The following is a 144,179-nucleotide window of genomic DNA, read 5'->3' as shown; positions in this document are numbered from 1 at the left end:
CAATTTAAATTATGCCCAAAGACACTAAAACACAATCAAATTTGAACTTTACTGTTTTGACAACATCAAACCAATCAGAAAATCCAATGTTTGGGATATAAAAACGTATTTTGGACAGTTAGGCAGAAAGGGAACCACCTGCCATTGTAAGACAGACTGCCCCAGAACATGGTCTATCAAAAATACCTTTCTCATATGAAAAAATCTGTGCAGCACAAGACTGAAGGAAACCCAGGGAGATCTACAAACAGAAGAAGATTGACAGTGAAGATGACAGCCGCTGTCTGGTTTTGAAACCTGAGTTGCCGTAATTTAATAGGGGCTTTATTGGATCAGTATATTGATATAGAACAGGATGTAGATAACGAACCTTTAAGAGAAAGGGGGCTTAGAGTTGTAAATAATTGTTTAATGTTCACTTTAGAGTTAAAGAATAAAATTGATATTTTTGTTAAATAGTGGAGTTTGGGTAGTTCTCTGTCACTTATACTTTAACAGAGTAAGGTGAGCTATCTTGTCTGTTTGGTTTAATTGGCACAAGGGTTTTCTGTTGTAACAGTTTGGGGGCTCAGGTCTGTGATTTGGACAGGTTTAGACAAATTCACTCTGAGATTTGGACAGATTTGAACAGATTTGTGGTACAAAAGATCCCAGCAGATTTAAACTTGCCAATTAGTGTCCTAGATCTTTAAATAAAACATAGATGAGACAATTTATTTAATTTCAGTTACTTGTGCTTGGTTAAGTTAAAAGTCAGAGAAGTAGTTATTAAAATTGTGAAAGAGATTCTAGAGTTTGAAGATGATTCCCAAATTTGCCAAGAAAGTTCAGAAGGACAGAAAACGATCATACTTTTAGAGTTAGCAAAGAGGTTTAATTGGGTTTAATCAAGGACAAAAGTAAAGCTGAAACTATAAGGGAGTTACTCAAACACTTAGATGTATCAGAGAAACAGACAAGTGCAGTAGAGTTAGAAATATTTGAATTACAGTTGAGGAAACTGGACTTAGAAGATAGAGAGATACCAAGAGAGAGAGGGAAAAAGAGTGAGAGAGGAAGAGGAAAGAGAGAGAAGGTTCTTAGCTGAGCAAAGAGAGTCAGAGAAGAAAGGGAGAAAGAGAGAGAAAAGAAAGAGAAAAGGAGAGAGAATTTGAACTTCAGAAGTTGGAACTTAGTCAGGAAAATCAAGAAAACAGAATGGAGATAAAGAGAGAAGGTAGTGATATATACAAATATGTTTAACCACTAGCAGATTTTGATGAGAAAATGTTGAAGCCTTCTTCATTTCATTTGAAAAATTGGCTAGGCACATATGGAGTGGTCAGAGGACTTGTGGGTAATGCTAATTCAGACTAAACTGGTAGGCAGAACTCGTGAGGCATTTGCAGCTCTGTAAGATGAGGGGCCAAGAGATTATGAAGAGGTCAAACAGGCTATTTTGAATATTTATAAATTGGTTTCAGAAGTATATAGACAGTGCTTTAGAAACATGAAGAAGGAATCAGGTCAAACTTATGTTGAGCTCTAAAGAATTAAACATAGTCATTTTGATAAACAGTGCATGCTTTAAAAAGAGATAGGACCTATGAGGCTCCAAGAGAGATTATTCAGCTAGAATAACTCACTTCCAGAGATGATAAGAATTCAAGTGATGAACAGAAAGTTGAAGAAGTGAGAACAGCAGCAGAGATGTCAGATTGGTACATAAGGCAAAGTTGAGTTTCTGGCAAGAACTTCATCCCGTGAGGGATAGAAATTGGGAGAAGGGAACATCCTATGCCACAAAATAAAGAGTAGAGAACACTGGTAATCATTTACAATAGATTAAAAGTCCAAGAGGGTGAAAAGGAGGTGAAAGGCCTCAGTAGTTTCACTGTAATGGAGTGGAACATAGAAAATTACAGTGCCGATGGTTTAAAAAAGGTATTTAGAAAAGATGTTTTCACTGTCAGAAAGTGAGATACATAAAGCCACGGTGCTGGTCATTAAAGTAAGGCACTGTGTGAAAAGATGTGGTAAAAGAGGCTAAGCCAGTTGCATTGGTGAAAGTAGTAAAGAAAACCCCAAGAAAAGTCGAAGAGGTGCAGGAAAGTACACAGCCTAGGCAGGGGCTGGGTATGGAGTTACTGCCTGATCTCTATACAAAAATTTACCCTGGGGGTAAATTTTACCCAGGAAGAACAGGGGAAAAGGGAACGAAATTATAATTTTGAGTAAGTCAACTTCTAACCAGTCTCTAATAAGAACAAAGAAAATTACAGCACAGGAACAAACCCTTTGGCCCTCCAAGCCTGCACTGATCCAGATCCTCTATCTAAACTTGTCACCATTTTCTAAGGGTCTATATCCCTTTAGTCCCTGCCCATTCATATATCTGTCTAGATACATACAAATTACGCTACTATGCCCGCCTCTACTATCTCCACTGGCAACATGTTGCAGATTCCCATCCTCTGTGTAAAGAACTTTCGATGCACATCTCCCTCTCACCTTGAACATGTGACCCCTTACTAAGTGAGTCCCCACTCTGGGAAAAGTCTTCTTGCTATACACCCTGTCTGGTCCTCTTATGATTTTGTAGACCTCAGTCAGGTCCCCTTCAACTTTTATCTTTCTAATGAAAATAATCTACTCAACTTCTCCTCATAGCTAGCATCCACCACACCAGACAACATCCTGGTGAACATCTACATCCGCTCGAAAGCATCCACATCTTTTTGGTAATGTGGCGACTCTAAATGTGGTCAAATCAAAGTCTTATACAACTGTAACACGACCTGCCAACTCTTGTACTCAGTACCCTGTTCAATGAAGGAAAGCATGCCGCATGCTAGTCTACTAATCTGCGTTGCCAAATTCAGGGACTATTGGACCCGAACACCCAGATCTCTCTGTACATCAATGTACCTAAATTACATCAACTCTCTGTACACCAGGACTTTTTCCATTTACTGTATAGTTTGCTCTTGAATTGGAACTTCCAAAATACATTACCTCGCATTTGCCCAGATTGAACTCCATCTACTATTTCTCCACCCAACTCTTCAATCTATCTATATTCTGCTGTATTCTCGGACAGTCCTCTGCATGATCTGCTATTCCACCAATCTTAGTGTCATCTGCAAACTTGCTAATCAGACCATCTATGCCTTCCTCCAGCTGATTTGCATATATCACAAACAACAGTGGTCCCAGCACGGATTCTTGTGGAACACTACTGGTCACAACGCTCCATTTTGAGAAACTCACTTCCACTAGCACTTTATTTCCAGTTGCCCAGCCAGTTCTTTATCCATCTAGCTAGTACACACTGGACCCCATGCAACTTCACCTTCTACCATGAGAACCTTATCAAATGCCTTACTGAAGTTCATATGTATGACATTTTACTGCCCTTCCCTCATCAATCAACTTTGTCACTTCCTCAAAAAATTCTATTAAATTAGTAAGACTGATCTTTCCTGCACAAAACTATGTTGCCCATCACTGATAAGCCCATTTTCTTCCAAATGGGAAGAGATCCTATCCTTAAGTATCTTCTCCAGCAGCTTTCTTATCACTGATCCTTACCTCACCAGTCTATAATTACCTGGATTATCCCTGCTACCCTTTGTAAACAAGGGGACAACATTAGTAATTCTCCAGTCCTCTGGGATCTCAACCATGTTCAAGGATGCTGCAAAGATACCTGTTAAGGCCCCAGCTAGTTCCCCTCTGGCTTCTCTCATTAATGAATAGATCCCATTCAGACCTGGGGAAATGTCCACCTTAATGCCTTTTAGAATACCCAACACTTCTTCCCTCCTTATCCTAACCACAACATCCATCATGTCCCTCTCCTTAGTAAATACTGATGCAAAGTACTAATTAAAGATCTCACCCATTTTCTCTGACTTCACACATAACTTTCCTCCTTTGTCTTTGAGTGGGCCAACACTTTCTCCAGGCAGCGTCATGCTCCTTATATATGAACAAAAGGCTTTGAGATTTTGCTTAACCCTGCTTGCTAAAGATATTTCATGACCCATTTTAGCCTTCTTAATTTCTTGTTTAAGATTGGTCCTATATTCCTGATACACTTTCAAAGCTTCTTATGTCTTCAGTTCCCTATGTATGCTTCCTTTTTCCTCTGAGCTAGTCATCCATGGTTCCCTAACCTTGCCATCTCTATTCCTAATTTTCACAGGAACCTGCCTCTCCTGCACTTTCATTAAACTCTCTTTAAAATGTTTCCAACTTCAATTTACCATCAAACAGTTGCTCCCAATCCATATTTGCCAATTCCTGTCAAATTTTGCTATAATTGGCCTTCCCCCAATTTAGTACTCCTCCTTAAGGATCATTCTCATATTTATCCATAAGTACTCTAAAACTTTCAGAAATGTGATCACTAATCCCAAAGTAATCCCCTACTGAAACTTCAACCCCACTTGGTCGGGCTCATTTCCAAACACCAGGTCCAGTATGACCCCTTCCTGAGTTGGACTATTTCCATTCTGCTCTCAAAAACCCTCCAGGATGCTCCTTACAATTCTGCTCCCCCTAGACCTCTAACATGAAGTGAATCCCAGTCAATGTTGGGAAAATTAAATCTCTTATCACCACCACCTTGTTGTTCCTACACCTTTCCATATTCTGCATACATATTTATACCTCAATCTCACACTCGTTGTTGGGAGGCCTTTAGTACAGCCCCAACATTTTTACCATACCCTTCCTATTTCTGCGCTCTGCCCATATTGCTTCACTGGTCGAGTCCTCCATAGTGCCAGCCTTCAGCACAGCTGTGATATCCACTTTGACCAGTAAATCAACTCCTCCACTCCCTTTACCGCGCTCTCTATCCTGCCCAAAGCATCAATATCCTGGGATATTTAGTTGTCAATCATGCCCTTCCCTCAGCCTAGTCTCATAAAAGCAATAACATCATACTCCCAGGTACTAATCCAAGCCCTAAATTCATCTGCCTTACAGGCTACACTTCTTGCATTAAAACAACTACAGCTCAGACCACCATTATCTGCGTTTATCTTCTACTCCTTGCACTCTTACATTTAGCCACGCTGACTTCTAGTTCCATACAGGCTTTAATTACTACTTTATTACTGTTCACTCACCTCTTTATTTGGTTCTCATCCCTCTGCCACATTAGTTTAAACTCTACCCAACTTGCCAACTCAAGACTGGGAAAGTAACAGTGGGAGTGATTGACAGAGTGTCAGTTCCAGGAATACGATTAGTTCTTGGGAACGAATTAGCAGGATCCAAGGTGGGAGTGACACCCATTGTTGTGGAGAAGCCCAGGGAAGACCAGGGAACAGATGAGTTAAAAGAAAAATACCCTGGAATTTTCCTAGACTATGTAGTAACAAGATCCTACTCAGATAAGTCACAGCATGAAGCAAAAACTAAAGATAAAGATGAAGGAGTTGAGGTTCAGTTAGCGGAAACTGAATGGTGCAGTAAAAAACTGAACAGGCAGAGGGTCAGGGAGAGGTGTTTAGCCCTGAAAGTCTAATGGGCTTACAATAAAAAGATGAGACAAAAGAAGATATACATGTTGATGCATACTCAGAAAAGGAGGCAGAGGATATTCCTGAGGGTTATTATCTTAAAGGTAGAATCCTAAAACAAAAGTGGAGAACACGGCAGGTTAGTGCAGAGGAGAAATGGGCAGAAGTGCACAAGAGTGTGTTGCTGGTGGCATGCAGACAGAAAGTGTTACAGTAGCACATGAACTACCAGTATGAGGTCACTTCGCTGCACAGAAGACTCAGAATCAGATACAAAAGCATTTCCACTGGCCTGGAATGCACAACAATGTGCTTAACATTTGCTGTACATGTCATACATGCCAAATGGTAGATAAATCACAGGCAGTAACAAAACCAGCATCTTTGTTGTAAATTCCCACATTAAAAGTACTTCCACAGGGTTATAACTAATTGTGCAGGTCTCCTCCCAAGAACTAAAAGTGGGAACCAATATGTGCTAACCATAATGGATGCATCTAACAGCTTTCTAAAGACCATTATGGAATATTAAGGCAAAAAGGGCCGTAGAGGAGTTAATGGTTTTCTTCATGTGGTATGGGCTATCCAAAGAGATTCAATGAGCTAGGCTGTTTAAGGAAGTCATGGACAGCTTAGGTATATAGCACTTTAAATCAAATATATCATTCTGAATCCCAGGAAGCTTTAGAAAGGTGGCATCAGACTCTGAAGACCACATTTCGAGCGTACTGTCAGGATTACCTGAATGAGACCATAAGACCATAAGAAATAGGAGTGGAAATAAGGCCATTCAGCCCACCAAGTCCACTCTGCCATTCAACCATGGCTGATGGGCATTTAAACATCACTTAACCGCAGTGTCTCTGTATATCCCTTAATTCCTTGCGAGTTTAAGAATTTATCAATATCTGCCTTGAAGACATTTAACGTCCCGGACTCCACTACACTCCATGGCAGTGAATTCCATAGGCCCAACACTTTCAGGCTGAAGAAATGTCTCCTCATTTCCATTCTAAATTAACTCCTTCCAATTCTAAGGCTATGCCCACAAGTCCTAGTATCCCTACCTGACGGAAACAATTTCCCAGTGTCCACTCTTTCTAAGCCATGCATTGTCTTGTAAGTTTCTATTAGATCTCCCCCCAACCTTCTGAACTCTTAATGAATACAATCCCAGGATCCTCAGTCATTCATCGTATGTTAGGCCTACCATTCCAGGGATCATTCGTATGAATCTCTGCTGGACACACTCCAGTGTCGGTATGTCTTTCCTGATGTGTGGGGCCCAAAACTGGACATAGTATTCTAAATGGAGTCTAACCAGAGCTTTATAAAGTAGAACCTCACTGCTTTTACATTTCAACCCTCTTGAAATAAATGACAACGTTACATTTGCTTTCTTTTTCTCTTAAATATATTTTTATTGGAAAAGTAGATCTTTTAATATTACAAGTTACAAAACAATAAATTCAAAGCAATACAAAATAAAAACCAACCCACTCTCATGTACAAATATATAAACATATATAGAAAAGTAGAATTTTTAAAAAAACCCAAACTGACTATTTAACTAAATAAATAAATAACCAACAACAAATTATTAAATAGTAATAACTCAGCTGAGCCAAACAAAACACTCATACATTCACAGTTCCTCCTCCCTGGATATTGGACTCCTAAAACACTATTGTTAGGGTTATATAAAAGCCCTTGTTAGTGTAGCAGATAAATCCGTGTCAAGGTATTCCAAAAAGGGCTGCCATGTCTTATAAAAATTCTCAGTTTTGTGGTGTACCATACGTGTGAGAAAATCCAAGAGAATATGCTCTATTACAATCTTCTGCCAACTTGAAAGGCCCGGGGGGTTTTCAGATATCAAACCTAGCAAGATATTCTTTCTTGCACAGAACGTGAGAATATTGAAAAGTTTATTCTTTTGTGTGTCTGCAGGAAATACAGTGGGCAGACCCAAATGGAGAGAGCTAGGGTCCTTCTGCAACCTTACACCCAAAATCTTCTCCATTGCACCCGCCACAGCACTCCAATATGTTTGAAGCCTGTCACAAGACAATGGGTAAGAGTGCCTGTACAGAACTTGCACTTGAGACATACTGAAGATAACCCTAGTTTAAATTTTGACAAACGGTCTGGAGCCAAGTGGATCCTGTGGAGAATTTTCAACTGTAAAGCATGGGTCCTATTGCAAATTGACATCTTCCTTGCATTGCCCCAAATATCTTCCCATGCCTCTGAGGAGACTTCAACACTCAACTCTCTCTCCCACATCGTGCAGAGTTGATCAAACTCAGATGAGGGGGCACCCCCCAAATGACGATATAAAGTACTGACAGAAAGTGTACTCTTAGCACTTAGCACACCCCTCTCTATATCGATTTGTAGGGATCAGTCAAAAGTGTGGTCTTCTTTTGAATAAAATCCCTAACTTAAAAAAAACAAAAGAGGTCTCTATTCGATAGCTAGTACTTCCATACTAATTGATCGAAGGACATCGTTACATCTCCCTAAAATAAATCGCCAATGCCAAGACACACCCCTAGCTGCCCAATGTTTAAATCCTGAATCTAACAACCCCAATTGAAAACCCAGCATACCCACTAAAGGTATAAACAAAGATGTTTTTCCAATATTGCCTTCCCTCTGTAAAATTGCCCTCCATGCTTTAACAGTATTGATAACTATTGCGACCTAGTGAGCCCTCTCTACCTTCAATTCTCTCATGCCAGCCTCCAAGTCAAGGAATTTCATCAGCCAGTCCTCAACAAATTCCGCAGACTCACCCTCCTTACCATCAGGCAGATTGAATGTTTTGTCTCCTGCCCCTGTTCTCAAGATCATTCACTTGGTCACGCAAATTACAAACCTGCATCTCCAGGGCTTGGATCCGATCCTTGGATGAACTGGCATCAGCTTCCACCACTGTGACCCTGTGCTCCACCTCATCCATCCTCTTCTCCAGATCTCGCAGCTGCTGCTCATGCTTCTACGGCATGAGAGAGATTTGAGCCAACTTCTCTTCAATCTGTTTCCCCAGCATCTTGCGAGATTTCGCGAGCTCGTTCACCAGGACCTGGAAAGTAATCAACTCCTAGGATCCTGCAGGCTGAGCTGCAGACCCGGCCTCAGATGCTCCTCCATCCTTTTTTGGCATCTATGGACGGTTGGAAACACAGGTAAGTCAACTTTTAGAGGTTTCTTGGAACTCCATGATCCTTCTGGAGTCCCAAGATATCACAATGGTCTGGACTGGGAGGATTGAAGGTTCGTCCCGCTTGTGCTGCGATGTGGAGCTCTGCAGTATGATTAGATTAGATTAGACTTACAGTGTGGAAACAGGCCCTTCGGCCCAACAAGTCCACACCGACCCACCGAAGCGCAACCCACCCATACCCCTACATTTACCCCTTACCTAACACTACGGACAATTTAGCATGGCCAATTCACCTGACCCGCACATCTTTGGACTGTGGGAGGAAACCGGAGCACCCGGAGGAAACCCACGCAGACACGGGGAGAACGTGCAAACTCCACACAGTCAGTCGCCTGAGTCGGGAATTGAACCCAGGTCTCAGGCGCTGTGAGGCAGCAGTGCGAACCACTGTGCCACCGTGATCTTCTTAGATTGCCGCCATCTTGGATCCCCCACATTTGGTTTCTTAACCATGGACTCAACCTGCAAGGCAACCTTTAGAGAATCCTGTATTAGCACTCCCAGATCCCTTTGTACTTTGGCTTTAGGAATTTTCTCACCGTTTATAAAATAGTCTATACCTGTGTTCTTTCTTCCAAAGTGCAAGACGTCACATTTGCTCACATTGAATTTCATCAGCCATTTCTTGGACCATTCTCCTAAACTGTCTAAATCTTTCTGTAGCCTCCTCGCCTCCTCAGAATTACCTTTCTGCCCACCTAACTTTGTATCATCAGCAAACTTCGCCAGAATGCCCGCAGTCTCTTCATCCAGATCATTTTTCATGTAAAGTGAACAACTGCAGCCCCCAACATTAAACCCTGCGAGACACCACTTGTCACCAGCTGCCATTCCGAAAAAGAAACTTTTATCCCAACTCTCTGCCTTCTGTCAGACAGCCAATCCTCAAACCATGCCAGTAAGTCACCTCAAACACCATGGGCCCTCACCTTACTCAGTAGCCTCCCGTGAGGCACCTTATAAAAGTCCTTTTGGAAGTCTAGGTAGATAACATTAACCGGATTTCCCTGGTCTAACCTACTTGTTATCTCTTCAAAGAATTCTAACAGGTTTGTCAGACAATGGCCTGCCCTTACTAAAACCATGCTGACTTCTTCTAATTTGACCCCGCACTTTCAAGAATTCAGAAATCTCATCCTTTTACATACAACTAAGGTTAGGCTAATCGGCCTATAATTTTCTATCTTTTGTCTTGATCCTTTCTTGAACAAGGGAGTTGCAACAGCAATTTTCCAACCAGCTGGAACTTTCCATGACTCCAGTGATTTTTGAAAGATTACAACCAACCACTCCACTATTTCTTCAGCCACCTTCCTCAGAACTCTGTGATGTAGCCCATCTGGGCCAGAAGACTTAACAATTTTTAGACCTTTTAGCCTATCAAGTACTTTCTCTTTTGTAATGGCCACCATACTCAACTCTGCCCCTTGACTCTCCTAATAGTTGGGATATTACTCAAGTCTTCCACTGAGAAGATTGACACAAAGTATTTATTACGTTCCTCAGCTATTTCCTTCTCTCCCATCACAAGCCTTCCTGCATCAATTTAGAGTGACCCAATCTCTACTTTTGCCTCTCGTTTGTTTCTTATGCATTGAAATAAACTTTTACTATCATTTCTAATATTACTGGCTAGTTTACCTTCTTTGTTGATCCTTTCCTTCCTTATTTCTCTCTTTGTTACCCTCAGTTTGTTTTTATAGTTTCCCAATCTTCTGATTTCCCAGTACCCTTGGCCACTTCGTAGGTTCTCTATTTTTCTGTGATACATTTTGTGACTTCCTTCATCAGCCATGGTTGTCAAATACTGCTTCCCTCCCCCCACCCAGTAATCTTTCTTTTGTTTGAGATGTACCTCTGTACTGTGTCCTCAATTACATCCAGAAACTTGCTCTGCTGTCTTCCCCACTAGGCTCTGCTTCCAGTCAATTTTCATCAGTTCCTCTCTCATGACCCTGTAATTATCTTTATTTAATGGTAACATCCAATTACATCCGATAATGCCTTCTCTCTTTCGAACTGCAGACTGAACTCTACCATATTATGATTGCTGCCTCCTAAGTGTTCCCTGACTTTAAGATTTTTTATAAAGTCTGGCTTGTTGCATAGCACTAAGTCTAGAATATCCTGCTCCCTTGTGAGTTCCATCATAAGTTGTTCCAAAAAGCTATCTTGTCAGGGTTCCATGAATTCCCTTTCTTTGGATCCATTGGTGACATAATTCACCCAGACCATTTGCATATTGAAGTCCTCCATGATTACCATTACCTTATCTTGCTGAGATGCTCTATCAATTTCCTGGTACATCTTGTGCCCCTGGTCATGACCACTGCTGGGAGGTCTGTTTAAACTCCCATTGTGGTTTTTTTTTGCATTTATGGTTCCCCAACTCCACATAGACACAGACTCCACATCATCTGACCTTGTATTGTTTAATTTCATTCTTAACTAACAAGACAACCCTGCACAGCCCCCCACACCCCGCCAACCTCCCTGTCTTTTCTATTAGATGGATGTTTAACCACCAGTCCTGAACTCCCGCAACCATGTCTCTGTGATGTCTACCACATCGTAAGCATTTACGATAGTTTATGTTGTTAATTTGTCTACTTTATTTTGAATGCTTCGAGTACTCAGGTAAAGTGCCTTAATGCTAATTTTCTTATCCTCATGATTACCATTACCTTTTCGTCAGTTAGCCTTCCTTTTTAATTGTTCCTAGTCTGCCTTGAACTTAAACCCTGCACACATGCTAACCTGCTGCTTACTTTTCTACTTGACTCCATACTTCCTGTTGCTTTCCCTTCCCCCTCTCCCCCTCCCCAACTCACATGTTCAAAGTCCCAGTGACCACCCTATTTATCCCTTTCACCAGAACAAGATAAATCTGTTCAGGTGGAGACCTTTCCATTGGTATAGATCGTCCCAGTTCCAAAACTGATGCCAATGTCCCATGAAATGGAATCTCTCTTTCCCACACCAAACTCCTAGCCACGTGTTTATTTCCTTAATTTTCTTATCCCCTATGCCCATTAGCATGTGGCTCGGGCAGTAATCCAGAGATTATGACGAGAGATTATGAGAAAGATATTCCATTCATATTGTTTGCCATTAGAGAATGCCCCAAACAATTCTACTCAGTCTACTCCCTTTGAGTTGATATTGAAATGAATGGCCCTTTCAAATTAATTAAAGAGAAATTGAAAGGAACATAATTGGAGATCTCACTTGGATTATGTCTCAGACGTGAGGGAGAAATTAAATCGGATAGGTGAGTGAGCTAAACAGAATCTAAAAAGGGCACAGCATTGAATGAAGCAGGTGGAGGTAAAGTCTCTAAAGTTCAAATGCTTTCTCATTGGAATGTTACCAGTGGCAGGAGATCCCTTCAAAGCCAAGTTTAGTGGTCCCTATCAAATTAAGAAAAAGTTGAGTCAGGCAAACTTTCTGGAAAAGATGCTGGATAGAACAAAACTGTATCACGTATGTTATGTGAATATTGAAACCTTATTATAATATAGAGAAGGAAATGAAGACACCGATGTTAGTTACTGCCCTGCAGAGTGAGGAATCAAATCCAGATGTTGTAGAGTTTGATGTGTCTCAATGAGGAAATACTTGAGGAGTGGGATAGGTAGTAAACTATCTGCCTCAGGAGCATAGAATGCAGCTGAAAGATTTGTTGCAGCATGATGAGAATGTATGCAGGAACAGACGGGGAGGACTAATGCTATTGTGCATGAGGTACAAGTAGGGAATGCTGTTCTGATAAAACAACACCCCTACAGGTTTAATCCTTTCAAAGCCATACAGGTCCATAAGGAAGTGGACGCGATGCTCAAGGAAGATATCAACAAACCGAGTCAGACAAAGTGGAATTCGCCGATCATGTTAGTTCCCAAACTTGGCAGGAATCAACATTTTTCTGTGGACCATCGGAAAGTCAATGCCGTAACAAAATTGGACTCATAACCAATACCCAGATTGGAGGACAGCATAGAGAAGATTGGACAAGCCAGCTACATCACAAAGTTGGACTTACTAAGTGGTTATTGGCAGGTACCTTTATCAGAGAAAACAAAAGAAACATCTGCGTTTGTAACCCCAAATGGTCTGTATCAATTCAAAATGATGTCTATTGGAATGATAAACGTACCCGCCACATTCGATAAACTCATGAACAGAGTTGTGGCTGGGTTAACAAACTGTGCAGTCTACCTGGATGATGTTGTGATCTTTAGGGAGTCCTAGAAAGATCATATGATACAGTTGGCAGACCTCTTTGAGCTCTCTGAATGATTTGAGAGAAACAAAACCAGTAATAAACTTAAAGAAAACAAAATTTGTGAAAGCAGAGGTGAGGTTCTTAGGATATAATATCAGTCATGGAAGGTTGACCTCAAGGAACACAAAGACGAAGGCCATTGAGGAATTTCCATGACCAACCTCGAAGAAAGAGTTGCTTTGAGTTTTGGAGACTAAGCTGATTCTACTGGAAGTTTGTTCTGAACTTCAGCAGCATAGTATACTGTTAAAAGATTTGCTAAAGAAGAACAAAAAATTTCAGTGGACCAAACAATGCCAGAAGGCATTTCACAATTTAAAAGCAGTATTAACCACTGCACTACCTTTAGCTACCCCAAACATTTTGAAACTCTTCAAAGTTGCAATCGCTGTTTAGTGACGTTGGAGTTGGAGCTGTACTGCTACAAGATGATGATGGTAGGATTGACCTACCAATTAATTACTTTTCAAAGAAACTCAACACCCACCAGAGAAAATACTCTATGATCAAAAAGGAATTTTTGAGATTGGTGCTGCCTTTACAATGTTTTAATATTTATGTTATGAACAATGTGTCAAAGACAGTTGTGTACACAGATCACAATCCTCTTACAATCACAGAATGATGTAAAACAAGAATATTAGACTATTTTATTGGAGTCTTATGTTATAGACCTCTAATTTACAAAGCATACATATTATGGGTTGTAAGAATTTGATAGCAGATGTGTTGTTGCTGATTTAACAGATTAAGTATAGATAAGATTGAAACAATATACATACAAACACAGACATGAACGGAGACTAATATCCTATGTATTTCATGGTAATGGGGTTAAGAAATAGAAGAAAAAAAATGAAGCCATTATGATGGTTCATTTTTTACTTAAGTGAGGAGGTGTACAAAACTCTCCAGCTGTCCAAACACTGGTGCAGCCGTACTTGGAGTATTGCATACAGATCTGGTCATCACAATATAGGAAGGATGTGAAAGCTTTGGAAAGGGTTCAGAAGCAATCTACTGGGATGTTACCTGGTACGGAGGGAAGGTCTTATGAAGAAAGACTGCGGGTGAGGCTGTTTTTAATCACAGAGAAAATGGTTGAGAGGTGATTTAATTGAGTCATATAAGATATTCAGAGAGTTAGATAGGGTGAACAGTCAGAGACTTTTTCCTCCAAAGGTGATGGCAAGCATTAGGTACATAGGAGTGATAAATATTGGACAGATGTCAGAAGTGTTTTCTTTACTGAGAGAGTAGTAGTAGTAGTAGTAGTAGTAGTAGTAGTAGTAGTAGTAGTTGCCCTGCCTGAAACTTTAGTAGACTTGCCAACTTTAAGGGCATTTAAATGGTCATTGGATAAACATATGAATGTAAATGGAATACTGTAGGATAGATAGGCTTCAGATTGATTTCACAGGTCAGTGCAACATCATGGGCCAATGGGTCTGCACTGCGCTGTAATATTCTATGTTTCTATGAAGGTGTTATGAAGTTGAAGGCATGTATTGTACCTTTAAGAGAGAGTGAAAGCTAGTAAGCACCTGTCATGTGACTGACTCGAAGCCACAGGATGTGCTGAAAAATTTAAAGATGTAACATTTTTGCTGTAGCCTAGGTATCTGAGGTTGTTTGCACAGCAATTTAAATTAATCAGTTTAAATTATGCCTCAAGATTTTAAAACACAATCAAATTTGAATTTTACTGTTTTGACAACATTAAACCAATCAGACAATCCAATGTTTGGGGTATAAAAAGTATTTGGACATTTAGGCAGAAAGTGCACCACCTGCCATTGTCAGATAGACTCTCTTTGAAAGGTACCTTTTTCATATGAAAAATCTGTGCAGCAGAAGACCAAAGATGACCCAGGGAGATCTACAAACAGAGGAAGATTGACATTGGAGATGACAGCCGCTGTCTGGTTTTGAAAATTGAATTTTCAAATTTAATAGGGGCTTTATTGAATTAGTATATTGTTATAGATGGGGAGGTAGACAATAAAACTTTAAGAGAAAAGTGGTTTAGAGTTGTAAATAGTTATTGTTTAACATTCACTTCAGAGTTAAAGAATAACATTTATATTTTTGTTAAATAGTGGAATTTGGGTAGTTCTCTGTCACTTATACATTAACAGATTAAGAGGCAATTTGAGCTTTTCTGTGTGTTTGGTTTAACTAGCAGAAGGGTTTTCTGCCGTGTCATAACAAATTATATTTAAATTTGAGCAGTTTCTATTTGAAAGCATTTCTTCAAAGAATAGTGTAAGGGGGATAAATTCAAAAACCTTTCCTGTTGTAAAACTTACGTTGTCAGTTTTTTTTAAAGGTTTTGAATTTATTTGTTGGCATGAGAGAAAGGATGAAAAACGTTCTGATTCTACACTGTTGCCATTAGTGTTTTGTATTCCAAAACAATAATTGTATTAATCTGAAAACGAGAGACAGCTTCTCTGTATGAAGGATCTTTTAGTTTTCAGGGTTTGTTTGACTTGGAAGATAAATAATTATCTCAACCACGTTTTCATTAGAAAGAGAGAATTGTTAATAATTGTCAAAACCTGAGAGGTTAGAGTTAGAGCAAATGAACAAAGATGTCACATTTCTTTTCTTTCTTACACCTTTTCCGCATCATCGATGATCTATATTTTCAATAATTATGCATCTTTTCTCCTGTTAGGCATGAGTCTTGATTGTTAGAGGTTATTAGGTAATGGAGAGTCATACATGGCTCAAAGGAAGATGATCGTAGTTGCCAAAAGAGGGGATGTTTGTCAACGATTGATGACAGAAGAGCAGTTGATGTTGTCTACACGGATTTCTACAAGGTCCCTCATAACAGACTGGTACAAAAGGTGAAGTCACATGGTATTAGGGTGAGCTGGCAAGATGGACACAGTACTGGATTAGTCATAGAAACAGAGGGTAATGTGGAAAGATACTTTTCAGAGTAGGAGGGGTGTGATTAGTGGTGTTCCATAGGGAACAAAGCTGAGACTTCTGCTGTTTGTGACAATTTGGAACTGGTCTAATTAGTAACTGTGTGGTGGAGTCGTGGATAGGAGGAGGATTGTCAAAGGATATAGCAGGATATAGAGCAGTTGGAGGCACAAACAAGAAAAAAGATGGATGGATTTTAATCTGGACAAATGCAAGGCGACGCATTTTGAAAGGTCAAGTACAAGTGGAAATTATACAGTCATGGTGGAACCCTTAGAAGTATTGATATGCAGAGCGTTTTAGGGGGGGGGGGGGGGTTTGCCAGTACACTAATCACTGAAGATGGCAGCGCAGGTAGATGAGGTAGTAAAGAAGTCTATGGCATGCTTGCTTTCATTGCAAGGAGATTAGAGTATAAAGATAGACCAGATGTGTTGCAGGTTTATAGAACTTTACTTCGGCCACACTTGGAAAATTGCATACAGTTCTGGTCACCACACTGTCAGTGGGATGTGGATGCTTTGGAGTGGGTACAAAAAAGGTTTCCAAGGATGATGCCTGGTATGGGCATTTTAGCTATGAATAAAAGTTGGATAGATTGGGTAGAGGGGCAACTTCAACAAAGTTTGTAAGGTTGTGAATGGCATGCATAGACTGGAACGTATGAGGCATTTTTCACGGGGTAGAGGGGATCAGTTACTAGCGGACACAAGTTCAAGGTATAGTGGGGGGTGGAGGGGAAACTTAAAGGAGATATGCGAGGCAACTTTTTCACACAAAGGGTGGTGACTGCCTGGAAAGCACCACCAAAGTAGCTGGTGGAAGAAGACACAATACAAACATTCAAGAAACACCTGGGTGAATACATTAATAGGAAATGAACGGACCAATATGGATGCTGTAAGTGAAGTCAGTTTTAATATGGCAGGTGCTGAAAAGTGTCAGCACAGGCTTGGAGGGCTGAAGGCTCTATTCCTGTGCTGTACTGTGAGAACAAATAACAAGGTTCAGCATCATTTGTAACTCCCCAGATACTGATGCAGTCCATGTTCAAATGCAACAAAACCTGGACAATATCCATGCTTGGGCTGAAAAGTAGACAACCAAGATGCTGGATGAACACAGCAAGCCATGCAGCATACGGAGGTGGAGAATTCAGCATTTTGGGTATAACCTTTCTCCTGCCTAGGCAGCCTACAACCTGCAGGACTCAACATTTTAGTTCTTCAATTTCAAATAACCTTGCCATTTCCTTTCCAATCCCATCTCCTCCATTCTATTCTCCCAACATTCCCTTCTTTCCAACTACCAACTGGATTCATTCCTCCCATCGAACAACCAGATCGTACCCATCACCTGTGTTCACTACCTTACGACCCCGCACCTCACCCCCACCCAAAACTCTTCCCTGATCTCTCTCATTATCTGCAGCTCCCCTACCCCTACCCCAATTCCTGAAGAAGGGTTATACCCAAAGCATTGACTTCTCTATCTTCTGATGCTGCCGGGCTTGCTATGTCCTTTCAGCCACCTCTTGTCTACTTTGGATTCCAGAACTGCAGTTTTTTTTAAATCTCTAACTTGGCATGAAAAGTAGCAAGTAACATTCATGCTGTATGAATGCCAGGCGATGATCATTTCCAACAAACAGGAATCTAACCATAATCTACTTGCATTCAATGGTGTAATTAACACTGATTTCCAAATAGCAACATTCTGGGGGTCACCATTAACCAGACACCTGGGTTCAAGTCCCACCTGCTCTAGCATTATGTATAGGGCGATCCCCGTATCCGCGGAATCATTTTCCGCAGTTTCAGTTATCCGTGGATCATCGTGACTCAAACATGTTGTTGGGATCCAGGGACCAGGAGGCTGAAATGATCGGGTTTGATCCTATCATGGTTTCGAGCTTCCACAGTAGATCTTGGAAAGTATATCCTGTGGGTATGGGGAGGACTACTGTATTAACATTTCTGCACAGGTTGATTATGAAAAGAAAACTAACCAGAAACAGAACTGGACTAGTCATTACAAATGATGTGGCTACAAAAACAGGTCAGGTTATGAATCCAGCAGGAAGTAACTCATCTTCTGATTCCTCAAACCCTGTCCATCATCTCGAGGCACAGGTGAGAAGCATGACGAAATACACTCCAGTTGCCTGTGTTATGGATGAGGCCAGACCACTCAAAACATTCTTAAGCAGGCAGCCTTAGACCTAACTTTGCAATTTGTCTCAGTAAGTGTACAGTGAAAATTACCCTGAGTAAGATGGCTAGGTTGACTACTAGATTTTAAAACAGACAAAATATTAATTCACAAAATTACACAGTGAAACACAAAGAATAGAATAAAAGGACCCCCACAGAACTCAACCTATTGAACTAGAGTTAATTATGCTGTTCCAAATATATACAACAGTTCCAATAAGCAAATTTCCTTTAAAACCATGTAAAAATGGAACACATGCTTACAGGTTGACATTGAAGGGCAGAAAGACAGAGAGAGTTTCCATACAGCTTCCTGTTGAACTCCTCGCCAGGTCAGGCTGAACTAAAAATGCTCAGCTTAACTCAGCTAGAGAGCTGACCACTCCCCTTTCTTTATACAGATTATTTCTAAAACATGACCACTTTGGCCTGAAGTTATATTAACAAAAGACCACTCAAATCCTTTTCATCTCTGTACCAAACCAGACTGATCACAGTCTGGCCTGGTTTATTGCCCCTCTGAATAAAATCAAGGACAGAGTCTCCTTGAGCGAAGGAACAGCCTTTAGAACAAAGGGACTAGCTTTGTGAGACCTGGAGGATTGCAGCTTGGAAAACACAAGAAGTTTAACACCACGCAGGACAAAACAGATTGCTTGATTAACACTATATCCACAACCATTCATTTCCTCCACCACCGAGTCTAAGGAGCAGCAATTTGTACTATCTAAAAGATGCACCACAGAAATTCATCAAGGTTCATTAGACAGCTCCTTCCAAACCGATAACTACTGTCAATTAGAAGGACAAGAACAGCAGATTCATGGGACTACCACTACTTGAAAATATATTGCAGTTAATTTCAATGTTGCAGGATCAAAATCCTGTATCTCCCTCCTTAATGGCATTATAGTCTATTTGAAACACAGCTGCAGTAGTTCAATGAGGCAGCTCATCACCACCTTCTCAAGGGCAACTAGGTTTGAGCAATAAATGTTGTTTCAACAGGTGACACTCACATCTCATGAACGAATACGTGGGATTGAACTGGGCTCATGGGCCTGACAGATATCATTGTGACATCCTTAAACATAGGTGACGTGACGGAGGACTGGAAGGTTGCTCCTGTTATCCCCCTGTACAAGAAGGGTCGTTGTAAGGATATTCCGGGTAACTACAGACCAATGAGCCTGAATTCAGTGGTAGGAAAGTTGCTGAAGAGAGTACTGAGAGATAGGATCTACTTATATTTAGAAAAGAATGGGCTTATCTGTGATAGGCAACATAGTTTTGTGCAGGGGAGGTCGTGCCTTACCAACTTAATAGTGTTCTTTGAGGAAGTGACCAAGTTGATAGATGAAAGAAGGGCTGTTGATGTCTTTGGTAAGGCATTTGATAAGGTTCCCCATGGTAAACTAATAGAGAAAATGAAGTTTCATGGTATGCAGGGTGTTTTGGCTAGGTGGATAAAGAATTGGTTGAGCAACAGGAGACAGAGAAGGGAGTAGTAGTAGTAGTTAAAGGGAGTTTCTTGAAATGGAGAAAGATGACCAATGGTGTTCCACAGGGATCGGTGATGGGGCCACTGTTGTTTGTGAAAAACATAAATGATCTGGAAGAGCGTACTGTTGATATAATCAGCAAGTTTGCAGATGACATGAAGATTGGTGGAGTAGCAGAAAGAATAGGGGAATGTCAAAGAATACAGGTGAATATAGATAGACTGCAGAGTTGGGCAGAAAAGTGACAGATGGAGTTCAATCCAGACAAATGTGAGGTGATGCATAACGTTGATGAGCAGAGAGATCTGGGAGTGCAGGTCCATTGTACCCTAAAGGTTGCTGCACAGATGAATAGAGTGGTCAAGGAATATGAATTGGACGGGGTATTGAACATAAGGTGATGAGCTGCCTCATTCAATATTGAATACATGGCAGGTCATGTTAAATTTGTACAAGACATTGGTTCGGCTGCATTTAAAATACTGTGTACAGCTCTGGTCGCCACATTACTAAAACGATAAGGATGCTTTGGAGAGGGTGCAGAGAAGATTTATGAGGATGTTGTGTGGTATGGAAGGTGCTAGCTATGAAGATAGGTTGAGTAGGTTCTGTGCCTTACAATTGTGTCCTCCACAACCACCTGATGAAGGAGCGGCGCTCCGAAAGCTAATATGCTTCCAATTAAACCTGTTGTTGTGTGGTTTTTAACTTTGTACACCCCAGTCAAACAATGGCATCTCCAAATCATAGGACCGAAGCAGTAGTCAGGGGTAAATGTGTAGTAGTAGAATAGGTCTGGGTGTATTACTCTTTGGAGGGTTGGTGTGGACTTGATGGGCCAAAGGGCCTGTTTTCACACTATAGGGATTCTATGAAATAATGTCTTGCCCTTAGTTCACAATGAATTGAAGTTTTGTGCCATCTGCAAATTTTGAAATTGTACCTTGTACTCCTAAGTATAGGTCATTACTATCTATCAAGAAAAAAGTATGCTTTATCACAAACCCATCAGCGACCCCACCAAGTATCTTCATTCAATTGGAAAACAACTGTTCATCACTATTCTTAGCTTCTTGTTAATTAGCCAACTTTGATTCTATACAGCCACTGACACTCTTATTCTGAGATTTGGATGGATTGTTATTTCGCATCTTATCAATCACTTTTGTAAGTCCATGCACACCACCATAATTATAACATCAACCCTCTCTGTCAGCTCAATAAAAAAAATCAAATTAATTGAACATAACTTCCCTTTAATAAATCCAAACTTCCTCTCAAAAATATCCACTCTTGTTCAAGTCACTTTCAACTTTGTCAATTCTAAAACCTGGGTGCTGGGTTTATCTATCTTTTTGGATGAGGAGCAACATTTGCAATTTCTAGACCTCTGGAATCATCTTCTGAATCTAAAAAAGATTGGAAGATCGAGACCAGTATTTCCACAATTTCTACCCTTCATGCTCTCCATTCCTTGGAAGCATCCCATCTTGCACTGCTGGTTATCAATGTAATTACAGTCAGCCTTTCTAAAAGTGATTCTATCAATATTTAGTACATCTAGTATAACAACTACCTTCTCCGGTTCACTGCCTTTACCAAGGAAGAAAATATTGCCAGAGATGGATACAGGGTATTTACTTAGTACACAGCAACATAGCTTACCTTTTGGTCCCTTGATCTGCTCCTCACTTTACCCACTTTTTATGATGTATATGCCTTTAGAAAACCTTCAGTCCCCTTTTAATTTGGGTATTAGTTTATTCTTATACATTACCTTTGCTTCTCATCTTTTCCTCTCCACTTCAGAATTTTCTGTATTCAGTTCTCATTTGCATTACATAGCTGATACCTTTCATATGTCCTTTTCATCCTTCAACTTCTTCAGTATCATTAGTCTTAGGTTGCACTGCCATTATACCTTACGGTGATGGCATTCATAGAGTATCAATTAGCTCAGTTGACTGGACAACTGGTCTGTGAGGCACATAATGTGGATTCAATCCTGGCTGAGGTTACCATGAAGCACTCTCCTTCTCAACCTCTCCTATTGCTTGGTTAAACCACAGTCAGTCATCTTTCTCTAATGAAAGAGCAGTCTTGTAGTCTGATGGTACAACTATGGAAGAAAAGGAGCAAGATCTATACATCTTATTCATCTAGCTTCCACATGCTGCAGGTGTGTCTTAGTCTTCGTCTGCCATGGACAAGATTTGCTCCTCTTAGAGGCTGAGGAATTGAATGTCAGGCACTCCTGTACCCATCTGAAACCTTGCTGTTCAATGTCTCTTGGGAACTGTCTTCTCCTGGAAAGGGAGAAAACAATGGACTAAATGAGGAGAAAATGAGTGCTCTAGCCATTAGTTCTGGTGCAGATGGTCAAGAGATGGTGAGATGTCCCATGAATGAGCGGACAGCACAGGGGACAGGCAGGGGTTAGTGGTATGGAAGGTTTGAGGTGGGGAAGAGTAAGTGAGGGAAGATGTTGCATGCATCAGTAAGAGTGGTAGCTAATGAGCTTTGGGTACAGTAGCAGAGACAGAGTAAATGCGAAGTAGCAGAAAGAAGAGTGTGGCACTTATACTGGTGGAGCAGAGATTACTATCATTATGGCATTGTTATTGCCACATTGTTGCATGTGTTAAAAGTACCACAAATAGGAAATGAACAAAAACCCATGGACTTAAAACTGTGCAAACAGGAACATAATCAATGAATTCAACAAGAAGTCTACTTACAAAAATGTACAGAACAACTTATCACATAGTAACATGCTAAAAATAGTCAGATGAAATTAACACAAACCTATTCATCTCTGCAGTCAGTGAATTTCATAGAATTGGGCACTTTAAACAGTGCGCTCGCCATTGTGTAGAGCTGAAATCAATCCAGCCAAAAATCTAGTTTTGTTCAAAATTAATTTCACCTTTACCACGCTGTGACTGTTACTTTTCTTATTGTTCAAATATTATTTATCATGGCCATTAAAGACTTCAATGATTTTTTTATTCACAACATTCAAAGTGTCACAACTCCTTGCTCCTGACTAAGTTCCTATCTAGTTCTGCTCTTGCAAAGGGTGACAATCACACAACACTTCATCAATCAAAATAGTATTGTCCTATTTCCTTTGCTACATACAAATGTCCAAAATAGTAAATGAAACCAATTTCATTCTGACCACTGTAGAAGTATTACAAGCCCTGTAACAGATGTTTTCTGCATTAAATATATCCTGTAGGGGTTAAAAGAAAGAAACTGCAGACGCTTTGGATGTAGGTTTGTTCACTGAGCTGCAAGGTTCATTGCCAGATTGCAAATGCTGGACACTGTACTGAAACAATAAATGTTAGATGCCAGAGCAGATAGAACATAGAGCATAGAACAATACAGCAAAGAACAGGCCCTTCGGCCCACAATGTTGTGCCGAACATTTGTCCTAGCTTAAGCACCTATCCATGTACCTATCCAATTGCCATTTAAAGGTCACCAATGATTCTGACTCTGCTACTCCCACAGGCAGTGCATTCCATGCCCCCTCCACTCTCTGGGTAAAAAATCTATCCCTGACATCTCCCCTATAACTTCCACCCTTCACCTTAAATTTATGTCCCCTTGTAACACTCTGTTGTACCCAGGGGAAAAGTCTCTGACTGTCTACTCTATCTATTCCCCTGATCATCTTATAATCCTCTATCAAGTCACCCCTCATCCTTCGCCGTTCCAATGAGAAAAGGCCTAGCACTCTCAACCTATCCTCGTACGACCTATTCTCCATTCCAGGCAACATCCTGGTAAATCTCCTCTGCACCTTCTCCAAAGCTTCCACATCTTTCCTAAAGTGAGGCGACCAGAACTGCACACAGTACTCCAAATGTGGCCTTACCAAGGTCCTGTATAGCTGCAACATCACTTCACGACTCTTGAATTCAATCCCTCTGCTAATGAACGCTAATACACCATAGGCCTTCTTACAAGCTCTATCCACCTGAGTGGCAACTTTCAAAGAGCTATGAACATCAACCCCAAGATCCCTCTGCTCCTCCACCTTACTAAGAACCCTACCGTTAACCCTGTATTCCGCATTCTTATTTGTCCTTCCAAAATGGACAACTTCACACTTGCCAGGGTTGAATTCCATCTGCCACTCCTCAGCCCAGCTCTGCATCATATTTAAGTCCCTTTGCAGCTGACAACAGCCCTCCTCACTATCCACAACTCCACCAATCTTCGTATCGTCTGCAAATTTACTGACCCACCCTTCGACTCCCTCTTCCAAATCATTAATAAAGATCAGGCAACATCCAATGAGAGAGTTCAAGCTAACGTTTTGAGTCTAGATGACATCATCAGAACTGAAAGGAAGTGTGGAGGGGACAGCATTTATGCTATACTTGTGGGGGAGGGGGTGCATGCTGGGGTGCGAGGTACTTGGGGGAGAAAAGATGTTGATAGTTCAGATTAAGTTATTGGAAACCAGGCCAAATGGACAGGTGCCAGTGTTTACGTGAATTAATTATACATTATTCAGTACGCTATAAATGATTTCAGCTCATTATGTTTGACAATCTAATATAACAGTCTTCTTGTCCCCACAGCTAACTATAAACTGAAGTGACAAACCAACAGCACAACTCTACTCCAAACTAAACGTGTGGCCTCCTATTCCAATGTGCTTTAATATGTTAACATACAGCTCAAAGATGAGATATGAAATTGTACTTACAGCATCAATTTCAAACTAACAATGTAAAATAGAATAACAGGAGTCTTTTGCAAGCACAACAACCATCATAAGCAAGAAAAAAATGACTTCAATCAACTGCAAAAGTCAAGAAATGTTAAATACAGTAGACTGTTCAATATCAACGTTCCATTATTTAAAAAAAAACCAAGGGAAATAGAGCCTTATTTTTAGGTTTTTTTTGGACTCACTTCTTATTTCTAATCTGTATGTCAGTCTACATTCAATAACTAATAAACTCATTTGTAAACTCAAGGAAACTTGGTTAAATTGGCTAATTTTAAAATATAAATTCATTTAGTTTGGAGGAAAGTCATCCACAAGTAAGCGATCCTCTTTAAATGAAGTCTGTTGCAAGCAATTGATGGAGTGAGTGAATAAAGAAGCAGCACTAGTTCCTCCCTCCTTTCCTGAGAATTTAATGATTTGGGTATCCATCTGGAATTATAATAACTTGAGAACTGTTCTGGGGAATTGCATAATATTCTATAGACCTAGATTCCAGCGTTCTTCATATACAGTGCACACAGTGGAGACGAAAGATTAGTTGTAAATCAATTTTTATTTGGCCCCAACAAGTCAGTACTTATTTTTCAAGAAACAACTGGTAACAAGCCAGAACAGAAATATGTAATGCATATATTCATTAGAATTTTACCATACGCCCTTTTTTATTTTAATTGGACTGAATTATGACTTTAGCACTAACATTACAGCTGTCCAGTGACTTTACAGGAAGCACAACTTGACACCCTTTCAATCCTGGACGCACATCAAATGTTCAATTTCTCACTGCATTCAGTCCAGATCATCATTACATTGGCACGGATTATGATGAATTAATGTTGTGTGACTCACAGAGGACCCTTAGAAGTTATATGAATCATGGTTCCATGTCAACCAGCAGTACATTTTTAAAATGTCATTGCGGCTCACTTCAATATTTTTAGATGCTCAAGTTCAATTTAAGATCATCAACACATTGCAATCATCTTTGACCAGCATCTGACTCCTTAGCATCCTCACTCATGAAGGATCTCAAGCTAGCAATGAAATCTTTCCAAAATTGATGTAGTTGTGCTTTGCAACCACCTATAGTGTTATATCATCTCACAACATCAATTCTGCATTTCCTTCCATCAAACTGACATTTACTCTACCATGGGTTTTTTCAGTCATTTCCTAGTGGCACTTCACATCCAGCAAATGCAGATGATGGTAGGAACACAGCTTGTGATGACACTATGAACATCAGTTTCTATCTTGTCACCAGATACACCCCAAAGCCACCAAGGAATCTGGATTCCCTTGACTGCTGACCTACAACACCCTCCCAAATCCCATTTCAACTGAATTGAAGCCTAACCCCCTCACCAGTTTCTGTCATGGTAATTTGTTTGAATTAATATGTAGTGTGTTTGAGGAACAATTCCTCAAATTTGACCTGTTTTCTCTACAAACTTGGAAGTTAAAGAATGGTTTGATTGAAGTTCTTCAAGATATTAACAGGAAAAGACAGGGTAAATAAACTATTTGCACTGGCTGGGGATTCTAGAACTCGGGACACAGCCTGAGAATTAAGGCTAGTCTGTTCAAGAGAGATGTTAGGAAGCATTCCTACACACAAAAAGGGAACTTTCTTCCATGAACATTAGCTGATACTATCTCAATTGATAATTTAAAATCTGAGAGAGATAATTTTTTGTTAAGCTAAGATATATGAGACAAAAGGAGGCACTTGGAGTCAGAACAGAGATTAGCTATGAACTCATTGAATGGTGGAACATGCTGAGGGTTGAATGGCTGACACCTGATTCCTATGTTTCTAGTCTGCCTGTTCTCAAACCGATAATGCAGTCAGGGCAACAATTTCCTCAATGTTCCAATCTCTCATCAAGAGAAAAACTCAACATATAGGACTCCACCACAACCAGGATATAGTCATTAGTAAGAAATAAATAAAAGCACCATTACATGAACAAAACAATGAATGCAAGACCAAAATTATTGTTTATATTCATAACTTTCTATTTTTGCCCTAGGGAAGTACTGATAATAATGTTTTAATAGCAGAAAATACAAACACTTGACACTACTTTATCCTATGTAAACAAACACTATACAATTGATATAATAGTTCAGAGTTCCCTTGGGTATGTTTGTTTCAACAGAATAACAGATGACTGGGACCTTAGCCAACCATCATGACTAATTCTTGAGCAAGGGTCTAGACAATCATTGGACTGCTGAATCAGCTGCCTACCGGAAACATTACTGGGACAGTAATCCAAAGCCACAGAGTATTTTTCTTTTCAAATTTTGTTCAGGGCTGTGGGCATTGATGATAAGGCCAATAATTATTGTCCATCATAACTGATCTTTAGAGATGGCGGGAAGCCTCATTCAACTGCTGCAGTTCTTAGGGCGTAGGAGCATCCACAGTCATTTTAAAAGCTTTTACCGTGAGCTTCTCCTAAGTTATGGTTGCTTCCAGCAGTCCAAATTGGCGATCTTTGTTGGTGCATTGGTCTCAGCATGCAGAGCAATCTCTGTTGGAGCAGTTGTCCCAGTTTGTGATCTTGGCAGTTGGGCTCAAATCTTAACCAACGTTGAGTGCTTCTGGCTCAGTGGTCAGACGTCTCAGCATTACTTTTATTCATGGGTAGTGGCCCAGTGTTTTTTTTAAGTCACATTCTTGGTGGCAACTTTTCTTCAGAGGCTTTTGACTCAATGGAGTGCCTCCACCCTGCAGGTTCCCTAATCTTTGTGCTTTAAACGGCAATTTTCCTGCTCCTCGGATGCTACCTGACCTGCTGTGCTTTTCCAGTACCATTCTAATCTAGAGTCTGGTTTCCAGCATCTGCAGTCCTTATTTTTACCTCAATGGGTATCCTGGCATTTAGGTTTTCACCCTGTCATGTCGTTCGTGTTGTGGATTGGCTTTGTTCGGGCTGTATGACTTTATGACCAAGAGCTTTTAAATGGACTCTGACGAACTTTGGCTTATATTTACTTAATTTTGTAACTTATGATTTTGCCATGACTTCTGTCATTATAGGCACTGTGGTAAGGTTACTTAGAACACTCTTTATGGTTACTTTTACTGTAATAATAATATGGCAATAAATTCTAAATTCTACAGTGCTGTTAGAATGGCATCAACTTTTGATGTTGGAGCTGTATCTATCCAGAGAAGTGGACTGCATTCCATCACACTCCTGATCTGTGACTTGTAGAAAAAAATTATGATGCTGGAAATCAGAAATTACTGAAAAAAAGTCTCTGAAAAGCATCCAGATCTGGACAGAAAGATTTCCGGTCAAGCAACACTCCTTCAGAACTGAACCCAAATGGAAACTCTGCCTTCTCTCTACAGATGTTGGCAGATCTGCTGAGTTTTTCCAGCAATTCCTGATTTTGTCTGTGACTTGCAAATAATGAACAGGCACTGGGGAAACACAAGGTAAGCTACTCACCACAGAATTGGTAGCCTTTGACCTACTTTTGTCACAACAACACATTTGATCCACTTCAGTTTTTGGTCAAGGATTACCTACAAGATGTTGATAATGAGGGATTCAGCAATCAAAGTGCCACTGACAGTCACAGGAAATGGTTACATTCTCTTTGTTTAATATGATCAGTACCTGGCACACACGTAGCACAAATGTTACTCGCCACTTCTCAGCCCAAGACTGGATGCTTTTCAGATCTTGCTGCGTACAGACCTAGATTACTTCAGTGGCTGATGAGTCAAATGGTATTGAAAGACTGCAATCACCAGTGAACTCCATCATAAAATCAGAAGTGGGAAAGAGCATTGATAAACAGCTGAAGATGTCTGGGACTAGACACTACCCTGAGGAACTCCTCCAGCCATGTCCTGGGAGGTGAGATGATATTTGTTTCTGTTAAATGGGATGGATTTGAACCAATCTCCCAACTCAATGTTGGGTATCCATGAGGATCTGTGAACAATCAACAACAGAATTGTGTTCACCTGCAGCTTGTGACCTCATGATCTAGCATATTCTTCCACTAGTCTTTAAGTGCAGGACAGCATGCCAGGAAGAGCACTGGGCAATCTTTCTTTATGACAGATTTTATAACGATCACAATATTTTTTTCCTCCTGATTCTTTTGGGTTCCTATCAATCTAAAGTTCCTTCATACCACACCAAGTCAAATGCTGCCTTGAAGTTTACAGCAGTCACTCAAGTCACACTGCTGGAGTTCACCTTTTGACCATTTTCAGACAAAAGTGGTAATGAGATTAGAACTCAGCATCCCTTGTAGAATCCAAACTAAACAGAGTAAACAAGTGGCACATGATAGCATTGTCAACACCTTTTGCATGACTTTGACAATGATAAAAGGCAAACTGAATGAGGCATTAATTGACTGGGTTGACTTTGTTCTGCATTTTGTAGACAGAACATACCTGGGAAATCTTGCACATCTCAGTGTAAAGTTCTTTGCTGTAGGTGTACAGCAACAACTGGCTATGGATGCAGCTTGTCTGGAACAAAATACTTCAGTTCTATTGCTGGAGTGTTGTCAGGGTTTGAAACCTGGGCAGAATTCAGTGCCTTCAAACATTTTTTTTTAATAGCATGTGGAATGAACCAAATCCATAGAAGACTAGAATCTGTGATGCTAGGATCTCAGGAGGAAGCTGAGGTTGATAATTTGTAGTGAGCTTAGAAGCAAATACATCCTTCTCGTTTAATGCACTTAACTGCGTTCAGTCATGTTAGAGGATGGGATATTTGTGGTATGATTTGGTTTAATATATCGTACAGCCCTTGACAATGCAAACAGTCTTGATTTACACATAACATGCAGGTATGCCTTGTAATCCTCCTAGCATGCCATCCTGCAGGCTTCATGGAATTAGTATTGATCCCCTGGCTATGTGGTAAAGACTATTAGAAGAATATGCCAGGTAATGTGGTCGCAGGCTGCGGTTGAATACATTTCTATTCTTGATTGCCGACAGCTGCTCATGAATGCCCAACATTGAATTAAAAGATCAGTTCAAATCCAGGCCATTTAACACATCTCCATCAAGACTATGCATTCTAGCAATGCTTATCACTTGCTGCAGATATTGCCAACTTGGCCTGGTATTCTGGAACAATATTACCATTATGCCACAGGCTCCCCAATGCTTTAGTGACATGGGTTCAAAACCCACTCTAGTAGATGGTGAAATTTGAAGTAAACTAATAAATTTCAATTAAAAGGCTGTAAAAACATTGTAAAGTGACTGTAAAAACATTGTAGGCTATCATAAAAACTCATCTGTTCCCTAGTGGCCTTTTAAGAAAGGAAATGTGCTATCTTATACGTTTGCCTTACATGTGATTCCAGATCCAAAACAATGCAACTGATTCCAAACTGTCCTTGTGAAATGGCCTAGAAAACCACTCAGTTGCATCTAATAACTAAAAGAAATTGAGACAAAGGAATGGAACTAGGCAGACCATCTGACATTGACCAGAACACTGGATATGACAAGTCAAACTCTTCCTTTGTGAATCCTTCAAAGTCCTCTACACTAACTTTCTGAGGGTTGTATCAAGATAGGGAGAATTGTCCCAGATGTGTCAAGAGACAACCTAACAGAGTCATGCTCACAGAATCATACCTTATACACAATGTCCTAGACAACACAATCTTCACTATATATGATTTATGCCACCAGAAAGACAGTCCTACCAGTAGTATGGAGTCAGAAGGGTCTTGCCTTGTGAGTCCTCAACTTTGAATCCAAACCCTGTGAAGTATGTTATAAACAACTTAGAGAATCTCCTACAGATTGCTACCTATCTATTAATCCTCCTCAGCAGATGAATCAGAATTCCTAGCTTTATCATCAGGTGGGGTTTCAACACAGGTCCCTGGACTCTGTTAAATTTACTATACAAAAAAAACCAAACTATGACATTCTTATAAAGCAAGAAATGACATCCTAAAAAGTAATAATTATGGGCGGCACGGTGGCACAGTGGTTAGCACTGCTGCCTCACAGCGCCAGGGACCTGGGTTCAATTCCCGCCTCAGGCGACTGACTGTGTGGAGTTTGCACGTTCTCCCCGTGTCTGCGTGGGTTTCCTCCGGGTGCTCCGGTTTCCTCCCACAGTCCAAAGATGTGCAGGTCAGGTGAATTGGCCATGCTAAATTGCCCGTAGTGTTAGGTAAGGGGTATGGGTGGGATGCGCTTCGGCGGGTCGGTGTGGACTTGTTGGGCCGAAGGGCCTGTTTCCACACTGTAAGTAATCTAATCTAAAAACCTCACCATTGTAACAATAGAATGGAAGATAATTAGAAAGCAAGACATATGGCATGATAGATTATAAAGTAAACATTCCTGAAGAAGGGCTTATGCCCGAAACGTCGAATCTCCTGTTCCTTGGATGCTGCCTGACCTGCTGCGCTTTTCCAGCAACACATTTTCAGCTCTGATCTCCAGCATCTGCAGACCTCACTTTTTCCTTGAAGATTTTAACCTACTGCGATTCCTCTTGCAAGGATGCCTTCCTTGAAGAAGCTCTCTTCCTCCCTCTACAAGGATTTCAGTGAGTCCCTCTCTCACTGCATACCCAGGTCATCTCCTCGGCACAGAAGCTCTTCAGCCACGTTCTCAAACAGACTCGCTACCACAGCCACATCTCCTTCCTCAGCACCTGCCTACGGAACCGACTGATCCTGCACGGACTCCGGACTACATTCCGACCAACAAAATTTGGACTCAACCAGGACAACCAGTACCTACAACAAATCCGAAGCCTCCAGCAACAGACCTCCCTCCGGATCCTCCGCTCCACACTTGCAGCCATGCGTCGCGACCTACATTCCCTGCAATTAGACCTACCGCAGCTCAGGACAACACTCTCACAGACCTGCAAAGGACCTCTACTGTTCTTCATCCACAGAAGAATCCATAAACTAAACAAACAGTTCTTCCTAGCCATATCGGAAATTAAAGACAGTAAGTACCAAAAACTTTCATGTACTTACCCCCACAATCTGGGTTCCTCAACTGTTCCAAAATCTTCCATCGGCCTCCGAAATCAGTCGGACGCCATTAACCACGCGGCCGCTACAGCGCCTGCGGCAGCAACCGCCGCCGCCAACCATGACGTCACTTCCGCCCCCATCGACCTCGCAGCCTCCGCGATCGCCGCCCAGACAACCGTCTCCACGATTGCCAGGAAAGCCATCGCCGACGGATTCGGGAGTAACAGGGTTTCTTTCATCGTTACAGCCACTTCCGCCCCTTGGGTTGCCGTTGCCGCACCCACTTCTGCCCCCAGTGACATCACTAACCTGCATGACCACAACGCCTCACGTGTCTCCGCCTCCATGCCGATCTCCGTCACCATGCGTAACCCCGCCCCCACGCCAATCTCCATCACCATGCCCAACTCCGCCCCTACGCCGAACTCCGTCACCATGCCGATCTCAGACACCACACCTAACCCCACCCCCAAGTCAATCTCCATTTCCACGCCTAACTCCGCCCCCACACCGACCTCCATCCCCGCCCCCGTGCCTAACCCCGCCCTCACTCCCAGCTCCAGCCCCACAGCAGGTCCTAGCTCCCAGCCCTGCCGTGTTTTCACCATCCCTCCAGACCTCCCCTTTCTGAGGATGAAAGATCAGTCCTCAGCAGAGGCCTCACCTTCATTTCCCTACACTCTCGGATTAACGAGTTCAACATGCGGTGAGACATTGAACAATTCTTCCACCGCCTTCGCCTCCGTGCCTACTTCTTTAACCAGGATTCTCGCCCACCCTTTGACGACCCTTCTCCTGCCTCCAATACACCCCATCCACCTGGACGCCCCGTGCTGGCCTATTACCCGCCCTCGATCTCTTTATAGCCAACTGCCGCCGCAATATTAACCGCTTCAACCTTTCCACCCCTCTCACCCACTCCAACCTCTCACCCTCGGAACGTGCAGCCCTCCACTCCCTCCGCTCCAACCCCAACCTCACCATTCCTGAAGAAGGGCTTATGCCCAAAACATCGAATCTCCTGTTCCTTGGATGCTGCCTGACCTGCTGCACTTTTCCAGCAACACATTTTCAGTTACAAAGTAAACATGGCAATTTTCAAAGGTTGAAACAATGATGTGAAGTGCTCTTTCTCCTCTTACTGCATTGATTTTACTTAACATACATACTAATTAGGTGAATGTTACAAACAATGAGTATCAATAGCAGAGACCATGCCCTGTACTGATATTTAATGAATGTTCTTAACCTTGTTAATTGGATTCATACAATGGATACTTTTCCTCTTGTTAGCTGACCTTGCATACTAAATATTTCCAGTATTGTTAAATGATTCTACATAATGACTGTTTTTCCACCTTGCCAACCCTTGCCTCCAGCACCCCATTGTTAACTGTAAGTTATTATCTGATTTGAGTCATGCTCAGCTGAACCCCTTGTTTCACAAAACTCAGAACTTAACTCTTTCCTTATCTGCTTATATCTATACGTATTCTCATTCTCTCCTTTTATCATTTCATGGTAACTACCAAGATGACACTACTAGCTTTCATAAGACTCTGACTGCTAGTATTTAAGCAAATTATTGATACTCAACATGCAATGATTGTAACAAAATCTACTGGTCCTTTACAGTAATTAGAATTTGAAGAATCCTACCATGTGGAACAAAAAAATCACCAGTAAAGTTCTTAAATCCATATTCCTTAGTGATTACCTTTCCATCCCCTCCAAGTCAGTGGAAATGAGCCAGTTCTCGAAAATCTCCTTCAATTAAGTCCAACATGAAAACAAAGTTCAGTCTGTCCTTGTGTATCATTCCTTGGAGAAATCTGAGTTCTTGGTTAAGGGCAGTTAAATGCTTCACGAAACTGACAAGACTTCCGAAGTTGCAGAGATGCTTCAGATGGAGGATACAAGCATATCTCAGTGTGCCGTGCAGCAGCTGCAACTGCAGGCTAGGTGAATGCAGCATTCTTTGCTGCTTCTGCTCCCACTCTGCTCTTAAATGTAACTAAGACAACTGACTGTTGTGATGTTAGCTTCATCAGTGAACCTTCATATCACTTAAATGATTGAAAGTCAAGGTAAAGCTCACATAGTTTAATGTCCGTAGGAAGGCCACTGACAAATAGCTTACTGACCTCCTCTTCATTGCTGTTAGTTTCTTCACTTTTCATGCTCATCACTGAGGAGCTAATTGAATCTGTTGGATCAGGTTGTGGAGGAGTGGGCGATGGTTCAAAGGCGTGCTTTACCTGGGACTGAAGAAACTCTAGAAAAGATGTTAGGTGCTGAAAGTATTTTTGTATTTCCTCTTTTAATTCTTTCCTTACCAAGGTGGTTATCAGTCTGAAGACAGTCACACATTTAACTACATTAAATTGTGTCTGCCTATTTCAATATTCTTTGAATTCTTGAAGTCTATTATTCTGTTCACTCTTATCAAGTTTTATACCATCCATAAACTTCAAAATTATACTGCCTAAACAATTCAGTCAAATGTAAACAAAATCAATGGTCCCACAATCAAACCCTCAGGTGCCTACATTCAGGTTATTCAAAAATTATTTTCTTTTAACAAATTGATATTTGGGTAATGTGAAAGCTGTCAGGAACTGTATTTCAAAAGTCTGGAACAATAAAATGTTCCCTGTGCTTTAGCAAATGAAGAGGCAGTTTCAATTCAGATTTAAATCTCAAATATTCATGGGAGACAAATGTTGAATATTTTAAAATATTATCTCCATATGAAACTTCCCAAATAAAACAGTCAGAATTACAGTGCAACTTTGGTAGAGATCAACATTCTTTGAATTTCCAATATAAAGGAGGCAAATGAAGTCTTAACAATAATTAACAGAACTGAAACCGCTCAGACTCAAGTTCTAACAATGTCCACTACTTTTTGTCATTTATGTAAATGAATTGCATGTGAGCATAAGAGATATAGTTAGTAAGTTTGCAGATGACACCAAAATTGGAGGTGTTATGGATAGCGAAGAAGGTTACTTCAGATTACAACAGGTTCTTGATCAGATGGGCCAATGAGCTGAGAAGTGACAGATGGAGTTTAATTCAGATAAATGTGAGGTGCTGCATTTTGGGAAAGCAAATCTTAGCAGGACTTATACACTTAATGATAAGGTCCTAGGGAGTATTGCTGAACAAAGAGACTATGGAGTGCAGGTTCATAGCTCCTTGAAAGTGGAGTCGCAGATAGATAGGATAGCGAAGAAGGTGTTTTATATGCTTTCCTTTGTCGGTCAGAGTATTGATTACAGGAGTTGGGAGATCATGTTGCAGCTGTACAGGATATTGTTTAGACCACTGTTGTAATATTGCATGCAATTCTGGCCTCCTTTCTATCAGAAAGATGTTGTGAAACTTGAAAGGGTTCAGAAAGGATTTACAAGGATGTTGCTAGTGTTGAAGGATTTGAGCTATACGAAGAGGCTGGGACTGTTTTCCCCGGAGCGTCGGAGGCTGAGGAGTGACCTTATAGAGGTTTACAAAATTATGAGGGGCATGGATAGGATAAATAGACAAAGTCTTTTCCCTGGGGTGGGGGAGTACAGAATTAGATGGCATAGGTTTAGGGTGAGAGGAGAAAGATATAAAAGAGATCCAAGGGGCAACTTCTTCATGCAGAGGGTGGTAATTGCATGAAATGAGCTGCCAGAAGAAGTGGTGGAGGCTAGTACATTTAAAAGGCATTTGGATGGGTACACAAATAGGAAGGGTTTGGAGGGAGATGGGCCAGGTTCTGCCAGGTGGGACTAGGCTGGGTTGGAATATCTGGTTGCCATGGACGGGTTGGACCGAACGGTCTGTTTCCATGCTGTACATCTCTATGACTCTATGACTCTAAGCTGCACTTACTCAGAGAATACTGGCAGTTACCTTCATCTGTAAGAGCGAAGACAATTTTGGCTTTTATGATCCCGGATGAGCTATACTAAAGTCATACAATTTGATATGAAAAATGTGCCAGCCACATTTCAAAGATTAACCAATAAAGTCATTTCTGGATTAACGAATTCTGTGGTGTACATTGACGACCTGGCGATTTTTAGTCACACATGTAAGAAACAGTTGTAGCATTTTTTTGGAATTGTTTGATTGACTTTGCAATGCAGTTTTGGTGATCAATCTGGCTAGGAGCAATTTTGCAAAAGCCCAAATCACGTTACTAGGCTATGTTATCGGATATAAACAGATGGCCTCACGGTTATTGGGGAGTTCCATACCATCTACAAAGAGAACAGCACTATAATTCCTGGGATCCAATAGATTTAACTGGAAGTTTGTACCAAATTTTAGCAGTGTTGTTACTCCACTGACTGAATTACTGAAGAAGTGCAGAAAATTTCAGCGGACGGCAGACTGTCAGAAGGCATTTGACAGCCTGAAAGTTGTGTTAATCACTGCCTGTGTTAGCCGCATCTAATTGTCATCTTTCAAGGTGACAATCGATGTGAGTGATGTGGGTGTCAGTGCTGTACAAGAATTGATTAAAACATGGGTATTTTCTAGAAAATTGAATACTCAACAAAAGTATTTCACAACTGAGAAGGAAACCTTGAGCTTGATGTTGGCGTTATAGCATTTAATATTTATATTGCCAGTAATATGTCTGACACAATTGAATATACAGATCATAACTCAAAGTTTGGGAGAAATTTAAGGACAAAAGTTCCAGCCTGTTTAGATGGAGCTTATTATTGAAGCCATTCAATTTGAAAATTATACATGTGGCAGGACAAGAAAATGTAATTGCTGATGCTTTGTCCTGAGTTTGATGAAGAATGGTAGAGGTGTTCAGTTGCAGGAATAAATAAACTGAAACAGAGTATTGCAGTGAATGTTTGCATGCTGAGAGTCACACTACCTATTGTTCGCAACTAACACTCTCCATTAACAGCTATTCACCCTCCTGTCCAGATCATTATCGACTCCTTTCTCTGACCAACCATTCTTCTCTCTCTTTGGGCTCTATTCCCACCCATCGTTTACTCCTTACCCCTCCCCCCACCCCTCTGCTTACAAATCAACATTTTCCTAGCCTACCATCAGTTCTGAGGAAAGGTCACTGGACCCAAAATGTTAATTCTGATTTCTCTTCACAGATGCTGCTAAACCTGCTGAGCTATTCCAACAACTTCTGTTTTTGCTTCTGATTTACAGCATCCACAAATTTTTTTTTCAGGGTGTAGGCTACTTTCTTAAAATAGTGAGGGGTCTGGTCTGGTTCATAACAATTTTATCACAGAACTCCATCCACGACTGCCAGAGGGCCATAGCTACAACAGCAGGCAATTCAATGTAAGGTTCCTCTTCACAATAACCATTTGGCAGCTGTGGTTACTTTTAAATTTTACTCCATCTTCTGGCACTGTCTTATTGCCTTACCTATATTAGCAGCTCAGGTTTCTTGACAACACTTTCTATGTCATAAAATGGCTTCACCATCTTGCTTTTCAACTTCATCTATTCTTGTATTCCTTTTCACACCTATCTCTCCAAATCCCTTTTTTCTTGGATCGGTGATTATACTCTTTAATTCCCTGTAACCATCTTGGGGTATTTTGTGCAATCACAGTCAATGAAATCCAGCATATGAGGCAAAGCAAATATCATTGCATCACTATAAACAATCAGGATGAGAAAATAAATGAAGTATACATAAAATAGCAGGAAAATATTACACTTTTTAGTATTTATAATTAGATAATGTTCACTTTGCTTGTCATGTGATATGTTGCTACAAGGAATTTTATGGTTTAGCTAACAGTCAAAGCATGAAACCACATTCCTTTTCTTGCACAACCCACAGCAAATCCAAGTACATCCATTAGCGCAACGCAAGAGGATTATAAGCGTTGATATTTATTACATTCATATCTTCTTGGTAATCATAGTGGTGTTCTACTATTCTACTTTATAAGAGTCCAAATTTCAAGACATATTCTTGAAGAGTTTTAAAAGTTTTAAGTGATAACAGCAGTGGATCGTTTCAACAAAACACAGCAAATATTAGGACATAGAACATAGAACAGTACAGCACAGAACAGGCCCTTCAGCCCACGATGTTGTGCTGACCATTGATCCTCATGCATGCACTCTCAAAGTTCTGTGACCATATGCATGTCCAGCAGTCTCTTGAATGTCCCCAATGACCTTGCTTCCACAACTGCTGCTGGCAACACATTCCATGCTCTCACAACTCTCTGTGTAAAGAACCCGCCTCTGACATCCCCTCTATACTTTCCTCCAACCATCTTAAAACTATGACCTCTCGTGTTAGCTATTTCTGCCCTGGAAAATAGTCTCTGGCCTATGCCTCTCATTATCTTGTATACCTCAATTAGGTCCCCTCTTCTCCTCCTTTTCTCCAATGAAAAAAGTCCGAGCTCAGTCAACCTCTCCTCGTAAGATAAGCCCTCCAGTCCAGGCAGCATCCTGGTAAACCTCCTCAGAACCCGCTCCAAAGCATCCACATCTTTCCTATAACAGGGCGACCAGAAAATTGGACGCAGTATTCCAAGTGTGGTCTAACCAAAGTTTTATAGAACTGCAACAAGATCTCATGACTCTTAAACTCAATCCCCCTGTTAATGAAAGCCAAAACACCATATGCTTTCTTAACAACCCTGCCCACTTGGGTGGCCATTTTAAGGGATCTATGTACCTGCACACCAAGATCCCTCTGTTCCTCCACACTTCCAAGAATCCTATCCTTAATCCTGTACTCAGCTTTCAAATTCGACCTTCCAAAATGCATCACCTCACATTTATCCAGATTGAACTCCATCGTCACCTCTCAGCCCATCTCTGCATCCTGTCAATGTCCCGCTGCAGCCTATAACAGCCCTCTATACTGTCAACGACACCTCCAACCTTTGTGTCATCTGCAGACTTGCTGACCCATCCTTCAATCCCCTCATCCAAGTCATTAATAAAAATTACAAATAGTAGAAGCCCAAGGACAAAGCCCTGTAGAACACCACTCATCACTGACTTCCAGGCAGAATATTTTCCTTCTACTACCACTCACTATCTTCTGTTGGCCAGCCAATTCTGTATCCACACAGCTAAGTTCCCCTGAATCCCATTCCTCCTGACATTCTGAATGAGCCTACCATGGGGAACCTTATCAAATGCCTTGCTGAAGTCCATATACACCACATCCACAGTTCGACCCTCATCAACTTTTCTAGTCACATCCTCAAAGAACTCGATAAGGTTTGTGAGGCATGACCTGCCCCTCACAAAGCCGTGTTGACTACATTTAATCAAGCCATGCTCTTCCAGATGGTCATAAATCCTATCCCTCAGAATCCTTTCTAACACCTTGAAGACGACAGGCGTGAGACTTACTGCTCTGTAATTGCCGTGGATTTCCCTATTTCCTTTCTTGAAGAGAGGAATTATATTTGCCTCTCTCCAGTCACAGGTACGACTCCAGTGGACAGCAAGGATGCAAAGATCTTTGCAAGTAGCAAAGCAATTGCATTTCTCGTTTCCCAAAGCAGCCGAGGACAAATTTGATCCAGGCCTGACGAATTGTCAATCTTAATGTTTGACAAAATGTTCAGCACATCAGCTTCCTCTATCTCTATCCATTCTAGCATGCACACCTGCTCTTCAAAGGTTTCATTCACTACAAAGTTCATTTCTTTCGTAAAGACAGAAGCAAAAAACTCATTTAGGGCTTCCCCTACCTCCTCAAACTCCACACACAAATTCCCTATGCTATCCTTGATCCTACTCTTTCTTTGACCATTCTCTTATTCCTCACATAAGTGTAAAATGCCTTTGTGTTCTCCCTAATCCGTCCTGCCAAGCCTTTCTCGTGCCCCCTCCTGGCTCTCCTCCGACTATTTTTGAGCTCCTTCCTCGGCTGCCTGTAACCCTCTAGAGCTGAGCTTGACCCTACCTTCTTCCTTTTGATGAGAAGCTCCACCGCTCTCGTCATCCAAGGTTCCTTTATCTTACCCTTTCTTGCCTGTCTCAGAGGGACATATTTATTCAACACGCTCAACATCTGTTCCTTAAACAAACAGTCTCCACATGTCTATAGTGCCTTTACCATGGAACAATTGCTCGCAGTTCATGCTTCCTAACTCATATCTTATCGCATCATAGTTTCCTCTTCCCCAATTAAATATCCTCCCATTTTGCCTAATCTTCTCCTCCATAGCTATATAGAATGTGAGGCAGTTGTGGTCACTATCACCAAAATGCTCTCCCACCACAAGAACTGGCTCGTTTCCGAGCATCAAGTCTGTCAAAGTACTGAGTTAGGGAACCCTCCTGAACACACTTTACAAAAACAGCTCCACTCAAATCTTCTGCTCGAACGAGGTTCCAATCAATATTGGGAAAGCTAAAGTCACCCATTACAACAACCCTACTACGTCCACACTTTTCCAAAATCTGCCGACCTATGCTTTCTTCAATCTCCCTGCTGCTATTGGGGGACCTGTAGTAAACCCCTAATGAGGTGACTGCTCCCTTGCTGTTTCTAATTTCCATCCATACTGACTCGGTAGGCAGATCTTCCTTGACAATGGAAGCTTCTGTAGCTGTGATACCCTCTCTGATTAGTAGTGCCACACCCCCTCCTCTTTGTCCCCCCTCCCTTTTCTTGTTAAATGCTGTAAACCCTGGAACATCCAGCAACCATTCCTGCCCCTGAGAAACCCATGTCTCTGATATGGCCACAACATCATATCACCAGGTACTGATCCATGCTCTGAGTTCATCACTTTTTTTCCTGATACTCCTTGCATTAAAGCAAACACACTTTAACTGATCCATTAGTTCCTTCCCAGGAAAATGCTTCCCACTAGCTGGTCTACCTCTTGCTATTGCCTCATCTGCATCAACTCTCACCTTCTGTATACAGCTAAGGTTCCCACCCCCCGCCATACTAGTTTAAACCCTCTCGAACTACTCGAGCAGACCTTCCACCCAGGACATTGGTCCCCTTCCAGTTCAGATGCAACCCATCCTTCTTGTACAGGTCCCATCTTCCCCAGAAGGCATCCCAATTATCTACATATCTGAAGCCCTCCCTCCTACACCAGCTGCGCAGCCACGTGTTAAGCTGCGCCCGCTCCCTGTTACTCGCCTTGCTATCTCGTGGCACCGGTAGTAAACTAGAGAGCACTACTCTGTGTGTCCTGCTTTGCAGCTTCCACCCTAACTCCCTGAAATCACTTTTTATATCCTCAATCCTTTTTCTGGCTATATCATTAGTGACAATATGCAACACGATTTCTGGCTGTTCACCCTCCCCTTATAGAACCTTACACACCCGATCAGAGAGGTCCCAGACACTGGCACCAGGGAGGCAACATACCTTTCGGGAATCACAATCTTAACCACAAAATCTCCTGTCAATTCCCCTCACTATCGAGTCCCCTACTACGAGTACTTTTCTATTCTGCCCCCTTCCCTTCTTTGCCACAGTGTCAGGCTCATCTCAAAAATACTCATCATTGAGTCAGTTATGGCACATTTATCAGCTGACTTTATCTATGATAGTTCTCCATTGCGAGATCCAATCAGTTTCATTCCCCTACGGAAGCTCCATTGGGCTGTAAGCTTATTTCCCCTGTTATGAAGTTGAAGAGAGTCAATGCAGGCACCTGTCATGTGAGCAACAGCAGTCACAGCATGTGCTGGAAAGGAGGTTTAGAATTGTAAATAGTTGTTGTTTAATGTTCTCTTTTGGAGTTAAACAATAAAACTGTTACTTTTTTCTTTAAATATCGAAATTTGGGTAGTTCTCTGTCACTTATACTTTAACAGGTTACAAGGTGAGGTGAGCTTTTCTGTCATAAAACCCCCAAGTACCCATTCAATTGTCATTTGAAATCATTCGTTGTCTGTACTTCCAGTACACTCAAAGTGGGTACACTCAAATTGTCACTCACTACATAATGACTACACTCCACAACATTCTTTCTGTATCTTTTTCGCAAAACCTTAAAAGGTTGTGACCCTAAGTCACTTCAGCTAGTGGGAACAGGTTCTTATTTGTCTACCTTATCCACAACTGTGAAAATCTTGTAAAAAGGTGTCAGGGATACTGCACCTTTAAGAAAGTTGAAAGCCAGCAAAGACTTAGAGAAGCACACAGAGTGCTAGAAAATTTACAATGTAATCTTTGGTTCACAACAGCTAGCACTGGCTGGGTTGTCTGGAGACAAAAGCAAATTCAAATTCGGCCATCCAATTTAAGTTATAGCCCAAATACCAACCTCTAATCAAGTTTGAATTTAGTATATTGACAATATTAAAAACCAATGAAACAGTCTGATGCTTTGGTGTGTAAGACAAGGAAAAATTGAACAGTTGAGAGGAGAAGTGCTAAGCCACCAACATATCCAGAGTGCCCAGAAATAGCTCTTAAAGATACTTTGTCTACCAATCACCTGTGAAACAGAAATCCCAAAGAAGAAGAAAATCTACAAAGGAAGGTACACAGGGAAGATTCGACAGCTGCCTGGTTTTGAAATTTGAATTCTTGGTAAATTTTACTTGGGGGCTCTATCAGACTAGCATTATAGAAGGGAAAGTAAAAGATAAGTTAGATGAAGGAGTTGTTAGTTAATTATTCTGCTAAACTCTAAGAAAAAAAGTAAACTTTTACTTTAAATAGTTCTTGGCCTTTTGAATTTTCACAGATGGGGCAAACCAATTGTGATGCTGGTTTAGTTTAAGCGGAGGGGGGGGGGTTTACCTATGTCATAACAAACTTTTTTTTCCAAACAGAATAAATTTGACTTTGTCAGTACCCAGCTGTAATCATTCAGAGGCTCTTGCACAACCTCCCAAGGACCTTGAAACATGGTGACCATAACAACATAAAATATTCTCATTGTGGTCTAACCAGGGCTTTGCAGAGATTCAGCATAAATTTCCTACTTGATACTCAGCATCTTCATTTTTGAAATCCCAACCCTATTTGTCAATCTACATCCTGCTGCAGTTAATTTGTATTGTTTACTCCTCCTTCAGGTTTGATATCTTTGGCAGTTTTTAAACTTTTACAAAGTATTCAAAGCCCTTCCCAAAACTCCAGGCTGCAAATTAACCATTTCGCCAGTTTCCTTTGAATCCAAATTAGGACAGCATATTGCTCAGTGTTTAGCACTGCTGCCTCATAGCACCGGGGACCTGGGCTTGATTTCACACTCAAGCGACTGTCGGGGTGGATTTTGCATATTCTCTCCATATCTGGGTGGATTTCCTCCGGGTGCTCTTATTTGCTCCCACAGAAATAAAACGTGCTGGTTAGTTGGATTAGCTATGTTAAATTACCTATTGTGTTCAGGGATGTGCAGGTAAAGTGGATGAGCTATGGTAAACATCGGATTACAGGGACGAGAATGGTCGGGGGATGCTCTTCAAAGGGTGGTATGGACTCGAGATACTGAATGGCCTGCTTCTATATTTTTGACTAACATTTTGTGAACAAAAAAACATTCATTCATTTGCACAAATTTCCTAAAGAATGCACAATATTAAGTACCCTTAACCACCGCTTACAGCAGCTTCTACTTTTTGCTTTCCATTCACTACTTCCGTGTGAGTTTATCGAGGGGATGGAAAGGAAAATGATCGCGGAGCCATCTGGGATTTGTAGTTTTCATCATGGACTGAACTGCGAGTCAGATATCGGGTGGAGAACTACATCGCCCAGAGGGCGCAGCGGTGACGTCGCGTGGAATGTCGAAAGGTTCCAATTGAATACTGCCCGGAACCGGGGTAAAAGCAAATTTTCTTGATGGAGCTGGAGCCGCGCCCATGTGGGCGGTATTGTAATCAGCAGTTGTTACGGCAGGAGGAGGAGAGGTGATGTGGACGAGATAAGGAGACATTGAGCCCATGACCAGCATCTTACCTTCTTTCTGAGTCGTTGCCCCTTCCAACTACGTGCACCAAGGGAAGGCGGATTCCGCCTTGGACTAAGCGCAGTCTTTCTCGAAGGGTAGCTACCGCACCGACCAGGAAGGGAGGATCGGTGCTGGTCACAGGGCGATTGACTCCATCCAACGACAACTCACCGATTCAGCGCCAGGTTACTGTTGACCGATCGTGCCTCCTCCTCCGGCCGCCACCCCTTGGCTGATCCCGTTCAACCTCCGCATTTTTGGGGACATAAAGGGAAACGAGGTTGACTGTCAGATTATTCGCGGATTTGTCGAAATAGCATTATGAAGATCAAGGACGCCAAGAAGCCTTGTGAGTTATCAAATTAAACCTATGTTTCAGAGGAGTAATATCGTTACAGATTTTAGTGTAAAACTGGTGGAGTTGCGAAAACAATGCAATCTGTTCTCCATTTTAGTGTTTGAGGAGTAGGCAAGCTAATACGTAGTTTAAACGCGACGGCACAGATATGAGTTTGCTTATCTTTTGAATAAAAAGGTTCGTAGTAATTTGTAATTTAGGAACGACATCCGATAGCTATCTTTCAAGAAATAGCCAATTCTAACGCTGACTGTTCCCCTCCAGGAAGTAGAGCCTCGATAGGGACGGAAGAGACTTGTGTTCTCATTTCTGAGCAACCTGCTATTGGTTTCATTTTCAATTACAGCATATCTGATCTTTGTACCAGTAGCGATAGCAACCCTATTTTTTATTTCCTCTCTGACGAAGGTGCGTTTGACTTCTTGTATTTTGTTCTTTCTCCTACTTTGAAATAATTTAGTGGGTGCGGTTTGTTCGATTATTTTATGCACACATCTTTTGTGGACAATGTATTTCTCTTGATCCAGTTGCTGTTTTGTCATTTCTATCACATCTCCATTCCGCAAAAAGTTTGTATGTTCAGTTGTAACATCTTTCTGTAAAGGTCACCTGCTGATTATAAACTTTCAAAAACCCTCTTGACAATCATTGGTATGTTTTGGAAATCTTCTGTATGCAATTGAGACTGAAACCCTATCCAATCAAGAATGTTCTCCAATAAGTTTTTTTTAACAAATTTGAACCAATTGGCTTCACTTAGTTCTCCAGATTGCATACACGGAAATCTGAGCACGAACAAAATGAAGCACAGAATCATAGAGTCATAGAGATGTACAGCAACCTTTGCTCTAACCCGTCCATGCCGACCACATATTCCAAGTAAAAAATGAGGTCTGCAGATGCTGGAGATCACAGCTGCAAATGTGTTGCTGGTCAAAGCACAGCAGGCCAGGCAGCATCTCAGGAATAGAGAATTCCTCTATTCCTGAGATGCTGCCTGGCCTGCTGTGCTTTGACCAGCAACACATTTGCAGCTGTGACCACATATTCCAATCCAATCTAGTCCACCTTCCAGTATCCAGCCCATAACCACCCCCCCAAATCTTTCCTATTCACATACCCATCCAAATGCCTTTTAAATGTTGCAGTTGTACCAGCCTCCACCGCTTCCTCTGGCAGCTCATTCCATACACATACCATCCTCTGTGTGGAAAAAGTTGCCCTTTAGGTTGCTTTTATCTCTTTCCCCTCTCACCCTAAACCTATGCCCTCTAGTTCTGGACTCCCCCACCCCAGGGAAAAGACTTTGTCTATTTATCCTATCCAAACCACTCATAATTTTGTAAATCTCTGTAATGTCACCCCTCCGCTTTCGACGCACCAGAGAAAACAGCCCTAGCCTGTTCAGCCTCTCTGCATAGCTCAAATCCTCCAACCCTGGCAATATCCTTGTGAATCTTTTCTGAACCCTTTCAAGTTTCACAACATCTTTCTGAGAGGAATGAGACCAAAATTGCACACAATATTCCAACAGTGGTCTAACTGATGTCCTGTACAGCTGCAACATGACTTGCCATTGCTTTTTTTTTAAACTTTTGAAAAAACTAATATGTTGTTATTGTAAAGTTAGTATGTTTTGAGATTTCACGGCTTAATAATGTAAGTAGATAAGTAGATGTGACTCAATGTTCTTTAGCAATCAGACATGTAGGGCTGGAATTTATTGTTCTATGAGTTTTAAAAATCAAATCGTGCAGATTATAATTAATTACCATATTTGATTGCTAGCGTTCTACATGTTCTTTTAATTACGAATTTAAGGATGAAAATGATTTGAATGTCCATTTTCTAGATTGATTTACTTTAATTGAATTTGAGTAAATGCAAAACTCCAACAGCATATTTTTTTCAGTGGGGATTTCCAATGCTGGACGGCCAAATGTTATGCCAAGACATGTCCGAGCAGTGGGTGAAAATACAGCAGTGGAGAGTGTGTCACATCAGCCTGTACAGATAGTGCCTACTTTCCATCTAAAAGTGAAGTGGAAGGATATCCCAGCGATGGCTCATTGTGGGATGCCTTGTCATGAGGGAGTCCGGAGTGTGAGGCCAATACTGAATTCTGGACAGTCAGGGATCAGTTCACCAGAAGCCCTTTGCATACCTGAGCCAAGACAAATGAATATAAAAAGTGTCAGAGCGAGTTTCTTGTCTGTCAGACTCTGGCTCAGTCGCGAACCGGAAACAGACTGAAGCCTTCATGGCCAACTGTATCAGCGTAATCCAGCCCGCTCCTCCATCACCCAGCACAACTCTGGCAGTTCTGCTTCCTGAGTTCTCTCCTCCCTTGACCAACGTAAACCATGCACTTGAGGAGGAATCTGTTCCTGAGCAGTGGCTCCATGACAAAAGCCACCAATTCCATAAGGGGAGAGCTCTAGCATGAGCCAAGTGAATCTCAGATTGTGAACATGTACAAGTAGAGGACAGGCAATTCCTGGAAGAAGAGTTTAGGTGAAAAGACTACTCCGTGAACAGGTGCTACATGTTGTAACTTAGACCATGCACCGGATGGAAGAAGTACGTCATCAGGGCCAACCACGTTGAAGGAGTCTCAAGGTGAAGGTATCGCTGCAGGGTCTGAAGGCAGAAAGGTGCTACCTGGGTATGAAACTACACCATGTCCTGGCCACCATCATCCAGCAGGAAAATCAGAACCCTAGCAGTGACCCAGTGTCCTAAAATAAAAGCAGGCTAGCTTTATCTGGATGGTGGTGACAAACCCAGGGCGGGATCAAAGTGACCAGCCGATACCACAACATAGCAGCCAATATGTTTTCTGACCAACACTTATTCTCTGTAGAACAACACTTTTAGATTAGATTACCTACAGTGTGGAAATAGGCTCTTCAGCCCAACCAGTCCACACCGACCCTCCGAACATTACCCACCCAGACCCATTCCCCTCTGACTAATGCACCTAACATTACGGGCAATTTAGCACGGCCAATTCACCTGACCTGCACATCTTTGGATTGAAGGAGTAAACCGGAGCATCCGGAGGAAACCCATGCAGACATGGAGAATGTGCAAACTCCACACACAGTCACCCAATCCTGCTGCTGTGAGGCCGCAGTGCTGCCCTCTTGGAGCAGTTCTGTCCAGTCACCTTCGATTTCAACTCATGTCAATTCCTGTCCAGGATTCCTCAGCAGGGCAAAGGTGGACTCCCAGCTAGAGGATGTCAGTAGTACTCCATGTGAAGCACCAGAGCTCCGCTGACTTGGGTTCCATCTGCCATGGACCGACCAGAAGTCCCAAACACTTGCTCAGTTGATCCTTGCAGAGGACACAGTAGAGCAGACCTCCAGATACTTGTGCATCCTCTGCAGGTCAGCTGGGTCTCTGAACATGAGGAGCACATTGTCGACGTACATAGTCTTTAGCCTCGGCCCACAGAGAGCCAAACCCGACACCTGCTTACGCAAAAGGCACACAAATGGCTCCACACACAGAATTACGCAGGTTGAAAGGGACAGCCCTGGCGTACTCCCCATCCAAAGCGCAGATGTGCCATCGGGGATCCATTAATCTTCAGTTTAATCAGGTTCCTCATACCTGATGAAGGGCTTTTGCCCGAAACGTTGAATTTCCTGTTGCTTGGATGCTGCCTGACCTGCTGCGCTTTAACCAGCAACACATTTTCAGCTCTGATCTCCAGCATCTGCAGACCTCACTTTTTACTCCATTCTGAATTTAGCCTATTTAGGATATTGGTAGCATTCACACCACATACTTGAATCTGTACTATGAAGACTGTATTTGGTATCAGCAAGGCCTGTGTAATAGTCAGGCCGACCAATGCTATTAAATAAGTAGTTGTTGAGGAGGTTAAGTAGTATCTTCTCCTCTTTTACTCGTCACCAGCTACTGAACCAGCCATATTCTTCAGGATGTGGCTCAGTTAGCAGTGTTGATGGATATTAAATTACCCTACTTTACATTTGCACTCTCAGTACTACTTCCAAGTGAGGTTCAATGTCGAGGAAGTATATTTTTTCAGATTAGATTAGATTTTCTACAGTATGGAAACAGGCCATTTGGCTCAACACATCCACACCAACCCTCCAAAGAGTAACCCACCCAGATTCATTCCCCTACCCTCTATTTACCCCTGACTAATGCACTTAATGCTAAGGCTAAATTAGCACGACCAATTCACTTACCCTGCACATCTTTGGATTGTGGGAGGAAACCAGAGCACCCAGCGGAAACCCACCGACACTGGGAGAGTGTGCAAACTCCACACAGGCAGTCACCTGAGGCTGGAATTGAACCCTGGTCCCTGGCGCTGTGAGGCAGCTGAGCAGTGGAAAGCAGTTGTTGATCAACAGGAGGCGACTTTACTCATGTTTGACCTGATGGAATGAGACTTCATCGGCTCTGGGGTCAATGTTGATGAATCCCAGTCAACTCCTTCCCAACTGTAGAGCACTCTGTATAAATAAGATTGCAATTTCAGCTATTAATGTCTAGATTTGAATTGGGCACAGCTGTAGTCTGTTATGGGTATTAGACTGCAAGCTTGCTTTCATCACACTTTTCCCATTTTTTTGTAATTTAGTTTTAAAGCTATTAAAGTCACATTGCAATAAGTAAGTAAATTTCCAAGGAGCAGACCCACATGGTTATCTCGAAATATTAAAGATAATTGTAAATTTTTTTTTTAAAAGCTCAATTGTACAATTGTACCTCAGTTGTACAATCACAAGACTGGACAGCATATTTAAAACAAAAGCAAAGAATGACTAAAAACTAACAAGGAGGGAAAAGATTAAGAGTAGAAGGGTCTGGTCAGTTATAAGGAAGGATATTATTGAGCTGGAGAAAGTTTAGAAGAGATTTACCACGATGCTGCCAGGTATAGAAGGTTTGAATTTTAAAAAGTCTGGATAATTTGGGACTTTTTCTCACTGGAGCATAGAAGGTTGAAGAGTGACTTTGAGATTTATAAAATCATGAAGGGTATTGATAGAGTTAATGGTAGATGTCTTTTTTCCCTAGTTGGGGGAAAACTAGATGGCATACTTTTTAATATGAAAAGAGAGAGATTTAGAAAATATGAGCAAACTCTTTTTATACCAAGGGTATTTCTCATGTGGAGTCAGCTTTCTCAGAAAGTGTTGGATGTGGGCACAATTACAATGTTTACAGAAACATTTGGAAAAGTACATGAATAAAAACAGTTTGGAGGGATATGGGCCAAGTGCAGGCAGGTGGGACTAGTTTAGTTTGGGATTATATTCAACCTGGACTTGTTGGACCAAAGCGTCATGTATATGTTAACAAAGCAAATGTTGGTTCTAAAGAAAGATAGACTGCAGACTTATCTATGAATAATAACTAAATGACAGATGAATTGAAGTATTTTACATCAGTCCTCATTATAAAGGATAAAATTAACCATCTAGAAGCAGCAATAAATCAGAAAATGGCAGGAACAGAGAAACCCATGATCACCATAGAGGTGGTACTGAATAAATTGTTGGAGCTGTTGACTGGCAAGTGCCTGGATTCTGATGGACTTCAACATAGGGCTGTAAAAGAAGTAGCTACTGAGATAGTTAATGTATTGGTTTTAATTTTCCAAAATTCCTTGAGTCAGGCGCTATCCAGTAGATTGAAGACAGTGAGTATATAACGTCTTTAGTCAAAAGGGGACAAAAACAGAACGTGGGAAGACTAGTTGGCCAAGATCCTTGACGTAAGAAAAATATTCAAACGTATTGGAGAACTTGTAATAGGACCCTTAGGTTTTAAGGTAATCCGGAAGACTCAACATGCCTTTCTGAAAATGAAATAATGTTTGACCAATCTCTTGGAGTTCTTTGAGGAGGTAAAATGTGCTGTGATAAAGGGATGCATTGTACTTAGATTCCCAGAACATATTTAAAAAGGTGCCACATTAAAAGTTATTGTGGAAAATAAAAGCACACGGGTTAGTATGTTGACATAGATAGGAGCTTGGCTGGCTAAGAGGAATCATAGACTCCCTCATTGCAGATGATGGATTGAATAGCCTCTACGTCTCCATGGACTCTGCAAAGAGTATTCCACCCAGAACCACTAGCCCTTTTCCTGCATTTGCCCTGGTTAATCCGCCTAGTCTGCACATCACTGGCACTACAGGACAATTTAGCATGGCCAATCCATCTAACCTGCACATCTTTGGACTGTGCAAGGAAAACTGAGCACCCGAAGGAATCTTATGCAGACACTGGGCAATTGTGCAAACTTCACACAGACAGTTGCCTAAGGCTGGAATCAATTCGCACTAACTGAGCCACCATGCTGCCCTTAGCAGAGCAGAGGTGTAAATGGGTCTTTTCAGATTAGCAAGATGTGGTGATTGATGTGCGCCACAGGGATCAGTGCTGGAACATCAACTATTTGCAATTTATATTGGATGAAGGGATGCAAGGTGTGGTTGCAAAACGTGCATATAACAATATAGGTAGGGATGTAAGTTTATGAACAGATCATAAGACTGCCAAAGTACATGGATAGGTTAAATGATTGGAGCCAAGATGTGGCAAATGTACAAAAATGTGTAGTTGTCCATTTTGGCAAGAAGAATCAAAAAGCAAATGATGAGACATTGGTTGGCTTTGAGATGCAGAGGGATCTGAGTGTTCTCATACATGAATCACTCAAGGGTGATAGCGCAAGCACAGTAAATAATTCTAAAAGCTTATATAGAATGTTGTTATTTATTAGAGGGGAATTGAATATATACAGAGGGAGGTTATACTAATGTCATACACATTAATGGTGAGCTTGCATCTAGATGATATACAATATTAAAAGAAGGATGTTATTACATTGGATATCAATCCGAGGTGGTTTACCAGACCAATCCCTGGAATGTTGTATCTTGGTAGGGTAGCATGTTGAAAATCGAGTCATGCTATTCTAAGAGTTGTCACCAAATTGAAAAGATATTTATAAAAGTTTGCAAAATCCCCAATTTTCCTGTCTTTTAGGCCTAGGTTGACAGTCACCAGGAATCAGGTTTCCGTACTCGATAAGAATTACTATTTGTTACAAATTATAGGATAACCTTGATTATCCAAACAAGATGGGTGGAAAGGTTTTTTTTGGATAGCAGGTTGTTTGGATAATGGATAGCATTTTTATGGGACCTTGAGATCTTGTTTGGATAATCCAAAATTTGGATAATTGATCGAATAATTGATGTTGTTCTGTACGTAGGTTCTACCTGCAGCTAGCTTTGGATGTGCTGATGTCACTGGACTAGTAATCCAGAAATCCAGGTTAATGTTCTGCGGAAAACAAAAAATCTCAGATCTGGGGGCATCTGTGGAAAGAAAGCAGAATTATATTTTGGGTTTCAGTGAGGGTCAGGGTCATTGGACTGAAAATGTTAACTTTTACTTTATCTCCACAGATGTTCCAGATCTGCTGAGTTTTTTTTCCAGCAATTTCTGTTTTGTTTCTAATTGTTTGAATGTTGAGATTGTCATAAGGTCAGCCAGGTGAACTACGTAGAATGAGTTTCCTGATTGGATCGGACTAGCAGCCCCAGTCAGGGAACCCTAGCTGACAGATATAAACAGGAATGACAGAAGCTCTGTTCACTCTTGAGAGCTGGCTCTGAGGACACTAGATCAGTGTCCAGGACTCTCCCTGTGTACATAAAAGATGACTCAGCGATGGGAAACTGGTCTCTGTGGAGTTATTTGAGTGACCCGAAGGGAAAAATATGCTCCTGAAGAAATTCACTCGTAACAGTTGTCTTTGAGTACTGTAGATGCTGGAGATCAGAGTCAAGAATGTGGTGCTGGAAAAATATAGCATGTCAGGCAGCATACGAGGAGCAGGAAAGTCGATGTTTCAGGCAAAACCCCCTCATCAGGAATGAGTTGCCTTTGAGTTGGGCTAAGTATTTTTGGTATTATGCTATTATTTGGGAAGATGGGTTGTTTGATTCTGACATGTAAGTCTGACCCCAGTATATAGACAGAATCCGTTATTGCTTCCAGACAAATGACATTGTAACAGATGAAAAGCAACGAGCAATTCTCATTACAGCTTGTGGACCTGCAGCTTTTTCCATTATTAGTAGCCTAACTTTCCCAGATATTAATATTTTACTTGAGAGAAATTCATCTCGCCAGATATTAAAATCTTTTAGGGGTTGATGGATTTAGTTAAGGAATATTACTACACCAAGCTGCCTTTAATTCTGAGGTGCTATCAGTCTTACTCAGCAATTCGAACCAGGGGAATCCATATCAGGCAGATGAATGTGTCTTTGTTTTAACCTTTAATGAAATGCTTGGTATGTGGGATGAATGACATGCTCATGCAAAAGCACCTGGACTTCAAACAGGCACTGGCACTCATTAGGAACCTTTACAGTTTAAGGGTACAACTTCAGTTCCAGTTTCCTATGAGGAGCAGCTGGTATTAACTGTAATATTAGCTGTAGTAAAAGACTCGAGATCAAGTTTTGTGGGGTGAAATTGTTTGGGAAGGATTTACATTTGTGCACCATTTTCAATTAGAAAATGTCTACCTGAGTAAAGTCATAATTAAATACCCAGAAGTTTTGCAAGAAGGTCTAGGCACTATCGTAGGAGCAACGGCCATCTTTCATGTTGACTAGGAAGCAATTTCACAATTCTGCAAGGCCCATCCAATACCATTTGCTTTACATGCAAAAGTAAAGGCAGAAGTCAGAGGGCTGGAAAGCAAAGGAATCGCCAAACCTGTCCAGTTTACGAAATGGGCAGTGTCTGTTGGACCGATGGTGAAGCCTGGTAAGTCAATTTGTCTTTTTGAAGATTATAAACAGATGGCAAAGCATTTCTCACAGTTAAATAAATACTTTCTGCAAAGAGAATTTATACGCAAAGCTGGCAGGTGGGCTGTTCATGAAGTTGGTCATGAGCCATGCATACTAGCAGTTGCAGCTAGATGAGGATTTCCAGAAGTATATTAATACCCATGCAGATTTGTACCAATGTACAAGACTGCCTTTGGGAAATCATCAGTTTGTGCAATTTTTCAGCAGAGAAAACTTTTACAGGGTCTAACCCAGGTTGTCATTTATCTAGATGACGTGGTAATATCAGAGAAGACCCATAAAGAGTAATTAAAGAACTTGGGCATATGCCTTTTGACATTTCACCCAGGGGGACATATGTCTTGGAAGGGAAAAATGTGTTCCAAGCGACCTTCTTGGGCTACAGAGTCAATAAGATCATGTTACATCCATTGTAAGATAAAATTAGAGTGATCAAAGGTGCGCAGGTTCCCATATCTGTACTGGACCTCAGGACATCCCTTGGTTTGATGAATTATTAAGGAAAGTTCATACGTAACCTGGCCTGCATCTTTGCACAAGTTATTAAAATAGGGTCAGCCTTGGAAATAGTCACATACCTAAGCCATAGTTTTCAGGGAAGTGAAAATACAGCTATCATCCTCTAAGGTGCTAGGACACTGTGATCCCAAGTGAGATCTTCTATTGACATGGTGATGCTTCCCCTTACAACATCAGGAGAGTATTAGCTTGGAGGTGGCCCATTGGAGAGGAACGCCCCTCAGCATATTGTTACGACTCAGCGGTGAACTCTTCTGTTAATTAAACCAAACACCCAAAAACTCCTCGTAAACTCGTATGAGTGACAGAGAACTCCCAAATTCTACTATTTTTAAAGAAAAAATATCAACTTATTCTTTAACTCTAAAAGTGAACATTAAACAACAACTGTTTAAAACTCTAAGCCTCCTCTCTCTCAAGTGCTTGTTACATGCCTCCAACTCTATAACAATATACTGTTCCAATAAAAGCTCATATTAAAATTACATCAACTTTATTTCAAAACCACGTAGCAGTTGCCATCGTCGGAGTCTGTCTTCTTTCAGCTGAAGATTTCCCTGGGTCATGTTTTGTCTTCAACTGCAAACATATTTCATACGGAAAAAGGTACCTTGTGACAGAGAGCATTTTGAATGGCAGTCTCTCTCTCTCTCTCTCTCTCTCTCTCTCTCTCTCTCTCGAGATGGCAGTTACTGTCTTGATGGCAGTTGGTCTCTGTCTGGCTTGCCAAAATACTTCTTTATAGATTCATAGTCACAATCATAAAGATGTAATGCATGGAAACAGACCCTTCAGTCCAACCTGTCCATACCGACCAGATATCCCAACCCAATTTAGTCCCACCTGCCAGCCCGGCCCATATCCCTCCAATGGCCAAACATCAGATCATCTCATTGGTTCGAGATTGGTAAAAACAATAAATTCAAACCCTATTGGGTTTTATTATCCTAGGGCAAAGTTTAAATTGTTATTTTTACAACAATTTGAATTTAACCAACCAAAACTCAGGTCTTTGTTTCACAGCCAAATGTTACCTATTTTGAATTTTCCAGTACACTCAGACTGCTAGCTAATGATCTGAAAGGTGTCTAAAAGCTCTGTGTTAAACAGCTTTCACTCTCTCTTTAAAGGTACTGTACAAACCTTCAACAAAATGCGTACAGAGTGTAAATACACCCAGATAGGGAAGGACGGTTTGGCAATCATATTTGGAGTCAGAATGTTCTGCCTTTTGCAACAATAAATTTGTAATAATAATTGACCACAAAACCCTGCTAGGACATGACAGTGAGGCCTTTTGCTTCAGGCCAAATTCAGTGGTGGGTTCTAGTACTAAATGTGTATCATTACAAGTTTGAGCACTGTCTGGGAGACCAAGTAGCAAAGAGAGATGCACTGAGTTGCTGGTGGTACCGCCACTGAATGATTTTAAATTTTCTGAACACCCTTCCAGTCACTGCTGACCATTTCAGACTTTGAATGCTGAAAGATGTCCCCCATCACTTTTGCCAGGTCTAAATCAGAGGGCTGTCGCAATCAAATTGACACCCTTTTGGTCCCAGAGAGACTAGAACACAGTAGAAGATGCCATATTATTATGGGACGGACGAGAGTAATTGTCCCGAGCAAAGCATGCCTCAAAATACTGGCTGAATTCCACCAGGATTATCCAAAGGGTTCCAAAATGAAATGATTGACAGAATTTATGTCTGGTGACCAGTTTTTTTAGACCAGAGCAAGCCCCCTCACAATATGTTAACAATTTCTTACTTCATTTTAGATGCATTTCAATTGGTCAAATTAATAGCCTTGAAACAAAATGCATTTGTTATATTTAAACTATAGTTTACGAATAAAGGAAAGAATTGGAATACGAATAACTCAACTCTATTGGAAAACCTAACAGAATAACATTATTTTACTCCTCAACAGAAAATGTTCCAATATAATAACATCCCATAAACACGCCTTTGGAAAAGGCAAATTCAGTAAAATAAATTCTCATATGCAATTCTGGCTGCAGAAAGAGAACCAGCAGGATGGGAACCAATGCAGGAAGTAGCAGGGAAGTAAAGTGGGACCAGAAACAAAAAAGCAGCAAAGGGGAAAATGAATGTAAAAGGCAGAGAAACCAAAGACAAAAATCTAAAAGGGCCACATTACTTATAAATTCTAAAAGGTCAATAAGTGTCAAAAAATGTGCCTCAAGGCAATGTCACAATGCAATGAGTATTTGTAATAAGGTGGATTAATTAATTTTGCAGTTAATGGATATGATGTAACTGGAATCATGGAGTCCTGACTCCTGGGTGGTCAAGGATGGAACTCCACATCAATTTTTGGGCAAGTTCGATATAAAGGTAAAGGAGGTGGGGTAGTGTTGCTGGTTAAGGAGAATTAACATAATAGTAAGGAAAGACATTAGCCTGATTTGAAGTAGAATCTTTATGGGTGGAGCTGCGGAACACCAAAGGGGGAAAACAGCATTAGTGTGAGTTGTGTACAGATCACCAAATAATAGTTGTTACATTGGCAAAGGAATCAAACAGGAAATTAGAGATGCATGAAGTAAGGGTACAGCAGTTCTCCTGGGTGACTTTAATATGCATATTTGTTGGACTGACCAAACTGGTAGCAATGCGATGGAGGAAGATTTCTTGAAATGTATGAAGGATGGGTTCTTCGACCAATGTGTTGAGGAACCAACTAGAGAGCAGGCCAACCTAGACTGGTATTGTGTAATAAGAAGGATTAATTAGCGACCTTGTAATATGAGACCGTTTGAGCAAGACTGAGCATAATATGGTACAATTCTTCATTTAAGGTGGAGAATGACATAGTTAAATTTAAGACGAGAGTCCTGAACTTAAAAGAAAGCTAATTGTGATGGTATGAACCATGCATTGGCTAGGATAAGCTGGAAAAGCGCAGCAGGTCAGGCAGCATCCAAGGAACAGGAAATTCGACGTTTCGGGAATAAGCCCTTCTTCAGGAGGCTTATGCCCGAAACGTCGAATTTCCTGTTCCTTGGATGCTGCCTGACCTGTTGCGCTTTTCCAGCAACACATTTTCAGCTCTGATCTCCAGCATCTGCAGACCTCACTTTCTCCTCCTAGGATAAGCTGGCCAAAGATATTTAAGAAGTTGATGATGGATGGACATTTTAAAGAACACCTGGATGAACTTCAACAATTGTACATCCCTAACAGGCATAAGAGTCAAACAGGGAAGATGGCTAAACCATGGCTAATAAAAGAAATCAGGGGTAGTATTAAAGCCAAAGAGGAGAATTTAGAAGGAAGAGTTGCTGTTCAAATATGAGTGGTTCCCATTTAACCTCAGTCATGAGTCTTTGGACCTCCCTGTCTGAAATGTTGGTGGAAGCAGTGATTTTGGATATCTTAATGGCAAAAGGTAATTGTCTTATTAAGCATGGGAGTGTGAAAGGGTATCATGAGTAGAGGGGAATGCAGATTTGAGGCTACAGTCAGATCAGCTTATTGAATAGCTCATGGGGTTGAATGGCCAACTCCTCCGAATTCATCTGTTTGTATGTTTTAGTGTATAAATATATGAATCATGAACAAGCTTTCTTTTTTATGGTGGTCACTGTAATAAGGTGATAGAGATGGTTGCCATTTGCACTGAGCAAGGCCACACAACATTGTTACAATAATCAGGTTTTAGGAATGTTGTTTAAGTGATTTTATGTTGACCAGGATTCCCTAGTTTGTCACTACTGCACTCCATTCAGCTGAGTAGTCAGATATAGTCTCAGTTGAATGTTACATCTGTAAGATGATGCCATAGATAGTTTAGCACTGAGGTCTCACAGTCCTACAGTGCAGCACCAGCCTAGATTTTGAACTTTAATCCCTGGAGTAGGACATAACCTTCCGATTCAGTGCAACAGCGCTACCAACCTAGCCATTGGTCTCATCAAATGTTTGAACATTTCATTGTGTGTTGTGGATGAAGACGAGTTGATGTGGTCTTTAGAACGTAGAACATTACAGCATAGTACAAACCCAACAGCCCTCAATATTGTGCTGACCTGTGTAACCAATCTGAAGTCCATCTAACCTACACTCTTCCATCTCATCCATATGTTTATCCAATGACCATTTAAATGTCCTTAATGTTGGTGAGGCTATGACTGTTGCAGGCAGGGTGTTCCAGGCCCCTACATCTGTCCTATATCTATCATCCCTCAACTTAAAGCTATGTCCCCTCATACCAGCCAACACCAACCAAGGTAAAAGGGTCTCAATATCCACCCTATCTAATCCACTGATTATCTTGAGATGTCTCAATTAGGTCACCTCTAAAACTTCTCTCTAACGAAAACAGCCACATGTCCCTCCCCCTTCCCTCCATGTCAGGTAAAACTCCTCTGAACCCTTTCCAAAGCTTCCACATCCTTATTGTAATGTGGTGACCGGAACTGCTGCACCAGTTGTACAACTGCAACATGACTTCATAGATCTGAAACTCAATACCTCAACCAATGAAAGCTAACCATATGCATTCTTAACAGCCCTGTTAACCTGGGTGTCAACTTTTCAGGGATTTTATGTACATGGACACCAAAATCTTTCTGCTTACTTACACTACCAATGATCTTACTATTAGCCCAGTATTCTTTATTCCTGTTCCTCCTTCCAAAGGGAATCACCTCACACTTTTCCACATTAAACTCCCATTTGCCACCTCTCAACCCAGCTCCGCCGCTCTGTAACCTACAACACCCTGCATTATCCACAACTCCACCGACCTCCGTGTCTTGTGCAAATTTGCAAACCCACCCTTCTACTCTTTCATCCAGGTCATTTATAAAAATGACAAACAGCAGTGGCCCAAAACATAGCCTTGTGGTACGCCACTAGTAACTGAATTCTGGGATGAACATTTCCCATCAACTACCACCCTCTGTCTTGTTTCAGCTAACCAATTTCTGATCCAAACCGCTAAATCACTCTCAGTTCCATGCCTCTGTATTTTCTGCAATAGCCTGCCATTGGGAACCTTATCAAACGCCTTACCAAACCCATATACGCCACATCAGCTGCTTTACCCTCATCCATCTGTTTGGTCATCTTCTCAAAGAGCTCATTAAGGTTTGAGAGATCAATCCTATCTCTTGTAACCTTTTGCAACACCTTACCAACAACCAAAGTAAGGCTCACTGGTCTATAATTACCAGGGTTGTCTCTACCTCCCTTCTTGAACAAGGGAACAATGTTTGCTCTCCTCTAGCTTTCTGGTACTATTCCTGTCGACAATGATGGCATAGAGATCAAAGCCAAAGGCTCTACAATCTCCTCCCTGGCTTCCCACAGAATCCTAGGGTAAATCCCATCCAACCCAGGCGATTTACCTACTTTTCAGAATTGCTAAAACTTCCTCCATGTGAAGCTCAATCCCGTCTTGTCTTGTAAGCTGTTTCTCAATATTTTCTCCTCCACCACAATGTCTTTTTCCACTGTGAATACTTATGAAAAATATTGATTTAGCGCTTCTCCTCGGACTCTTCTCACTACTGTCCTTGATTGTCCCTAATCTTACTCTAGTCATTCTTATTCCTGATATACCTATAGAAAGCTTTAGGGGTTTCCTTGATCCTACATGCCAACCTCATGGCCCCCTCCTGGCTCTTCTTAATTCTGTCTTTAGGTCTGTCTTGGCTAACTTGAAACTCTCAAGTGCCCTAACTGAGCCTTCATGTCTCATCCGAACAAGCCTTCTAGCATTTGACGAGATTCAACTTGTTTAGTACACTATGGCTCCCTCGCTCAACCACCATCTACCTATCTGACAGCTGCGTACTTATTTCAATTGTGCCCATCCCCTGCAGTTTCCTTCCCCATCCTATCCGTCTTAAATCTTGCCTAATTGTATCATAATTTCCCCCACCTCCAGCTCTAATTCTTGCCCTGCGGTGTCTATCTCTTTTGATCGCTAAACATAACCGAATTGTGGTCAGTATCACCAAAGCGCTCACTTACCTCCAAATCTGATACCAGGTCTGGTTCTAATTCCAATGTGGCCTCGCCCTTTGATGGCCTGTGTACATACTGTGTCAGGAAACCTCTGTGCACATATTGCACAAAAACTGTCCCATCTAGAATTCTCAAACTATGGTATTTCTAGTCAATATTTGGAAAGTTGAAGACCCCCATAACAACTACCCTGTTATACTCACTCCTATCCAGAATCATCTATGCTATCCTTTCTCCTACATCTCTGGATCTATTTGGAAGCCTATAGAAAACTCCCAACAGGGTGACCTCTCCTTTCCTGTTTCTAATCTCAGCCCTTACTACCTCAGTAGACGAGTCCTCAAGTGTCCTTTTTGCCACTGTAATACTTGATGAACAATGCCACACCTCTACCTCTCTTACCATCTTCCCTGTTCTTACTGAAACATCTTAATCCCGGAACTACAACAACCATTGCAGTCCCTGCTCTGTCCATGTCTCTGAAATGACCACAATATTGAAGTCCCAGGTACCAACCCATGCTGCCAGTTCACTCACCTTGTTCTGGATGCGCCTGGTTTTGAAGTAGACACACTTCCTGCTTGCTGGTACATTCTTGCAACCTTGAAACCTTTTTTCTGACTTTACTACTCTCAACCTCCCTGGACACTGGAACTACAATTTAGGTTCCCATCCTCCTGTTGAATTAATTTAAACCCTCCTGAGGGCCATCAAACCTCAGGTGGGGGAAGAGCTTAAGAAGGAAAGTCCTTCATGGTAACCTCAAGCCAGTGATGGGAACTGAACCCAAGCTGTTGCTATCACACTGCTTTGTGAACCAACGAACCAACTGAGTTGAACTGGTTCTCTGTAGTATTAACTTGATCAGCAAAATTCAAGTCAAGAATTGTAATGATATTGATTTTTTGAACTACCACATGGAATAGACAAGTGATTTCTCTTCCTGCTTTGTTGTACAGAGTATTGAGAAAGTTCTTCTTGAGTTTTGATTTGGAGATGCCAGTGTTGGACTGGGGTGTACAAAGTTACAAATCACACAACACCAGGTTATAGTCCAACAGGTTAAATGGAAGCACTAACTTTAGGAGCGCCGCTACTTCATCAGGTGGTTGTCCTGATGACAACCACCTGCTGAAGGAGCAGCACTCGAACAGCTAGTGCTTCCAATTAAACGTGTTGGACTATAGCTGGGTGTTGTGTAATTTGTAACTTCTTGAGTTTGTAAGACTGGATCAATGAATAATTTGTGCACGCATGGAGTCAACAGAAGCCTGTACTTGAGCAGACAGTGAGTAATTTGGCCAACTTGGTTCACTCCTAATGGTAGCACTTGTTTCTTATAATCAGAGGGTGGTGCATGTAAAAAGTGAACTGCCAGAGGAAGTGGTAAAGGTAGGTTCAATTACAACATCTAAAAGTCATCTGAAAGGGTAAATGAATAGAAAGGGTTTAAAGGGATATGGGTCAAATGGGGTGAGGCTAGATTGGGATGTCTGGTTGGCATGAACAGGTTGGACTGGGAAGGGCTGTTTTTGTATGGCATTAGAAGTAGCTTTTTTTTGTATTTGTGAATGTGGACAGAAATGAGAAAAGAACTGTTTCAAAGACAGTTTTTGAAAAAATACTTTTTTAAGAGCAAGAAAATTGACACTTTTTTGTAGTACTGTTGATACTGTTGCTTGTTCAAACAGTAGTGGAAGTCTTGTTTTAAATGAGTTAAAGCCAAGGGGTATGTACAAATACGTTTTTGACTGGCAACAACTAGCTGATTGGTCTGGACTGGTGACAGTTCATTATTGTTTCTGTACCTAGGATCTATTTGTTTGTAATAAATTATCATTATTAAGTAGCAAAGCCTGGTTCATGCTTTGTCAACCTAAAAGACAAGTAGATCGGGAATTTTTCATACTTCTCAAACTCTGTAAATTCTGTGATGACCTATTTAATCATACAGATGTACAGTATCGGACTTGTCCATATCGTCCAGATGTTCTAAATTAATCTAGTCCCATTTGCTAGCCGTTGGCCCTTATCCCTGTAAACCCTTCCTATTCATACACCCATCTGGATGCCTTTTAAATGTTGTAATTATACAAACCTTCACCACTTCTGACAGCTCATTCCAGACATGCATTGCTCTGTTTTTGCAAAAGTTGCCCTTCTATCTCTTTTAAATCTTTCCACTCTCTCCTTAAATCTATGCCATCTAGTTTTGGACTACTACATCCAGGGAAAAGAACTTGGCTTTTCACTCTATTCATGCCCCTCATGATTTTATAAGTTTCTATATGGTCACCACTCAGCGTTTGACACTCCAGGAAAATAGACTCAACCTATTCAGCCTCTCCCTGCAGATCAATTCCTCGAAACCTGGCAACATCCTTGTAAATGTTTTCTGAACTCTTTCAAATTTCACAACATCTTTACGACAGCAGGGAGACCAGAATTGAATGCAATATTCCAAAAGTGCCCGAACTAATGACCTGTACAGCTGCATACGACCTCTCAACTCCCTTACTCAGTGCATCAACCATTAAAAGGCAAACACACCAAACGCAACCTGTCGACCCTGTCTACCTGCAACTTCATTTTCAAGGAATTATGAACCTACACACCAAGGTCTCTTCAGCAACACTCCCCAGGGCATAAAGTGTTTAAGTCCTGCCCTGATTTGCTCTATCAAAATGCAATACCTCACGTTTATCTAAATGAAACTCCATTGGCCATTCCTCTGTCCATTTGCCTATCTAATCAAAGTCCCATTGTACTCTGAGGTAACCTTCCTGGCTGTCCAGTACATCTCCAAATTTGGTGTCTCCTGCAAACTTACAAAAGATTTACAAGGATGTTGCCAGGGTTGGAGGATTTGAGCCATACCTCCAGTGTTCATGTCCAAATCATTTATACAAATGACAAAAAAAGCAATGGACCCAGCACTGATCCTGTGGCACACTGCTGGTCACAGGCCTCCAGTCTGAAAATCAATCCCCTACCCTGTGACTTCTGCCTTCAAGTGTAAACTTTGTATTCAAATGCATAGCTCTCACTGTATTCCAAGTGGTCTAACCAGTTTAACATGTATAACCTTGATGAATGCCTTACTGAAGTCCACCACTATGCCCCCATCAATATTCTTTGTCACGTCTTCAAAAAAAATGAGATACGATATCCCATGCATAAAGCCATGTTGACTATCCCTAATCAGTCCTTGCCTTTCCAAACACATGCAAATCCTATTCCTCACAATCCTTTCCAACTTTCTGTGAGCACTCCATCAAAATCTTTCGTAATTTTATAGGTCTCTTTTCAGCCTTTTTGCCCAAGAATAACAGACTTCATCTGTTAATCCTTTCCTGCTGTGTATATCTCCACATTTATGGTATCATCCTTATAAATCTTCTCTGAATTCTTTACATTCCTACTTTATTTTTCTCTGATAAGACACGAGTACTGAACTCTTTTTTTGATCACCTGACTTAATATCTCACCTGTCTCTGTGATATACTTTGTTTGCAATGCTCCTATGAATTGCATTTTCATTACATTACAAATTCAGGACATTGGTTAAGCCACTGTTGGAATATTGCATGCAATTCTGGTCTCTTTCCTATCAGGAAGATGTTGTGAAACTTGAAAAGGTTCAGAAAAGACTTACAAGGATGTTGCCAGGGTTTGAGGATTTGAGCTATAGGGAGAGGTTGAATAGGCAAGGGCTGTTTTCTTTGGATTGTCAGAGGCTGAGGGATGACTTTTTTTATAGAGGTTTACAAAACTATGAGGAGCATGAATAGGATAAATAGACAAAGTCTTTTCCCTGGGTTCAGGGAGTCCAGAAGTAGAGGGCATGTTTAGGGTGAGAGGGGAAAGCTCTAAAAGAGACCTAAGAGGCAACTTTTTCACTCAGACGGAGGTAAATGTATGGAATGAGCTGCCAGAGGAAGTGGTGGACGCTGGCACAATTACAACATTTAAAAGGCATCTGGATGAGTATATGAATAGGAAGCGTTTGGAGGGATATGGACCAAGTGCTGGCAAATGGGACCGGATTAGGTTAGGATGTCTGGTTGGCATGGACAAGTTGGACCAAAGGGTCTGTTTCAGTGCTGCACATCTCTATGACTCTATGACAGCATCACTATTCCAGAATTATAAACAGGATAATGAAAACCCCCATTTAACTATTTTGTAATACTTGCATCTCTTTGTAATTTCCTGTAGTTTGTTCCACTATCTCCTTCCCACTATGGAGCTTTTGCGGTGCTGTGATGGAATCCCTCTCTCTGGACCAGGAGACATGGATTCAAGACTTACATGCTGAACAGTGGGTGGCATGGTTGCACAGTGGTTAGCACTGCTGCACCTCACAGTGCCAGAGACCTGGGTTCAATTCCTGCCTCAGGCGACTGACTGACTGTGTGGAGTTTGCACATTCTCCCCGTGTCTGCATGGGTTTCCTCCGGGTGCTCCGGTTTCCTCCCACAGTCCAAAAATGTGCAGGTTAGGTGAATTGGCCATGCTAAATCACCCATAGTGTTAGGTGAAGGGGTAAATGTAGGGGAATGGATCTGGGTGGGTTGCACTTCGGTGGGTCGGTGTGGACTTGTTGGCCTGTTTCCACACCAAATAATCTAATCTAATATCTTCCCAATAACTGACTGCTCAATGTAGTGTGTAGATAATGTAATAGTTCACCTCTTGCTTCTTAACTAGAGTCAGGTCTGTACTATTGCCTCAATATCTAATTCCATATGGCAGTCTGCACCTGTACCGTCTCAATTTTATGAACTGGACTCTTTGTATTCATATGATTGCAATGTAACCCTGACGTGAATGTTTTTGTTTCTCCCTGACTCAAACTCAAACCTATTAACTTACAATTTTGTAGTCTGGTGCTATCTGCTTTTTTGTCTCCATCTCCAGAAGCCAACTCACCACAGGCATCCATTTCAAACTCACTGGCTCTTGCAATTACTTCAACTACACCTCCTTTCACCTACCCTCCTGCAAAAATACCATCCCATACTCCCAATTCCTCTGCCTCCATCAGGTTGTGATGTTCCACTCCAGAACATCCGAGATATCCTTTGTGATGATGCAGCTCCTTGAACAAGGTTGTGTTGTCCTTGTTATTTTTTTCAAAAAAGTGATTTATGAGAAACAGAGTTAAAAATCACAACACCAGGTTGTAGTCCAACAGATTTATTTGGAAGCACTAGCTTTTGGACCGCTGCTTCTTCAGGTGGTTATGGAGTATAACATCATAAGACACAGACTTCATAGCAAAAGTTTACAATGTGATGTAACTGAAATTATATATTGAAAAAGACCTATATTGTTTGTTAAGTATCTCATCTTTTAGAATGAACATGTTGGTTTCAGTTCTTTCATGTGTAAATCACAGAACCTTTTTTTAGAAGTTACATTCTCTCACGCTTGCCCACTCGTTGTCATGCTTTCAAACTCGCTGTCATGCAACATCGAGGGCTGAAGGGCCTGTACTGTGCTGTGTAATGTTCTATGTTCTAATATTGACTTCACTGACTTTAAAATCCCTCCAGCCTCCCTGATATTGAAGTCTTTTGTTGATCTAAAACAAGACTCGGACAAATGATTCGTTTGTCTAAACCAATGTTATTTTTCTCGCATGGAATGGGAGAGTACGTATGCACGTTATGGGTAGCAACTCCAACAAGTAATTCAAAATATAGTCTTTTTATAACATAAACATGGGAAAATCTCTACATGATTATTCAGCAAAGCAGTGAGTACAAAATTGTGATAACAGGCTTGACTGATAGGAAGTGAATATTGGTGCAGTTCATTGGGACTGCCTGTTCTTTCCCAGGCTATCTGCTTTCCCGTGGATCCTGGCCAAAAGATGTCTGCTTGTTTATGCTGAAGTTTCTTTTTTACTTACTATTAGCAATATTAAATTTAAATGTCAAACTACTTTATCCTTCATCCTAGCTTCCAAAACATTTTATTCTTTCACATTCTCTCTCTCTCTCTTGCGCACACTCTCTCTCGCGCGTGCACACACTCTCACAATTTCCCTCTCTTGCTCTTGCACTTTCCTGCACTCACTCTTGCTCACGCACTTTCCCACACTCACTTGCTCACACTTGCTCTCACGCTTTCCCACTGTCTCTCTCTCTCTCTCTCTCTCACACTCACTCACTCACTCACTCACTCACTCACTCACTCACTCACTCACTCACACACACTCACACACACTCGCCCACTCTCTCTCACTTTCCAACACACTCTCTCTTTCGCTCACACATGTTCCCACTGTCTCTCACACACTTTCCCACTTTCTCTCTCAGTCTCGCTCGCTCACTCACTCACTCTTTCTCTCTCTCACTTTTCCACCTTCACTCTCGTTCTCACGCTTTCCCACTCTCGTTCTCACGCTTTCCCACTCTCGTTCTCACGCTTTCCCACTCTCGTTCTCACGCTTTCCCACTCTCGCTCTCACGCTTTCCCACTCTCGCTCTCACGCTTTCCCACTCTCGCTCTCACGCTTTCCCACTCTCGCTCTCTCACACTTTCCCATGTTTTCCCATGCTCTCACGCTTCCCCACTCACTGTCACACTTCCCCCTCGCTCTGGCTCGCTCACACTTGCCCACACTCGCTCACACACTCTCCCATACTCTCTATCGCACTCACTCTCTCTTGCACTTACCCACTCATGCGCAGTCACTCACATACACCTGCTGACGTGCAGACACTTTCTCACTCTCGCCCACACTTTCCCACTCTTTCTTACGCACTCACTCTCTCACTTTGCCACTTTCCCTCGCGCACCCACGTTTTCTCTCTCACACACTCACGCTCACTCATGCACGTTACCACTCTCTCATCCATTCCCACTCTCTCTCTCTCTCACTCTCACTCTCACTCTCACTCACTTTCTTTCCCGCTCTCTCTCTCTCTCTCTCTCTCTCTCTCTCTCCCTCTCTCTCTCTCTCCCTCTCTCTCTCTCTCTCCCTCTCTCACTCACTTTCCCACTCTTGCTCAGACACAGACACATTCACTCTCGCTCACACAATTTCCCACTTCCTCTCACTTGCACACTGTCATGCTCACACGCACTCAGTCTCTTGCACTCTCCCACTCTCGGGATCACACTTTCCCACTTGTGCTCACTGTTGCTCACACTTTCCCACTTGCTGTCACACACTTTCCCACTCACTTGCTCTCTCCCTCTCCCTCCCCTTCCCTGTCTCACACTTTCACGTCCCCATACTCGCGCTCATGCATGCACACTCGCTGTCACGCACTTTCTCAGTCACTTTCTTCACTCGCTCTCTCACACTGTCCCACAGTTTGTCTCACACTCACCCTTGCTCATACACTCACTCCCTTCCCACATTTTCCTGTTCTCTCACACACACTCACTTCCCCTGTCACATCGCTGCAAGCTGTCTCACCGCCGCACGCTCTCCCACCATCCCACTCCCTCACATGTGCACTCTTGCTGACATGCTCACTTTCCCACTCTCGCTCATCCTGTACACCTCTCTCTCTCTCTCTCTCTCTCTCTCTCTCTCTCTCTCTCTCTCTCTCTCTCTCTCTCTCTCTCTCTCTCTCTCTCATGCCCACTCTCACTCACACACACTCTGTCGCATATCTTCCCACTCTCTCTCATGCTTGCACACACACAGGTCTACAGGCTAAATTTGCAGATGCATATGCAATCTATAGGCAGTCAATCCATGTAACTTTTTATAAATTCCTACTTTTGAAATAGTACCAGTCTGACTCAAGATTGGAATACACACTGAATCTAACCTCACTCCTTTAATACATTGTCCCTGCTGAGATCTCCCCTTTTTTTTATAAAAACCTTCGGGAATGTAACTTGAAAGAAGTTCTGGGATTTACATATCAATGAATCAAAACCTGCAACCCATTCTAAAATATGAAATACTTAGTGGCAATCTAGGTTTGTTCAATATACCACATCAGTTGTATGACACTATGATGTTTTGCTATAAACTTTGTGTCCTGTGATTCTGCTACACTGGCTGCCTGCCAAAGGAGCAGCACTCTGAAATCTTGTACTTTGATTAAACCTGTTGGACTATGACCTCGTGTTATGTGATTTTTAGCTTTGTCCACCCCAGTCGAAACCCTGCACCTCTATATCACGGCTACCCAATATAACTCTGTCTCTGCGGAAGATGTGGCAGCCATGTGAACCCCAGTCAGCAGGGACTTGTTCTGGCGAGTGACCTATTCTGCCACTTCAGGTGTGTTAAAAGGAATGTGTTTGAGGGAGAATTCTCCACTGAAGTGTGTCAAGCCCATACTACACACCAGCAGCTAGGTTGATCTAACCTCAAAGCCTCATGACTCAAATGCAGAAAAGTGTTGAGGTGTGGGCTAGTCCGTATTAGTCCAGTATAAGTCATTTCAAAACATTTGTCATCCTGTCCATTTCAAGTTGCTGATAAGGTTGGAGATTCCCCGTCAGGAGCCCTCGTGAAGTGTGAGACGTGGATCCATGTGGGTCGATCTTTTACAGCGGTGTTGGTGGTTGGCAGGTTCTGGAATGACCCTTTGAACATTGGCTGGAGGCTGTTCTTTCTCTTGAACACTTTCACATCACAATTTCTCCTGGTTTCAAATTATGGCACTCTCTTTCAGCTGGGCTAACTTGAGCTTTCTTTACCTGGAAAGAAATGGAAGCTTGGAGGTCCATTCTTTGGTGGCATACAATAACTTAAGATATTTTTCTTCATTTTATGGATGTTCATTTGTTTAACAGTGAAAGGTGCAAAGAAAGATGACCGTAGTGGGTGGCCCATGGCAATCATACGTGGTGACTGTCCTGCCATCTTGTTGATAGCAGATAGCATAGTCATTCGGGCTAAAGGTAGAACTTCAGTCGACTTTAGGCCAGTTTCCTCTCACAGTTTTGCAAGCTTATTTTTTTCAGCCTTCGGTTATGTTTTTCTACTAGTCTAGTCGACTGTGAATAGTGGCTGCAGTGAAAATGCTAGTTGATCTGCAAAGCTTTAAACGTTTCTTTAACAATGATTCCTGCAAAGTGTGACCCATTGTCACTTGATAGCTGCACGGGTATACCAAACTGTGGAACAATTTCTTTCAACAAATGCTTAGACATTATAGTTGCCTTACTCTTCCTACAGGGAAAGGCTTTGACCCATTTAGAGAATACATTAATATTTACAAGTATATACTTAAACTACCCCCAGCGATGGGATTTAATACAATTCATTTGCAAATATTCAAAAGGCCTTGTAGGATTTGGGTAAGAGGCAATCTGCATGTTTTCTGTTTTTACCAGATTCGTAGTTTAGCAGGTAATGCACCGTTCACTAATTTGTTTTGTAATGCTGAAATTCCTACTGCATACCATGTTTTCAAAATGTAGTCTGCCATCTCATCTTTGCCTATGTGTGTGAACGAGTGAACACTCGTCAATCCATGGGAGCAGAGCTTCGGGTGCCACCACACAGCAGCTATGATGAAGCCAAACCCCTCCGATTTCTTATTGCTCTGATCTTGCGCCCTGGCTAACACCACCTTAGCAATGGTCTGAGACTGAAAAGCCAACATGTCATCAATTATGGGTGACAAATCAGTGGTTTTACAACCTCTTAAAGCAAACGTCAAGTCCTGAAAACCAGTATCAAACAAGATGGCACAGCGAGCCACTCTAGCAACTCTGTTATTGCCCAGCGCAGCTGCATCCTGCTTATCTGTATGTATCTTAATCATCATGACCTGCTGATGGCATTGAATAGCACACAAGAGGTTGCCAACATATTCAGCATTTTTGATTGTTGATCCTGAAGTCTAGGAACTCTACACTGTCCAGTTCTACCTCCTACCCAAAATTCAAAAACCTGCTCCTGCCCCACCAAACCTTTCTCTGTATACCTTGACTCTGTCCTGTCCCCCTTGGTCCAGGATCTCTCCACATATGTTCGAGACACCACCCACACTCTCCAACTCCTCCATGACATTCGTTTGCCTGCCCCCGCCATGCCTCATCTTCACCATAAACATCCAATCCCTGTACAAATCCATCTGCCATGATGAAAGCCTCCTAGCCCTCCGTTTCTTCCTCTTACACCAACCCAACCAGTACCCTTCCACTGACGCACTCATTTGATTGGCTGAATTGGTCTTCCCCCCCTCAACAAGCTTTCCTTCAAATCTTCCCACTTCCTCCAGACCAAAGGGGAAGCCTTGGGCACCCGCATAAGTCCCAGCTAAACCTGCCTCCTCATTGGAAACATGGAACGGTCCATCTTCCACAGTTACACTGGCACCATTCCCCACCTTTTCCTCGGTTACATGGATGACTGTATCAGCACCCCCTCATGCTCTCACGAGGAGGTTGAACAGTTCATCAACTTCACTAACACCTTCCACCTTGACTTCAAGTTTACCTGGACCAACTCAGACACCTACCTCCCTTTCCTGGACCCATCCATCTCCATTTCCAGCAATCAACTCAACACTGACATCTACTTCAAACCCACCAACTCCCACAGCTACCTGGACAACACCTCCCCCCAAAAACACTATACCTTACTCCCAATCCCTCTGCCTCCAATACATCTGCTCCCAGGAGAACCAATGCCATGATAGAACATCCCAGATGGCCTCCCTCGTTCAAGGACAGCAATTTCCCATTCCATGTGGTCGACCATGCCCTCCAGTGCATCTCCTCCACTTCACGCATCTACACCCTTGAACCCCACCCCACCAATCACACCAAGGATAGAACCCCCGGTCCTCATCTTCCATCCCACCAACTTCCAGATACAACGCATCATCCTCCACCAGTTCCACCACCAACAAACAGACCCCACCACCAGGGATGTATTTTCCCTCCACACTCCTATCTGCATTCCACAGAGACCATGACCTCCATGACTTCCTTGTTAGGACCACATGTCATCCTGTTTCCCCTTTCAGTGGAAGCAAAATGCACAGTTGTTTTACCTTCTTTTATTCCAGACCCTGGGGGGAGAGAGAGAGAGAAGAATAATCGCCCATTTCACAGATATGAGTTGATGGTCTTCTCTTGAACAACAGCTTCTCAATTAATTATATAGACATTTCACAGGGAGGAGCATCCAGATAAGGCAACATACATATTAATTAGGTGACCGTTACAATCAACGAGTATCGATAGCAGAGGCTAAGCGGTTTACTGTTGTACAATGGATGTTCTTAACTACTTTTCCCCTTGTAAGCTGACCTTGCATACTGAATGTTTTCAATATTGTTAAATGGCTCTACACAATGATTGCTTTGCTTTTCTACCTTGTTCTTACCTCCTGCACCCCATTGTTAGCTGTAGGTTCTTACCTGATCTGTGTCATACTCAGCTAAACCTCTTATTTCACAAAATGCAGAACTTAATTCTTACCCTGCCTGAGCTCAGTTGAACCTCTTGATTCACAAAATTCAGAGATTAAGCCTTTCTCTGCCTGCTTATACCCTATATACATTCTCATTCCCTCCTTTTATCTTTACATGATAACCAAAGGCATAGGAGCCAACCTCATGCTGTCGTCATTTAAATCCTCAACAACTGGGTATCGAGTCACCAAAGGCTGTTCTGTTGCAAATATTCCCTGCATGGAATCTATCATTCACTGTGTAAGATGCATTTCAGATCAGCTATTCCCAGAAAGATTTATATTATAATTACTCCTACGTAAATAGCCAAATTAACTAACCAGTCCTTCTACCTGCCAGGCCACAGTATCCTCATCTGGCCTATTCCTTGCCCTCCTTTATAGACCCTAATTGTTCAACTGTCTTGTAGACATAATGAGTGACATTAGCAGTGACGTTGTCCAGGCCCTTGGTACATTTGCCTTTTATTATAGGGCAAACACCACCCTGGCGGGTGAGGAGGTCATCAAGTGCATAGCAATTTTGCATGGAGAAAAGTCTGAGTTGGTTCAGGTTCTGGGTGATGAGTTTGAGCGCCCCTCGGGTAGTGTTGCCCAACATGGTAAGTCCGCATGTGAGATAGTTACAGTTGTGGGCGGCCATATTAGCCCCAAAAGCGCCAAGTGAGATAAAGCCTGCTGCATTGCAACCAGCTGCTTGTCCTGCAGTAAGGGTGGGAATGATTTTTATAAGCAGTGCAAAATTCCTTGGAGACATCACATTTCTGGTGGCCGTTTGCTGGTCCCCAGTGCACTGCAGAGGGTACAGTCCTGGGAAGTAGGGTGCCAATGACCACCAAGTGGAGGTCAGGGGACTCTAGGAAGTTTGTGGTCAACCATTGAAGAAGAAAAAGTAGCCCAGGTCTGTAAAAAGAGTTTCTGAACCGCCCTTATCATGAGAATAATCATGATTAATCCAGGCAAATGTGGCACCAGTGGGACACGAGGCTTTCTTAACTCCTGCTCTGTTTTGAGGAAGGGCAAAGACATGGTCATTCACTGTAAGGTGGGTACGATTGACTTTTCCACATCGGAACTGTTCCTCTCTTTTGAAGGGAATACAATCAGATCTGTCACAATGGCAATTTACACCTCTCGTGTCCTAGGTAGGTCTGCACTTGTGACGGTGGCAGGAGCGGTAAAGACAAGGGGTTTTTTTCACTGCAGATGAACACTTCCAACGTCCCCACCCATGACCAATGAAGCGTCTTTCATAGCCCAGATGTTATTGAGGAGTTCCCCTCTTTTACCTTCTCACCACATATCCCCCTTCAGCCAATCCCTCTCCATGTGGTCAGAAAGCTGGGGAAGATGCATGCAGTCTGCCATGGTGGCCTGTACAGGTTTGTCCTGAAGAGTTATTCTTTAGGACCATGGCAAATTGTGACTGGTCAGAGCGCACTGGTAGTGTAGGCCATGGTCCCATTGAGGAAAAATGGAAAAGAGAGAGTTCACTCCAGTGGGCAAGCAAAGGTCCCATCACCGTACAACCATTGATTGATAGACTTGGTAGAAATAATTGCTGATCATGTTGTCCTGGATAGACAGTCTAGATTGTTCCATATAGGGGAGGGTTGTGCATTACCAAATCATGGATGAGGTGGGGGGAGGGCGAGGGGATAGTCCTTGCAGGGAAGGGTTATCTTCCACAGCCTCTCTATAGCACTTCCCATCATACAATAGGTGATGGTCTCTTCCTCCCAGGAGGTCCATTCTGCAGGTAAAGTCAAACTTGAAGCCCCAGTGCCAGCACAGGAGTTGCTACAGATTTCTTTGGTCCACAATCAACTTGAGATCTGCTTGGGCAAACAGTCCATTACAGTAATCAATTTTAGTCATATTCCATATCCCAAACGGGTTCCTTTGTGTATTGGTACAAGCAAGAATGTCTGCTTAAATGATGGACCTGGTTATGTCTACCCCACCTCAAAATCTTGACCCCCCCCCCCCTTTCAGTACCCTGGTTGGAGAGAAATAGACATATCTCTGTTAAGCCTACCATAATGCTAATCTCCCTTGACGACCCCCTTCCCATCACCTTGCCAGAGGCAAGTGTAGAAGCACGCAGTCTATCAATAGCAGAGGTACAAATTAAAGTTCTTTTTTTGTATCAGTCCTTCTTAGTCCTTTTCCTCCTCCTTCTCTTGGTCCATCATCTACTGTTTACAGTCACTCAGGTAAATCTAGCGATCCTTTCCTTTAACCTTCATTATGGTGGGGGTTTGGCACAACACCTGGAACAGTCCTTTCCAGCGGGGTCCCAATTTCGGACTAATGCAGTCTCTGATTAAGACCCACTCACCAGTTTCTATTCCTTCCCAGTCACTGTCTTTATCAGGGAGTGGTTTGGTGGTTTCCTTCACCTGTGAGTGGAGAGACTGTAGGGACATTGTTAGTTATTTGAAATAATGCTGCATTTCATCTCCCATTACAGGCAGATCAATCCGGGGTGGTGGAGCCTGGTTGCCGTGTATGGAGTTTGTCCAGGGTGACCAGATATTATTTCAGCTGCTGAGAGACTGGTACCAGTTTGGGGATTAATGTGCATTTGGTACAGGGTGAGTGGCAGCACCTTTAGCCAATTCAGTCCTGTTTCTAGAGTGAGTTTAGAAAGTTTGTCCTTCAGAATTCCATTCGCACATTCCACTATTTCTGCTGCCTTAGGACGATGTGCACAATGGGACTTTTGGTCTGTGTCGGGAATGATGCACAGTTCTCGGTTGATCTTTTCAATAAAATGTGGGTCCGTTATCAGATGATCGTCGTTGAGGCATACCAAAGCAGGAAATTGTTTCTTACAGGACAATTTGGGTCACTGTAGATGCTTTGTTATTGGTTGTTGGGAAAGCCTGTATCCATTTGCTGAATGAATGACAATCTACACATAGACAATGAGTAATGGTAGAAGGGTCTCTGGGATGCATGTTTATCCAACCCGGCGTATGCCAGAGACCCATGACAGGATTGTATACGACAATGTTTCTGCCACATATCCTTTTCTGAAGCAGGGGCGTCCTCCTGAAGTTGTAAAATAGTGGATATGCCTGGACTTCCTTTGGCATTGAGAACTGGCATAACATGTGTATGCATGTCTACTTCCCAAGATTGTGAGGCTGAAACCTACTTGGCTGCGAAATCGGCCCTTATATTCCCATCGATACATAGTGACTGCTTTTCCACCTTGTTAACCCATTACCCTTGCCTCCAGCACCTCATTGTTAACTGTAAGTTCTTATTTGATCTGAGTCATGCTCAACTGAACCTTTGTTTCACAAAACTCGGAACTTAGCTCTTTCCCTGCCTATACCCTATACATAGCTGAAAATGTGTTGCTGGAAAAGCGCAGCAGGTCAGGCAGCATCCAGGGAGTCGCAGCAGGTCATCCTCACAAGCCCCCCACAAACCCACACTGAACTCCTGCCACTGCAATAAGTGCAAAACCTGTGCCCACACTCCCCCCTCCCCACCTCCATCCAAAGCCCCAAAGGAACCTTCATCTGACAGAGATTTACCTATATATCATCTACTGTGTCCATTGCTGTCAATGTGGTCTCCTCTACATTGGGGACACAGGATGTCAACTTGCGGAACGTTTCAGAGAATATAACTGGGACACGCACTAAATAACCCCACCACCCTGTGGCCGAACACTTTAACTCCCTCTTCCATTCTGCCAAAGACATGCAAGTCTTGGACCTCTTCCACAATCAAACTCTAGCCACCCGATGCCAGGCAGAAAAACGCCTTGGGACCCTTCAACCACATGAGATTAATGTGGATTTCACCAGTTTCCTCATTTCCCCTCCCCCCACCTTATCCCGGATCCAATCTTCCAACTTGGCACCACTCTCTTGAACTGTCCTACCTGGCCATCTTCCTTCACATCTATCTGCTCCACCCTCCTCTCCGACCTATCACCATCACCTCCCACTTTGATCATGAGCCCATGCTCAAAACATTGACTCTCCTGCTCCTCGGATGCTGCCTGACTGGCTGTGCTTTTCCAGCACCACACATTTTGATAACAATGAGATGAGATAACCCCTGAGTTTCCAGATCTGACTCTAGTCATAAACAATGGAAAATGAATTACATGAGTCAGTGTAGATATTAACTTTTGCCAGTAGGAGAAAGTAGGATTGCAGGTGCTGGCGATCAGAGTCGAAGAGTGTGGTGCTGGAAAAGCACAACGGTCAGACAGCATCTGAGGAGCAGGAGAATCGACATTTCAAGCATAAGCCCTTCAAATGGAATGAGGCTTGTGGCCGAAGGGAGCCGAGAGATAAATGGGAAGCGGCTGGGATTGGAGGGACAGTAACTGGGTAGGTGAAGGTGATAGATCGGAGAGGAATGTGGGATAGGTTGGAGAGGAGTTTGGATCGGATCAGTGGGAAGGAAGATGAATAGGTAGGACAATTCAAGAGGACAGTGCCAAGTTGGAAGGTTGGATCTGGTACAAGGTTGGGGGAGGGTGAGGGGAAATGAGGAAAATGCTAAAATTCACATTGATCCCGTGTAGTTGGAGGGTCCCAAGCGGAAGATGAGGGATTCTTCCTCCAGGTGCGAATGGTTAGAGTTTGGCAATGGAGGTGGCCTAGAATTTGCATGTCCTTGATGGAGTTGGAGGAGGTGTTATTGCTCAGCCACACGGTGGTGGAGATTTTTAGTGCATGTGTACCAAAAATGTTCTCACAAGTTGGCATCCTGTCTCCCCAATGTAGACGAGACCAGATCGCGAGCAGCAGACACAGTAGATGACATAAGTGGAAGTATAGGTATATCTCTAATGGATGTGGAAGGATCCTTTAGGGCTTTGACAGAGGTAATGGGGGAGGTATGGGTGCAGGCTTTGCATTTCTTGCGGTGGCAGGAGAAGATGCTGAGAGTGGAACTTGGGTTGGTGAGGGATGTGGACCTAACAAGGAAGTCACGGGGGATTATCATCTCCGGAAACACACGGGTGGGAATGGAAATATATCCTTGGTAGTGGGGTCTGTTTGTAGGTGGCGGGAGTGACAACAGATGATGCGAGCTTGGTGGCATGGAAGGTGAGGACTAGAGGGTTTCTGACCTTGTTGCGATTAGAGGGGTGGAGTTGCGAGACGTAGAGGAGATGCACTGGAGGGCATTGTCGACTACGTGGGAGGGGAAATTGTGGTCTTTGAAGAAGGAAGCGATCTGGGATATCCTGTGATAGAATTTGTCCTCCTGGGAGCAGACGAGGTGTACTCCAGATGCATTTTTACAGGAGACAAGGTAGGAGGAGGTGTACTCCAGTTAGCTGTGGGAGTCAGTGGGTTTGTCATAGATGTCCGTGTTGAGTCAATTGGTGGAACTGGAAATGGAGATGGAGGGATCCAGGAAGAGAAGGGAGGTCAGTAGCCAATATACATGCTTGTGTTAGGTCAAAAAGTTCAGCTTGTTGAGCAGAGAAAATGTAAGGGAGAGCGGCCAATTTGACCAGAGAGTACATAGAACAAAGAACAATACAGCACACAACAGGCCTTTCGGCCCTCTATGTTGTGCCGACCTGTGAACTATTCTCAGCTCGTCCCCCTATACTATCCCAAAATCTTCCATGTGCTTATCTAAGGATTGTTTAAATCTCCCTAATCTGGCTGAGTTGACTACATTAGCAGGTAGGGCATTCCGTGCTCTTACCACTCTCTCTCTACTTAAAGAACCTGCCTCTGACATCTGTCTTAAATTTATCACCCCTCAATTTGTAGTTATGCCCCCTCATACAAGGTGACGTCATCATCCTAGGAAAAAAGACTTTCACTGTCTGCCCTGTCTAATCCTCTGATCGTCTTGTATGTCTCCATCAAATCCCCTCTTAGCCGCCGCCTTTCCAATGAGAGCAGACCCAAGTGTCTCAGCCTTTTCTCATAAGACCTTCCCTCTCAACCAGGCAACATCCTGGTAAATCTCCTCTGCACCTTTTCCAATGCTTCCACATCCTTCCCAAAATATGGGGACCAGAACTGAACATAATATTCCAAGTGTGGCCGCACCAGCGTTTGTATAGTTGCAGCATGATATTGTGGCTCTGGAACTCAATCCCTCTACAAATGAAACCTAACGCACTGTATGCCGCCTTAACAACACTATCCACCTGGGTTGCAACTTTCAGGGATCTATGTACATGGACTCCAAGATCCCTCTGCATATCCACACTACCAAGAATCTTTCCATTGACCCAGTACTTTGCCTTCCTGTCATTCTTCCCAAAGTGCATCACCTCACACTTAGCTGCATTGAACTCCATTTGCCATCTCTCAGCCCAAATCTGCAGTTTATCCAAGTCCCCCTGCAACCTGTAACATTCTTCCAAACTGTCCACGACTCCTCTGACTTTAGTGTTGTATGCAAATTTACTAATCCATCCACCAATGCCTGCATCTAAGTCATTTATAAAAATGACAAACAGCAGTGGTCCCTAAACAGATCCTTGTGGTACACCACTAGTAACCGGACTCCAGGCTGAATATTTTCCATCAACCACCACTTTCTTTCAGAAAGCCAGTTTCTAATCCAAACTATTGAATCTCCCTCAATTCCATGCCTCTGCATTTTCTCTAACAGCCTACCATGTGGAACCTTATCAAAGGCTTGACTGAAGTCCATGTATACCATGTCAACTGCCCTATCCTCATCTACCTTCTCAATAAAGTCAATGAGATTTGTGAGACACAACCTGCTCTTGATGAAACCATGTTGACTAACTGAAATCAAATTGTTGCTTGTGAGATGATTATAAATCTTATCTCCTTTAATCCTTTCCAAAACCTTTCCTTCAACAGAAGTAAGGCTCACTGGTCTGTAATTACCTGGGTCATCTCTGCTGCCCTTCTTGAACAAGGGCGCAACATTTGCAATCCTCCAGTTCTCTGGTACGAAACCTGTAGACAATGACGACTCAAATATCAAAGCCAAAGGCCCTAGCTTCCCAGAGAATCCTCAGATAAATCCCATCCGGCCCAGGGACTTGTCTACTTTCACTCGTTCTAGAGTTGATAACACCTGTTCGTAATTAACCTCGATCCTTTCCAGTCTAATATCTCCAACCTCATTCTTCTCTACAATGTTCTCCTTTTCCTGAATGAAAACCGATGAGAAATGTTCATTTAGCACCTCTCCGATTTCCACAGGGTCCATACACAACTTCCCATTTCTATCTTTGACTGGCCCTATTCCTACTCTAGTCATCCTTTTATTCCTCACCATAGCTATGGAAATCTTTAGGATTCTCCTTCATTCTATTTGCTAAAGACTGCTCGTGTCCTCTCTTTGTTCTTCATGTCTGTCTTTAAATCCTTCCCAGCTGATCTGTAACATCACCTCATCTGAAGCATCTTGCCTCATCAACACATAAGGCTCCTTCTTCTTCTTAACAGATTTTGACAGTATTAGGCAAGAACTTTCGAAAGCTGATTGGGGGCAGATGTTCGCAGGTAAAGGGATGGCTGGAAAATGGGAAGCCTTCAGAAATGAGATAACGAGAATCCAGAGAAAGCATATTCCTGTTAGGGTGAAAGGAAAGGCTGGTAGGTATAGGGAATGCTCGATGACTAAAGAAATTGAGGGTTTGGTTAAGAAAAAGAAGGAAGCTTAGTAAGGTGTAGACAGCATTGATCGAGTGAACCCTTAGAGTATAAAGGACGTAGGAGTATACTTAAGAGGGAAATCAGGAGGCCAAAAAGGGACATGAGATAGCTTTGGCCAATAGAATTAAGGAGAATCCAAAAGGGTTTTACAAATACATTTAAGGACAAAAGGGTAACTAGGGAGAGAATAGAGCCCCCTCAAAGATCAGCAAGGCAGCCATTGTGTGGAGCCGCAGAAAATGGGGGAGATACTAAATGAGTATTTTGCATCAGTACTTACTATGGAAAAGGATATGGATGATAAAGACTGTAGGGAAATAGATGGTTACCTCAGATTATAATAGGATCTTGACCAGATGGGCCAATGGGCTGAGAAGTGGCAGATGGAGTTTAATTTTGATATATGCAAGGTGCTGCATTTTGGGAAAGCAAATCTTAGCAAAACTTATACACTTAATGTTAAGGTCCTAGGGAGCTGAACAAAAAGACCTTGGAGTGCAGGTTCATAGATCCTTGAAAGTGGAGTCACAGGTAGATAGGATAGTGAAGAAGGCGTTTGGTGTGCTTTCCTTTATTAGTCAGAGTATTGAATACAGGAGTTGGGTGGTCATGTTGCGGCTGTACAGGACACTGGTTAGGCCACTGTTGGAATATTGTGTGCAGTTCTGGTCTCTTTTCTATTGGAAAGATGTTGTGAAACTTGAAAGGGTTCAGAAAAGATTTACAAGGATGTTGCCAGGGTTGGAGGATTTGATCTACAGGGAAAGGCTGAACAGGCTGGTGCTGTTTTCCCTGGAGTGTCGGAGGCTGAGGGGTGACCTTGTAGAGGTTTACAAAATTAAGAGGGACATGGATAGGGTAAATAGGCAAAGTCCTTTCCCTGGGTTCGGGGAGTCCAGAACTAGAGAGCATAGGTTTAGGGTGAGAGGAGAGATATAAAAGAGACCTAAGGAGCAACTTTTTCACACAGAGTGGTATGTATATGGATTGAGCTACCAGAGGAAGTGGTGGAGGCTGGTACAATTACAACATTTAAGAAGCATTTAGATGGGTATATGAATAGGAATGGTTTGGAGGGATATGTGGCAGGTAGGAGTAGATTGGGTTGGGATATCTGGTCGGCATGGACAGGTTGGACCGAAGGGTCTGTTTCCATGCTGTACATCTCTATGACTCTAAGAGATGCAATTTCTGTAGTAAACCATGGTTCCCGTACCTTATCACTTACTCCCTGCCTGACCGGCACATACCTATCAAGGACACGCAATATCTGTTCCCTAAACCAGCTCCACATTTCCATTGTCTGCATCCCCTGCATTTTGCTACCCCATTCTATGCATACTAATTCTTGCCTAAGCACATTATAATTGCCCTTGCCCCATTGATAACTCTTGACCTGTGGCATGTACCTATCCCTTTCTATCGCTAAAGTAAATGTAACTGAATTATGGTCACTCTGTCCAAAGTGCTCGCCTACAACTAAATCAGACACCTAGCCTGATTCATTACCAAGCACCAGATCCAGTGTGGCCTCCCCTCTTGTCAGCCCTTCAAAATATTGTGTCAGGAAACCCTCCTGTACTCGTTGGACAAAAACTGATCCATCCGACGTACTAGAGTTATAGCATTTCCAGTCAATATTGGGGAAGTGAAAGTCCCCCATAATGACCACCCTGTTCCTTTCACTCCTACCCGGAATATTTTGCTAATCCTCTCTTCCACCTCCCTGGAACTATGTGGAGGTGTATAAAAAAACTCCAAGCAGTGTGACCTCTCCTTTCCTGTTTCTAACCTCAGCCCACACTACCTCAGCAGATGAGACCTCCTCAAAAGTTTTCTCAGCCACTGTTATACTATGTTATTTGCAGAAAGGTGGCAAATGGAGTTCAATGTAGCTAAGTTGAAGTCATTTACTTTGGTAGGAGTAACAAGAAGATGGATTACTGGGCTAATGGTAGGCTACTTGCTAGTGTGGATGAGCAGAGGGATCTTGGTGTCCATGTACACAGATCTCTGAAAGTTGCCACCCAGATAAATAGTGCTGTGAAGAAGGCATATGGTGTACTGGGTTTTATTGGTAGAGGAATTGAGTTCCGGAGTCCTGAGGTCATGTTGCAGTTGTATAAGACTCTGGTGCGGCCTCATCTGGAGTATTGTGTGCAGTTTTGGTCGCCATACTAAGGAAGGACGTGGAGGCATTGGAATGAGTGCAGAGGAGGTTTACCAGGATGTTGCCTGGCATGGTAGGAAGATCATATGAGGAAAGGCTGAGGCACCTGGGGCTGTTCTCATTGGAGAAAAGAAGGTTTAGGGGAGATTTGATAGAGGTGTACAAGATGATTAGGGGTTTAGATAGGGTTGACAGTGAGAACCTTTTTCCGCTAATGGAGTCAGGTGTTACTAGGGGACATAGCTTTAAATTAAGGGGTGGTAGGTATAGGACAGATGTTAGGGGTAGATTCTTTACTCAGCGGGTTGTGAGTTCATGGAATGCCCTGCCAGTAGCAGTGGTGGACCCTCCCTGGAGGTTATTGGGCTAGTGTAGGTTAGGTAGGCTTTGGTCGGCGCAACATCGAGGGCCGAAGGGCCTGTACTGCGCTGTATTTTTCTATGTTTTATGTTCTATCCTTGACTAACAAGGCCATGCCTCTCCCTCTTTTACCACCTTGCCTGTTCTTGATGAAAGATCTAAACCCTGGAATCTGCAACATCCATTTCTCACCCTGCTCTATCCATGTCTCCGAAATGGCCATAACATCAAAGTCCCAGGTACCTATCCATGCTGCAAGCTCACCTACCTCATTTCGGATACTTCCGGTGTTGAAGTAGACACACTTCAAACCAGTTTGCTGTCTGCCAGCACATTCCTGTGACCCTGAAATTCTGTCCCTGTCCTCCCTACTCTCATCCTCCTGTGCACTGCAACTACACTCCTGGTTCCCATCCCCCTGCTGAGCTGGTTTAAACCCACCCGAATATCACCAGCAAATTTCCCACCCAGGATATTAGTACCCCTCTGGCTCAAGTGAAGACTGTCCTGTTTGTTCAAGTCCCACCTTCCCCAGAATGAGCCCCAATTGTCCAAGAACCTGAAACTCTCCCTCCGACACCATCCTTGTAGCCACGTGTTCAGCTGATATCTCTCCCTATTCCTTGCCGCCCTCTCACGTGGCACGGGTAACAAACCAGAGATAACAACTCTGTTTGTCCTAGTAGTCTGTGGTGACAGCATAGCCTGCACAGCAGTGTCCATTGTCATTTTTTGTTAAGGCAGAACCATCAACAAAATAGTGTTTCCGAGCAGGCCTTCGTTCAGATTAACCCAAGGTTTTGAGACTGATTGGGTAACTGTTTGTAGCAATGAGGGATGCCATCTTCAGGAGTTGGTAGGAATGTTGCCAAATTTAAGGTTGAGTAGCATTTGATGGTGAAGTTTGGATTAGAGAGTAATTCCACTTCATACTTAATGGTGCAGGCTGAGGTCAAGTGTGGAGTGAAACATTTAGTTATTAAGATCTCAACAGAGTGGGAGCATGCAATGGGTTTAGAGTGATAGCTTGAGCCTGTTTAATGGAATAGGAGGTGGCAGCAAGAGTAGGCAGTCAAACAGCTAAGCCCCCAGCAACAGGATCCAGTCAAGGGCGTTGACTATCTCCATGAATCTGTGTAAGGACAGATTGGGCAAAACCAGACTTATGGTGGGAAAATACGTTAAAGGGCTTTGCATAGTTAGGAAAGCCTAGCAATGGAGCTGAAACAAGGCACTGCTTGAGGGATTTGAAAAGCTTCTTTGGCTTCCTCATTCCAGATCAGGGTATCAGGCTGCAAAGGCATAGAAATGTCCAGGAGCGGGCAGACCTGCTCAGCATAATTAGCAATCCATTGTAAACAATATCTAGACATGCCTAAAGAAATGTTTTTCTCCCGTTTAGTGACAGGCAGTTGGGCTGAGCAGATAGCCTTGAATCTATCCATTGATAGCTGTCTGGTAACCTGATATAGTTTATGTCCCAAATAGCAGACTCTTCGGATACAAATTTCAGCTTAGCTTTCAAATCTTTATGGCCTTTCTTAGCTGGGGATAGTAGAGTCAGTTTTGCAAGCTTGCTTACTAGGGGATACCAAAAGCAAATCGTTATCCACTTACTGTATCAAAGTAGAGCTTGCTTGAAAAGTTACATCTTCCAGATATTTCTTCAAGCTCTGGGAGAAAAAGTAGGTAATTTCAGTTCAACCCTGTGGGATGCTTGTCCAAGTGTATTGGGTTCCTCGGCAGGTGAAAATAAAAAGAACCTGTGAGTCCGAGTGTATTGGGATAGAGAAAGACCGAACACAAATTGATGACTGTAATACAGGGAACCTGCTGGAATATTCGGAGAATGGTAGTTGGATTTCGGACCACTGGATAGATAGAAAAGACCAATTCATTCACTGCCCAGAGGTCCTGAACAAAATGTCACTATCTGGCTTCTGAACTGGCAGGATAAGTGTATTGGAGGTACTTCTGGTAGAGACTTGATAAATTCCTTGTTCTGCAGCCTGAGAAAGAAGATATTAGGTATTTTTTTTTAGATTAGATTACTTAGTGTGGAAACAGGCCCTTCGGCCCAACAAGTCCACACCGACCCTCCGAAGAGCAACCCACCCAAACCCATTCCCCAACATTTATCCCTTCACCTAACACTACAGGCAATTTAGCATGGCCAATTCACCTAACCTACACATTTTTGGAATGTGGGAGGAAACCGGAGCACCCAGAGGAAGCCCACGCAGACACTGGGAGAATGTGCAAACTCCACACAGACAGTTGCCTGAGGCAGGAATTGAACCCGGGTCTCTGGCACTGTGAGGCACCAGTGCTAACCACTGTACCACCGTGCTGCCCATTTTGTGGGAGTGACACAGCTAGGTTGAGAGTGACTTTGTAAGGCTGAGAGGTCAACACTTTCCCGACTTCATTGGTATGGCTGGACCAAATGTGAGGTGGGACTTGGATTAGGAGTTCCTCTGCTTTCTGATGGAGGAAGAGGACTGATGCAGCCATTGTTCTGCCACATAGCAAACATGTGTCCTTTTATCCATTATCCACTTCCTTTCCACCCCTTCATATGCTTTATCATGGGTCCCAGGTCATGGGGCTCATGTCTCTGCAAGACTGATAGTGTATAGTGAGGCTCGCTATCCTGCAGTTGAAAGAAAGACTTGTTTTCCCCATATACTCTCCTTCCTTGTGATAGAAGGTGCTGCAATGGAGTTTAAAGTGCCAATTGTATGGAGCCGAGGTAGAGAGAGAGTCTGCTTTCAGAAGAGACTCATTCGTATCCGAAAGGGTACTGCCAAGGTAAGAGGAATAGCTGAACCATGCATAGAAGACCGGGGCTGGCTTTGACTTAAGTAGAAACGTGCCATATTTCTCCTCCCGGATGTGGACCTTAATCCATTTTCTGAGCATATAATGGCTGTGTTCATTTTGCACAAGTCTCTCCTGCATAGGTTCAAAGGAGACTTGTCAGATAGGAGGAATGGATGGCAATTATCAAATCCGTGAGTAGTAAATGCAGAGGCTCGGAAAATGATATAGTCTGCAGGATGCTTGTACGCCTTGAGACTGTAACGTGGGAGGTGGAGTGAGGGATCTCTTTAGCTTGTTTCTTAGTCAGGAATGTGTAATTTGCTCCAGTGTTCACTGAAAACAAATGCGTTTGTTGCCTAAGTGACGAATTATTATGGGCTCTTGTGTCGCACTGGTTGACGTAACGGTCAGCTGGGCAAGGAAGGCAACTGGGTGCGACTGTGCTGGCCAGAGTAGCCAGAGTTTTGGTATCCCCCTGGATTTTGGACTGTGAAATTGGTCTGAGGTCTGGTGTGAGCCTGGGCTTGCTGGGTATTAACATGATTACGACCATAACTGCTGAGGATGCCAATTTAGCTGGGACTGCTAGCATGTAAGGCAAGTATTAGAATAATGTCCTGTCAGTCTCCTGTGATATTAACGTACCTTCGCTGGCTTCCTCTACCTCTATTCCACCTGCCATAACCTCTCCTTCCACCTCATTCCACCTCACCCTTAACTTACTGCCAGGACTGCTGCTGACTCTGAGAGTAATGGCAGGTTGCTGAAACGTTATTACTGGTTTTAAAGCTTGTTCGATTAGTATAGATTGCTTTCCTTTATTTTCCCTGTGTCTATCTTGCAGATCCTTGAGAATAGAGCCACGATCAGGGAAGTTAAGTGCCAGCCAAGACTGACTAATTTCAGTGGATCTCTTAATTCTGATCTAAGCCTGTTTGCCGAGGCAGTCACCATTGCTGCCTGGTATTGGTCCTTATTCATTCTGGAGTATTGATCCATAATTTTCTCCATTTTCTCAACATCCTCATCTTTCTTTTATGTAGTTTTTATTATTTTTGCCTGATTAGCTTTCTTGGAAAGGGCTCCATGCAAAACCCGATTCCCAGAAATCATTATATTGGGTACGGGTTATGGGTCTAGGGTTAGGACTGTGACTGTGTTCTTTAAATCCTTTAAATTTATCTTCTAACGCTTTCCAATTTGCCTTTGAGCCAATCTTAAGGAGGGTTTCCATATCCATTTATGCTAGGTTAATAGCAAAGGACTATGGTATGTAATTCATTAATAGCTATTTCGAATTGAATGGCAGCTTCAGGGAGATTGTCAATAATCGTTCTGAGATTTGACAGGGTCCAGTGTCATGAACCAACACTGGCTGTCCTCCCTGAGGATTAGGGAAATATCACCTTGGAAACCTACCAGGCTCAGTGTTGATGAGTGTCATTGTTGCATCCATATGTATTGCATTGGGTCTGCTGCTGCCCTGACCCTGGCACTGAGACTGTTTATATTCCCTGCGACTGGAGCTTATAACCGGTTTTTATATCTTCTTGTTGATGTTTTCTAAGATCTGTCTTTAACCTAGTATTTTCAGCAGGGTGGCTCGTGCGGGCACCGTGTTAATGCCCACCACCTGGGTCTTGTTCAGGGCCTGATAAGGCAGTGGCGGGGAATAATAATATTCTAACTCTTGGTCTAAAGCTTCCCAATCATTCTGCGTGAGGGGATAGGCACTTGGCTTACATCCTTTGGAAGGTCTAACCATAGTTTTCTTTCTACTTTCAGCTTCTTTTTCTTCCCAAAATGACTTGCTTCAGTAACTTACTCTCTTCTCCTTGTGGCTTCCCTTTACCAGTCTCCAAAAGTTGGCCAATGTAACTTCTTCTTACCTCTTTTACTTTAGTCTTTATGTAGGAGGCACTTCTCTAGACAGGATATTCTTTCTAAGTTAAAGGAGCCACCAGATGGAAATGGCTTGTGGCTATCTTTAGTCCACTTTACCCAATCTTCTAAATGGTCGATAGTCCACAATTCTGTAACATAAAATAGGTTGGGGTACCTTTTGATGGAGTTTTGTTAGTTCTAGCACCTGTCTGAGTAATTTAAAATTTCCTCAGTCTTTCAGTTCCCTTGTTCACTCCAGTGGTTTGTCCAGCCATTTCTCCTGGCCATCACATGACCCACCTGGGCTCTTAAGTCAAGCTCAGTCTGGGTGTCTGGTTCCATGCACCCAGGTTTTCTTTTCTACTTTTCATCTTACCAAGTTAGTTTATGGCCTCCCCAACAGCACCAGCAAAATGTCCGGCAAGGTACTTGGTCCTTTCCTGCCAATTCATATGCCCCCTTGTACAAGTGCAATCTTCTTCAGAGTCAATATTGGGGTGCTGCTGAAAGTTGAAGGTCTCCCTTCTGCACTGCAACTCCAGACATGGAATAATCTGTCTTTCAGCCTTGTATTTTTGTGTTCAGCAGCAATCAGTATCAAGAGTGTACAGAGGTTACTGCAAATGCTGGAAACCTAAAATAAGAACCAGCTCAGTGGCATCAGTGAAAGTAATGTTTCATGTCAATGATCTTTCATCAGAACTAAAGGCAGGAATAGGAAGGAAGGATTCAATCGCAATGATGGGATTATACTATAGACTTCTCAGCTGCCAACAAGAGATGCAACAAATTTTCTGATTTTTCACTTTCCCTTTATTGACTGGGACTCCCTTAGTGTGGAGGTTTGTACGAACATAGAACATAACAGCGCCAAACTGACCCTTCAGCCTTCGATGTTGCGCCAACCTGTGAATCCAATCTGAAGCCCATCTAACCTACATATCATCCATTTGTTTATCCGATGACCATTTAAATGCCCTGAAAGTTGGCAAATCTGCCACTGTTGCAGGCAGGGCATTACTACTCTGAATAAAGAAACTACCTCTGACATCTGTCCTATACTTATCACCCCTCCATTTAAAGCTATGTCCCCTCGTGCTAGCCATCAACATCCAAGGAAAAAGGCTCTCACTGTCCACCCTATCTAATCCTCTGATCATCTTGTACTTCTCCATTAAGTCACCTCTTAACTTCTCTCTAAAAACAGTCTCGAAGTCCCTCAGCCTTTCCTCATAAGACCTTCCCTCCATACCAGGCAACATCCTAGTAAATCTCTTCTGCACCCTATCCAATGCTTCCACATATTTCCTAACATGTAGCTGCCAGAACTGCACACAATGCTCCAAATGCAGTGAGACCAGAGTTTTGTAAAGTTGCAACATGATGTCATGGCTCTGAAACTCAATCCCTCTACCAATAAAAGCTCACACATCGTACGCCTTCTTAACAATCCTAGCAACCTGTGGCAACTTTCAGGGATCTATGCTTGTTGACACCGAGATCTCTCTGCTCATCTGCACTATCAAGACTCTTACCATTAGCCCAGTACTCTGTATTCCTGTTACTCCTTTCCAAATGAATCGCCACACTTTTCAGCGTTAAACGCTTAGCCCAGCTCTGCAGCTTATCTATGTCCGTCTGTAACCTGCAACATCCTTCCGCACTGTCTACCACTCCAATGATCTTAGTGTTATCCACATACTTACCAACCCATCCTTCTGCGCCCTCATCCAGGTCATTTATAAAAATGACAAACAGCAATGGTCCCAAAACAGATCCTTGTTGTACACCACTAGTAATTGAATTCCCGGATGAACATTTGCTACCAACCATCACCCACTGTCGTCTTACAGATAGCCAATGTTTGATCCAAGTCGCTAAATCACCCTTAATCCGATGCATCTGTATTTTCTGCAGTAGTTCTGGATGGGAAGCCATTTATTTGGTGTGTCTAGGAGGGTTTTTTGAAACAGTATGTAGATAGTCCGAGAGAGGGGGCCATATTGCACCTGATATTGTGAGATGAGCACAGACAGTCAAGTGATCAGAGTTTCAGTAGGGAAGTATTTTAGGAATTGCAACCATAATTCTGTACATTATCAAATACAAAAGTGAACCTCAGATTAAGGTGTTAAATTGGGGGAAAGCTAATTATAGTGGAAGTAGGAGAAAGTGAGGACTGCAGGTGCTGGAGATCAGAGTCAAGAGTGTGGTGCTGGAAAAGCACAGCAGATCAAGCAGCATTCTAGGAGCGAGAGACGTCGATTTTCCTGCTCCTCAGATGCTGCCTTTTCCGCCAACACACTCTTGACTATAACTGAATGAGGCAAAACTTGGAGAATGTGGATTGGGAATGGCTGTTTAAGGGTAAATCCACATCTGACATGCGGAAATCTTTTAAAGACCAGTTGATTAGAGTGCAAGGCATACATGTTCCAGTGAAAATGAAGGACAGGGATGGCAGAATTCGGAAAGTTTGGATTATGGGGAATTACTGGCTTAGTTTTTAAAAAAAGGAAACAAAAGGGGTTCATGGTTAGTACTGCTGCTTTGCAGCGCCAGAGTCCCAGGTTTGATTTCGGGCTCAGGCAATTGTCTGAGTGGAATTTACACATTCTCCCTTTGTATCTGCATGGGTTTCCCCCAGCTGCTCCCACAGTCTGAATACGTACAGGTTTGGTGAATTTGATTAGATTACTTACAGTGTGGAAACAGGCCCTTCGGCCCAACAAGTCCACACCGACCCGCCGAAGCGCAACCCACCCATACCCCTACATATACCCCTTACCTAACACTACGGGCAATTTAGCATGGCCAATTCACCTGACCCGCACATCTTTAGACTGTGGGAGGAAACCGGAGCACCCGGAGGAAACCCACGCAGACACGGGGAGAATGTGCAAACTCCACACAGTCAGTCGCCTGAGGCGGGAATTGAACCCAGGTCCCTGGCGCTGTGAGGCAGCAGTGCTAACCACTGTGCCACCGTGCCGCCCGATTGGTCATGCTAAATAGCCCATAGTCTTCAGGGATGGGTAGGCTCAGTGGAAATGCACGGTTTGCAATAGAGTAGAAGAGTGAGTCTGGGTGGGATACTCTTCGGAGAGTCGGTGCTGACTCTGGGCTGAACGACCTGCTTTCGCACTGTAAAGAGTCTATGATTATGGGCAACTAAAAACAAAGTCCTTGAAGAATATAAATAATGTAGGAAGGAGCTCAACCAGGAAGGTAGGAGGGCTAAAAGGACTTATGGCATGCCCTTGCACAGCAGGATTAAGGGAAATCCCAAGACATTTTGTACATCTGTTTGGAAGAAAAGGATAGCTATGAAAGAGTAGGTTCACTCAAGACTAAACAAGGGAGGATATATGTGAAGCCAGAACAAATGGGTAAGATCTTTAATGAGCACATCAGTATTCACTGAAGACAGGATGTGAGGCATGTTGAGCTTAGGGAAAGATGTGTAACTACTCTCAAGCAGATCAACGTAATGGAGGCGGAAGTGTTGGGTGCCTTGAAATGCATTAAGGTAGACAAATCCCCAAGGCCAGATGCAATCTTTTCCAAGATACTGTGGAAGGCAAGAAAGGAAATTATTCAAGTGTTAACAGATATCTTTGTGTCCTCTTTGGCCTCAAGTGAGGTTCCAGAAGACTGGAGAATGACCAGAGATAAGCCAGGTAATTACAGGTTTGACATCAATGGTGTGGAAGCTGTTGGAGAACATAATGAGAGATCATTTATTCACATTTGGAAGCAAATAGACTTGTTAGTAATAGGCAGCATGGATTTGTTTGCAGAATTTGATTGAGTTTTTCAAGGAGATGACAATGATTAATGAGGGAAGGTCAGTGAATGTTGTCTACATGGAATTTTGTAACGTATTTGATAAGGTACCTTATAGCAGCCAAGTACGGAAAGTAGAGTTTCATGAGATCTAGGATGAGCTGGCCAGATGGATACAAAACTGAAGACAGAGCATAGTAGTAGAAAGATACTTTTTGGAAAGTATCAGTAACTAGTGGTGTTCTGCAGGGTTCATTGCTGGGACCTTTATAAGTAGTCATAGCATCATAGAATCTTTGCAGTGTGGAAACAGGCCATTAGGCCCAACAAATCCACAATGACCCCCAAAGAGTAACCCACCCAAACCTATTCCCGAACACTATGGGAAATCCAGCGTGGCCAATTCACCTAACATGCCATCTTTGGATTGTGGGAGAAAACCAGAGCACCCAAAGGAAACCCAGGTAGACACGGGGGGGGGGGGATGTGCAAACTCCACACAGATAGTTAGCAAAGGCTGGAAACGAACCTGGGTCCCTGGTGCTGTGAGGCAGCAGAGTTAACCACTGCATCACTGATCTAGGGCAATGTAGGTAGTCTCATTAATAAGTTCGCAGATAATATGAAAATTGGCAGATTGCAGATAATATGGAGGATATGCAAATGGTATAGTGGGATATAGATTGTAGATTTGGATAGAGAAATGGCAGATGAAGTTTAATCTGGACAAATGATGCTGTCTGGCTGTGCTTTTCCAACACCTCACTCTTCGACTATGATCTCCAGCATCTGCAGTGCTCACTCCCTCCATATTTTAAGGGATCCCACCATATGCCTTCTGCTCAAAGTTTGTGAGAAGATTTGTAGCTCGGGTGCTGGTTGTTGTGGTTCTGTTCACCGAGCTGGGAATTTGTGTTGAAGACGTTTCGTCCCTGTCTAGGTGACATCCTCAGTGCTTGGGAGCCTCCTGTGAAGCGCTTCTGTGATCTTTCCTCTGGCATTTGTAGTGGTTTGAATCTGCCACTTCCGGTTGTCAGTTTCAGCTGTCCTTTGCAGTGGTCGGTATATTGGTCTAGGTCAATGAGCTTATTGATTAAATCTGTGGATGAGTGCCATGCCTCTAGGAATTCCCTGGCTGTTCTCTGTTTGGCTTGTCCTATAATGGTAGTGTTGTCCCAGTCGAATTCATGTTGCTTGTCATCTGCGTGTGTGGCTACTAAGGATAGCTGATCGTGTTGTTTCATGGCTAGTTGGTGTTCATGGATGCAGATTGTTAGCTGTCTACCTGTTTGTCCTATGTAGTGTTTTGTGCAGCCCTTGCATGGGATTTTGAACACTACATTGATTTTGCTGCCTTCTGCGGTCAGAAAGACATCTGTTCACCACTACTATTTCATGTCAATCAGCCATTTCCTATTCATGTTGCCATAATCCCTATTATTCCATGGGCTACAACTTTCCTGACAAGCCTATTATGTGGCTATTTCTCAACCTCCTTTTGGAAAGCAACACACCCCACAATATTTATATTACTCTCTCAACTCCATCCTCTTCCCCCTCCCCCCCCACCCCCCATTACTGAGCAAAAAAGTTATTCATGTCAGTCAACAAAATCTGTTTTTTTTTAAATAATCTGTTAACATTCTCTATTCTCTACTGACTGTTTAAATTTTGTTTAATTTTCACCATTTTGTCAAATCTTTCTCAACACGGTGTTTTTAAACTTCGTGTCTTGGCGTTACTGAATTTATCCACATGCTTTCCTTAATTGTTTGCAACCTGCTGAAGAAAGTTCTGATCTCCTCAGTCCTCAATTTTCTATTCCCTATCCTGAAACTGTGACTGTTTGTTCTGATCCACCTAGCCAGGGAAAAGAAGATATCATCTGAACTGCGAAGTCAGCTAAAATAATTATATTTTAACAAATTTGTCTAAACTTTGTTCAGTATGGACTCATTCCATTCCATCTCTCCTGAGCACAACACTCTAATTCCAGGGATAAATCTATGAGGCTCTGTTATACCTCCTTTACAACCAGTAAATTCTTTCTTTGGAAGAGAGACCAAACTGTGTAAGGTATCGGAGATGAGGTTTCACCGAAGTCTGGTACGTTTTGATTAGGTTTCTTTATATGAATAAACTAGAGAATAAGATGCATGACTTTAATACTTCCTTTATGGTCTTGACACACTGTATTTGCCCTTAAAATGCTATGCTTGATAGAGCTTGAATAGGATTCATATTTTATCCCTTCAAAGTTGCAGTTAAGAGTAAGGTCTGCCTCAGTATTTAACTGCAGCATGTTCCATTTTTGTAATACAAGTCAGTGTGCAGCATTTGAACATAAGACTCTTTCACTATACTACGCATTATAAACTAATTTGGTGAAACATATCAGTTCCTTGGTTTTATGTACCTTCATTTTTATTGGGTGAAGCTCTGCATGTAAAGGCCTGAATTTTTGCAGTGTCAGAGAACTTCATTGTCATTGATGATGTAAGTGGAATTGGATGTCCCCACCTTGAACATGGCTCCTGTCATGGAAAATGTTGCATTTCATGGATTCACAGTTTGTGAGGACAGTTGCCAATATAAATTGAGAGCTGCCTTTACTGCTACTGTTATAAGGTACTTCTGGAACCCCTTCGGAAGAAATAAAGGGTCTTTTAAAGATTGACCCTTTAAAATTAAACATGGTTGTTCTTCATAAGCTAGTTTATGGTATGTTGGCTTGGTTGTTATTTTGACTTTAAATTTATGGTCATGTAGTTAAAGTCTGCCCATGCTGGTTACCAGGTGAGTTGGCAAAGAATGATAGTTGGTTGCATAAGGGTTATGAAGGGCCATCAAGTTCAGGGTAGAGAGTATGAGTGGCCATAGAGGTGTGATACATCAGGTGTGATGGGGCACGAAGAGTGAGTGTGGGGGAAGAAACCTGAAAGGAACCCTGCCACCTGGAACAAAAATTCCAACTTTCAAACCTCTTTCTCTTAGTTGGGATTTGCAGATAGTGAAAAACGCCGACTCTGCAGTCCAAACAGACGAGTAAAAATGTACTCCTAAGTGTTCCTTCCAAAAGTATCTACTTTCCATTTAACAGTTCAAAGTCACTTGAATCTAATGTATGTTTCAACACATCTGCTTGAGAATTCTAAACCAATTTTTGGTGCTATATTCTTTCTCAACTGAAAATTGCTATTGCACAAAAAAAAATTCCTGTGTTTAAGTGATACTTTTTTTCCTTGCTACCAGTTCTACTTTTGTTAATGTTGGTCACAGTAGAAGTCAGTACAATGAGTGAATTTTAAATGACGGAAGTTTTAACATATAGAATATGAAACTTTCAGTTCTTCATCATATGCTTGTTGGTGAGCTCTTACAGGGATGCCAGCTTTAAAAGCAACTAAAATGTTTCTAATGACATAGGTCAAATTGAATAACCATGATGTGGTTTGTGTAACACCTTCAGTCAAACCTGTTTCAATGAACTGATTTACTGTGTTTAACACAGGTCCTCTTTAATAATTTATTTTTGGAGTTATACATGTGAATTTTATTTTCTGGAATCTTTTGATTTTTAAGTCTATAAAGTTACATATTTTTGCTTTCTTTGCAGCATTCCCTTGGTTTGGAATGGATGTTGGTGGAACGCTAGTGAAGCTAGTTTATTTTGAGCCAATTGATATTACAGCTGAAGAGGAGGAGGAAGAGGTCGAAAGCCTAAAAAGTATTCGTAAGTACTTGGTGTCAAATGTTGCCTATGGATCTACAGGCATCCGAGATGTACATCTTGAACTCAAAGACCTGACTCTTTGTGGCCGCAAAGGAAACCTGCACTTTATTCGATTTCCTACGCATGATCTACCTACCTTCATTCAAATGGGGAGAGATAAGAATTTTTCAACACTACATACAGTGCTCTGTGCCACTGGAGGGGGTGCTTATAAATTTGAAGAAGAATTTCGAACGGTGAGAATCTGCCAATGATAAAGGTGCACAATGTTGTTGCAGATGAGAATGGTTTCACTAAGAGTTATTTATCACCAGGATTAAGGATAGAAATAGTCATCTTGTTACAATTATCTATGACCCAGTTTTGAGTTGTCAGATGAGAGTGCATGCCAATCTAGCTGACACCATCAAAGGTACATTTTTGAGAGAAAAGATGTTTGGGGAGTGGGAATCACTGGTTTAAAGCATACTATACACAAAGAAGGTTTGTACCTCTAAGGTTTAAGCTCCAAAGCTACAGGACTGTATACACAGGTATACATAGACTGGTCAGGGATAGTCAGTGCCCATGCTGGATACCACACGTGGGCCTGTCCAGGAGTACCTCAAAAAGAAGTTAAGTTAGTCAGTGGAAAATTGAATCTCCTCCTCGCGATCTTTTTGCTTGTAGGATGTATGAAATGTGCCAGTCAGGATATCACCCACCTTACTATTCTTGATACATATCATGTTTGCTCTATTTGACCAGTATTTTAAGTTTTAGCCCCTGACCTCACACCAGCAGTTGTTGTTAACAATGGATCACCATGTCATTATGGTGGTATGCAAATAATTGTAATCTGTATGTTGGCAGTTGTAGTGCAGTTTATAATGTGGGATCATACTGTGCACGATGTCCAATAATTCTGAAGGTTAGAAGGATCATTGTTTGATTGGCAGTTTGAAGGGAGACTCTTTCATGTCACACATGGAGACAGATTATATTGTTCAGATTTCAAACATAAGGTAGTTTCATTTGGAAGTGATTGTTTGAAATGATGCACTTCAGATAATGTAATACTTTGCAGCAACCTAGGTGGGCATATCAGCATATTGATTGTGTTACTGGTCCAGTTGTTCAGAGATCTAGACCAATGGGTGAGAAACATAGAATTGTAGAAATGATACATCACAGAAGCTGGTCATTCAACCCCTAAAGACACGCACACGCCCTTTGTAATCCCATCTTCCTACACATGGCCCATAGCCCTACAATGTACAGCACTTGAGGTGCAGATCCAGATACTTCTGGTTTATGGACTTTGCCTCCACCACCAGCTCAGCAGCGAATTCCAGACATCGTCACTCTCTGCATAAAAAGTTTTGTCTCACAGCCCCTCCAATCCTCCTGTCATTTAGCTTAAATCTATGAACCTGGTTTTTAACTGTCTGCCAAGGGAATCAGATTCTTCTTATCTATTCTGTCTATAACCATTGCAACCTCTCTCTTCCAAGGAAAATATCGACAACCTCTCCAATTTCTCCCCGTAGCCACAATTTGTCCAGCCCTGGCAATATTCTAGTAAATCTGCTCTGCACTCTCTCTCCAGAGCAGTTTCGTCCTTCCTGTAAAGTAGTGACTGAAACTGCACACCATACTCTAGTTGTGGCTTCACTAATGTCTCATACAATTTCATCATTTATTTAAATAACTTTTGTATTCTATTATACTCTACCAATGACAGAATTCATTCCGTATGGCTTCTTTACAACCTTATCTACCTGTACTGCTACCATTAGGGATCTGTGCACTGATAAAACAAGATCTCTCACTTCTTCTACCCGTCTCAGTATATTTCTGTTTATTATGCATTCCCTTTTACTGTTTGACCTCCCTAAATGAATTATCTCATACTTACTAGAGTCAAACTCTATCTGACACTTTCCTGCCCACTTCAGCAATCCATCCATATGATGCTTACAGCTATCGTTTGCAGGACCCACTATACAGCCAATTTTTGTGCCATCTGCAAATTTCCCAATTGTGTCCCCCACATTCAAGTCCAAATTGTTAACCTATGAAACAAACAGAAGGGGTCCCAACACTGAGCCCTGCAGAACACCACTTGAAATAGCTTTCCATTCGCAAGGACAGCCGTCGACCATTATCTTTGTTTCCTGTTACTAAGCCAACTTTGGATCAAATTGATACATTGTCCCATATCTCATTGGCTTTCACTTTTTTGACCAGTCTGCCATATGGGACCTTGTCAGATGCCTTACTAAAATCCACATCGACAATATCCACCTTGCTACCCTCATTAATACTTCTTGTCACTTCCTCAAAGAATTCAGGTCTGTAAGACATTAAGACTTGTAAGACTGAGCAAGGCTGTGCTGACTATCCCTGACCAGTCTATGCTTTTTTAACTGATCTCAGGTTTGATTCTAATAATGTGCCCACCTCAGTAGTAAGACTAACTGACCTATAATTTTTTTTTTTGCATTTCCTTTGCATCCTGTTTAAACAACGAAACCACATTTATGTTCCTCCAGTCCTCAAAAATAATTATCAAAGCATCTGCTATGTCCTCCCTGACCTCCTTCAATATACTAGAGAACAATCCATCCATCTAGCCCTGGTGATTTATCCATTTGCAAGGAGTCCAATTTCTCTAACTTGCTCTCTCGTTATGCTTATTTCATCCAATATTTCATACTGCTCCTCTTGGATTACAATATCCACATCATCCCTTTTGTGAATACAAAGGCAAAAAATTGATTGAAAATTCTTCCCATGTCCTCTGCATCTTCACGCAAGTCTGCTTCTTGACCTCCAATAGGTTCCAATTTTTTTTTTCAACTATCCTTTTACTTTTTATGTACTAGTAAAGCATCTTTCCTTTATCTTACTTGCTAATATTTTTCATGTCCTCTCCTTTTGATTTCCTTTTTTTTATTTGATCCCTGTATTTTCTATACTCCAGACTATCTGCAGGGTTGAGTTTTTTTTATTTCTGTTCCTAAGCTTTAATTTTCTATTTAATCTTCCTTGTAACTTTGTGGGCATGCAAGGAGGTCTAGATTTGGCAGTACCATTCTTATTTTTGGAGGGGACGTTTATGCTTTGAGTCCTAAGGATCTCACGTTTTAGTGCTGCCACTGATGTATCCTTTAGCAGTCCTGTTCAGTCCACCTCTGTCAGTTTTGTAAAATTTAGCGTCCCCAGTTAAATATTTTTGTTCTTATTTATATTTGTCCTTTTCCATATCAATACTAAATGTAACAGATAGGGCGGCACAGTGGCTGAGTGGTTAGCACTGCTGCCCCTCAGCACCAGGGTTCACTTCCAGCCTCGGGCAACTGTCTGTGTGGAGTTTGCATATTCTCCCCATGTCTGCGTGGGTTTCCTCCGGGTGCGCCGGTTTCCTCCCACAGTCCAAAGATGTGCAAGTCAGGTGAATTGGCGAAATTGCCCATAGTGTTAGGTGCATTAGTCAGAGGGAAAATGAGTTTGGGTGGGTTACTCTTCAGAGTGTCGGTGTGGACTGGTTGGGCCGAAGGGCCTGTTTCCACACTGTAGGGAATCTAATCTAATATGGATGTCCACTATCACTTCGCCCATTTGCCTGTCTTCATTTCTCAAAACTAAATCCAGAATTTTGTCTTCTCAGTTTGGGTTTCTCACATATTGTTTCTTTTAAAAAAATTCCTGGACACGGTCCATAAATTTTTCACCCTCAATACCCCTTATGCTGTTTAAAACCCAGATGAAATTAGGATAATTAATTAAAGTCTCTTGCAAGCAGAATTTTTTTCTACTTATATGCATTTCTGTCTCCCCCTCACTATTTGGAAAACTGTAATTCAAATCCCTCAGCAGGTATTTCAGGTAATAAAAGGTCTTAGTAATGGTGACCATGAAAATGAAATTTTTGTTTTTAGGGGCAAAAATGTCTCCCACTTCTGTTGTACCTTGCCTGTATGTGACTGCAGACAATTTGGCTTCATCTAATCTAGCTATGAAAACTTCTAATAAGAAAATTTGACCACATTTGCTGGATGCAAATACGGCCTAATCTATCCAGCTGACCCTTTTAGAGTCTTCTACAATAACTTTGGGGACTTGTATCAAAATTGGGAGAACTGCCCTACAGACTAGCCAAACACGGCTGACATGGTCGTGGCTTTCAGATTCCTATCTTTAAGATAATGTTTCAAATCGACCATCACTGATCTGTCCTTGCAGAACAGACCCACTTGTGCTGTATAGTTAACTGGATGCATTGCTGAACTTTCTCAAAATTGGCCTTCATCCAATTAGGTCTTGGATTATTAAGTTACAAAAATAGGCAAGGGAACATCCTACTGATGACCATTTGTTGCCCTTTCTCAACTGGTGAATCACTAATACATCATTGAACACAACATGGAAGTAGGATTTGATGGCAAAGGTACTGAATCAACTCTGGATAGGAGATTGCACCAGTCATTTTGAATCATTTGTTGCCTGTTCAGTCAGCAGTATTGTTAGACCTTGCTATATAGGCCATATAGGTCTGCAACAAGTGGTGAGGGAAAATCTTGCTGTATTTTCTCAAATCTATGCATCTGTATGTGGTAATAGGACTGACTGCCACACAGTGTTTAAGGAAACCATCTACCATCTTCAGACTCCAACTCCTGTCTATGATTTTGTATTGTGTAACAACTGTGCTAAATGTGAGAGATTCAAAATATGTCTGTCGAGCACTCAATAAGATTCTGTGGTCATCAGCAGAGGCATGTCCCTCACTGTCCCATTAATTAATTGAAATGCCTTCTGGGCAGTTATGGATGGGTCGCAAATGCTGGCCTAGCTAGCGCCGCCCCCCTCTCGTAAATGAATAACCGAATCATGAATGACTAAACAAATTGGACCAGCCATTTAAATGCTGGAGAAGGCTGGAGACTTACAAGTCTGCACCTCTTAAAGCATGGTGGTCAGATCAAATACTCCATTTGCCTTGGTGAGTACAGCAGTAATAACACCCAAAGCTGAATGCTATACAGGACAAAACAGTCTATTTGATCGGTACCTGAACCAGCAGCAGCATGCTGTTGATGGCAATGTGTACCATCTAGAAGGTGCACTGCAGCAACTTGGCTGACATCTTCAGTCGCACTTCCCACATCCACAACTTGTACCACGTAAAAGACTTAAAGGCAGCAGATGTATGGAAATACCACCCCCTGCAAGTTTTTCGTCTTGCCACACTCCACTAGGTCTTGGAACTATATTGCTGTTCCATCAATGTCACTGTCAAAATCCTGGTGCTGATTTCCTAATGGGCATTCCTAATAGACACCTATACCACTGGACTGCTGCAGTTCAAGAAGGCATCTCAACAACATCTCAATCTATCAAGTGGGGATGAACAATAAATGCTGACCTATCTAGCCACGTTCCACAAAAGAAAAAATAAACTGGGCAAAAGACGTTTTATGAAGTTAGTCATCTTCCCTGTTTTTAAATGTCTTCCAGTATTTCTGGCAAAATCATTGAGGTGTGTTGCTTATTTTTAAACATTTCATTTGATAAGGGACCAGATGTCGCTAGTACCTTTCTTTTAATCATGCACATCAACATTTAGTTTATTAGAACGAATATTGTGCTTTACTGCTTCCCTAAAAATATTTTATATTGCACTTAAGATTTGCCAGAATTAAACAGGAGTAATATACTGTATTCTACTGCATCTTGCAGAAAATCTTTTGGAATTGAAAAGCCATGAACAATTTCCCAATCTGGAAGTAATATTGAAAACTAATATAGTTTTTCTTCAATTGTATCATGCACAAATAGTATACTAACTTTCCAGTTACACTAATAGACTTTGTTTATTTCAGATTGGTAATCTGCAGTTACATAAACTGGATGAACTGGACTGTCTGGTCAATGGCCTCTTGCACATTGATTCTCTCAGTTTTAATGGCCAGGCAGAATGTTATTACTTTGAAAATGCCTCAGACCCTGAGAAATGCCAGAAGATGCCTTTCAACCTTGATGACCCCTACCCTTTGCTTGTGGTGAACATTGGGTCAGGAGTTAGCATATTAGCTGTATATTCAAAGGACCAGTATAAGAGAGTAACTGGAACCAGGTAAAATGTTTAAGAATTGCACGAACTGATTATTTCATTTCTACAATTTACTATATGAAATAATAGATAATGTTTGCAGTCATAAATCGCTGGAGATCTTCAGAGTAATAGTTTACTCTGAACACGAGCCCTCTGTGAAGCAATTCAGAGTTTGTGTATAAATTACATTTTTCACAAGTGTCTGTAAGTAATCATCATTGCAATACCTATGACATTGCTGATAGCAATTCCACAGTGTTACTGTCAGTTCTGCCATCGCCTGTCCTGTTTCAATTCCCCATCTATTCTATCAGTCCACAGCTTTCTGATTTATAAATGAGAAAAATGCTTCTAACTCCTCTTTTCAGCTTTTATCTGATATCGTTATTACCAACTTAAAGAGGAAGTTTCTTGCTGCTTTAGCACCCCAAAAATTGCAGTTATGTATTAAGCAATTGCAAAGTGAGCATGTCTTGGGTTTTCTTTTGGTTGCTGAAGCATGTTGTATATTTCATTATAGAGTATAGAGACAATAGTCTTTTGAATCTTTAGTAAAGACAAAAAATTAATCTGTACTTAAATATCAGTGAAAGGAGCATTTGTTTGCATCAAGTTCAGCTTTGACTTCATAGACAACCATCTAAAACCATCAAAATAATTTAGTCTTTGGACCAGAAGATGATTCTGGTCTCATACCAACGTCTGCAGAGTGATGGCATTGTCACGAAAAACTCCCATCCTTAAGATAGACAAAGCAAATAAATATAATGGGACCTATAAAAATCAGTGTGATTCGGCAAATGTTGAATCTAAATGTAGAATTTTGAAATGTTCCAATTACTAACATAAAATGCCATTATTATCTGACTTTTTTTGTTTCTTTTAGTTTAGGAGGTGGAACCTTCCTGGGCCTCTGTTGTTTACTTACAGGTTGTGAGACTTTTGATGAAGCCCTTGAAATGGCATCTAAGGGTGACAGCACCATGGCTGACAAATTAGTGAGGGACATCTATGGAGGAGACTATGAGCGCTTTGGTTTGCCAGGATGGGCAGTTGCATCCAGGTGGGTACAAGTAATAATTGAATGAAATGATTAATTGTAACAGTCTTCCCTTTAGATTTTTAATCACTCAATCCAATATTTCTAATTATTTACACAACATTGCAGTACTTCAACAATAATGTACACTACATTGACTTAGGAGAGGTGATGGCCTGATGACGGGCTTTTGCCCGAAACGTCGATCTTACTGCTCCTTGAATGCTGCCTGAACTGCAGTGCTTTTCCAGCACCAGTCTAATCTAGACTCCAGCATCTGCAGTCATTGTTTTTACCTTAGGAGAGGTGATGGCTTAGTGGTACTATGCAAGACTATTAATCAAGAGACTGTATTAATGTCCTGGAGATCTGGGTTCGAATTATTGGCAAATAGGGGAATTTAGAGAAAGTGAGGACCGCAGATGCTGGAGATCAGAGTTGAGAGTGTGGTGCTGAAAAAGCACAGCAGGTCAGGCAGCATCCGAAAAGCATCCAGGATTCCTGGTGAAGCACTTATGCCCAAAACATTAAATCTCCTGCTCCTCAGATGCTGTCTGACCTACTGTGCTTTTTCAGCACCACACACCCAAAACAGATAGTGAAATTTGAATTCAATAAAAATCTGGAATTATGAATATAATAATGACCATGAATCTATTGTTGATTGTTGGGAAAAGCCCAACTGGTTCACTAATATCCTTTCGGGAAGGAAACTGCCATCCTTACCTGGTTTGGACGACTTGTGACTCCAGACCCACAGCCAACGTGTTTGACTCTTAAACTGCTCTCTGGGCAATTAGAAATGTGCAATAAATGCTGATCTGACCAGCAATGCCCTCATCCCATGAATAAATTAAAAATACAGTGGCTTTTTTTTGTGCTGGTTATCATTCTGACCTCTTTTATGTTTTCCAATAATCTTGTATTGACATTTTCAGGAACAATTCCTACCTCAAGTGATTTTTATAATATAAAAAAGGCTACACTCTAAATGTACGGGAGTTACATGTTAACTAGGACAGCGGACAAACATCTGACAGTAAATCCCGCCTGAAATTCTAAACAGCAAAGACAAAGTGACCTGTTGATAGACCTGCATCTAATGTTAGAACCTTTTGTGGTTATTTTTATGCATTGCAGCTTATCTTCAAGGAGAGTTTTCGTATCTGATGAAAGCTATTAAAATTCATAGTCATAACTAAGTGCTTGCTTCATTACTGAGGAGAACACAAGTCCAGTTATGGCAGGTGCAATAAGTCATTTTTTTGAAAAATTGGCTTTAAATGAAAGTGAAAAACCAAATGATATTTAAACTGTTAACGCTTATTAGATTAAAGAAATTAAAGAATATTGCATCGTTATTGTTGCAGTTAACAATAAGCTAGGAGAAAGTAAGGACTGCAGATGCTGGAGATCACTGTCGAGAGTGTGGTGCTGGAAAAGCACAACAGGTCAGACAGCATCTGAAGAGCAGGAGAATGGACATAAGCCCTACATCAGGAATAATGCGTGTGGGCCGGGGGCTGAGAGTTAAATGAGAGAGGGGTGAGGTTTGGGAGGAAGGGAACTGAGAAAGCGATAGGTAGATGAAGGCGAGGGAGAAGGTGATAGACAGACAGGGGCGGTGGTGGAGGTGTGGAGTGGGAAAGGTGTGGGCAGGTCAGGAGTGCCGACTTGGAGCTTGGGACTGGGATAATGTGGGAGGAGGAGTTGAAATGGGGAAACTGTTGAAATCAACATTTGTCCCATGTGGTTGCAGGGATCCAAGGCAGAATATGAGGCATTCTTCCTCCAGGTGTGGGGTGGTAGTGGTTTGGCAGTGGAGGAGGCCCGGGAACTGCACGTCCTTGATGGAGTGGCAGGAGGAATTGAAGTGTTCAGCCATGGGGCTGTGGGTTTGGTGGGTGCGGGTGTCCCAGAGAAGTTCTCTGAAACTATCTGCAAGAAGGCATCTTATCTCCTCGATGTAGAGGAGACCATATCGAGTGCAACAGGTGACATTGATGGAGTTTCAGGTAAATTTCTGTTGGATGTGGAAGGATCCTTTGGGGCCTTGGACGGAGTGAGGGGAGTGGAGTGGGTGCAGGTTTTATACTACTTGCAGTGGCAGGGAAAGGTACCAGCATTGGGATGTGGACTGGTAGGGCAAATGGACCTGACGAGAGAGTCGCGGAGGGAGTAGTCTGTCCAGAACGCTGATAGGGGTAGTGAGGAAAATATATCTCTGGTGTTGGGGTGGCTAGCGTGGTGGAGGATGATGTGATGCTACAATAAGCTGCAGATTTACAAAATCCAGGGTGGACCTAATAGCAGATTATGCTTAAGTGTACCTTTCTAGAATAAGAAAGAAAAAAATCCTGTTTTTAATTTGTAATAATTGCAGTACGTGACTTAACTTGGCCACAGCTTCAAATGTTATAAAACCACAAAAGGTTTCCCTGATATCTCATCAAGTTTACCCACTATATAGCTAAGATGTGCAGAGCAGGAAAATTGTTAGCTGCAATAAATCACCTGAGTAAATGTGAAAGTCCAATAGTTAGTTTGCTCATCTCTACATCATTTCAATGTTTATGCTAACATCATGGCTGTGTAGCAATCTGCCAAGTGCAACAAATTGACTGAACAGAAAAGAAAAGGAGTGGGAAGTATTGGCTATTATTTCCAGCAATCTCAGACTGTGCATGGCAATTGGGTAAGGACAGAATTGAGCTAATTTAGCCTGCCTTGCCATCTCAGTAGGATATAGATACCCTTTATTTTTGTTTTGTTTTGTGAGGCATCCATAGGTAATAATGGTTACTTGGGTAATGATACTGTAATTCAATCACCCATCTGAGGTTGCTCTTTTTGTCTTTCTTTTGTTTCAACATACATCCACTCAAAGCAGTGAAATAGCTCCAGAAAGTAAGTAATCTGATATTAGAGCTGCTAAACTTTAACTTGTCTTGAAAACAGTAGTTTTTAACAAGACTCAAAAACTCAACAAGGCAGTACTCTCCAAGCTAGAATCTCAAACCACCTCCCAAATTGAATTTCAGTGGTTTAATCTGTTCAGTGGTTTAAGCAAATGTGACCTGCCACCAACAACACACAAGTGCTGTGACTTGACTATCTAACCTGGACTTAGAATTGAAAGGTGCTCATCATACAGTGCTCATCATACCCTGCAGTGTGGAAACAGGCCCTTTGACCCCACAAGTCCAACCCTCTGAAGAGTATCCCACCCAGGCCCATTCCCCTACCTGACTACACTATATTTACCCTGACTAATGCACCTAACCTACACATCCCTGAACACTATGGGCAATTTAGCATGGCCAGTACATCTTTGGACAGTAGGAGGAAACTGGAGCACCTGGAGAAAACCCACGCAGATACTGGGAGAATGTGCAAACTCCACACAGACAGTTGCCCGAGGATGGATTCGAACCTGGGCCCCTGGTGCTATGAGGCAGCAATGCTAAACACTGAGCTACCGTGCTGTCCCTCGCTAGTGTTGTTCATAAGCAAAGTTGCAATAGTGTTTCCAAAGCTTTGAGAAATGTGCCACACCAAGAAACCTAATTTTAGGCACAGGAGACACTGAAGTAAAATGGTTGGTTTTCTTTAGTTGTATGGGATTAATTTAACTTTTATAAACATTCCATGTGTCTGAATATTCCGGTGGCTTTACAGTTCACACAGAGAATAGGGAAAGAGGTGAAAGTCTTGTCGTCTTGTCTAATATAAATCTGATAATGTGCTCTTAGATTAAAAACGAGTGGTATTTCACGAGCTAATTTTTCATTCTGTTTTCCTTGTAGCTTTGGCAATATGATTTGCAGGGAGAAGCGAGATTCAGTCAGCAAAGAAGACCTAGCAAGGGCTACATTGGTCACCATTACAAACAACATAGGATCCATTGCCCGTATGTGTGCACTGAATGAGGTATAGCAGTTCAGACCATAGTTCATTATTTTTCAGATGATGGTTGGCTTTAGTGGACCGTGTATACTGTGGAACACCTATGTAGTCAGCGTTCAAGACAATTCACAACTTCTCAGCTGCTGAAGCAATCCATGCAGAAAGACCTAGGTAAAGTTCAGGTTTGGGCAGACAAATGGTAGGAGACAGTTGTGCCACACAAGTGCCAGGTAATGATTGTCTCAACAAGGAAACGTCTAGTCATCTTTTTTTATGTGCCATTGCTGAATTATTCCCACCTCCATCGGTGTTCTAAGGATTACTCTTGACCAGAAACTTAACTGGAACTGTCCATTTAAATACTGTGGCTACAACAACAGATTAAAGGTTACAAACTGTGTGGTAAGCAATTCACCTCCTAACTTGCTCAACTCTATCCACCATCTAAAAGGTCCAAAGGAATTACTTTGCAGTTGCCAAGTTGATTGCAATTCTAACTATATTAAGGAAGTTCAAAACCATACAAGGTAAAAAGAGCCCACAGATTTGCATCTCATCCGACTTTAACATTTGCTCCTCCACAGTAACAGGTGTGTGCACTATCTACAAGATGCACCGCAGCAACTCATCAAGGGTCCTTCAGTATCTTCTAAACTGTGACCTCCACTAGCTGGAATGGCAAAGGCAACCAATGTATGGGAACACAACTACCTACGAGCCTGCCAAACTGCACGCTATCCTGACTTAGATTTCACATTTACTAGATCAAAAACATTGAACTCCCTCCTAATGGCACTGAGAATGTCCCCAAATCCCAAGTATAACAGTGATTCAAAAAGGCAGTTCAACACCATCGCCCCCAAGAAAATTAGGAGTGGTAGTAAATGATGGCCCTGTCAGTGATCCCGCTAAGAGCGCACACAGAAAGAAAATCAAAGCTCAGCAGATGTTAACTACATGTTGAATAATTCTTCCTTCTAGAAGGGTGAAAGCATGCAGAGGCTGCATGAGTTTAATTGCTTTTCTGTTGTATCAATGGATTAAGCTAATTGATGTGGAAATCCATATTTTATTGTGGCACCATGAAACTGAAGAATTTCTTTAATTGGTGCTTAAAGTTAAAATACATTTTAATATTGAGGTGCATGTGAATTATGTTTCCATTGTATCATTGAAACCAAATTTAAAAAGAGGTAAATGTTGAATAGGTACAGTTTTTATGACACAAAAATCTCATCTTCTGAATGCAAGTAGTGTAATATTGGGAGAAAATGCATGTGAGCGAAAAAAAAAACCATTGTTTGAACATCTACTGCATTATTGGTGTTGTTTCTGTAGCTGCTCATTACAGTTGTCAAGATATTTGTCAATGTGATCCTTTGAAAATTAATTCACCGTTATTGTGTAGATGAATGCAACAAACAACTTTATGCATTTGAGAGTCCGATGAGCTCCAGGGATGAATGACCTGTCAATCTACTTTTTTTTTTGAGGGTTGGTGGATTTCATCAGCATTTCATCTGATATTTGTTAGTTAATAAGAAAAAGATCCTGCTCTGTTGGTAGCATTGTTGCCTCAGAATGAGTGTTTATAATTTGAAGCTCCACTTCAGGGTTTGAATATAAAAAAGTAGTTGACTCCAGTGCAGTACTGTAGGAATTCTGTGTTGGTGCTGCCAGATAAGACATTATGGCCTTATGATGTAAAAAAAAATCCAAAGACACAAGTTTAACACAGTCTATTTTTTATCTTGGATGTTTTGACTAATATATGTTTACCAATTAATACCACAAAAGCAGATTATCTAGTCATTTTCATATTGCTGTTTTTAGAACTTGATATATGTAAAATTGCCTGCTTTTTTTCTACTTTAAAGGAGTGACTACCGCCCAATATTTCATTGCTGGCAAAAGACTTCAAAATATGTTGAAGCTAGCACGGAAACAGATTCTTCGGTCCAACTCGTCCATGCTGACCAGATGTCCCAACACAATCTAGTCCTACCTGCCAGCACCTGGCCCGTAGCCCTTCAGACCCTTCCTGTTCATATATCCTGATGTCTTTTAAATGTTGTAACTGTACTAGCCTCCAGCACTTCCTCTGGCAACCCATTCCATACACGAACTACCCTCTGCGTGAAGAGGTCTCTTTCATATCTTTTCCCTCTCACCCTAAATCTATGCCCTCTCGTTCTGGACTCCCCCACCCCAGGGAAAAGACCTTGTCTGTTTACCCTATCAGTTCCCCTCATAATTTTGTAAACCTCTATATATTCATCCCTCAGTCTCCAATGCTCTGGATAAAACAGCCCTAGCCTATTCAACCTCTCCCTATAGCTCAAAACCTCCAACCCTGGCAACATCCTTGTAAATCTTTTCTGAACCCTGTCATGTTTCACAGCATCCTTCCAATAGGAAGGAGACCAGAATTGCATGCAATATTCCAACAATGGCCTAACCAATGTCCTGTGCAGCTGCAACATGACCTCCCAACTCCTGTACTCAATATTCTGATCATTAAAGGAACGTATACCAAATGCCTTCTTCACTAATCTATCTACCTGTGATTACTTTCAAGGAGCTATGAAACTATACTCCAAGGTCTCTTTGTTCATAACACCCATGGACCTTACCTTAAGTGTGTAAGTCCTGCTAAGATTTGCTTTACCAAAATGCAGTACTTCTCATTTATCTAAATTAATCTCCATCTGCCTCTCCTCCACCCATTGGCCCATCTAATCAAGGTCCCGCTGTAATCCGAGGTAACCGTCTTCGCTGTCCACTACACCTCCAATTTTGGTGTCACCTGCAAACTTACGAACTATACCTGTTATGCTCACATCCAAATCATTTATAAAAAGTAGTAGAGCAAGCACCGAGCCTTGTGGCACTCCACTGGTCACCGGCCTCTAATCTGAAAAGCAACCCTCCATCACCACCTTTGCGCTAGTTCTGTGTCCAAATGGCTAGTTCTCCCTGTATTCCATGAGATCTAACCTTGCTAACCAGTCTCCCATGTGGAACCTTGTCGAACGCCTTACTGAAGTTCGTATGGATCATGTTTACCATTCTGCCCTCCACAATCGTGTTTGTTACTTCAAAAAACTCAAATCAAGTTTGTGAGACATGATTTTCCACGCACAAAGCCATGTTGACTGCCCCTAATCAGTCCTTGCATTTCCAAATACATCCACATCCTGTCCCTCTATCCTGTCCCATCCCTTGCCCACCACCAGTATCAAGCCCACTGGTGTATCGTACCCTGACATGTTCTTACCACCTTTCTTAAATAGTGGCACCACGTTAGCCAACCTCCAGTCTTTGGGCATATCACCGGTGACTATCGATGTTACAAACAGCTCAACAAGAAGCCCAGCGATCACTTCCCTAGCTTCTCAGAGTTCCAGGGTACACCTGATCAGGTCCTGGGAATTTATCCACTTTAAGCGTAACTTTCTCCTGCACTTCCTCCACTGTAATATGGATACTTTTCAAGATGTCGCCACTTATTTCCCGAAATTCTATATCTTCCACACCCTTTTCCACAGTAAACACTGATCCAAAATACTCGTTTCATATATCCCCCATCTCCTGTGACTCCAGTTATCTTACAAGATGATCACCTTAATGGGATTGTATTATAGACCCCTAAATAGTCAAAGGGAAATTGAGAAACAAATTTGTACTTCAATTTCCCTTTGACTATTAGGAGGTCTATAATACAAAGGGAAATTGAGAAACAAATTTGTTCTTCAATTTCCCTTTGACTATTTAGGGGTCTATAATACAATCCCATTAAGGTGATCATCCTTTTCTTATTTCTCAGCTCCACACAAAGGCCACCTTACTGATCTTTGAGGGACCCTATTCTCTTCCTTGTTACCCTTTTGTCCTTAATGTATCTGTATACCCTTTGGATTTTCCTTAATTCTGTTCACCAAAGCTATCTCAAAAACCCTCCTAATTTTCCTGTTATGTATATTCCTACTGCCTTTATACACTTCTGAGGAGTCACTCAATCTGTCCTGTCTGTACCTGACATATGTTTCCTTTTTATTCTTAACCAAACTCTCAATTTTTCTTTAGTTATCCAGCATTCTGTATATCTACCAGTCTTTCCTTTCACGCTAATAGGAATATACTGTTTTTGCGCTCTTGTTATTGTCATTTCTTAAGGCTTCCCATTTTTTAGCTGTCCCTTTACCTGCAAACATCTGCCCCCGATCAGCTTTTGAAAGGTCTTGCCTAATGTCATCAAAATTGGCCTTTCGCCAATTTAGAACTTCAACTTTTAGATCTGGTCTACCCATTTCCATCACTATCACAAAATAGAATTGTGGTCGCTGGCCCGAAAGTGCTCCCCCATTGACACCTCAGTCACCTGTCCTGCCGTATTTCCCAAGAGTAGGTCAGGTTTTGCACCTTGTCTAGTAGGTGCATCCATGTACTGAATCAGAAAATTTTCTTGTACATCTTAACAAATTCCTTGACATTTAAATCCTTAACACTATGGTAGTCCCAGTCTATGGAAAGTTAAAATCCCCTACCATAACCACCCTATTATTCTTACAGATAACTGAGATCTCCTTTACAAATTTGTTTCTCAATTTCCCTTTGACTATTAGGAGGTCTGTAATACAATCCCATTAACATAGAACATAGAAAAATACAGCACAGTACAGGCCCTTCGGCCCTCGATGTTGCGCCGATCCAAGCCCACCTAACCTACACTAGCCCACTTTCCTCCATATGCCTATCCAATGCCCGTTTAAATGCCCATAAAGGGGGAGAGTCCACCACTGTTACTGGCAGGGCATTTCGTGAACTCACGACTCGCTGAGTAAAGAATCTACCCCTAACATCAGTCCTATACCTACCACCCCTTAATTTAAAGCTATGCCACCTCGTAATATCTGACTCCATACGTGGAAAACAGTTCTCATGGTCAACTGTATCTAAACCCCTAATCATCTTGTACATCTCTACCAAATGACCCCTAAACCTACTTTTCTCCAATGAAAACAGCCCCAGGTGCCTCAGCCTTTCCTCATACGATCTTCCTACCATATCAGGCAACATCCTGGTAAACCTCCTTTGCACCCGTTCCAGTGCCTCCTATAGTATGGCGACCAAAACTGCACACAATACTCCAGATGCGGCCACACCAGAGTCTTATACAACTGCAACATGACCTCAGGACTCCGGAACTCCATTCCACTACCAATAAAAACTAGTACGCCATATGCCTTCTTCACAGCACTATTTACCTGGGTGGCAACTTTCAGAGATCTGTGTACATGGACACCAAGATCCCACTGCTCATCCACACTACCAAGTATCCGACCATTAGCCCAGTACTCCATCTTCTTGTTACTCTTACCAAAGTGAATCACTTCACACTTAGCTACATTGAACTCCATTTGGCACCTTTCTGCCCAACTCTGCAGCTTATCTATATCCTGCTGTAACCTGCCTCATTATTCCTCACTGTCAACAATTCCACCGACTTTCGTATCATCCGCAAACTTGCTCACCCAACCTTCTAGCCCCTCCTCCAGGTCATTTATGAAAATGAAAAACAGCAATGGTCCTAAAACAGATCCTTGCGGAACACCGCTGGTAACTGCACTCCAAGATGAACCTTTACCATCAACTACTACCCTCTATCTTCTTCCAGCCAGCGAATTCCTAATCCAAACCTCCAACTCACCCTCGATGCCATACCTCCATATTTTTTGCAGTAGCCTACCATGGGGAACCTTATCAAATGCCTTACTAAAATCCATATACACCACATCTACCGCTTTACCCTCGTCCACCTCCTTAGTCACCTTCTCAAAGAATTCAATAAGGTTTGTGAGGCACGTCCTGCCCTTCACAAAACCATGCTGACTATCCTTGATCACATTATTCCTATCCAGATGTTCATAAATCCTATCCCTTACAATTCTCTCTAAGACTTTGCCCACAACAGAGGTAAGACTCACCTGCCTATAGTTACTAGGATTATCCCCACTTCCCTTCTTGAACAAGGGAACCACATTTGCTATCCTCCAGTCTTCTGGCACTATTCCTGTAGACAACGAGGACATAAAAATCAAGGCCAATGGCTCTGCAATCTCCTCCCTTGCTTCCCAGAGAATCCTAGGATAAATGCCATCAGGCCCAGGGGACTTATCTATATTCACCCTTTCCAGAATTTCCAACACCTCTTCCCTACATATCTCAGAGCCATCCATTCTAATTAATTGTGACTCAATATTCACATCGGCAACAATGTCCTGTTCCCGAGTGAATACTGATAAAAAGTATTCATTCAGTATCTCACCAATTTCTTCAGCCTCCATACGCAGTTTCCCACTACTATCCTTGACTTGATCTATTCCTACCCCAGTCATTCTTTTATTCCTGACATACCTATAGAAAGCCTTTGGGTTTTCCCTAATCCTACCAACCAAGGATTTTTCATGTCCCCCTCCTTGCTGCTCTTAGCTGTCTCTTTTAGATCCTTCCTGGCAACCTTATAACTCTCAATCGCCCCAATTGAACCTTCACGCCTCATCTTTACATAGGCCACCTTCTTCCCTTTAACAAGGGATTCCAATTCCTTATTAAACTCCATCACACGACCCTTTCCACCCTGCCTGACAGGAACATACTTATCAAGGACACTCCATAGTTGCTTCTTGAACAAGCTCCACATATCGATTGCACCCTTCCCTTGAAGCCTACTTTTCCAAGCCACGCATCCTAAGTCATGCCTCACTGCATCATAATTTCCCTGCCCCAGCTATACCTCTTGCCCTGTAGTGCACACATCCCTCTCCATCACTAGAGTAAAAGTCACTGAATTGTGGTCACTGTCCCCAAAGTGCTCACCTACCTCCAATTCTAACATCTGTCCTGATTCATTACCCAGAACCAAATCCAGTATGGCCTCACCTCTTGTTGGCCTGTCTGCATATTGTGTCAGGAAACCCTCCTGCACACATTGGACAAACACCGACCCATCTAACGTACTCGAGCTATAGCTTTCCCAGTCAATATCTGGAAAGTCAAAGTCCCCCATAACAACCACCCTATTACTTTCACTCTTCTCCTGAATCATCCTCGCAATCCTTTCTTCTACGTCTCTAGAACTATTAGGAGGCCTGTAGAAAACTCCTAACAGGGTGACCTCACCTCTCCTATTTCTAAGCTCAGCCCAAACTACCTCAGATGGCGAGTCTTCATCCAATGTCCTTTCCACCACTGTAATACTATCTTTGACAAGCAATGCCACACCTCCCCCTCTTTTACTCCCACCTTTGACACTAATAAAACATTTAAACCCTGGAACCTGCAACAATCAATCCTGTCCCTGTTCTACCCATGTCTCCGTAATAGCCACAACATCGAAATCCCAGGTACCCACCCACGCTGCAAGTTCACCTACCTTATTTCATATACTTCTCGCATTGAAGTATACACACTTCAAGCCACCTTCCTGTTTACAGGCACCCTCCTTTGAGATTGATGCCATGTTCCTAACCTCCCTACACTCCAGGTCCTGCACCCTAAAGCTACAGTCTAGGTTCCCATGCCCCTGCAGTTAGTTTAAACCCCCCGAAAGAGCACTAGCAAACCTCCCCCCAAGGATACTGGTGCTCCTCAGGTTCAGGTGTAGACCATCCTGTTTATAGAGGTCCCACCTTCCCCAGAAAGAACCCCAGTTATCCAGAAACCAGTATCCCTCCCTCCTGCACCATCCCTGTAGCCACGCATTTAACTGCTCTCTCTCCCTATTCCTCGACTCTCTATCACATGGCACGGGTAACAAACCAGAGACGACAACTGTTTGTTCTAACTCTGAGCTTCCAACCTAGCTCCCTGAAAGCCTGCCTAACATCCTCATCCCCATTAAGGTGATAATCCCTTTCTTATTTCTCAGTTCCACCCGAATATTTTCCCTGAATGTATTTCCAGGAGTATCCTCCCTCAGTCCGGCTGTAATTCCAACCCTTATCAAAAATGCCACTCCCCCTTCTGACTTGCCTCCTTTTCTGACCTTCCTGTAGCATTTGTATCCTGGAATATGAAACTGCCAATCATGTCCATGCCTGAGCCATGCTTCTGTAATTGCTATGATATGCCAGTCCCATGCTCCTAACCATGCCCTGAGTTCATCTGCCTTCCCTGTTAGGCCTCTTGCATTGAAATAAATGCAGTTTAATTTATCAGACCTACCTTGTTCTCCGCTTTGTCTTTGCCTGCCCTGACTATTTGACTTGCTTCTTTTCTCAGCAGTACCAGTCTCCGATTGATCTCTTTCCTCACTATCTCCATGGGTCCCCACTCCCCACCTTACTAGTTTAAAACCTCCCAAATCTCCCTGCCAGTGTATTAGTCCCCTTCCAATTCTGGTGCAATCTGTCCTTCTTGTACAGGTCACTTCTACTTGAGAAGACATTCCAATGAATCAAAAAATGTGAATCCTTCTCCATCTTCCTATTCCTACCCTCACTAGCTCAAAGCACCAGGAGTAATCCACATATTACATCTCTCGAGAACCTCCTTTTTAAATTCCTGCCCAACTTTTTATATTCTCCCTTGTGTACCAATGTGTACAATGAACTCCTGCTGGGCCCTCTTTCCCCCTTGAGAACATTCTGCATGCTCTCTGAGATGTCCTTGTTCCTGGCACCAGGGAGGCAACACGCCATTCTGACTTTTCCCTACTAGCCCCAGAAACATCTGTATTTGCCTCAGTCTAGAGAGTCCCCTTACACAATCGATTTCTTGGAACCTGACATACATTACATTGCATTACAGCCAGTCTCAATACCAGAAATTTTCGTTGTTCGTGCAACATTCCCCTGAGAGTCCATCATTTAGGGCAGCACGGTGGCACAGTGGTTAGTACTGCTGCCTCACAGCACCAGAGAACCAGGTTCAATTCCTGCCTCAGGCAACTGTCTGTGTGGAGTTTGCACATTCTCCCTGTGTCTGCATGGGTTTCCTCCAGATGCTCTGGTTTCCTCCCACAGTCCAAAAATGTGCAGGTTAGGTGAATTGGCCATGCTAAATTGCCTCTAGTGTTAGGTGAAGGGGTAAATGTAGGGGAATGGGTCTGGGTGTGGACTTGTTGGGCCGAAGGCCCTATTTCCACACTGTAAGTAATCTAATCTAATCTAATCTAATCCCTTACATTTTCCAAAGTAGCATACTTGTTTGAAATGCACTACCAACCTACCTCTCTTACCTTTCCTGGAGTTAACCCTTCCATGTGACTGTATCTGTGACTTTTCTCCCTTCTTATAACTGCCATATCATAAAAGGTTGCCCCATAAAGTCTATTTTTCATTTGGTGCACTGGAATGTCAGACTAGATTAAATGTTCAAAACCTAAAATGAGGCTCAAGTACAAAACCATGGGTGAGAATGCTAAGCTGGTAATTTTCTGATGGGGAATAAAAACTCCTATCTGGAGCAATAACAGTTTTACTAAAAATATTTTTTTTTAACTCTAATCTCCAATAAGAAGATCTTGATCCTCTGTACTTTCGGCTTCTTTACAGTGCTGCCTTGTGACATGAGGATCAAGCAGCATTGTACAGGGCTATGAAAGCTCAGAGACTTTGCAGCGTTCAGAAATTTTCAATATTTTGTTCCTTGTCCTTTTACTGTCTTTGCTTTCTCTTCAATCAAATTACCCAAGTCTTCACTTTAAAGTAAAATAATTAAAATTAATATCAGAAATATGAGTTTTACGTACAGGATATATTTAAAAGAAGTGTTTGCTGCTTCAGTACATTTGTGTTTTAAATTGTGCTGTACTTCCTGAAGTTATGTTTGATTAAGTTGAGCACAGTGAAGATGGTGACTTATTCTATCGCCAAATCATCAAGCAAATTAACTTTGAGTTAGTTGTGAAACTGTTGCTTATGTTATGCAACCCTTGATGAGGTGAAAGTGGAAAGAATATTTCTCTTGTTAGTCACTCCAAGGAAGAAGCTTAAAATTTGGGGTTGGCCTTTCAGGGTAAAGGTGACAATTATTTTTCTGAAAGTCGGGAAATTCTGAAACTGAATCAGGGGCAGCTAAGGTGAGGTTAGAACATAGAACATAGAAAAATACAGCGCAGTACAGGCCCTTCGGCCCTCGATGTTGCGCTGATCCAAGCCCACCTAACCTACACTAGCCCACTTTCCTCCATATGCCTATCCAATGGCATTTAAATGCCCATCAAGAGGGAGAGTCCACCACTGTTACTGGCAGGGCATTCCATGAACTCACGACTCGCTGAGTAAAGAATCTACCCCTAAAATCTGTCCTATACCTACCACCCCTTAATTTAAAGCTATTCCCCCTCGTAATATCTGACTCCATACGTGGGAAAGGTTCTCATGGTCAACCCTATCTAAATCCCTAATCATCTTGGACACCTCTATCAAGTCACCCCTAAACCTTCTTTTCTTCAATGAAAACAGCCCCAAGTGCCTCAGCCTTTCCTCCTATCATACCAGGCAACATCCTGGTAAACCTCCTTCGCACCCGTTCCAGTGCCTCCACATCCTTCATATAGTATGGCGGCCAAAACAGCACACAATACTCCAGATGAGGCCACACCAGAGTCTTATACAACTGCAACATGACCTCAGGACTCTGGAACTCAATTCCGCTACCAATAAAAGCCAGTACGCCATATGCCTTCTTCACTACACTATTTATCTGGGTGGCAACTTTCAGAGATCTGTGCACATGGACACCAAGATCCCACTGCTCATCCACACTAGCAAGTATCCGACCATTAGCCCAGTACTCCATCTTCTTGTTACTCTTACCAAAGTGAATCACTTCACACTTAGCTACATTGAACTCCATTTGGCACCTTTCTGCCCAACTCTGTAGCTTATCTATATCCTGCTGTAACCCGCCTCATTCTTCCTCACTGTCAACAATTCCACCGACTTTTGTATCATCCGCAAACTTGCTCACCCAACCTTCTAGCACCTCCTCCAGGTCATTTATAAAAATGTCAAACAGCAGTGGTCCTAAAACAGATTCTTGCGGAACACTGCACTCCAAGATGAACCTTTACCATCAACTACTACCCTCTGTCTTCTTCCAGCCAGCGAATTCCTAATTCAAACCTCCAACTCACCCTCAATGCCATACCTCCGTATTTTTTGCAGTAGCCTACCATGGGGAGCCTTATCAAACGCCTTACTAAAATCCATATACACCACATCTACTGCTTTACCCTCGTCCACCTCCTTAGTCACCTCCTCAAAGAATTCAATAAGGTTTGTGAGGCACGACCTGCCCTTCACAAAACCATACTGACTATCCTTGATCACATTATTCCTATCCAGATGTTCATAAATCCTATCCCTTACAATTCTCTCTAAGACTTTGCCCACAACAGAGGTAAGACTCACCGGCCTATAGTTACTAGGGTTATCCCTACTCCCCTTCTTGAACAAGGGAACCACATTTGCTATCCTCCAGTCTTCTGGCACTATTCCTGTTGACAAAGAGGACATAAAAATCAAGGCCAATGGCTCTGCAATCTCCTCCCTTGCTTCCCAGAGAATCCTAGGATAAATGCCATCAGGCCCAGGGGACTTATCTATATTCACCCTTTCCAGAATTTCCAACATCTCTTCCCTGCATATCTCAGAGCCATCCATTCTAATTAATTGTGACTCAATATTCACATCGGCAACAATGTCCTGTTCCCGAGTGAATACTGACAAAAAGTATTCATTCAGTATCTCCCCAATTTCTTCAGCCTCCACACGCAACCTCCCACTACTATCCTTGACTGGACCTATTCCTACCCTAGTCATTCTTTTATTCCTGACATACCTATAGAAAGCCTTTGGGTTTTCCCTAATCCTACCAACCAAGGACTTTTCATGTCCCCTCCTTGCTGCTCTTAGCTGTCTCTTTAGATCCTTCCTGGCAACCTTATAACTCTCAGTTGCCCCAATTGAACCTTCACGCTTCCTCTTTACATAGGCCGCCCTCTTCCCTTTAACAAGGGATTCCAATTCCTTATTAAACCACGGCTCCCTCACACGACCCTTTCCTCCCTGCCTGACAGGTACATACTTACCAAGGACACTCAATAGTTGCTCCTTGAACAAGCTCCACATATCGATTGTACCCTTCCCTTGAAGCCTACTTTTCCAAGCCACGCATCCTAAGTCATGCCTCACTGCATCATAATTTCCCTGCCCCCAGCTATACCTCTTGCCCTGTAGTGCACACTTATCCCTCTCCATCACTAGAGTAAAAGTCACCAAACTGTGGTCACTGTCCCCAAAGTGCTCCCCTGCCTCCAATTCTAACACCTGGCCTGGTTCGTTACCCAGAACCAAATCCAGTATGGCCTCACCTCTTGTTGGCCTATCTGCATATTGTGTCAGGAAACCCTCCTGCACACATTGGACAAACACCAGCTAAAGTACTCGAGCTATAGCTTTCCCAGTCAATATCTGGAAGGTTAAAGTCCCCCATAACAACCACCCTATTACTTTCACTCTTCTCCTGAATCATCCTCGCAATCCTTTCTTCTACATCTCTAGGACTATTAGGAGGCCTGTAGAAAACTCCTAACAGGGTGACCTCACCTTTCCTATTTCTAAGCTCAGCCCAAACTACCTCAGATGGCGAGTGTTCCTCCATCGTCCTTTCCACTGCTGTAATTTTATCTTTGACGAGCAATGCCACACCTCCCCCTCTTTTACCTCCACCTCTGACCCTACCAAAACATTTAAACCCTGGAACCTGCAACAACCAATCCTGTCCCTGTTCTACCCATGTCTCCATAATAGCCACAACATCGAACTTACAAGTACCAACCCACGCTGCAAGTTCACCTACCTTATTTCGTATACTTCTTGCATTGAATATTTGAATGTTTTTGAGGCAGAAATAGATTCTTTTTCAGCAGGTAATTCAAGGGTTGTCAGGGGTAGCTGGAAATGTATAATTCGAAATGAACAGATTAATCATGATAAAATGGTAGAGGAGCCTTGAGGGTATGCACCTATTTCATATGTTCATAAGGGAGAAACCAAAATACAGAAAATGTTAATAGAGTGAGATGGTAAAGATCTACCCTGCAAAACACGACCATTTTGGTGCCTTCAACAACTTTTCTTGGTTTCCTGAGACTATCTGCCACAGAAGTCTGCAGCATAAATCTAATGGTTTCCAATCATCTTTATTTTCTAATAAATAAAACCATTGTTTCACTATTCCATATTTTTATTGTTTACAGAAGATAAATAGAGTTGTTTTTGTTGGCAACTTCCTGCGAGTCAATACACTGTCAATGAAACTGTTGGCCTATGCACTGGATTATTGGTCAGGAGGTCAGCTAAAGGCATTGTTCCTGGAACATGAGGTATGTTCTTAACTAGTTCATTTGTATACCTTGTAAGGAATGAGTCCTTTTAATTTGTATTTTTTAAAATTGGCGGTGGAAATGAGGAAAAAAAATTAAAATCTGTTCTTTGAAAGTATAGCTGTAAGTAACCAGACATTTGTGGCAAGCATTGTATTTTAACAAGCAGTAATTGAACTGGTTTCAGACCAATTCGAGCAGAGTGACACTGATGCAGCTGGATGGCAAGGAGAAGTTGATTGTTGCTGGGGATGACAAGACTTGCCTGTGAGAAAAGATTGATTTAGAAGGATGAATGGATCTGATTAAAATGTTCAAAATTCCACTAGGACCAGATAGATTAGAAGTAAGAATGATGTTTACCCTAGTTGAGAAATCTAGAACGTGGGACACAATCTCAGCATACAGGATACCACTTAGGACTAAATGCAGATAAACTTCTTTACTCAAAGGTTAGAGAACCAGTGGAATTCTCTACCACAGGACACTGTGGAGGCCAAGTTACTGATTATATTGAAGAAAAAAACTAGGTTTTTAAAGGCACCAAGTGTGTGAAGAGAATGTGGAGACATAGCATTGAGATAGAGAAGCAACCATGATCATTTTGAATAGTGGAGCAGGTTCAAAGGACGTACTTTTGCTCCTAGTTTCTGTGTTCCTTTGGTCTTTGGACTAATGACATATTATTGAAAATAAAGCTATTGCCTACAAACAATGGTGTGATTAGAATTTCTCACTTATACAGTATGAAAGCAAATCCTTTGGACCAACTCAGCTATTCCAACAGATTTCCTAAACTGTTCTAGTCCATATACCAGCATTGGCCCATATTATTTGAAATGTTTCCTATTCGTGGATGTATTCAGATGCTTTTTAAATGTTGGAATTATACCGTCCTCCTCTACTCCTTTGGCAGCTTTTTCTGTACATGCACCACCCTCTGCATGAAAAAGTCATCCCACAGGTCCCTTTTAAATCTTTCCCCTCTCATCTTAAACCAAAGCTCTCTAGTTTTGGACTCCCCTGCCCTGAGTAAAAGACCTTGGCTATTCACCCTATCAATGCCCTTCATGACTTTATAAACCTCGATAAGGTCACCCCTCAGCTTCCGACACTCCAGGAGAAAAGGACACAGCTTATTCAGAATCTCGCTGTTAGCTCTAACAGTCCAATCCGAGCAATATCATTGTAAATCTTTTCTGAACCTTTTCAAGTTTAACAACATGTTTCCTACAGTAGGGAAACCAGAATTGTACACAGTATTCTAAAAGTAGCCACACCAATGTGCTGTAATAATGCTAAAGTACCTATTTGAGAATGCCCTGATGGACACGACCTGTAAGCCTTTCTTGGTTCATCCTGGAGGTCATACTCTGTGGTAGTCTGGAATATAAAACTCTTACAGATAGTTTAGTTTAAATTATTACCTTTATTTACCAATGGCACCAATGTTACACAACAATATTGAAACCTACAAGACAGGCTTGAGCTAAGGTTCTAAAACTGTTCGCAGAGTAGCAGCACTAGCTCTTCCCCTAAGAACTCTCTCAGGCTACTCTCCTTATTGCTGCAACCAAGCTGTCTTTATACAGAACTTGATATTAAAATTATAAAATATCATATTTCCTTAATCAGATAAGCAGCAATAAAATGGCAAAAAGTTTGCAGAGGAAGAGAAATTCATTGACAGGTTTGAGTACGCTTGACTAATTAAGCTACATGCACATCAAAGTGGTAACTCTGATCAGGCCAGGCCAAATGGTCAATTGCTTTGGCTAACTTTTAACTTTTCACAATTGATTTTAACAGTACATCATAACGAGGGACTAGTCTAAACTATGTGGAAAAGGTCATGAACTAAGCTCGCTCAGTTTCCGTGCCCAGTATCATTGTCCTACTTGATTGAGTTTTTTTGAAGAAGTAACAAAGAGGATTGATGAGGGCTTGATCTCACTCACCTGTTGTGGTTCCACACAAAGCCTTGTTAATTCATTCTCAAGTAACAGAAAAGTTTGGGGCTGGGACACAACTCAACTCACTTTACAATGTGAAGAAATTCATTTTATGTTACACTTAGTAGTTGTCATAGAGTGTGACTTCTAATTGATATATCTGACCAATTTAATAAGTGGCTCTAAGAAACAGAAGGAAGTCAAGAAGAAACTTTCAGAACACCAGAAACAACTCAACAGCACTTCAGAACAAAGGCTAATAATTTTGAGTATTTCCCCTCATGTCTTTTTTCAGCAGAACATTTCTATGGATGTAAGGAGAGTTCATAAGGGAATTAGAGATCATTTGTAACAGTTTACTTGTGGCTAGAATCTAATTACTTGTAATACGTAGTAATTCTTGTGAAGTAGGTAAACCTGGTTTCTTAGATTATATTACTTAGATTACCTACAGTGTGGAAACAGGCCCTTCGGCCCAACAAGTCCACATCGACCCTCCAAAAAGCAACCCAGACCCATTCCCCTACATTTACCCCTTCACCTAACACTACGGGCAATTTAGCATGGCCAATTCACCTAACCAGCACATTTTATTTGGACTGTGGGAGGAAACCGGAGCACCCAGAGGAAACCAACGCAGACACGGGGAGAATGTGCAAACTCCACACAGACAGTTGCCTGAAGCAGGAATTGAACCCAGGTCTTTGGTGCTGCGAGGCAGCAGTGCTAACCGCTGTACCACCATGCTACCCACTAATTCTATTAACCTGTGTCTGAAAATCAGGTAAATTGGGGAATATAGTGTACTAACTTTTAGCGGGGTTTGATTTAGTGAGTCATGACAAATTATGCAAGCTCTTCAAATTCAATGAGGTTTTGAACGTGGTACTAATAGATAATACAGGTGAAGGAAAATACCAGGTTCTACACTGCATTTAAGATATGGCATTGGAAACAACAGAAATGGAACATGTAGAACCCAATTTGATTTCCTGACACAACTAAAACTAAGAAATAATTGAGATACTAACAGCACTTCAGTTTTGCAGAAATATAAATGGAAATATAACTTAAGGTCGTGAAATTCAGAATCCAGTAATATTCAGTTACAGTTACAGTTAAAGTGACGAGCATGAGGAGAGAATATTAAAAGTGGAGTTGGATTTTCAAGAGAAGAAAAAGTTAAAGAGCAGAAAACGTTAAGAAAATAGAGTTAATTTAGGAAATAAACATGAGAAAACTGGAATCAAGAGTGTGGGAATGAATTAGAGCGGAAGAGCATGAATGTTTCCTGAAAATGATGTACTTGATACTGTCACTGGTGCAGCGAATGAATTGGCACTGACCCTTCCAAAATTGAGAAAAAGGTTGGGAAAATGGCTAGACAAATTAATTGGGCAAAAGAGGACTGGGCATTCCTATTCCAAAGTAAGAAATTTATGCTTCTCTATCAGAGGAGATTTCTCAAGATTATGATAGAATGAAGAAGCCAGTATTAGCTTCATATGAGAGAGTGCACTGTTTCCAGAATTGAAGGTAACAGTCGAGGCAAGACTGTGCTGATTTTGAGACTGTTAAGGAAAGTAATTTTAACATGTGGGTAAGAGCATTGGAAGTTGAAACTTATATGTTTGATGCTTTTAGAAAGGTTATTCTCTGAGAGAAATTTGAAGCTCATTGCCTTCCGTAATAAGAACTCCTGCTGAGAGCTAAAGGGTTGCAACTGCAGAGTAGGAGGCAATAACGGCTGATGATTCAGAGTTAATGCTGAAAACTGAACCTTTTCCTCTGTTACCATCATAAATTCAAAAGGACAAGTAGGAGAGTGAAAGGAAAGCAACGAGCCAAGGTAAGGAATGGATAGCTGGAAATGCCCCAGGGTACTCTTCTCAAATCAGAAAGGAAAGTAGTTAGGGTGGAGGTAAGAATCAGAAGACGCAGTCTTTCCACTGTAATGAGCTGGGACAGATTCGTTCTCAATCCTGGAAGTTAAAAAGGAGGAAGGAAGCATCTAAGTGTAAAACAGCACTAAGGAGTACAGGAGCTATTCAAAATTTCCTGCTGGAGAAGGAGTTAATTTTCCCCAAGAGTTTAATAAAAAAAAAAATTGTGTTGATAAATAAAATAAGTAATCTCAGTTAGGCTAGAGTTGCCTTGTTGTCTAGACTAGTGATAGCTGCAGTAGTTGAAGGATTTGAAAGTCATACCTTCACCTTTAATCATGGAAAGTCCAGTTGAGGCTAAAGAGACAGAACAGTTGCTGGTATTTTCCCAATGTCTGTAGTGATCAGAGCAATGGCAAAATAAAGTCCGTCATGAGATGTTACCATATAGCCATAAACAAACATTAGAGTAGCTGAAACTCTAGAGCTTTGAGGTAGGATCAGTACATGGGCCATGACCGGACAGGCTGCTCAATGTTCGAGTTTCATTGTTCTAGACAAGATAGAGAGGAAGGTAAAGGAGGTGGAGGAATTACGTGACTAGTCAGAGAGAATGTTATATCTGTGGTCAGTTGGATGTGGTGGAGGGCACATTAACTAAGGCAACTTGGGTAGCACTGAACAATGAGATGGGTGGAATCATTCTGATAGGATTATACTGTAGGTGTCCCATGGCAGATATATAGGCTGATTTTGGAAAGGTGCAATAAAAAAAATGTCACATTGGGTGACTTTAACTTCTCCAATATTGACTGGGACTCCCTTAGAGCAAGAGGCTTAGATAGGGCAGAATTTGTTAAGTGCATTCAAGAAAGTTTCTTGAAACAGCATGTGGATTGCACAACTAGAGGAGGGGCCATACTGGACCTTGCATTGGCTAATGAATCTGGCCAGGTGACTGATCTTTCAGTAGGAGAGCATTTTTGAAACATTTAAAATAGCTACAAGGAAGGATAAGTCAGGACCTTGTGGAGAGGTACTAAATTGGGGCAGGGCAAATTATGTCAGTATTAGGCTAGAGCTGGGGAGTGTTAATTGGGAGGAGCTGCTATTACACAAGTCCACCTTTGGCATGTGGGAACAGTTTAAAGACATGGTGGAGAGTTAAAGACCAACATGCTCTAGTACAGAGGAGGAACATGGGTGCAAGATAAGGGACCCTTGGATAACGAGGGAGGTTGAAAATTTAGAAGGAGAAAAGAAGTATATGTATAAAGTTTAGAAAGCTAAAATCGGATAGGGCCAGTGAGGAATTTAAGGAAAACAGGAAAGAACCCAAGCAGGGAATTAGATACAAAAGAAGGGACCATAAAATGATCTTGGCAAGTAGGGTTAAAGAAGCGTTCTATTGATACATTAAAACAAGTGGATAACTGGGGAGAAAGTAGGGAAGTTGTGCTTGGAGGCAGAGGATGTGAGTGAGATCCTAAATGAGTACTTTGCATTGGTATTCATTCAGGAAAAGGATGTGGAGGATAGTGAGATTAGTTTGGAGCCTGCTGATGCGATAGGGCATTTTGAGATCAAGAAAGAAGTGGTGTTGAAACTCTTGAATAGCATTAACGTAGATAAGTCCCCAGGTCCCAATGGTAACTACCCTGGTTAATTGAGAGAGGCAAGAGAGGAGATTGCTGGGGCCTTGGTCAAGATCTTTGTATTCTCACTCGCCACTGAAGAGGTTCTGGAGGACTGGCGAATGATTAATGTTGTTCTGAACAGAGAGACCTTAGAGTCAGTTCATGGCTCCTTGAAAGTGGAGTCACAGGTAGAGAAGGATAGTGAAGAAGGCGTTTGGTATGCTTTCTTTTATTGATATTCAGTACTGGAGTTGGGAGGTCATGTTGCGGCTGTACAGGACATTCGTTAGGCCACTGTTGGAATATTGTGTGCATTTCTGGTCTCCTTCCTATTGGAATGATGTTGTGAAACTTGCAAGGGTTCAGAAAAGAGTTACAAGGATGTTGCCTGAGTTGGAGGATTTGAGCTCTAGGGAGAGGCTGAACAGGCTGCGGCTGTTTATCCTGGAGTGTTGGAGACAGGTGTGACCTTTTTAGAGGTTTATAAAATCATGAGGATGAATAGGATAAATAGACAAAGTCTTTTCCCTGGGTGGGGGAGTCCAGAACTAGAGGGCATAGGTTTAGGGTGAGAGATAGATATATAAGAGGCAACTTTTTCACTCATAGGATGGTATGTGTACGGAATGAGCTGCCAGATGAAGTGGTGGAGGCTAGTACAATTGCAACATTTAAAAGGCATCTGGATGGATATATGAATATATGATGGGTTTGGAGGGATATGGGCCAAATGCTGGCAGGGTGGGACTAGATTGGATTGGGATATCTGATCAGCATTGACGAGTTGGACTGAAGGGTCTGTTTCCGTGCTGTACATCTCTGTGACTCTGAGTCTTCTGTTTAAGGGAAATAGGGATAATCCAGGAAACTGTAGAGCGATGAATCTCACATCAGTAGTTGAGAAGCTATTGGAGAAAATTTTTAGTGATAGTATTTACATATGTTTGGAAAAGCATGGTCTAATTGGGGACAGTCAGCACGGCTTTGTGCAGGGCAGGACATGTCTTACTAACTTGATTGAATTTTTCAGGGGGATGACTGTTGCTGTGTTGGATAGATTAATTGCAGATTTGGAGACTGGACATTAGAATTTAGAATGTGCAAAATTTAAAAATGCTGGGGAGTTGGGTGGTGTTTTCTTTTATGCTTAGAGATTTAAACAGAACGTCTGTGGGTAGTTGCTTGTGGGAATACCTGCACAGAAAGTAACCGAATTGAAACATTTATGTTGAAAGACCAAGACAAATGAATTTGAACCAGGCCCTCAACTACCACTAACCGATTAAATTTAAATCTGGTCATTTTGACAACATCAAACCAATCCTATGTAAAAAATATTATGTCTTCAGTGGTATGAAGAAGGGGGCAGTGGGAGAGAGATCCCAGAGCCAACTGCCATCTGCTAAGAGAGAATAGCTCTCACAGTCATCTATGTATGAGAGAGAAAACATAGCCATGTAGGTATTGACATTACCAATGATGTAAAAAAGGCACGCCTGATCAAAAAGTTCCTGGAAGTGTTCCTAGAGGAGGAATCAACGGACGGAAGACACAAAGTTCTGAAAGACATAGCCTGGCTACGTCTTTCTGAGAGACTAAATTCTATTTTTTTTTATATAAGTGTATTTATTGAAACAGCATACCATTAGAATCTTGTTGTACTTGAGAAGTCATTGGAAAGCACTTGTTCTGTTTGTTAATAGTTTAGTTAATTTGTTCACTGTTAGGTAAATAAATTGTTTCTTGTTTATTTTAAAGTGAGTGTCAGGGATTTATTTTCAACCACCACAAGTTGCTTTAAAAATGGATTACATCCCTTGATACACTTTTTAACAGATTATAAGGCATGGTGCTCCTCTCTGGGTGTTTTGATTTTAGTTATCAACCTCAGCTTTGTAACAGTGACAAAAATGATTGAGGAGGTCAGAACAGTGAATGGTGTCTAGATGGATTTTAGTAAGGCTTTTAACAAGATCCCTCCTGGTTGGCTCCCTCATAGAAGATTATTTTGGGCGGCACGGTGGCACAGTGGTTAGCACTGCTGCCCTACCGTGCCAGAGACCCTGGTTCAATTTCCGCCTCAGGCGACTCTTTGTGTGGAGTTTGCACATTCTTCCCGTGTCTGCATGGGTTTCCTCCGGGTACTCCGGTTTCCTCCCACAGTCCAAAAATGTGCAGGTTAGGTGAATTGGCCATGCTAAATTGCCTGTAGTGTTAGGTGGAGGGGTAAATATAGAGGGATAGGTCTGGTTGTGTTGCGCTTCGGTGGGTTGATGTGGACTTGTTGGGCTGAAGGGCCTGTTTCCACACTAAGTAATCTAATCTAATCTAACTCTTAAAAAAAAAATACATGGAATCCTCAGTGACCTGACCACATGGATTCAAAATTGGTTTGCCCATAGAAGACAGATGGTAGTAGTGGAAGAGTGTTTTTCAGGCAGGAGCTCCATGACTAATGGTATTCCATTGGGATTCTTACTGGGACCTCTGCTGCTTGTGACTTAGGTGAAAATGTGAATGGGTAGGTTGGTCAGTTTACAAATGACATAAAGGTCCATTGAGTTGTGGATAATGTAGAAGGTTGTCAAAGGATGCAGTGGAATGAGCAGAGAAATGACAGACGGAGTTCATTCTGAAGAAGTGTGGTGTGATGCATTTTCGGACATCAAACGTTAGATTAGATTAGATTCGCTACAGTGTGGAAACAGGCCCTTCAGCCCAACAAGTCCACACCGACCCTCCGAAGAGTAACCCACTCAGTCCCATTTCCAAGAATGAAGTTAAAGAACTGGGCGGCACGGTGGCACAGTGGTTAGCACTGCTGCCTCACAGCGCCTGAGACCTGGGTTCAATTCCCGACTCAGGCAACTGACTGTGTGGAGTTTGCACGTTCTCCCCGTGTCTGCATGGGTTTCCTCCGGGTGCTCCGGTTTCCTCCCACAGTCCAAAGATGTGCGGGTCAGGTGAATTGGCCATGCTAAATTGCCCGTAGTGTTAGGTAAGGGGTAAATGTAGGGGTATGGGTGGGTTGCGCTTCGGCGGGTCGGTGTGGACTTGGTGGGCCGAAGGGCCTGTTTCCACACTGTAAGTAATCTAATCTAAAAATAAACAGTTAATGGTGGGACACTGAACAGCATTCATGTTCAGGAAGATCCTGGGGTTCAAGTCCAGAGCTCCCTGAATGTGACCAAGTAAATAGAGTAGTGAAAAAAAGGCAGATGGTGTGCTTGCCTTTATTGAGTACAAGGGAATTGAGTACAAGAGTCAGCTTTATAAAGTTTTGGTTAGGCCGCACTTCGAGTATTGAGTTCAATTCTGGTCACCACATTACAGGAAAGATGTTGAGGCTTTGGACAGGGTACAGAAGAGGTTTACCGGACTGCTGCCTGTATTAAAGAGGGAGAGACTAGAAAAACTGAGGTTGTTTTCTCTTGAGCAGCGGAGGCTAAGGGGAGACTACACAGGGTTGACAGTCAGAATCTTTTTCCCCAAGTTGAAATGTCTAAAATTAGGGGGCATATATTTAAGGAGAGAGGGGGAAAGTTCAAGGGAGATATGAGGGGTAGGTTTTTGTACTTAGAGAGGGGTAGGAGTCTGGAATGCACTGCCTTGGGTGGTGGTGGTGGAGGCAGATAAGATAAAGGCACTTAAGACACTTTTAGAAAATCTAATGAATATGCAAGGAATGGAGGGATATGAACAAAAGGCAGACAGACGAGGTGAGTCTCATTTGGCATCATGTTCGGCACAACATTGTGGGCTGACACTTAGAATCCCTACAGCCTGGAAACAGGTAATTTGGCCCAACAAGACCACACCAGCCCTCCACAGAACATCCCACACAGACCCGTCTTCTTACCCTTTCCCAATAACACTGCATTTCCCATGGTTATTGCACCTAGCCTACATATCCCTGAATATTACAGGCAATTTAGCATGGCTAATTTACCTAATTCAAGTATCTTTGGCCTGTGGGAGGAAACCGGAGCATCCAGTGGAAACCCACACAGACATGGGGAAAATGTGCAAACTCCATGCAGATAGTCACCCAAAAGTGGAATTGAACCTGGGTCCCTGGCGCTGTGAGGACAGACTTGCTGAATTCTCCAGCAGCTTTAGTTTTTATTTCAGATCTCCAGAATCAGCAGTTAATTGTTTTGTTTTGTGGACAAAGGAGAGTTGGGGATAAAATATCACAAAAATAGAAAAGAGCTTTAATGAAGAGTCATCCAGATTTGAAATGTTAGCTTACTCTCCATGGATGCAGCATTTTTTTGTTTCCAGCACTTGCAGTAATTTGCTCCACCTGATAAAACAACATGCTTATCGGTTTAGCTCAGGAAATTAAGCTCAGACAGAAACTGATTCAGTATATGCTGGAGAACCATTTGGTGGAATCTGTTCAGAGCAACTGGAGTTCACCAATAGTATTGTTTCCCAAATCAGATGGATCTGCTAAACTTTCCAAAGTTTATAGAAAGGTGAATGTGGTGATGAAAACACATTCATATCCAATTCCATAGTTGGAAAACTGCATTGATAAGATTGGCAGTATAAGATTTCTTGTTTTGTAAGGTGGATTGATTGAAGAGATATTGAAATGGCATTACCATCAAGGGTAAAAGAAATATCTGGTCTTATCATGTCAAGTGGCTTACAGTAGTGTTGGGTGATCCAGTTAGGTTGCCAAGGACAGGGAAAGTAACAGAATTCTTTTTTCCTAAAACTATAAAAGACTTTGGTAGGTTTTTAGGAATGTGGTAAACACAGAGGAGAAATAGAGAATCTCACATACCACCTGTTGTTCTATGCACGCATGTCCACATTGGTCCTTAAGGGATCCTATTCTCTCTCTAGGTATTCTTTTTCCTTCAATATACTTAAAGAACCTCTTTGGATTCACCCTACTCTTCTCAGCCAAGGCTATCATGTGCCCTTTTTTGCCCTTCTGATTTCTTCTTTAGTAAACTTCTGTATACCCTATATACCTCTAGGGTATTGATTGCAGCTGCCCATACCTGAGCCATGCCTCCTTTTTTTCTGGTCAAAGCCTCCATATCTCTTGTTATCCAGGGTTCCCTATTCCTGTCAACCTTGCTTTTAACAAATTTGTTAAAGAAAGAAACAAAAAAGTCGTTGAGAGGGGTTCCAAAGTAGCAGTAAAATAGAAAGACAGATGAGGATGGTTCTGAGTCAGAAAAGAGCAAGTTAATTCAAAAAGACAGACAACAGCTAGTCAAAGAACAAGGTAACTCTTTCAATGCAATGGGTCTTACAGGTAATGCTGATGAACTCAGGCCATGAATGGGAACATGGGACTTTGACATCATAGCTATTACAGAAATTTGTCTGAGGGAAGGACAGGACTGACAGCTCCTAGGTTTCAGATGGGATGGGAAGGATAGAAAGGGAGGCAGGAGGGGATGGGGAGTGGCATTTTTGATTAAGGAAAACATCACTTGTGTCACTAAAGAGAAAATTTGAGTGTTTGTCCAGTGAAGGACGGAAACTGAGCGGGAGGGAGCAGAGGGCAGCCTGAGCAGGTAATAGTTTATGATTCTGAGGGGGAAACTGAAAAATGATGTCACAGGAGGGCTGTGATTTGATTGGTTTATAGGAAATTTGCTAATTTTAAATTATTCGTTACAACTTGCATTCAGATTGAGAAAATACACAGAGATATAAAAACAGTTAAAAATGTTTAAAGAGTCGAGGAGATTGAGTCTGATCTTCAAACATTATGACACATCAGGGAGGGGGAGAGTTACGTTGTAGGAGACAGTCACACCCCTTAGCCTAATTAACTTGAATTCAGCCAGTGATTAGGAATAAGAGTGTGTGGCTGTGAGTGAGGCAGGTAGAGTTGCAGGAGCCTCAGCCTCTGTCCATATCCAACAGTTTCAAGAGTGTGTGGATGGGAATGGTGACTACAGGGAGAAGGAGCTGACTGATAACAGCAGCATGGTGCAGGGAGCCATTCAGGTGTGGGGATAGAAGAGAAATGTTGTAATTAAGGATAGTATGGTTAGAGGCATAGACACTGCTCTCTGTCACCAGGTTTGAGTGTCCCTAAGGTTGTGTTGCTGCCAGCTGCTTGGGTTTAGGATATCTCATCTGAACTGCAGAGGAACTTGGAGAGGGTAACAATCCAGTGGTCATGGGCCACGTTGGTACTAATGATATATATAAAACTAGGGCAGAGGTTCTGCTAAGGGAGTATGAACAGCTAGGAACTAAATTAAAAAGCAGAACCAAAAAGGTAATAATCTCTGGATTACTACGTGAGCCATGAGCTAATCAGCACAGGGTAAATATGAAGCAGATAAATACGCTGCTTAAAGATTGGTGGGGGAGAAATGGATTTGAATTCATGGGAAATTGGCAGCAGTACTGGGGAAGAAGGGACCTGTTCAGATGGGACAGTCTTTAGCTGAACTGTGCTGGGACCAGAGTCCGAGCGAATCGCAGAACTAGGGCTGTAGACATGCCTCTAAACTAAATATGGGGTGAGGGATGCGAGGGTTCAGTTATGGGAGAAATTAGAAAACCAGAATTAAAGGGAGAGGTAAGAATGCAGGACTTGGAAGACGTTATTAAACTCTCTAGCACAGACACAATAGGACAGAGCGTTTCGAAAGCATTAGCAAACAAACTTCAAGCACACTGAACAAAGGAATGATGATGTGAAGAGGGACGGTTAATACAGGACTTGAAGGTGTTATATCTGAATGCATGCAGTATAAGGAGTAAGGTAAAAACGCTTGTGGCACAGATCGATGGTAGGCATCACGAGGACACGGCTGCAAGGGGATCAGATTAGGAGCTGATAGGCAGAGGGGGTGAGGTTGCTTTATTAGTAAGAAATGAAATTAAATCAATAGTAAGAAACAAAGTGGGGTCAGATGTTGTGGAATCTGTGTGGGTAGAATTGAAGAACTGCAAATGTAGAAAATACCATTGTTGAGTTATTGTCAGGCCTCCAAACTGTGGTCAAGAGATGGGGTGCAAAATAAATTAGGAGATAAAAAGATATGTTGGAAAGGCAAAGTTACAGTGATTTCAATATGCAGGTGGACTGGGAAAATTGGGTTGGTAGTGGTTTTCAAGACGAAGATTTTTTGGAATGTCTACACAATGGCATTTTGGAGCAGCTCATGGTGGAGCCCACTAGAGAACAGACAATACTGAATTTAGTGTTGTGCAATGAGGCAGACTTGATAAGGGAGTTTAAGGTAAAGGAACCCTTAGGTGGCAGTGATCATAATATGATTAAATTTATTCTGCAATTTGAGAGGAAGGAGATAAAATCAGAGGTAACAGTATTACAGCTGAATAAAGGCGATTACAGAGGCATGAGGGAGGAGCTAAGTAGAATTGACTGGAAGAGGACCCTAGCCGGAAAGATTGGCGAAGGACAATGAAGGAAACCAGAGGATTGGGAACCTTACAAAGACCAACTGAGGGCAACATAAAAAGAAATAAGGAGGGAGAAGATTAAATAGGAGGGTAAACTAGCCAGTAATATAAAGGTAGACTGTTAACAGTTTCTTTGGATATATAATGGGCAAAAGCGAAGCAAAAGTGGACATTGGACTGCTGGAAAATTACACTGGAGGGATCATAGTGGGGAACCAGGAAAAGGCTGAGGAACTTGATGATTACTCATGTCTTCTACTATGAAGACTGACATGAAGTAATGTCCCAAAAATTCAAGAGGGTGATGGGGCAGAGCTGAGTATGGTGGCCATCACAAAGGAGAAGGTGTTAGAGAAACTGGCCTAAAAGTAGATAAGTCGCATGGACCAGATGGACTATACTGCAGAGGTGTATAGGGAGATAGCTGAAGAGACAGTGGAGATATTAGTGGTGTTCTTTCACGAATTGCTAGAGTCAGGAATGATCCCAGAGGACTCAAAAATCGCTAATGTGACATCTCTGTTTGAAAAGGGAAAATTACAGACAAATTCGCCTAACCTCAGATGTTGTGAAGGATGACATTTCTGAATACTTGGAAGCGTATGGTAAAATAGGGCAAAGTCAGCATGGTTTCAATTTTGCTAGAATTCTTCAAGGAAGTAACTCCTTGTTAGACCAAGAAGAGCCAATGAATGTTAACTGTGTGGACTTCAAGAAGGCCTATGACAAGATCCGCAAAGGAGGTTACTGAGCAAGGTAAGGGCCCATAGTGTTAGCAGCAAGGTGCGAACATGGAAAGAAGCTTGGCTCTCTGGCAGAAAGCAAAGAGTGGGGATAAAAGGGTTCTTCTCAGGATGGCAGCTGGGAACAAGTGGTGTTCCGCAAGGCTCCGTGTTGGGACAACAACTTTTCACTTTATACATCAATAATCTAGATGAAGGAACAGGTAGCATTGAGGAGGTGGGGATGCTGCAAAAATATTTGGACAGGTTAGGAGAGTGGGAAAGGAGTGACAGATAGATACAATGTGGAAAAATGTGAGGTCATGCAGGAAAAGTAAAGGCATGGACTATTACTAAATGGGGAAAAAAATCAGAAATTTGAAGTGCACAGAGACTTGGGAGTTTTAATTCAGGATTCTCTCAAGGTGGGCGGCACGGTGGCACAGTGGTTAGCACTGCTGCCTCACAGCGCCTGAGACCCGGGTTCAATTCCTGACTCAGGCGACTGACTGTGTGGAGTTTGCACATTCTCCCCGTGTCTGCGTGGGTTTCCTCCGGGTGCTCCGGTTTCCTCCCACAGTCCAAAGATGTGCGGGTCAGGTGAATTGGCCATGCTAAATTGCCCGTAGTGTTAGGTAAGGGGTGTAAATGTAGGGATATGGGTGGGTTGCGCTTCGGCGGGTCGGTGTGGACTTGTTGGGCCGAAGGGCCTGTTTCCACACTAAGTAATCTAATGTAAGTAATCTAATCTAATCTAAACTTGCAGGTTGAGTCAGTAGTTAGGAAGACAAATGCAATGATGTATTTATTTATTTACTTCTGAGAATATTTGGGCTGTAATAGTTGACTGGGTCGAGCAATGTGTTCAAGGCTTGGATGGTGAGGAATTTGTTGTATGCATTCAAGAAAACTTCTTTCAATATCTAAATGTACCCATGAGATAATAAGCAAAATTTGACCTTCCCTTAGGAAATAAGGCAGGGAAATAGTACATGAACACCAGTGTTCATAATGCTATTAGTTTTAAAACAGTGAAAGAAAATGATAACCTTTCCATAAATGTTCATGCTTCTTAATTAGAGTAAGGCAAATTTTAATGAGACACAAACTTTCAAAAGTTGGTTAGTCTGTTTGCAGGTAAAGGACTAACTGACAAGTGACACTTTCAGAAGTGTGATAATAAGAGTTCAGAAGCATTATCTTCCCGTAAGAGTTGTGACGATGCTGCTCCTTTAACAAGGTTATGCTGTCCTTGGCTGCTTTTTTCAGAGAGGTCGTAAAAGCAGCAATTCTGAAAAGTCTACATTTGAAGGGTTTTAGGGCCAGTTTGATTATAGCTAACAGTTACTTTCAAGTTTAAAAAAACACTTGTACAATGAAAGAAAAGTGGCCAGTTCTCCCAGTTCAGCTTATCTCTGGTTAGGTTTTGTTTCAGTAGTCTGGCTATTCGCTGAAAGCAGTCAGTCAATGTTGATGCTGCAGGACCCAAGGAAGCAGGTCCATGCTGAACTTCTCACTCTCTCTGACATCTCCTCTGTAAGACCCTATGGTTGATTTGTCATTTTTTGCCTATACATGTTCGTAGGGATCATTGCAAGTACTTGGAACAGCATGATTAAGTTGGGATAATCTGTTGGGTCTTTCAGATAGGTTGTTATTCTGCATTATGTTCTCTTTTGTTTGTGTTTCATTTGGTAATCTTGTAAGTAAATTCTGTTTTGTTAAAACTAAGTGGCTTGACCAGCTACATCACTCCTGGAATATCCATTGTACACCTGCTTAAAACGAGCAAACTTAGGGTTTGGGCTACTTTCTTGAAGTGTTTTGAGGAGATCTGGCCTGGTCCATAAAAGTGAAGAGTAAGGCTGGTAAGAGTAGAGAACAATGGATGAGTAAAAAAAATTATTCTGTACATAATAAGAAACAATCATGTATTAGATACAAGGTAAAAACAATGACTGCAGATGCTGGAAACCAGATTCTGGATCAGTGGTGCTGGAAGAGCACAGCAGTTCAGGTAGCATCCAACAAGCAGCGAATAGACAACTGTAAACAAATGAATTTCTTGAAGAGTATTAAGAGTATGGGGCATTCTTAAGAATAAAGTCAGAAAGGCAACAAGGGGAGACGAGAGAGCCTTGGCACATAAGTTTAAGGGTTATCCAAAGAGATTCTACAAGCATATTAAGAGCAAAAGAGCAACTAGAGAGAGAATATGGCTACTTTAATGTCAATTTTTATTGTGAAGAATGACATGATGGCTAGAAACTCTGGGAAATAAATGAAGATGTTTTGAAAATAGTTCATAATTCGGAAGAAGAAGTTGTAGAAAGAAATAAAGGTGGATAAATCCCCAGGACATGATCAAGTATATCCCAGGACGTTATGAGAAATTAGGGAACAAATTGTGAAGCCATTAGCAGAAATGTTAGTATCATGGGTACCTACAGATGAGGTGCCAGAGGACTGAAGGGTGCCCCTTATTAAATAAAGGCTGTGAAAAGAAAACTGGGAACTATAGATCTGTGAGCCTGACATTGGTAGTGGTTAAAGTGAATTGGCCATGCTAAATTGCCCATAGTGTTAGGTGCATCAGTCAGAGGGAAATGTCTAGATGGGTTATTCTTCGGAGGGTCGGTGTGGACTAGTTGGGCTGAAGGGCCTGTTTCCACACTGTAGGGAATCTTAAAAAAAAATCTAATCTAATCTTAAGTTGTTGGCGGTGATTCTGAAAACTAGGATTTGCATCCATTTGGAGAGACAATGTCAGGGATAGTCAGCATGGTTTTGTGTGAGGAAAGTTGTGTCTCGCAAACTTGATTGAGCATTTTGAGGAAGTAACAAGTGGAATTGGATATGAATCTATTCTCGTGACCACATTCACTTTTCTATAAACTATAGGAAGTTTCTGCCTTCACAGTGCCAGGGATCTGGGTTCGATTCCACCTTTGGGCGACTATCTGTCTGGAGCTTGCACATTCTCCCCATGTCTGCATGGATTTCTGCTGGGTGCTCTGCTTTCCCCCCACAGGCCAAAGATTTGTAAATTAGGTGAATTGGCCATGCTAAATTGCCCATAGTGTTCAGGGATGTGTAGGCTAGATGCAATAGCCATGGAAAATGCAGGGTTACAAGGATAGGGTAAAAGGATGTTCTTCAGTTGCTGTTGGTGTAGACTTGTGGGGCCAAATGGCCTGTTTCCACGCTGTAGGGATTCTAAGTTTCAGCCCATGGTTTTGTACCAAACATGATGCCAAATGAGACTCAGCCCTTCTGCCTGCCTTTTGTTCATATCCTTCCATACCTTGCATGTTGTTGTGCTTAACTAAAAGTTGCTTAAATGCTCTTATCGGATCTGCTGCCTCCCACCACCAACCAAGCAGTATATTCCAAACTCACATCACACCCTGTGTAAAAGAAACCTGCCCCTCATGTCTCATTTTGACTTCCCCCTTTCATCTTAAAATGCATGCCTCCTATTATTAGACGTTTCACTTGAGGAGAAAGATTCTGACCGTAAACCCTATCTGCGCAGTCTTCCTTTACCCTCCGCTGCTCAAGAAAAAAACAGCCTGAGTTTTTCTAGTCTCTACTTACTGCTGATATGCTGTAATCCAGGCAGCATCCTGGTAAACCTCTCCGAAGCCTCTACATCTTTTCTGTAGTATTCTAAATGTGGCTTAACCAAAATCTTATAAAGCTGACATCCTGACTCTTGTACTCAATTCCCCAATGAATAAAAGCAAGCTTACCATACACCTTCTTTACCATCCTATCCACTTGCATGGCCACAATTAGAGAGCTATGGACTTGAAACAAATGCTGTTCAGAATCCCGCACTTCTTTAACACACAATCTCTCAAAATGCAACACCTCACACTTAGCGAAATAATTTGGAAAAATATGAGGTATTGCATTTTGGTAAAGCAAACCAGGGCAGGATTTACACAATTAATGGTAGGCCCTGGATAGTGTTGTAGGACAGAGACATCGGATTCAGATGTATACTTCATTGAAATTTGTATCACTTATCAATAAGTTGGTTAAGAAGGTATTTAACATGCTTGCTTTCATTATTTAGGGACTCTTGAGTGCCATTTTGTCCTGTTGAGGTTGTACAGGATATTGGTTAGGCCTGTCCTGGAGTACTGTGTGCCATTCTGTTGCCCTGCGATACGAAGGATTAAATTGGATAGGGTTCAGAAAAGTTTCCTAGAATGTTGCTGGGAATGGAGGGTTTGAGTTATAAAAATGTTTTGGATGTTTTTCACAGGATCATAGATGGTTGAGGGGTGACCTTATAGAGATTTATAAAATCAAGAGGGAGGTAGATAAGGTGAAGAGCAGGGTTCTTTTCCCTAGATTGGGTGAGTTTTAAACTAGCGGGCATATTTTTAAGTTGAGGAGAGAGTCTTAAAAAGGGCTTGAAGGACAACGTTTTCTCACACACAGTCGTTAAAGTATGGAATGAACTGCCAGATGGATGCAGGTATAGTGACAACATTTAAAACGCATTTGGATAATCCATGAAGAGGAAAAGTTTAGAAGGCCAAAAGCATGCATGTGGGACTAGTTTAGTTTGAGAATATGGCCAAAGGAACTAGTTGGATCAAAGGGTTTGTTTCCATGTTGTCTGACTCTATGGCTGTATGACTGTAAGTAGTATGATCTGCAGAGTGCCAAGCACGCCTTTGAAAAACTCAAGACAATCGTGATAAATGAACAGGATGTTGGTCACCCCTGATTTTTCCAGACCTTTCCAATAAATCAATTAATTTCATTTGATTGTTAGTTGCTGGATTTGGGGAGAAATTAGCAAGTTTTGAGAAGATGTGTAGCTCAGGTTGAGGTTTTGGTTGTAGGTTTGTTCGCTGAGCTGGAAGGTTCATTTTCAGACGTTTCATCACCATATTAGATAACATCATCAGTGAGCCTCCAAATGAAGTGCTGGTGGCATGGTCAGCTTTCTATTTGTGTTCAGGTTTCCTTGGGTTGGTGATGTCATTTTCTGTGGTGATGTCATTTCCTGTTCTTTTTCTCGGGGGGGGGGGGTAGTAAATGGGATCCAAGTCAATGTGTTAGCATTCCAACCAGAATTTTATCAACTATGTTTCCAGGAATCCAGGAATTCTCATGTGTGTCTATGTTGGCTCATCCTAGGATGGATGTGGTGTCCTTCCTCTCTGTATGTAAGGATACTAGTGAGAGTGGGTCATGTCTTTTTGTGGCTAGTTGATGGTCATGTATCCTGGTGGCTAGTTTTCCACCTGTTTGTCCAATGTAGTATTTCTTACAGTTCTTACAGGGTATTTTGTAAGCAACATTAGTTTTTCTGTTTGTATAGGGTTTTTCAAGTTCATGAGCTGCTGTTTTAGTGTGTTGATGGGTTTATGGGCTACCATGATGCCAAGAGGTCTGAGTCATTTGGCAGTCATTTCAGAGATGTCTTTGAAGTAGGAGAGAGTAGATAGGGTTTCTGGACATGTTTTGTCTGCTTGTGGGGTTTGTGGCTGCAAAATCAGCGGACTGAGTTCATTGGGTACCTGTTCTTCTTGAATACATAATAGGTGATTTTCCTCTGCTCTGCGTACTTCCTTTGTGCTGCAGTGTGTGGTGGCTCATTGAAATACCGTTTTAATGCAGCTTTGTTTGTGGGTGTTGGGATGACTGCTTCTGTAGTTCAGTTTTTTAGTCCATATGTGTTATTTTCCTATAGATGCTGGTTTGAAGTTCCCCATTGGCTGTATGCGCTACTGTGACATCTAGGAATGACAGTTTGCTGTTGTTTTCCTTCTCTTTATTGAATTTTGATGGTCTTGAGGGTTTCCTCTAATTTGTTTCATTTAGTGGTGACAAAGGTGTCATCCATGTGGTGCACCCAAAGTTTGGATTGGGTGGTTGGCCGAGCTGTTTGTTAGAGTCTCTGCATTACTGCCTCTGCTGAGCACCCTGATGTTGGAGATCCCGTGGGGAGAAATACTTGCCTTAACCTTCATTTTGGAGCTAGAGTTATTTTTTAATCCATAAGTAGAGTGATTCCTCAGCTGACATCACCAAGAGCTTCTTGATTTTCTCCATTTTTAAAAGTATTGCACTAGTCAATGTTGTCTAAATTTCCCTTCGTTCTGATCTCAACTGTACTGTCAAGAATGTTCCTGGAAAACTAAGTTAAAGGCGAATAGTGAGCGAATAGTGAGACTGCAATTGTTCTGTTTTTGTTATGACACCAAGTTATGTGAGAAGTCCGAAAGGAACCAATTCTTCTTTGGATAAAAGCAAACTACTGTGGATGCTGGAATCTGAAACCAAAAGAGAAAATGCTGGAAAATCTCAGCAGGTCTGGCAGCATCTGTAAGGAAAGAAAAAAGAGCTGACCTTTTGAGTCTAACTGACCCTTTCTCAAAGTTTCTTTGGGTTCAGTCATTAACGGCAAGCTTGGAATTTAACAAGTGCTAAAGGTTGTTGAGAAATTCAGTGTTAAAACATTGTGGTCATCAAGATGGCTGTGGAGACAGTGGGCTGAGCCATCTGCCATCACTCCCATCAACTTTCTTTCTCCTCTTATTCATCTGTTTTCTTTGGCTGTTTTCTTTTTTCTTTCTTCTGTTTTGGATCTTTTGTGTCTGAAGAGCCACGGCTGAGGGAGGATGCCCTTGGGAGCAGCAGCAGCACCAGGAGAAGCGAGCCATGGCTCCATCCCAGCCCAGGACTTCCCAGTGAGCAAGGAGCAAGTTCTGGACTGACTGGCTTGGCCCAGACTCGCAGGCTCTGGGTCCATGGCTGGTCTGGGTGCCTGAAGGAGGAGAGATGACGGTCTTATTCTGATGTGCAGATCTGTTCCCCCATATGGAGGTTTTGTTTGTCTTCAGGTGTTCCAGCAGCCTGGCAGGTGGTCTTGTCCAGGAATGACAGTCTCAGCCCAGCTTCACAATCTTCAGCGGAGGCTTCTAGCCCAGTGGTGCAGCAGTCCAATGTGTCCCGAATTGGTGGTCTGAATTCAGCTGCATCTTGAGAGTATTCCATCCTTCCTTAAATGGCTTTCATCAAGTCCTGGAGCCGTTAACTGAACTGTGATTAACTTTGTCTTAATTTTACTTCTTTTTATTATATGTAACTTCTGCCATTGATTGGGCTGACATAAAACTATCCTGTGCATTTTTCATGTAAAAGTACACATGACAAATTTCTGTTCTCTTCTGGCTGGAAGAAACTAGCTTTCAGCAGTGAGGGACAAATAATAGTGCATCATAATATAAGGCCCTTCGGCCACTAAGTCTACACAAGCAGAAAAAGAGCTTTTGCCTCAAAACAGTCCTTCCTATTCATTTATTCTTTATTCCTATTCATAGAACTGTCAAAAAGTTGGATGGAGCTGAATAAGTTCCACTTGAAAGAGATGTGATTGGTGAGGAAGGACCAAGAGTAGATTCATTCCAAATTGGCTGGTGACAGTTAGTCAAGCATTTTGTCACTGATTTGGAAAAGAAAGTTTTGATTGCTTCCTCAAAAAACATGGAAGAGAGCAAGATATTCAGAAACAAAATCCGGAATTTGGGAAAGCCTTGTCAGGTCTGGCAGCATCTGTAGAGAGACTATTTTGGGTTCAGTGATCTTTCTTAGAACCAGAAATGTTAACTCTGATTTCTCTACCCAGATCTGCTGAGCCTTTCCAGATATTTCTCTTTTTTTTTTCTGATTTCATCATCCCTAGTTCTTTCAGTTATTATTTATATTGGAATTCAATTTAACAAGGCCAATTATCTAACCTGCACATCTTTGGACTGTGGGAGGAAACTGGAGCACCTAGAATAAACCTGAGTACAGCTTCATAACAAGAAGGATTGAGTATAGGAGCAAAGAGATTCTTCTGCAGCTGTACAGGGCCCTGGTGAGACAGCACCTGGAATAGTGTGTGCAGTTCTGGTCTCCAAATTTGAGGAAAGACATTCTGGCTATTGAGGGACTGCAGCGTAGGTTCACAAGGTCAATTCTTGAATGGCAGCACTATCTTATGTTGAAAGATTGGAGCGACTGGGCTTGTATACCCTTGAGTTTAGAAGACTGAGAGGGGATCTGATTGAGACGTATAAGATTATTAAAGGATTGGACACTCTGGAGGCAGAAAACCTGTTTCTGCCGATGGGTGAGTCCCGAACCAGAGGACTTAGCTTAAAAATAAGGGGTAGGCCATTTAGGACAGAGATGAAGAGAAACTTCTTCACCCAGAGAGTGGTGGGTGTGTGGAATGCTCTGCCCCAGAAGGCAGTGGAGTGCATTCGTTCAGAAAGAGTTGGATAGAGCTCTCAAGGATAGTGGAATCAAGAGTTATGGAGATAAGGTAGGAACAGGATACTGATTGAGGATGATCAGCCATGATCTTAATGAATGGTGGTGCAGGCTCGAAGGGCAGAATGGCCTACTCCTGCACTTATTGTCTATTGTCTACAGAAGATGTGATCTGAAAATGAATATGGAATGGAATAATCAGGTTTTATATGAATCATAGGTAGTCCTTTCAGTGTAAAGTTTTAAAGAAGGGATAGCACCATGTGAAATTCTAGTATTAAAAGAAACCTGTTAGCTTGCAGTACTCATGTTTAGAAAAGAAACACGCTGATCGCAAATAATGTTTTGTTCAAAGATTATACTGTCACATTTAATGCAAAAATGCTGTGCTAAGTAATAGATAACATGTTATACACAAATTCTACTGTTTTCATTTTCTTTATTCTTCTATTTTAAAATGCAGGGTTACTTTGGAGCAGTAGGCGCCCTACTGAGACTTCTCAATTCCACTTAAATGTCAAGGCATTCAACATCCTGGTGAAAACTGAAGATATGCACACATCGACACGATGGTTTAGAATGGAAAGATTCACCCAGGGTAACCAAACCTTGTGAAAATGTCAGGCAAAGTTGAGCCACACTACAGGCTGATTGTGTTACTAAAGTATTCTTTCTACTTGAAAAAGTTTTAAAAAGTACAGTTTTTTTAAATCGGGTCCAATGTATTGGGCATTAAGCCACTGCATAACTTCTCAGCACAACACTGCTACAAAGTGCCACATCCACAAGAGTTGTTTGATTTTGTTAATCTAATCTTTATTTTCCCTTTATTCCATCCAAGTGGTCTCCAAAGTACCTTGAGTTTGTACACATGAAAATTTTGCTTGGACATCTGGAACCTATGAATAATCATTTACAGAAAGATAAGCATAGTGTTTCACGGGTGCAATAAATAAATTGTGTGCAATAGAATCTGGTAGTGACGTATCTGCCCTGTGGAGAATAATTTTGACTGAGACAAGGATCCTTATTTAGTACTACAGATTTGTTTTAATTACTTTATTTAGAGAACCTCTGCAGATAAAATGCATACAATTGAGCAAAAGGGACCACGTTCAGGCAAAACAAAATATATGCAGCAAAATGTCTAGGGAGGCCAAGGTATGCATTTATGTACACACACCAAAAGTGGCTTTTATTTATTTTTTAAAGTAGTTAATTTTATTCAGGAAACGTTTGTATTTTATATGGGAGAGGTAGAATTCTACCTACCTGTGAAATTACTGGAAATATTTCATTCTCTAAAATGCCTTAAGCCCACACCAAGAACATATATACTTTGGTACATCCTTACAAAGAAATAGGGCAAACTAAACTTGCACATCACTTGTGTTTATCTACATTTAGGAATTATATTTTTTAAAGGTAATGGGGCATATTTGATTGCTGGGTAAATTATATCTGATCATGTTGCCTCATAAACTACCAGGACACAGTTGAAATGAGTTTTGTGCTCATGGTCAATGGAATTGGATCACCTCTTGACATTCCTTAAGGATGTCTATTTTAATATATATGTGAAATTTACAACAGTGTGTTAATTTAATTTTGGATTATTTTTGAATGGTGAAATGGTCTGTGACTGGTGCCTTCTATATTACTGTATGGTGATTTCAAACTGAGTGGCTAATGATTTCAATGTACATTAATGTTGGTAATAACCCGCTGATTCATAGAAAATGATGCAGGCAGTATTAAATATCACTGGATTGTATTTCTTTCTGCTAATTGGCTACTATTGTTAGTCCAACAGTTGTGCAGAGATTATGTGCTAAATTGTCAGTACAGCTTTCACCATGTCATGTGAAACATGCTTCTATTCTAATCTAAGTTAAAATAACATAGACAACTAATTTAATAAAGTGACCATAAATTTTATTTTGTGTGTATGTCACACAGCCTTTGTTTTCAGTGTCTTTGATTGAAACTCTCTTTAAAGTCACTATGTTGTCTGTGCAGTCTGTGCAGTCCCGAAAAATAAGGGGTAGGCCATTTAGAACAGAGATGAGGAGAAACTTCTTCACCCAGAGAGTGGTGGGTGTGTGGAATGCTCTGCCCCAGAAGGCAGTGGAGGCCCAGTCTCTGCATTCGTTTAAGAAAGAGTTGGATAGAGCTCTCGAGGATAGTGGAATCAAGGGTTATGGAGATGAGGCAGGAACACGATACTGATTGAGGATGATCAGCCATGATCATCATGAATGGTGGTGCAGGCTCGAAGGACAGAATGGCCTACTCCTGCATCTATTGTCTATTTTCTCCAGAAGATGTGTGATCTGAAAATGAATATGGAATGGAATAATCAGGTTTTATATGAATCATTAAATATGGGTAGTCCTTTGGCACCATGTGAAATTCTAGTATTAAGAGAAACCTGTTGGCTTGCATTACTCGTGTTTAGAAAAGAAACATGCTGATCACAAATAATGTTTTGTTCACAAGATTATACTGTCATATTTAATGCAAAAATGCTGTGCTAAGTAATAGATAACTTGTTATACACAAATTCTACTGTTTTCATTTTCTTTATTCTTCTATTTTAAAATGCAGGATTACTTTGGAGCAGTAATTGATTATTCCATTCCATATTCATTTTCAGATCACACATCTTCTGTCTATAATAGACAATAGATGCAGGAGTAGGCCATTCTGCCCTTCGAGCCTGCACCACTATTCATTATGAATGGATCCTCTTTCTATGATAGCAAGATCCCATGAGTGGATTGTGGGATTTGGCCAACACATTGCTTGGCTCCAAATTTTTGTGTTGCATATATTGTATGGTAGAACCCATAATATAGAATCAAAATGAATACAGTGTAAATATCTAAAGAAACATAAGCAGACAATGAACAGCAGCCTGAATAAATATGACACAATGTTGTTAATGAGAGTACAGGTAGAACCAGCATTAATTGCATATTCATGTTTCCTAAATGCAATTGATTGGTTCGTTAAACCATTTAAGAGTCAGCCACATTGGTGGTGCAATGATGTAATCTCTCGAACAGATTGGATAAGAATAGCATTTTCCTCTTCTAAAGGAACTAGTTGGATTTTTAGAACAATCTAGCCTTATGTAGTCGCTGTTACCTTTACTTTTGAAACATTTTCTTAAAACACACACAATCTCTTTTGAAACAAAAGTAGAAATTGCTGAAACATTCAGCAGCATCTGTTAACATTTGGCGACCTGGATCTGCTGAGCTTTTCCAGCAATTTCTGTTTTTGTTTTGATTTCCAGCATCTGCTGTTTTCTCAGAAAATCTCTTTTGAACTGAGTTTTATTACGAGTCGCATTCTCAAGATTATTCATGTGGCTCTTTGGTATTACCAGTCCAGTCACTTGAAGTGGCAGGAGTACAAATAATGGAAACTCCACTATGTATTTTGCTCACTGAATGTGTTGGGCGCATTACAAACTCAGATCTTTAGTTATACCTTACAGGGACAGGGAGCATGACATTTGTTTTGAGGCTTGTTTGGCTTTTTTTTGTAGCTGTAGCTTATTGTAATTCAATTGTATAATAAGATGACTGACTTAGACCATGTCACAGCAACCCACTGGTTTCTGCAGGAGGTTTCAGCAATTAAACATGATGATACTAGATGGTATTAGTTGATTAAATTAAGTCATGAAATGTTTATTTTCTTTGGTTTGTTCTTCATATGATTGAAGGAAAGCAAGCCCTTGTTTAAAGTGAGAAAAAGTATTCAGAATGAAAACAAATTTCTCTACAATCAAGAAAATCTACAATAGACAACTTTAATTTAAACTCTATAGGCATATTAAGTTGTTAGTTGTTTCGCCGAATCAGTTGTTTTTGTTTTTGCAAACCTTCCATCCTTCTCCTAGGTGACATCTTCAGTGCGGTATAGCCTCCGGATGAAACGCTGTTGTTGTGATTGGCCCAGAATTTATATGGTTCTGTCTGTCATGACGAGTGGTTCTGTTTCTGTTTTGTATTGTAGTGGTCTGTAGATGAGGTCTATTTCAACATGTTTGTTTATGGTGCCAATAGATGAATACCAGGCCTTCAGGAATTCCCAAGCTTGTTTTTGTTTTGCCTGTCCCGATATCATAATGTTGTCCCACTTGAATTGGTGTCCTTCATTGGCAATGTGTATTGACATGAGAGAGGTGTGATCATGTCGTTTTGTTGCAAGCTGATGTTTATGCATTCTGATCAGGAGCTTTCTACCCATTTGCCCTATGTAATGTTTCTCGCAGCTGCTACATAGTATTTTGAGTTCCACGTTTGTCTTGAATGTATTGGATTTGTTTTTTTTATCTTGGATAGGAGGTGGCTGTTGGTTTGTGTGCTGTCATTATTCCCAGAAGATGTAGGAGCCTTATAGTCAGTTCTGAGACATTTCTAACATAGGGTAGAATGGTCAGTGTATGGGGCACACAGTGCTGTCTTAGTGTTGCTTGTATGCTAGGTATCGATGAATGAAGCTGTTAGGGTACCCATTATTAGCAAAGACTTTACATAAATATTCCTCTTTTTGTGGAGTTGTGGAGTGTTGCTGTGTATTATGGCTCATTTAAACAGAATCTTAGCATAGCTCTAATTGTGGACATTGGAGTGGTTACTGTTGTAATTTAGAATCCGGTATCTATGTGTAGCCTTTCTGTACGTTCTGGTGAGGAATTCACCGATGTTTGTTCTTCCTACCAGTACGTTGAAGAACGGGAGTTGGTTGTCGTTCTCTTCTTTGGTGAACTTGATCCAGTGAATATGCTAACGAAGGTACTGTCCATGTACCTGATCCATAGTTTGGGCTGGATCTGAGGGAGGGCTGTGCTTTCTCATCTTTGCAATACTGCTTCAGCAATGAGGCCAGA

At 41.9% G+C, this 144,179-nt stretch overlaps 1 protein-coding gene across 1 annotated transcript; it reads left to right on the top strand.

Annotated features, from left to right (window-relative positions):
• The first annotated feature begins 43,213 nt into the window (after positions 1-43,213).
• On the top strand, positions 43,214-141,238 carry LOC132823157 (pantothenate kinase 3). Its single transcript, XM_060836732.1, has 7 exons — positions 43,214-43,707; positions 92,820-93,172; positions 98,804-99,057; positions 99,923-100,099; positions 103,882-104,005; positions 117,252-117,377; positions 139,737-141,238. Exons 1-7 carry the CDS (start codon positions 43,680-43,682, stop codon positions 139,785-139,787), a joined length of 1,113 nt encoding a protein of 370 aa, XP_060692715.1. The 5' UTR covers positions 43,214-43,679; the 3' UTR covers positions 139,788-141,238.
• The last annotated feature ends 2,941 nt before the right edge of the window (positions 141,239-144,179 follow it).

Source organism: Hemiscyllium ocellatum, chromosome 16, assembly GCF_020745735.1.
Source record: "Hemiscyllium ocellatum isolate sHemOce1 chromosome 16, sHemOce1.pat.X.cur, whole genome shotgun sequence".
Classification (NCBI taxonomy): Eukaryota; Metazoa; Chordata; class Chondrichthyes; order Orectolobiformes; family Hemiscylliidae; genus Hemiscyllium; species Hemiscyllium ocellatum.
Note: the sequence above shows the minus strand (reverse complement) of the source record. Positions and strands in the feature narration are given on the sequence as shown.

Coding starts and splice junctions, on each gene's coding strand:
- LOC132823157 (XM_060836732.1), top strand. CDS start 43,680: ATGAAGATCAAGGACGCCAAGAAGCCTT. Junction 43,708..92,819: donor CAAGGACGCCAAGAAGCCTT/GTGAGTTATCAA, acceptor CTTTCTTTGCAG/CATTCCCTTGGTTTGGAATG. Junction 117,378..139,736: donor CATTGTTCCTGGAACATGAG/GTATGTTCTTAA, acceptor TTTAAAATGCAG/GGTTACTTTGGAGCAGTAGG.